This window comes from Syngnathus leptorhynchus, chromosome 6 (assembly GCF_054491065.1).
Source record: "Syngnathus leptorhynchus isolate UIUO chromosome 6, UIUO_Slep, whole genome shotgun sequence".
NCBI lineage: Eukaryota > Metazoa > Chordata > Actinopteri > Syngnathiformes > Syngnathidae > Syngnathus > Syngnathus leptorhynchus.
The window spans coordinates 10,412,203-10,532,054 of NC_141200.1; the positions used below are offsets into that span (position 1 = coordinate 10,412,203).

Here is a 119,852-nt window from a genome sequence, read left to right on the forward strand (position 1 = left end):
AAGCCTGCCATATTTTATTTCCCTTACATTTAGCACGGTTTAATGGCATATAATATTGTATATATTGTATAATATTGTCAAATAATCAAAGAAAAATGTGGACATCATTTGCATTTCAGGCGTATACGCATTTCCAAAAATCGATGAAGCATTCCACACACACACACACACGCGCACACGCATTTGCTCAGACAGATTGGGATAAAACAGACAATGATGGAGGAGGGTTTCCAGAGAAGAAAAACAGAAAACGTGAGAATAGAAAAGGGGGAGAAAGGCGGTTAAATCCTCCCTTGTGGCGGTGCTCTCAGGACATTTGATTCAAGGGGTTTGATGTTTCTTTCAGTCTTATCAATAGCACCTTTGCATCAATTACCCTACAAAAACATCCTTCAGAGAGAAAGGCCTTGGGGGAGTAAAGAAAGGGGTAGAAGGGTCTAAAGGAGGAGGGTCTCTGAGGGTTAGTGTGGGAGACAACCTCCTTGTAGCACATTCCAGGCTTTTGTCGTCCCTGGGAATTTGTTTCCTGTCAACGTCTTAGCCACTAGATAATGCCTTATCAGGGCCGAGAGGAGCCTTCAAAAATGAAAAAAAAAAAAAAATAATAAGAATGAGGAAATATGAGAAAGGCATCTGCTGAATTATTTTCTGAGATCAAACATCCTGAGGTGCTTGGGAGACCCCTCAAAATAATCATCACGAGAGAAGATGAAGATAAGCGGCAGCCAAGCTTTTAGTCCTAATGACATGATGTTCTTACTCCAACGTGTTAAAAGATTTATCACTATTGTGGATGATTTGGGGTATTATTTCATTGCTATTGGGCTTAATTTATTAGGTGCTTCCCTGCACAACTTTGGTTTTATGGCCGTATGTTTCCCAGTGTCTGCACAGAGATGTGTCTGGCTTCCCCACAGCCAGCCTGGGGCCAGTTAAGCTTTCCCTACAATGGCAAGTATAGACTCTTTCTCTTCATGACATCATTTCCAGAGCCCAGTGGTGAAATTGACATTCACCTTTTGTTTTTTTTTATAAGTAGGTTTTGCCAGTATTACTCCAAAATGTTTTGATGACCTTCTAATGTTTTCCATCGAATTTCAATGACACCAAGAAGTGCATTGAAATCTGGGTTCAGTCCCATTTTATTCGAGGTGAAATGCAGATTATAGGCCTGACAGATTTCTAGTGAAGCTCAGGGCACATATTAGAGGCAAACATCCGCCTCTGAGTGGGAAATGAACCCAACTTAGAATGCACTCAGAGAGCAGTGACTCAAATAGAATTTTCAAAATGAATGAGAATTCTGTGAGAAGTTATTTGATAATAGGGCAAAGTTGACACATTTTTTTTTTTTTCTTGTTTGAGGTTGGACTTGAGTTGGGAAAACCTTCTCATTGTGCAGCATCTGTCCAGGGGTAGTGCGCCCCAAGTTTGCCAGTGAAATGTTGGTAGATTGCTTTTTCATTTGCCTGAGGTGCACCAATGATTTGTTTGAGGGGGTCACTTTACGGAATATTTCTTGTCAATCAGTTGCAGTCGATTGAAGATAATAGGCTCCAGCTTTCTGCCGACAACAAATAGATTAGAGTATGGTTGAAACGGTTTATGGTGAAGTTTGAAAATAAATCAACAATATGTGAAATGTCATGTGACCAACCCCAGAATACAGGTTAGCGGCCTTTCTGTATATTCCCCGATAGCCAAGGAGTTGATAACATGATGTGTTGAACATGAACTTGCTAAAATGTTGTTCTCTTTATGTCTGGTGTTTAAAGGCTGCACATGAGACATCGTCATCTTTGTTAGACAAATGTGCAAAACAAAAGATATCTGTTTAAAGTTTCTACGGTTGCTTTGTCCCGGTCACCTGTTGCAGGTCCAGCCATTTACCAATAGCGGAAGGACATGTTTTTATATGTTTTGACGAATGTGGAAGTTTCCGATATCCCGGATTGTGCTGTGTGTGCCATCTATAGCATTGCAGTGGAAGATAATTTTAAATTTCAAACAGCATTCCAGACAGCAAGGGACAGTTCTAGAGTCCTAATATGCTTTCCTTTTTATATTTAATTCTATTTATAATACTATTAAAGGTGATACCGCTGATCTCGAATGCTGACATGGCAGAATGCGCCTCGCATCCTCTTCTCTCAACCCTCCGAATCCCTGAGATCTACTCGCAGGGAAGTGAGTCTGAGTCCGTGGTATGTTGGCAGAGTAAACATTGGCTAGCGGAGGGCTGGACTGGGTTTATCAGGTCAGGCCTATCTGACTGACCCTCCCCTCCCACTTTGTTTAGACATACTGACCGGTGGGTCAAGCTTCTATATCCTCCTCCAGATCTGAACCATTATTCCCACAATATCATGTTGTAAAAGTGAAAGGCCATGTTTTACTTCTGTACTTGGAGGGCAAACAGCCGGAGGTGCTTTTGGAGAAACAAACACTGCATAAAGAAGTTCTGTCTGCCACCTGAGGCATTCAGATATGCGAGCCTAGTCTACAGAAACAGTAGGGAAAGGTAAAGACAGGTTGTGGGCCATTGACAAATATTTACAGCTCACTTGGACAACAGCAGGAATGTAAGGGAACGTCTCTATCAGTCGTTAATAACCCCACCCCACCCCCCTCCTTCCTCCTTCCCCCCTTCCCCTCTCTCTGTGTGTGGTACTCTTTTCCTCAACGATTCCCCAGGTCTGTCTGTGGCCTGTCAGCCTGTCAGATTAAAGCCGGGCTCTCCCAGTCGTCCTTAAATGCCACATGCTTTGTTTTCATTGAGGAGGGGTGCGGAATGCGTGTGATCTCTTGTCGGCCTCCCTCTCATCCATCTCTGCCAGAAGCTGAAGGGGCAGAGGGGGTAAAATGGGGTTCAGCCAGGGCCAAGGGGCAGGGTCACACAGGGGAAGAGCGGGGTCGGAGGTTAAGCTGGGTTACCCCAAGCCTGTGCACCAGAGTAGCGGAGAATGATGGACACAGAGAGAGGCCTCGCAGACACACCAGCACGCTCTCCAACATACACACACTCCTCGGGCCACCAGTATCGTAATAAAGACTTCCACTGACGTTTCGCTCATGTCTGCAACACTGTGGTTATTCATGCACAGTGTGGCCCGTTATTGAGAGCAGATGTTGAGCTGTAATGAGCAGTGGCGACACGATGATGAACACAGAGCTGCACTGTGACCTGATATGAAAGAAGAGAGACAGTCAAATGGATGAAGTGAATTGGATGAGTCTCTTGCAGGTGCAAACGGTGTCTTAAAGTCACCTGGAAATTGCTCATTGCACATTTTTGCTTTTAATGTGATAATAGTTAGATAATAGTGATAATACATACATAAATACATATAAATAAAATGAATAAATAAATACATACACATATTTTGACTTATTGAGCTTACCAGTGTATTAGACATAACTCAGTTCTACTGTTAACTACTGCCACAATATTGTTAATTAAGACATTTGTGATACTGTCAATCTAATATGATTATTTTTGTAAGGGCACAAAGGGGCCCTTTTTAAAAATAGTGTGTTGAGCAGTATTTTCTGCTTGAATGTTCCACTGAATGCTCATGAGATATTTTTTCCTGTAAAGTGAGGATATCCTCTTTTTTTCCCAGTGCTACTGCAGTTTTTATTAGCAAGCTCAGCAAAGTTTTTGCAGAATTTCCTCAAACTATTGACTAACTAATGAGGTGACATTTGAAAGTGTTTTCACTTCTGTAAAACCTGAAGAATCAATGCAATCCTGAGAATTATAAATAGCCCGTGTCACCCGTGCAGAGTCTCGTGAAAGAAAGAAAACAAGCAGTTTCTACTTTTGACACGTATGTTTGTATTTGCATATTGGAACATCTTAATTTTTCTCCAAAGGATTACATACACAGTAGCTGTATGATGAGTAATAAAAATGAAACGAGTCATTTTGTCAAGGAGTTGCAGATTTTGTAATGCAAGGAGGTAAGGCAGTATGGAGCACTTTGGCCTCAATATGGGCTTGCCAAACATGGTCAGCTACAGGCTAGTTTAGTGAAAATAAAAATACCAATTGTCTGACATGATACAGACTTACTCATGCAAAAATAATTTATTCAGAATTGCAAAATAAACTTGGAGATTTAAAATGTTATCTCATCTCACATTAGTTCACAATGGTGGAGATCTGCACACCCATTGCTAATATTTTGTATTTAATACGTGATTTGAGCTTCTGAATTAACTAATTTAGTCATTATTTATTATTACTTATTTGTAAGTCACGATGGTGTAGGGGTACACTCACCTGACTTGCGTGCAGGCACCATGGGATCAATTCCCACTCAATACCAGTGTGCATGTGGGTGTGACTGGTTGTTTATCTTTATATGTACCCTGCGACCAGTTCAGGGTGTAGTCTGCCTGTTGCCGGCTGGGATAGGCTCCAGCACCCCTTGCTACACCAACCAGACTAAGCAGTGTTGAAAATTCATGGTTTTTATTAGAAGCGTAGATTTCCACGACACATGATGTTTTGTAACAAATTTAAAAGCTCATCTAGCTAAATAACCTAACAAGAGGAAATAAATTCAAGTAGCCTGTATAATCCAGTTTCTATGTGAGATTCATTATGATTCTACACCACTGCAAATTAAAATGATTAAAGTGATAATGATAAACAATGTTAAATTACACTCCTAAAAGGATGTCCATTATTTTGGTCATCTTAAAACTGTTTTAATCTCAGTGGATGGCAAATGTGGTCCTTTTTAGTGTATAATTGTCCATCCAATCCATCTAAGACTATCTCAGATAATCACCCTGGATGAATTGCCAGCAGATCATGAACTGTTTATATTAAGTATATATTTGAAATCCAACAACATCTTGTTGTGCAGAACTTGTACATGGAAAAAATGTAGAGCAGTTCTCATCAATTTTGTCTTTAACTGGTGTCATGATAGCACGTAATGACATGCGTGGCGGTGACACGGGCGGTGGGAGGGCTGTAGCACGAGGGAACGCCCAGTGACTGACTGTGCTTGTCTGTGTCTCTGTCCATGGTGCTGAGGGGGACGCATCTACACCCATACACCTACAGCTTGCAAAACAGATTCTCTCAGCAATTTATTACAATTGTCCATTGTGTGTGAAGTGAACCTCACTTGAACTGCCATGCCACAGAAAAATAAATATTTATTCATTTGACCATAAATTGGCTATATGATATTATCAGTATGGAGCAGCATTAGCTCATCTGTTAGCCTTTGGCCTTTAAAAGCAGAGGTCACAGTCTTGCTGCTAGTAAAATACGATGGCAACTTGATGTTGGAGAGATATTAGCATGACAATGACACCCTATGCAGCACTCTTTACACCTGTTCACTCCGATATGTCTCCCCTGTGACATCATATATAATGGAGTGTAAATTCAGGTGTCCTTCAAGGATTATAAAATTCATCCATCCATTTTCAACACTGCTTAGGCTACTGCCGTAGCCTATCCCAGCAGACATTGAGCAAAAGGCAGACGACACCCTGAACTGGTTGCCAGCCACAGGGCACAGGGATGATAAATATGGTGAAATAAAACATTAAAAAAAGCCAGAAATTGTAGAAATGTGTCAGTGACATCTTATTTATTTCCAGTATATGTGCAAAACAATTTTGTCTATTATTAATTTACTGAAATTACTGAAACTTTATATTACCCACGCACTCAAAGATTTGCATATTCACACATTTTAAAAAATAAATTCAAGGTTTGTTGTCTACTCCACCCACGTCATTTTTGTGGAAAACATAGATTTCCCTCAATGCATTTCAGTGGATGTCAATTCCAGTATAAAAAAGTACTTTTTACCATTTACGGGTCGTCACGGCTTTCATCACTTGCATGTAGCAAGGGTCGACTGTCCCAAAAGTGATTGGGGCTGGGCGACCAAATGCAACTTGGACCAGGGTTTACTGGAGAACTCAAAAGACTGACTATAAGAAGCTCAGAAGAATAACTGAACAAAAAGACAAGATAAAGACAAGAACGACGACAGACGAGACGAGAACCATCCGAAGGTTGTGACACGCAGACAGGACTTATATATGCGACAGGAAACGAGAGGCAGGTGACTGTGATTCGTACATAGATTGAGAGTATACACAGGAAGGGAGGGGCGAGCACTGACAGAACTAATGACAACCTACACATAATGGACTGACCGGGGGCGAGTGGTGACATCGACTGTATAGAGTACAAAAACAGTGAAAATGTATTTGCACATACCAACAAATTCTACACTCAGTAGTTTGAAAAATGCTAAGTCAAAAGTCTGAACTTGAATACCATTGAAACACAGTTCCCTGATCTTAAAAAAAGGCAGTTCATCATCAAAAACCTTCCAGTTTTGCTGCATTGAAGCAACTGTGCAGGGAAGACATCACCTTAGAGATGTGTAAGCCTCATCGGCAGTTTAATTTCAATGCATGGTCTCATATCCGGTTCCGTGTGGCCCGATTTGAACTGTTAGAGAGGCTACTTAAATGCCTCAAGGGAGCTGAAATTGTACGCCACATTGTCTTATTCTTTGTGCCAGTGAGAAAGTTGAATACACAGCTATTTGCCTGCAAAATAGCATTTGCTCCACTTGCAACACCTAAAAAAAACACGATATAAGATAAATTATATCAAATAAATAGAACCTGCACAGTACATCATAAATCAGTTAAACTTACGGAAACACCTTATCTTAAAAAAAATAAAAAAAATAAAAAAAACACACACATTAAGATGAATTTAGACAACTTCTGATTTAAAAAAAAAGAAAAAAACTGCCTCTACTGTGCGTGTCATGCTCCCATTGTAACATCCTCTCACTTTCCTGAGATGTTAACAAAGTGAGTATGCTGGGAAGAGCAGAGCACTCACCCCAAATGCCATCCACTCTACCAAATATATGTATGAGGAGATGTCTTAAGTAAATACAACAACAGGAAGTTATCGACTCAATCCAACATCCTGCCTTCTGAAAGCTAAATGAGCGGCTGTAAATAAGTCGTCTCTGCACACAGCTTCCCGGCGTGTGTTTGAGTGCATGTATGACTCATGCAAAAAGGCGCCAATCCGTGCCACTGAGAACTGGACCGCACACAGCTTGCAGCTAAGAATTTTAGCTCATTCAGCTAATTAGACAAATATCTCAGATCTTTATAGAGCGCCAATGTCCTAGTATTCTTTGCGGATGTACGTATGCATCTTACTCACCTCCAGCCACAGACCGTAAAACGCAGAGAGAGCGGCTGAGCACTGCTGACCTTCAACCCTAATTATGTCCGCCTCATTCAAAGTCACTGTCGAAAAGAAAAGTGAGCCAACTTGCAATTTGATCATCTGTGAAGTATTCAGTGAACAAATTCACTCATGGCGAAGAATCATTCATCATTTATGTTACTTATGCAATGTTATTTCTTCATGATTTCATTTGAATTAGATGAGTACACTCAACAAAGCTTTTTTAGGTCATGATCTGTGATGCATGCCGTAAACTTCACCTTTGAACACGATGACCGAAGGGCTTTATTGCACATAAGAATAATATATGCCACACAAAATTAAACACAATCGTTTGGCTACGACATTGTTAAGCATAAATGATAAATGCCACTGGTGGTAATTGGTTGGACACCAAAACGGGGACACAGGAAAAAGCAAACAAAACAAAAAGAGCAACGCAAACACCGGTGAAAATGCATGAATTCACTCTTTTTTTCCACTTGTTGAGGTTTGAAGGTGGGTTTGATCTCAATCCATGTGACATTCTGGACTGGATTCCAGACAAGTAGTACCTTCAGGTAAAAGTCTCACTCAGAAACTCTCAGTTGTCAGGCAGATGCCATCTCAAGACTACTGCTTAAAATGTTGGGGGCTCTTAAAAATCTCCTATAGTTTTGATCTAAATACAATCAAAATCAATTTAACCTATGTGTACCCTTTGTACTTTATGAAATGTTCTTTCCAGCAGCATTTCATGGAATTTCTTGGAGACTCTTGCCACATGGGGGATATTAACCATCAGCATTGACCCTTTCAGTATCGTAATGTCCAGTGAGCCTGGCCTGGTCAATTATTCATCAGACTGGTGATAAGATCTGTTGGCTGAGCTGATAAGGCTTCTCGTGTTGAGATCATTGACATTCGGCCAGCCAGCATTATGAAACCCCATTGCTTCTGCAGCACCCCGTCTTTTCACAGAAGTGAATGTTCATTGATCGATGTCTGCGTTTAGTGTGTGTGTGAGCGTGCGTGCGTGCATGTGCGTGAATATGTGTGTGTGTGAGCGTACATGTGTGAGTGCGTGTGTGCATGCATGTGTGTGTATGTGTGTGTCTGTGTGTGTGCGCAGAGGATGTGTGACTTGACCATTGGTCAGTCCGTTTAGCACTATAACCCTTTACCAGAACACCACTTGTACTTTAGCATTTGGAAGTCATAGTAAATTTACAGCACGTGTTTGCTGGGAGAAAGTCTTCTTTGGATTCAATCCACCAAGCGAAGTGAGCAAAAGGCTATTGAAACTAGTTTTATAAAAAATATCTAAAAAAAAATAAATGTAAAAAAAGGTGAGGAAGAATGACGATGATGCAGGCACAAAAAGACTGCATGAACATAAACATGCATGTAAACACAAGGGGAGGATATAGTTCTTTGATAGTTCAGGAAAAATTATGATTGCAAAAGAGCTTCTCATTCGAGAGAATGCATTCAGGATGTTTCCAGTGTGAGGTCTGCAGAGGTCTGTTTCTCATTGGCAAACTACAAAAAAAAAAAAAGCAGGAGCATTCCCTTAACCGTAACCAAGTTGTTTCTGCTGGAACAATGATGACCAAGTTCCCCTTCTATTAATGGTGGCTTTCAAACCAAACTTGAACCTTTTCCTGAACTCGTCGCAATTATTATTATTATTTTTTTTGCCTAACCTAACCACAGCCGAGTGACAATGTTGTCACATCATATAAAAAAATGTTTTGCAGAACAAATTTCAGTTGTGAAATTGCTACAGTCAGAGTTAGGAAATATTTTTCTTGAAAAAGTAGGGTAAATTGACATTGTTAGGGAACAAGTTTATCCAGAGTGATCATCAGGGATGCTGACCTCAAGCATTTGTGTTTTCAAAGGCCATAATCATTTTTTGTGGATGTGCAAAAATATATGGATAAAGAGCACCTACTTTTGTGAAGTCTTTTTTTGAGGAGAAAAAAAAGCATTGCGTCATAATCCAACTCTTGCCACTGTTGGACAACTGAGTGTCCCAAGGTCCCTCCCATAGAGGACCATGTGGATCTCAGATCAGGTTCCGGAAGACTTCATTCAGAAAATCTTTACTTCATTGATAAAAGTCAGCAGGAACATTCATTATAATAAAGAAGATTTTTGGGGGGTTTCTTTTTATAATTTTTAATTATTGAAAAATTTGAGTTGAGATCAAACTCGGACCCTTAATTAATTCCATGCTTTCAATAATGACAATATCTGCAGAAGTTTAGTACACTAAGTTATATATTATTCGTATATATCTTTTCATACCGTTAGTAAGTTAGTTACATGCATACATGTAACATGACACAATGACATGTTTGAATAAACTGAAGGCTCATGCACACACGTTTTGACTTTCATGTGAACTATACTTCCAGGGAGAGAGCAAAAAACTTTGCTTAACACTGCCTGCCCTTGAGCAGATAACTCAGTTTGTTTAGCTACATTTCGGACTTTAGATTCACACAGGGGGGAAAAAATAAAACATCGGATCAATTTAAAAAGAAATCCGTCACACCAAATTTTGAATTGGAACTTTGACCCACTCAAACGTTTGTGTAAACAGACATCTTTAACTTCATGTCAAAATGTTATTATTAATTGCTTTTTTTTTTTTCTAGTGGCCCAAATTCAAATAATTAGGTTGGGGTTTTTTACTTAATGCAAAAAGTTCTTTCTTTCTTACCATGGGTATTCTTAGAGAGAACACTCACATTTGAATGCAGGGAGGACAGAGCTGTTACAAGTTATATATTTGACAAAACAACTTCCATTGAACATGAAAAAAATGTTTTCACAACGAAATGAGTTTGTGTCAGAATGTATTTGAAGCAATATTATTGAATATATTCTGAATCGGAAGCATGGTGGCTGGCTGGTTCAGCACATCTTCCTCACACTTCAGTGATTCTCATTTCAAACCAGAGAGCACAGGACTTGGTTTCCTCTTACATTCCAAGTACGTAAACGATAGATTCATTTGAGACTCGCCCAGCTGTGACTGTAACAGTTGTCTTGACAATGGGCAATATGCACATGATAACAATTATACATTTTTAGTTCAGACAGCTAAAAAAAAAAAAGACAGTTTCAATGTTAAAAAAAAATAGTTTACAAAAAGTAAAAAAAATCGGGTTAAACTGAAAGGATTATTTATTTGAAGCAATAAAGTCAATTTATGACTTTTCATTTTTATGCGCCTGAAATAATTGGTTCGTTTCACTGAAAAGGAAAATAGCTGATATGAAGTTAAAAAGATTCTGGTTGCACGAAATGAATTATTTAAAGTCAAAACTCAATTGCTTGGTGTGATGGATTACTTACATTTTTGAAAAAGTTCCTCCTTTTCTTTTTTTTTTTCTATCAGTGCAGTGGTCTGGGAAATTAGTGCTTTGACATTATGCGGAAATCAGCAAAGGCTTATTCAGACCCACAAGAGAAAGATTAGCCTCTCAAATTTCTGAGCAGCCTACATAATTTAATAATTCTTTCGCTGCTGTTTGTCGACACAAAATCGTTCGTACGGTATACTTAAAAAAAAATAAAAAGGTCACGGAAATAAGCAAAAATTGTAAAAAATTACCCGACCAAAAATTAGTGAGGCAAACATAAAGAAAAAACACTGTACAAAACTTGGTCATCATCGAAGTGAAATGTAACATTTTGAAATAAATACCATAATAGCGACTAAAGATTTTGAAAGCTTTCTGTTCAAACCATCCATCCATTATCAACACTGCTTATATTTTTTTTTTTTACACACTTACACACACCTTTGAATAAAATTTCCTGAGGACTTACACTACAGACACGAGCAACATTTGTTTTGCTCATTAGGCTAACTTGAATTCCTGGAACCAATCCCAGCTGCCTTGGAATGAGAGGTTGGATAAGTCACAAAAACTTAAATAGATAAAAATAATAGAAGGGGTAAAACTTTTTGCAGTGTCCTTTATTCTCCCACAAACTACAGTATGTAACAAGAAAATATTATTACTAAGTCTCTGACAGGGTCAACTAAAACTGCATTTTAAAGGTTGAAGTTGGGGTTAGAACTCATTCAATTTTGCAAGTGTACTTGATGAAGTGACTGGTAAGAACAACAAATATTATATTATATTATTAGTTCAATGGCAAAGTGCGAATTGCTTGATTGAAGGAATTGAACTGCCTTAGTGACATTATATCAGTTTATCCGAGAGGAGCTGAAGGTCGCTGTAGTAAACCCAGTTTTGAATGTTTTGAATTTTAAATGCATCCAGTGAGGAAGACTGAAAAGGAGATACAATTTTTAAAAAAACATGTTCTTTATTACATTTTGGCATTCGCAGACCTTCAATGCCCTCATTCTTTGACAGAGTGTATTACAATGACATTTAAGTCAGCATCTCTTTTATCATTAGGACTGTAAAGGGATGGTGATAGCATGATGATGTCAGAGAAAATGACCTCATCTTACACAATTACTGTCACCTGTGCAATGCCAACACCTTCTCAAGGTCAAGTACGTTGAGGTCATCAGCGTAACAAAAACGCCTGGCTCCTTTTTATATCAGACTATGAAACGAGAGTGAATTTACGACCACTGGTGGTATTCCAAACTGGATGTTTCATCACCAGCCGCCAAAGGATTTCCATGCAGGCCGTGTCTTCTTCTTTGGCTCCCTTGAGAAGACTTGGTCTAGGTCATGTTGACCCCGAGTCCCATGGCAGTGGTACAAGCAGCAGCAGTTCAACAAGTACTCGTATTTACACCATCCAGCAGCTCTGTGTCACAGTGGAACATTGGGAATTCATTAATGATGTCCTTGCTGATGCTACCAGCTAAGAGGTTGCGGGGAGGATATGCTTATGTCATTGTAAAGGCAGCAGTGGTGTGCTGCCATCTGCAGTTGTCACAGTTCGTTTTCCTCTCCAAAAAAGTGCTGTCATCTTGTGCCAGCTCATTAGTGTTTCGTTAGCTGGAGACTGACGGGGCAGAAGCCCTGTGCCTCAAATATGCAGCAATTAAAACAAAAATGTCACATCAACCTGTGATGCCAAACAATTCATGCCATGCAAATGCTCTGCTGGAGTAATCAATTGATTTGAATTCTAGTTCCATTTCTTTCCTGCTGCCCCTCTCTCAGATCTAAAATCTGCTATCATGAAGGAGACATATTTGATTTATTTTTATTTAGGCAAGTACATAATTACTGTGTGCGTGCATGCTTCCAGAGAAACTGGGGGGTCAGTACCTTGCTCACTTATACTTGGACTTGGTCATTAAGGCAGGGAATCAAACCCACAACCTCTTGATTGGGAGACAACCACTCCACCCAGAGCCATTCAGTCCCTGTTATTTGATGCAAATGCAAAATTGTTCCAGCAATATATAATTGTATTGGATTTTAAAAATTATAACTAAACATACCAAATAATAAAATGAAGAGTACATTATTGCTTTTTTATTTTTAAGTTATGACATACGGTTTAGAAAAATGTCTTATAGGTATTTGAATTTGAAAAAGAACATAGGCACTGTTCACATGACCCACTTAGCGTTTTTAAAACGTTTTAAACATTTTAAAATGTTTATAATTAGATTTTCAAAAGTTATGTTTAAAATTACTGAACATTTTCCATTCGAACTGAGAATTGTTACAAATCGTTCTTTTTTTTATTGAGCACGAAGCCAATACACTCAATGATTACAACATGTTTTGGAAGGATCGGTAATCATTCTATTCCTTTATGTTGTTAAATAATGTAATCCACATATTGTACTGTATATAAGCATACTTGAAATTAATATACTGTACAAGAAGCTGTGTCACAAAATAAAGTATTGTCAGATGGAACAACAATCTTTTGTAGGGATTACGTTAGGATGTGACACTAATTATAAAGAGTACTACCACAGCCACCACAGGTATCTTGTTATAATAATTGCAAAATAACATTTAGCATGGGTTAAACATTATTTTAGGAACTGAGGACAACAACGCCACAAGAGTTTTTTTGGTTCATTCCCTCTGCTAATGACAAGTTACAGCAGAGACAGTGGCGATTGTTGAATGCTGAGTAGGAAGCCGTGGTCTGGATCGACCACTTGCAGGTCACATCGAGCGTCTGTAGTTAGGAACGGTTTGGTAATAGATCAACGTCATGATTCACAGTGAGCTCTGCCGTCGCCTGTGAACGGATAGAATGAATTCAGCCCAGATCCACGTTTCTTAAAATATTTGGAGTAAATCTTTTCTCTGACTTGAAAGTGACCACAAAACCTGTTATGCCAGCACAGCCTAGAACAAACACTTCCAGGAGTGGTCACACATGCAACAAAGGTCATGCGTAGGTTACAAATAATAGCTGTTAACGTTACCACTGGTATTGTGCCCGTAATGCTGCTGCCTGATTTATTAGGAGAATACAGGCCACAGCACATAAAATGTTACGAAGCTTACTTACTCTCCTGTAAATTCTTATTCTTCTCCTTTTCCAAATCTGGACCGGTGGAAGGATGACCCTTTGCTTTTATGATTTTATGATGTCGATGGAAAAAAAATAAAAAATTGAATAGCTTGGAGGCCAGTGTATTCATGGATAATTAGGGGCAGTTAACACAGCTAGTTCACTCAAATGACCCAACAACATACCCAAACATTTAATCATCCACAACAGACCAAGAGGGAAAATAGGTCAGGCCACCAGACTTGAAGTGCTACTAGTCTCTTTGCTATAGGCACATGCAAACAAAGTCAATCAAATGCAGTTCAACTGATTTGGGTAGCCTGTTCATTTGAAGTGATTTGAATGATTGATGACGGACATTATGATGTTACTTTGAGTAGCTATAAAAAAATTCAGACATCGGCAGATAATACGCTTCCTTTGCCTTTATGATGCTGTGGAACGGGTTTCACAGCTCTATAATTTAATTCCCGTTAACTTTCATTTGCTTAGGGAATTAAAACGTACAGAATGAAATACTTCATTGACAGTTCCTTCCTGCACACAAAGTAGAAACAGACCTGGCAGCTTTGACAAAATGTGAAGAGCTGCAATAGCTCGGTCCATATCACCCTTAGGAACAGAAGTGCTAGAGCAACTGTTGATCCATGTAATGAGATCATGTTGGACTGGAAAGAAAGCACTCAGATGTTGCATTAGAATACTAAAGCCCATTTGCAGATGGAACAATTTAATTCAGCTGTGCATTTCCTGACTCCTATGAATAAAGTCCTCCCACACAGAACCATTGCTGCAGACTTCCAGACAATGGAATGCTGGCCGCATGAAGTTACCATCATAGATCCCAGCATCCGTCTCGTCCTCACTGAGTGGGGAAAAATAACATAACATAACTGCTAGCCACAATGCCACTGTGGGCAGACTACTGTAGGCTGTGAATGGAGCACTCCGTATAAATGTAGTAACAAGTGACTGTTTACGCCGTACTATAAAAAAGTCGACTTCTAAATGACTCTCTTCGGACGTCCTATCATTTCGTATGGTGGAATAACAAAACTGCTTCTTGAAAGTGACTTCACCTGATGACATCATTACCCTTTGACGGGTTCCACATTTAATTAAAGAGGAAGACAAAGGGGGATTTCGCCCATTAGCTGTTATAGTTAACCACTAAATTGCATGGGTTTATTGGCTATAAATAAGAACATACTGCTGGATTCTGACCTCCTACAGGCACTGTTTAACTGAGTTTGTGTATGTGTGTGTGTTCATCACAATGGACAGCTGCACAGAACACTAGCATCCACACACATTTATTTTCAGCATATCAAATAAAGTGGAATCATACAATGTGTTTTGTATGTATACAAAACACTTTCATATACACGACATTACTTTAAAGGCCTTGGCATTAACTGGTGAATTCCACAGCTCCTGGAGAGCAATGGGTAATCTTTTTCAGTTTATTATCTCACGTAGCTCACTGTCATCCATGGATGCAGTCATCATGGCAAAGAATCTCTCTGCACTTTCACCAGTGAGTTACTCATTCTGTGGACCATTTGGTTGTGATTTACTACCAGAGAAGTTTACAGCAAATTTGTTCCTTCCTCTCCTTTTTCCTTCATCTATTCTTCTTCCACGTCCCGCTTCCCATTCACATCAGTATGATGGCATTTCATTGTGTTCTGTTTGTTTCCTCAGGATTCCTTTCATCTCCCAGTCTGTCTGGCCTCATATCATTATTAAAGTGGACCCAAATGCTTTCCCTGGCACACGTTGATGTGCGATTCCAGTAAGTCTGAGACATAAATCGAATTTTTCAAGAAAAAGACAAATAAATACAAGTGTAAATAGCCTCTCGGAAATGACCTTAGCAACTTCTGTGTATAATCAGGCTATCGTATGAGTGTGCACATGTGTCCGTGTGTACGTGAAAGTACAAATGCGTGAGAAGGGAAAACAGATGAGTAGCAGCGTATTAGAGATCGTTTTTGTATGTCTCTTTCAGGGCGCGAGTGACTATATGCGTTTTATAACCAACGTGTGAAATGTTCCTTGCGGTGTTGGAAATGTCTTACACAACCCGTGAGGCCCCCAAAGGGTGACGCCTCCCTCTGACCATTCAACACCCCCACACCTCCAGCACGAGTAACATTTGAACAACAAAAACATCATTATGGCTTGGCATTTATCTTATGGCTAAGCGTCTTACTGATTCACTGTCGTCTGGCCAAGACTCTAAATGAGCTTCCAGGAAAGGAAAACATAGAGGGGGTAGAGAAGTGCAGACAGAAAGAATGACATATCATTTGGAGTTGGGGAAGGTGATTCAGACAAACCGATGCACGTCTGGAATCTGTGAATGTCATAATCGTGATGAGATGATAGGATAGCCTTTTTGTTCATTTGTTTGCGCGCATCATACACCAGTGGGTGTTACATGCAAGTGCCGCCAATGAGTTGATAAATTTGGCGTGTTTATGTGTGGGTATTGTGTCTGGACTAAATGGCCATTGTATTCCAGACATGCGGCATATTCAGCTTTGCGTGATTCACTCTGACCAGCATCTGTTCTCTCTGCAGTCTCTGGCAAGAGAACAACACACAAGTGACCCCATGAAAACCAACTGGAACTGACCAGGTCTGACCAAGCCTCTAAATATACAGTACACCAAAACAGGATTTAAATGACATTATTTTAGCTGCAAAGCCTCATTGTCTTTGCCGTTGTCATTGCTGTCAGGGCTTGAAAATAACAAACGCTTACACAGCAATGTCAACAATAGTTGAAAAGTCAGAGGTGAGGAGGATGTGACTGTAGTGTCAAGTACTTGAAGAGAGAATCAGTAAAGAGATTCGAATACCACAGCAACGGGAATTATGACTATTTCATAGTGTTACAGCATTAGGGGACGGAGGGATGGATGGATGGATGGATAGATGGATGGACGAACGGATATTCCATTTTGTTTCTTTTTGCATCTGTGACTCAGTCTTCAGGTCACACAAATCCAGATCAGTGTGACCCTAATATGGTTGGTTATTTGCGGGGCAGTTCACCTCATGTTGCCAGTAAGACCTTAGAATTTCTACAGCTGTTGTCGGAAAAAAACAAAAAATGCGTCGACCGGGAGTGCAGCAAAAGACCTTGTTTAAATCAGCTGGCGGAGTGTGGGTGGGGCATTTAGACCACTGTGACTACATGTATGAATATTTGAGGTAGAATTTCCTGTTCTGTCCCACAGACAATAGGATGTACATGGGACTTGAAGCAATCACCCTGCCGCAACTTAGTTGAGTCCATTTACCAATAGTTTGAAAGAATGATTCAAGTGACACAAGTCAAGTGCCACTAATCTAGCTGGCATGCATGGAGGACAACAGAGTTGCTCAACAATTTTTGATTGTTTTCCGTAAGTATGACTATTTCCCAGATTTTTTATTTTATTTTAATTTCCCAAAAACACGCTGTCCTGAATCCAGAATTATGCATGATACAAACAATAACAAAGTCGTTACGACATGAATAACTAAATAAGCATACACGTGGAAATGATGCCTTAAATTTGGAATGGAAATATTACTTCACAATACACTTATTGTTTCTGTAATTTAAACCTCAACCTATTTATTGTTAAATCTATCACAGCGGTCGGAATTACTAGCATTTCCTGTCTAGAAGGCTTTTAATTTGAAATATAAAAAAAAAAAACAGAGTGAACAGCAGCCAAACTTTGGACCCCCACTAGTACGATGAATGAGACCATATTTCACCACACAATGTGAAGAGTTAACCACCTAGCCTACCAAGAGTCAAACATTTCCGACTGCTGGGAAAAGTAGTAAAATGCGTGTTCATGCCGGGGTTCGTCAGGGTTCATTAGAGGTCGCAAATCTTCGCCAAACAGTTTTTTTTTTAACATGTTGCATGGAAATTTTGAACATGCTCAAATTTCTCTTGCAAAAAGAAGATTACAGTACAGGTGAACGTCTGGTGACCGTTTGCCGAACATTTGCGGCCTTGAAAGAACCCTGATGAGAACGCAACATTTGCTACCTTCGAAAACAATCACAATTGTTCGCACTTCAGTGGGATAGGGGCCCAATGTGTGGGTATGCCATTGATCGATGAAATAAGATGAAGAGGGATGGGCTGGGCCATGTAATGCCAGAAATGCAAAGAGAGGAGGTCTAAAGGAGGAGGCCTCGCCACGAAGCAGCCGGTACAGCGTGTACTTTTACGAGTAACTCATCCCACCAACCACCACCAAGCTTCTTTTAAATAACTTACCATTTCTAATTAACTTACTCATCAAAGGAGAGTTCATTACAAGGGCCTGTGAATGAGGCAGAATGAGATGTTCTTCCAGACTACAACCCTTCAATTAGGTCTTTGAGGATTACAGAGAGCACAATAGAGTACAATAGTCACTCAGGGTGGGATCTGCACTAATAAGAACTGAAATAAATCTGCAGAGGGGCAGACAGAAACAACATATTTTCCTGCCCAAAACGGTTGAGAGGCCCTCTCCAAACCCAAAAATATTATTACCCAGAAAATATGACCTGAGATATTCCACTTGGCCGAGAAAAGGACTTTTTTCAGTTTCTCAGTCAAGTTTTTTTTTTTTTTGTTCGTTCCCAGACAATTTACACTGACTGCTATTATAGTCGTTGATTTACATCCAAGAGTAGAACAAAGCGGATTCATTCACAGAAATGCAGACTGCGACTTGAGAAAAGTCTTGTCTTTGGGCAGGCACGCAAACACACACGCACACATGCAGGCTTCCTTGGTGTGTCCTCAAAAACCCTTCATTAAGGCTCAATAACGCAAGCCAAGTGAGGAGACAGGCCACGCTTTGTTGAGCTGCAGAGACAGTTAACCGATGCGGTGGAGCATGTGTGTTCAGTGGATTAGTTGTGACTGTCATTGGCGTTGATTCGTTTTATAGTAAAGGCGTGGATCCTCAACGCACAATTAAAGATTTGGCGTGTTGACATATCTTTGATGTCTCGGACGTAGTACACAAACATTGACCACTTAGCTATTGTGGCATGCAATAAAGCTCAAGAGTACTTTCACACTTTACTCCGTTTTATTACTTAGATCATGAGAGATTCTATTTGGAATGTATGAATTATAGTTGTCCCGTCACAGGTGTCATGAAAGCGCAGGTTCTTAATTTTGCTTCATGGTGCATCTGGTTTTCAGTCGGTAGTCTAAATGTCTGTTCCTGTTCCTGCAACCAATTAGAGAAGCACACGTTTGTTCAAATGGTTTGTTGGGATGCATTTGCCTCAATGTTTTACCACATCAACAAAAACTTTTACAAACCCATCAATTAAGTTACCAGATAAAACCAACTACACTCCTTCTCTATATATATCTCCATCTCCTTTGTGCATTTTCAATTTGGAAGGTGCCATTAGCACACGGTCCTCTTGTAATTCTGCTCTTAGTCGCTCCATGTACATTATGGCGTCTTATATTTTGCCCGCATTACAGATTGAGAGGAATCTGCAGCAGAAGAGAGGACAGTCAGAGGGCGCGTAATTGAAAACATTCCAGGGAGATCCCAAGGGAAGGTGTGGTGTATGTGTTTGTATGCGAGGCAACGAGAGAGAAAGTTCTGATGCACAAGAGGTTTGAATTGCGAAAGACTCCAACTCACCCTGTTTGACATTTGGTGAAATATATTCATTTTTCATCAAACAAGCGAGAGAGGGGACTTGACTTGGGATTGATGTCGGCATTGTTATCAAGCTTAAATAGTAGCCACTAGGGTTGTTCAAAAGTTCAATTCAATGTTAGACAGTGTTAGTTTTGCAATGTGCCTTGAATTATCGTGACGTTTCATGATGTGTCAATACTGTGGTTAATTAGCGAAGCAGGCACAAAAACCATCTTGATTTTGCAAAATATCATTTGAGGTCAAACCATGGCTTGAATTAAGGCAAGGAAAGATTGTGGATTTGGTGAAAGTTGCCACTTCCTGGAGTGTTAGGCACTTTTCATCATGTTGTTAAGAACTGACCACAATGACGTCACTTGCGATTGGAGACATAAAGCTTATGGCTGGAAACAGGAAGCAAACAGCGATATATCCAATTACAACGCCAGCGTTTTGTCAAAAACAGTCTCGGCACGTATCGTAGTTGGAAATTGGAGTCCTACCGCTCCTGTCTGCTGTCTCGCCGACGTCATTCCCCATGGTCACGTCAGCTACGACCACCAAAAGGCATACTCGAGCAGCTTGAGTTGAGATGGCAAACTTGACTAAATTTAAAACAGATGTGTATCAGATTGGCTGATAACTTTCAAAACAGTTATCAACCACAGCGGTTACAAAGAACGGCTTCTTGTCTGGTCTTTAATTCCACTGTAAGAAGGATTTCAATATGAGTTCATTTCTGTCTCTGTTTTGCCGCTTTTTCATGACAGGTTCCAGAACGGATTGGCACCACACGGCATTGGCCTTGCTTGGACCTGCCTGGCCTCGGTTGCATTAAAACAGGCGTCAATCAATTGGGACGCCATCACCTGAACTGTGCAAGCCTCCGCTGAAGAGATTTTGCAAGTGGCGAGTCTTGGCCACTGGTTTTGATGCAGCAATGTCATAAATCAAATGCAGAGACTTTCACACAGACAAAAACTAAATCAATTTCCATTCCCTGGTTCAAGCGAGAGAGACAAATACTGTCCACATACTGCATATTGTTTTTTTTTACAACAATATTGAACCATGTTTACTATTTTATATAGAATCTAGAATTGGGTGTGTGTGCCACATCGAATGAGAAACCAATTAAACGACAGCTACGTCATGGCCCTGCTCGGCCTGCGTTTTAGAACCGCTTCAAAAGAGATTGTGAAAAGCGGTTTCATTGTAACCGCATGGAAAGTGTTACGGAAAATCAACCACCCCGGACAGAGCAAGGCCGTCTCAGAACCCGTACGATGGAAATGCGACTTTAGAGTCCAAGGTAACTTTGTGTACCACTTCCAAAATTAATTTAGTATGGTATGTTATATTGAAATATGCTCTTGTGAAGCCAGCCAATCGCAGGGTACACACAGGTGAAAAACCATTTGCATTCACAATCACACCTATGGGTAATTTGGAGTGGTCAATTGGCCTACCATGCATGTTTTTGGAAAGTGGGAGGAAACCGGAGATCCCGGAAGGAACCCGCGCAGGCATGGGCAGAACATCCAAATTCCACACAGGTATCAAACCCACAACCTCTGCACTGAGAGGGTGACATCCTAACCAGCATCCATGCTACGGTAAATCAGGAACCTTCAAACACCATGCAGAGAGCAATCCAGGGTATTGTATACTTAGGCTAAATACAAACAAAGCCATAGGAAGCAACGGCATGCATGCATGCATTCATGCATTCATGCAAATGCTCTCTTCAGACTGCTAACCGACGGTGATGTTTGTGGCTCGCAACCGTAGCAACAGCTTAGCTCCTGGTGATGATTCGCTTTTCTTTTGGGTGAGCGTCAAACCTTTGGTTTGTAATGATTTTCGGGAATTCAAAGAAACCTTTCCCACCCTTTTACCCACAACTATTGCAGCCAACAATGGCAGACGTACAAATCATGACCAATGGCAAACGACACTATGTTTGCAGGGCAAGCCTTTCAATATGTCCGCCAGCAATGCATTATGGGATAGGCAGAACAACGCATATCCCTCAAAACACCTCATATCCAATTTCAAATGAGTACAGTGCTTGAATGCAATTCAGCGTCTGGATTGTTTGATTGTTTTGGGCTGTCTGGGCTCTGAGTCATGTGGCAGGGCTCCTCGGGACACATGCCAAACTCATAGCATATGTTGGAAGAGTATGACAGGGGTTCAGTGAGAATGTGTTTTTCAAGTGCACATACACACACACACGCACACACACTGAGAAATAGCTTTTGTTTGATTGGATTTTTGGCAAACACACACACACACACACACGCGTGAATAGTGAATGTATTTTTGTTTTACAGTTTGCAAACTTGCATATATCTCATCCATCTGTATTTTTATTTTTGCATCATTTGGGCAAATGAGGCTTGCATGCCAAACACAACCAATGAGATGTTAGTATTCCTGTCTTTTATTGTTTGGAGCATGAATGTCTTAAACATCTGGACACATCTGCGGTTGTGAGTTGGCAAAGTTAGTCATGTGACACGATCAAAACATATTTGAACTGGCCTTATCTTAATAGCAGCTTTTATCCGCCATGCTGACTGGTGTTCTGGTATTTTTCTGTATTTCCTCATTATTATTTTTTTTTCATGCTTTTTGCAGCTTTCTCCCTCCTGCTCCCTTTCCTCTTGCCCTGTTTTGATTCATCATGTGCCAGTTTGGGTAGTAAGGATGGAGCCCCCCAGACCCTGGAGGGTTATTGGAGCCTTCGGAACACTACCCTCCACCTCTTCGTGCGTGGCCATTGTTAACGTAGGCTAATGGTTAAAGCAAAGGCTCAATGAAGGAAGACAAAAGATCACTGAGGGTCACTTTGGCATCCTGACATAAAAGGAGCTCCGTGTTTCAATGAGGATTACCCCCCCCCCCCCTAAAAAAAAAAAATCCATTGATTGCAACACTACAAGTGCTGCCAGCATCTTATGTGAATTCCCTAACTCCTCTCTTCTAGTTGGAAAGCCAAGTTTTCATAATAAAAGATGATGATCAATGTACAAAATTTTGTTTCTTGTCTGGCAGCGTGAGAAGATAAATTTGAAAACAAATGTGTATTATGGGTTGGTATGGGACTCTGAAAAAGGAATGGAATCAAACCACAAGAGCAAAAATGTTATGTATCTAAATGGATCAAAATATTGTCAAACAATATTGTACTTCAAAATAGGTTTTGGTGCTTTTTCACTGAAATTGGGTCAATAATTGGCCATTAAAATCTAAAGATTTTCTCCCTTCACCCATGTGAATACAATAATACATGCACAAAAGACAAACACACAATGCAAGTATTACTGAGCCAAACTTAAATTAGTTCACTGTCGGCAGCACTAATGGTCAAACTCTGCTCCTTGACCCCTTGGATGCCTTTCATCAGCCGTGTGTGTGTGTGTGTGTGTGGGGGGGGGGGGGGGGATGGGGGATTAAAAGTCTGTGTGGTCAAAGGTAGATTAAGGTCTCGCACCCAGAGCTCATTGAGAGGTTAATGTGTCAGTGAATGAAATGAATGGTCCACTATGAGGTCGGATCCACAAGACACAGGCATGCTGTATTCAATGCTGCCTGCTCATGTCACTGAAGATGCTCAATTCGGATCTATTGGGGTGGGGTTGCATCACAGTGAGGTTGGAGATGAAATGAGTCGAGAAACTGAAGGACCAAAGGTGATTGAGGAGAGGGACTGTATCCATAAATCATATGCTTTTGTGACCTTTAGGCTACGCTGCACAGTTCCAATCATCACGTCTCTTCACAGAGCAGAGGCTTGGCCACGGGGTGGCACCCACTTGGGCATCATGGGCATTGCTGGTAAGTGCATTCCTCACAGGCACCAAAGGTCGCCATGCATCTCGTGCGTCATTATTACAGGGTCCTTCCACGTCACATTATCCCAACGTTAACTTCAAACATGTTCCTCTGACCCGGGTCAATCATGCAGAACCAAGGCTTATTCGGGTCCATTCCTTGAGCTCCAGTGTTTATGACATGTTTTCTCACACTCGGCATAATGACAATTCCTCTAATAAGAGACAACAACAGGTCCGACAAGCGTGATGCTTTTTAATGAATGTGCCACTTGAACCTTTGAACCTCCTTAATATCCAACCTCATCAAATCAAGTGCGATGCATGTTGTTTCAATACGCTGCACTGGTATTCACAATACGATGAAGGCGCCATGTGTTTCATCTGATAAGAATGGATACCATAATCATGTCCACATCACTTTTAACATTTTGACTTCTTTACGTAAGAAGGCCACCCAACATTCTGACGTGTTGTATTTGCAATTAGGACAACAAAGTATTTCACAACGAATCGTGCAACAGTTTCATTGTTTTTGTCAATATTTCCATGCAAATCAGAGTGAAATCTGGAAATTCTTTGCACAGTCTGTTGAACTAAAGGCTCCGGGGAGCCCTGCACACATGTGTGTCACTGATTAACTGATGTGAGGTTGAGGAAAAACCAAAACACAAACTATCAAAAGAAAAACACAGATTTCCCATCATCATCATCTTCTCTGTCACAAGCCAACAGTGGACATTCTGGCAAATAAGCTGAGCGATAAAACCTTATTCAAAGGCCAAAGACCACTTCAAAACGCATCATGCATACATTGGATGCCTTTCATATTTTAAACCCGCGTATGCAACCATGATAAGAAGAACAATAAACCCACTGAGTCCCCCCTCCGACTTTCACATGTGCTTTCAAAGCATTTCAAGGGAGGAAACTCAAACCAAAAAGGCAACAACTACTTCTGTCACCTAGTGGTTCCTCATGTGAAGTTGAATTGGTTGTCTTTCACATGTGAGAGGAATGTGGCTCTAGACCTGTTCCATATTTAATGTGCCTTGAGATAATGTCTGTTGAGGATTGGTGCTTTATAAATCAAACTGACTTGACAGGTACTCATGCTATTGGTCTTCATAGGTTTGCAGTTCCATCTCTCAGATGAATGCTTGACATAAAAAGGACCAACCAAAAATGTATTTTTACCTGCTTCAAACTGGCCACATTTTGGACGTGTACCTTCAAGTTTTTGATCATATTTAGTCGAGAATACTCCTACTTAAACAGGAAGCATTTACGTCGGAATTGTTGTACTGGACTCCCAGTAGCTTTTGTTTTTGTCATGCAAGGATTGAAGAAGCAAAAGAAGCTTTCTTGGAAAAGAGCTCCAAAAATCACCAGGCTCATTAGAGGGGACATTTCCAAGTTGGAAAAGTGCACTTGATACATCACACATCACAACACTGACCTATTTGCAGCATATCTGTAAAACAGATAATGGCCCACCACAAGGGACGGATCCAGTCATCATCTTCTGAGTTACATTCAGTGAAGGGCCATGTGGATGATTTAGACGTCAAAGAGAGACTAAAAGGAACAAGATTCAAAGACATCCAACACACTTGCTCAGGCAAACAAACTGCTTGTAGTCAATGAGTCTTACTGCTATCCTTGATTTATCTGCTTCATAGCGTGCATATGTGTGTACGAGCTCGCGAGCTCCCGTTCCCAATACCCCTAACGCAAGCCTCCAGCCCTTGCTGATGGCTTCCATGTGTTGCGAATCTGCGGTGAAATGCACCTTTTTCCACGGCAGAGGAAGGGCAACCCGACACTGTGGCATCCCCCATAATGCCTCCTCGTGTGAAAAGCCACCATTGAAGAGGGAACCATAAAACCTTCACTTAGATGAGGTCATACATTTACAGCATGGGTTACCCCAGTGTAAAGCCCAATACCGCTGTGCTGTGGGTTATACGGTCATGTCCCACGTTCCTGCAGATACAATGTTTAATATTGGAAAACCTCAAAAATATTGTCAACATGAAAGCATTATATACTAAATAAAGATGTATTGTATTGTATTGTATTGTATTGTATTGTATTGTATTGTATTGTATTGTATTGTATTGTCGATACAATCTCATAAAAGGTGTTATCAGTTTGTGTGTTGGGATGCGGACTGTTGAGGACCATTTGCATGCCATGTTTTAATATTTGGTGGTGTTTTGGAGCAGCGATATGTTCAGAAGTCAACCCAACATTTGGAAATAAATAGCAGTTAAACCCAGCATGACCTTAGCAAGACCTCAATTGATTGCGCATCAAAATACAGTGGGCAATTGCTACGTATATATTTTTTCTTTGCCCTTTTTGGTTTGTGTGAAAATCGCATATTCTTTCCATGTATGTGTGGGGTTTCTCTGCTTGCAGGTCAGTTTCCATTGTCCTTGAGAAAGGTTCTGACACAAGATCTGTATTCTCTTCCCAGAGATGTGACATAGTTCCTGCTTATGCTTATCAGACAATTGATGTGTGATGTACAGTACATGGGGAGACAAATCACACACCTTTAACATTAACGTTAATCGTATTTCATTGTTTTTGTTTCAACTGTAAGAGCGGTTAAACAACTTTTAAGATGTTTGCAAAGACTGTTATTGTTCTTAATCACTGTGGTCAATAAAGGTTTTATGATAGCAACAGTTTGATCCTGGAATGGATTTTTTGGACCTGTTCCATTAAATAGAAGAGAACAATGTGTCCAAGAGTCAAGTTGGAGCTTGACCAGCATTGCACAACAGATTTCTCTTTGGGAGACAGATATTTTTTACAGTATGAATGTTTCTCCCAAGCTTCAGCTTGACTCCTTTTGTGGAGTATCAGATGGAGCGCGATCACTGACACATCATTTTCTTGCTCTACGCAAAGATAATAATCCAGTCATCAAATTTTACAAAAGGCGGTTTGATTTTTAATAGGTGTGAGAATGTTTGCATACCCCCTTCCTATGTCTACTCAGCCCCAAAGCCAGTCAGTCATATGTGCAGTATTCCTTGCTTTTCTTGTATCTGCAGTGTAACACCATCCCTTCCTCTTGCCTTGTTCCCACCTATCGTGTTGAGTCCAGTTGTGTTTGGAAAGGGTGGTTATATTCGCTGTTATTGTATGATTTCACAGAACCTTTCCTCCCAGCCTTTGAAGCGAGGAAGAGCCGAATGAAGCCGAGAAATCCCTGCTGTAAGCCCCAGTCTCGCTACCAGAACCTTTCCCTCTCTCACACATGGTCAAATTCTTCCCACCTCCTCATGCAACTGGAACAAATTTGTCAGCTCAACAGATTTTCGGGGCATTTTGGAGGTGAACACAAGGACTGCTAGCCTGTCGAAGTTGACCTTGGGGTATTTGTCCTGAGTTGAGTCCTTTGAAAATAAACAAGAGGACAGAGGATCTTAGTCTTGTGAAGTGCTAAGATTTCAGGGACAGAGGAAGACAACAATTACCCTAGGCGTTATGGACATTAGGTGCTGAATGAGAGCTGTGCAGAGGTAGGGTTCTGTGAATAAATAAGCAATGTTGGGATAGTATCTGCTATGGCGCGAACACTGATGAAAGGGAGACATAGGAAGAGAAAATAAACTTCACCTGACTTGGCACTGACCTCCTTTGTCAAAGTGCTACTGCTGGCTTGGAGGTGTTTTCAGCGCCTATAGGCTTTCCACACTCAGCTTTCACAATATAAACATGGCCACAGAGCCTTGGTTCAAGCAACTAAGGACAACAGCCAAAGATATACATGTAATAATTGCCCCGGCAAGGTTTTGACTCTTTATGTTCGGTCATACAGGTACAGAGCTCACATCTTGGTTATTTATTTGTTTTAATCTTTTGGGAATATGTGAATGGTATACCTGATTCAACACAAGGTTAAAGCATTCTTTTACTTGACTTACAATGGAATCACAAAGATGAACACATTCCAGGATACTGGTTGACTTTTGATTTGTTCAAATTTAGAATATTTATTTTATTATATGAGGTAATGAGGTATTGTCATCTTAAAACCTTTATTCAATTTTTAAGTAACATAAACTTCCTTCACTGGCACACAAGAGCAAAAATGAAAGAGGGCTTTTTACTGCTTCAAAAGTGAGTTGCGACACCTGAAGACGTATTAGTTTTCTTTTACTTTATAGTGTTGTACTTTTGTCACAATCATTTTACTTTGTGCTCATCTTATCGGAACAGGAATCGTACATCCTGGTCATCTACTCTATACTGTGAAGTAAAAGGGCTCCAAGGCTGGAAAATCTTGTCGTAAATCTCTGAGAGATTGCATTCTCTGCCAAACAACAGAAATTCAATCCCTGGTCATACGACCGGTTCGGAGCTGCCAATTGAGCCTCATCCCGCCCATACATACCATGACTAGCATTGCCTGGCCTCACTTGGAATATAGACTTGAATATGTCATTTTTACTGGCTGGTTCCAGCACATCAGAGGACAGAGGTTCAACATTCTACTGAAAGCACTCCACTGAATTGAATTGAATTGAATTGAATTGAATTGAATTGAATTGAATTGAAAGCATAATTTCCACTTCTTTTTTATTGATTATAGATAAATAATGTGCTTGGGGCATCTGTGTCAGTCCCAAGCCCCTTCAACCACTGTCGTCTATCACTTTGCTTCTGTGTTTATTTAGAGTCCAGCTCCCTAGCAATCCTAAATCGGGGGGAATCAAAAGGTACTATAGCAGCAATATCGCTTATCCGGTGCAGGATGAAAGGGCAGGGCAAATCGTTTGTGGGTACGATCCTTGACTGACTCGATTTCAAATGTTGAATGAATGTGAGATAGAAACATGAGGTAAAAGGAAATTATTACTCCAAAGTTGTCTATCATAGTTCATGGCCAGAAAAACCTCTGTTTGAATGGGAAGACAAAAAAGCGATTATTCAACCTCACAGTGACCTTGTTAACACACAAGTAACATAAGTCCCTTCATTCAAGTCAAGTCACACAACAATCAACTGTTAATCATTTTACAAAGTTGAGACCAATTATGACCCAGCAGTGAATCAACATTGTTTTGCTTTCACACAAAATACAAATTATGAGCATCCGGTGTCCACTTGCCCTCATGTTTGCTGGAGTGAGGCAATGCGTGCAAGCGATTGTTGTGATTCTAGGAAGTAGGGTACAGCAGGGCAGGCCAATTGGCCCTGCAAACACTAATACAGTTAACACAGCTTGGAAGAGGCTTGGCCTTGCTGCTGATATAATGTCGTGGCTCACTGGGTCACCATGAGTTCCTAATGACCAAAACAAATACATTCTCTATCCCTGTGTGTGTTTCATCTGCCTGCCTTTGCTGCCTCTGATTCTCCTTTCCCAGTTCGTGCCATTGCATGCGCCAACCTTGATCGGGGACCATCACGACCAATTACAGACAATTATGGTGCTCAAGGTTCCTCCGTGTGCATGTGAATGTCTTTAGATTGGGTTTGTGCTACAATTCAAGCATAAAACAAATGGGAAAATAATGTCCTAATTGAATTTTTATCTTGATCCCAACTACCATCCTCTTAATCTGAAATGCTCTAACTCAATTACTGTACCTCATTTTTCCATCCATCCATCCATCCATCCATCCATCCATCCATCCATCCATCCATCCATCCATCCATCCATCCATCCATCCATCCATCCATCCATCCATCCATCCATCCATCCATACATACATACATACATACATACATACATACATACATACATACATACATACATACATCCATACATCCATCCATACATCCATCCATCCACCTACCTCCCTCCCTCCCTACCTCTCTCTCTCTATCTTTCTTTCTATCAAAATAAACACAACAGAAAACAATACTAGTGTGTTTGGTGGAAAGCTATTATTTTTTTGCTTTTGATATGAAAAAAAAAAAAGTCTGGCATTGGCCATTGGGGCGTAGACTTTCAATATCTGGTGTATATTATTTCATATGCATTGCAGGTATGCATCGAGTTAAGTTTTCACTTCTTCACACCTCCCTTTTCTGCATTAAATTCAGATTTTCTACACACCCACTGTTAAAAATACAGATAGCCATGTGCTATTGGACACTGACTTGGACAATGCCTCCCAGGAACCCGCTCACCTTAGTTCTCAAGCTGAATTCTTCTACAAAGCACACAAATTGTTGGCTGTTGCAGGAGCAGTGGAGGCAGGACACGGTGGACATGCTCTGGTCCCATCTCTAGTCTTCTTCAATATTTCATCAGGAACCTTTCTCCCGTTCCCTGGAGTCCAGCGGCCCTCTCCTGCATGCCGAATCAATTCTTTATTCTTCCAGTACAACCCGTTGTCACTCATCTGCAAAAAGGGGAAAATGAAAAAACATCCAAAAACCCGTTTACATACCTTTGCCCAACGATTTGTCTTGATTATTTATTCCTCCAGGGATTCTAGCAACGTTCCTCTTCTTGCTACACTGTGGGTCCGATAAAGCAGTCAGATTTATGTTTAGCCTTAAAGCAATGAATGGTGTGGTCGTAAAAAGTCTACTTTGAGGGTGGTAGCTCGAGAAAGTTCAGACACAAAATAGGGACTAAATTATAGAAGTAGTTATGTCACGAGACTTCACATTCTGTAATTGTAGATTTTTGGGCCGAAAGGCAACTATTTGTCACAAATGCTGCATAAATCTTTATCTTCATCAATCTTGGAAGACACTTTTTCTAGAGTGAGGGTTGTGTGCGTGTGTGTGTGTGTGTATGTATGTATGTATGTATATACGTATGTACATACGTACGAACATGAGATAAGCTGTTAAATTTTTTGGGGGAAGCGCTGGCCATTTTGAAGGTGTGGGCGTTTATAGTGCTGCTCCTTTACATCAGCAAACCATGAGGACACTTACATAATGCGGTACAGGTCAGGTCACATGGACGGCCAAACCTGTTTGTACCTCGCTGTGCACAGCAATCTAAAGAAAATGGTTAATACCTTAATATCTTGTTCATTCTTGTCTCTGGTTCTAATAAGTTGTCTTGTATAGTTTCACCGTTTAGTTTTTACATTTCTTTTAATTTACTAGCTCACTTGGTGAGCGGTAATTAGCCGGTTTCAGACTACCTGTAGCAGATTTGTTGCTCGTCACTGGAGTTGGCTTGTTGGGTATAAAATAGTTTTACTGAAGGCTAACACGATTAGTTTTATTTATCTCTGTGGGTAAAACTTTCAGCATGTATAGATGGCTTATTAAAAAATCGGCACCTTCAGCCCCATTCTCCTTTATTGTAGCCTACTGATGAGCCAAACCAAAATCTGCTCACAAATATTTCTATTTCATAACACAGATACTCATCATGAAAAATAAATATTTTCTTTTATTTTTTATGGGGTAAGGATTCCGGATTCACCTACAGAAATTGCCGTGTTCTCTCTATTTTATTATCTCCGAACCCCTGTTCTTAAAATTAAACCACGGCTTGTTTACATATCCTATTCAGGAAAAATACATTTTCTATTGTTGCCCACCCAAATAACGCAAGTGCCAATCCAAAAGATCACTTATTAGTAACACTTTGGTATGTTTATATATATGTATGCATGCATGCTATGGGCAGAGGACTTTTACAGGCCTTAGTGCCGCAAGTTTACTCATAAAGCACATGTTGGAGAGCAGAATCCATGATTTAATATTGTCTGCACAAATCTGGAATCTTTAAAGCTTATTTGAGCACAGCAGGTACTTACTTGCCATAACATTAGATATACATGATATAAAGAAGACCAATTAAAATGTCTTAATTTACAACGCTAATGATTAACAGGGTTTTACAACAGCCTCCTCAATAGAAGTGTTGCATGCGAATGTCTTTATCAGACACAACCAGTCCATTTGGTTATGGTTTACTGTTGGCCTCTTCAAGGTTTCCTCTGCTTTGAATCGAAGGAGGATGACACACAGATAAGCTGCCCCATAGAGGACCTGATCACAGAGATGACGCAATGAGGGATAGACAAAGATAAGCAAATGCCTCAGATGAAAGAAGGTGAAAGCTGCGTCACCAGCTGAGTCGCACATTAGATAAGTCAATGTCTTTAGAAACGCCCTGTGTTATGACGGTGTACGTTTTTCCCATCTAAATGTTTTTGCCTGTTTATAGCACCAGTCACATTCCTGCACTCTTGGTGACCAGCGCACTTGTAGGAACCTTATTGTAATTTTCATGATGAATGCAGGAGCAGAGCGATGGAGCTTTATACTGTCATTATTGACGTCATCATTTTCCCTCTTGCCATTTCACACTATGAGGGAATGAATGATAAAGCCGAGTAATTGTTTTCATTCAACTTCTGTGGTCACAATGAATCAATATAAAATTACCAAGTGAGAAGGTCACATAACAAGATGGAGTGCATATGTAGTAAATAAAAAAAATCAAAACACCACCTGCAGTCAAGGGGTAAGCAATGATGTGGTTGTTGGCTGTGTAAGCAGCAGCCGAGAGGAAGTCATGGTTCAGTGTTGAATCACCACAGACAGTAAATGTTTGGCACCTAAGAAAGAAAACACGGTCCTCCTGGATTCTAACACGGAGGAGAGATAGCATACGCGAGTAGGGAGACACATCCGGGAATAAAAGTGAAGAGCGTTTGATTGATTTCCTTCACCCTTCACCTCATCACCCCTCGTAGCATCCACAATGTCGGGCGCCCTCTTTGGCATGTGAAGGAAGTAGAAGGCAGGGGTAATAGGATGAGAGCGCAGGACAGCTTCCCTCTTCACCTATTATTCTTTGTTAAACACTTTTTAGCACTGCTCAGCCTCTCTCTGGTGGTTTTCATTAAGAAAGGAATCAACTTGGTTTTGCTAGGACCCCTAATCAAATCCAGACGCCTTGGAGCTTTTAATTGATGCAAGATGGACCTCCGTGTTGTACACAACCGGCTTAATGCGACAACTTATCCCATCAGTACAATAGTGTTTCCCAACGGGCCTGCGAGAAAAATATCTCTTCATTGAGAGAAGTCGAGGGGGTTGTTGTTATCCCTCTGATTTCAGAGCACTGTTATTGTTGAAACAACTCCAGACTGCTACACCAGCCGCGCTTTCTGCATGACCCTGGGCCCTGCTTTATCCTTGCTGGCTAATGTGAAAATGAGTGTTGTACACTTGCAGGCAGCTAGGCAGGCAGGTAGGGAATTTGTGTGTTGTAGTGTCTTTTGGAAATGGTTGAACATTGTATGATTGTTCCTGTGGCCAAATTCACAGGGTGGGTTCGCCGAAGGCCAGTTTGAAGGCTGGTCCTCCGCAGCCCTGGAAGCTCCGGCTTTGTGGACCGCATAAGCCGTGGCGAATTTGGACAGGCGGAATAACTGCGTACAATTTAATGGGCAGCGTGCAACGGGCAATACGGCGGCGATATTTTCGCCAAATCGTCTGTTTGACAGATAGTGGCTGTTGTGTTTATATGTTCTGAGTTTCAAAAGAAATGTTTTTAAAAGTAATGAGAAATAAGACCTTCGCCATGAGAACCAAGGCTAGTTTCAAGGCTGTATTCATGTTAGGGGACGTGCTGTGTAGTCGCGTCTGAAGTGACATCATGCCGTCTAAAAAACGGCCGAAAAACCGGCCTTCAGAGGACGCAGCCTGTGATTTTGGACACAGCTTATGTGTCCACCACTCGCCGGCTGACTGGGCAGGGGAGCTTGCTTTTAACTGAAAGAAAACAAAAGTCTGAATGAAAATGACTCACTCAGAGCTGAGGATGTTTTTTTAGCTACAGCCAAAGTGGCAGTTCCCGTTCTTGTTGTAACCCCACTATGAAGATAGTGTTTCATTCAATTTTAAGTTTTAAATTTAACCAAGGCCACTGCTGACTTTTTTTTTCATGCATTTCTCAAAGGTTGGCAGGTCAACCGAACCCAAAACAATTGCGTAGGGAGAGATAATCTAGCTGCATTCTTCCTTCTGCTGACCCCCTCTGAGAGTATTTGGACTTCTTCGAAAACCAATATTAATAATTTGGAAATGCGGCTGCTCCAACTCTTCTTCTGTATGCTTGCTCCCCACCCCCTCTTTTTCATTTTTACCTGAAACTTCCCTTGATTTTGGGCTTTTAGTGTTGATGTTGTTCTTTTAACAGAGAGTGAGACCTGTTCTTACCCCGTCATAGAGGAGTCAAGCACTTTAACTTGAAGTTAACTTCGCTTGAAGTGGATTGATCAAACAAACACTGTGCGTTATTGTTAAGATAAGGCAGCTGATGGCAGTGTTGCAGCATCTGCAACACATTTTCAAAACAACGCGTGTGGGTCGTGCACGAGTATGAAGGCAAATTGCGCGTAGCATTGCCGCAGTGACATCTCTGCGGCCTCTACCGTAAAGTCTTTAGCTGAAAAAGTGAAAGGTGTAAATGGGAATAATGGACTGCGCATAGACCTTTTAAGTATTTGGCGTACGACAGCGTGCTAACTTTTGGTCGCTTGGCGATGACAGTGAAGAGTCGTGATGTTATATTTCTGTTTGTGACTTTCAATTTTTGGAAAGGAATCGCTGTCAGTTGGCAAATGTCCAGAAAATATGGCAGGCAGCTGCGATATCCTGCTGGCAGGCAGCGGTCTCGGGAGCGTGCAAAGGAGGAGGAGAGCGTGAGCACCCGCAGGCAATTTGCCAGGTTAATTGGGCAAGGGCACAGGATATGGCCTTGTGGGCATGACGACAGGGAGGAGTGACCTCCATTAAAAGCCTAGGGTTGTAACAGGAAATACTGTAGAATACAGTTTGGTTTCGAACATTCATAGGTGTGAATTTTTTGATCACAAACGATAAATGCCGGAAACTTTCAATCACTCAGGTGCCGACAAATCGTACCAAATCGTCTATCAATGCTGATGAAATTATTCATTCAATTGAAAATACGACAAAGGCAAGCTATTTAACGTTCAAACTTTCGATTATGTTTTATGGAAATATTCCGTGATGTCTGCAACATGTTCCAGCTTTACCAACAACACTAAAAGACAGCAAAAGGCAACAGGCATTGGGAAAGTTGAGGAATGATCCAAAAACACCTATTCGGAACATTCCACATGCGAATCGGCAAATTGGAAACAGGTGAATGTAGTGATTGTTTATAAAATAAGCAAGCATCCAAAAAGGCTTAGTTGAGATTAGTTATGCTACATCAAAAAATTGTCACCTTTATTTACAAACGCCAAATAACTTTCCTCAAAAGAGAAGTTGAGAACTTCCAATAGGGAGATAATTCGCCCATAGCCGATACTTTCCTCATCCCTCGTGCGAGCATTTGCACCACGTACGATGCCTTGAGAGACTAAAAGGAGGTATGAATAATGTTCTGCTCTTCATATGCGGGGTGTCTGCCCTAATGTGTGCGCTCTGAAGCGAAGGGAAATCTACCACCCAGGCGAAACCAACATCGTCAAAGTCATGACCGCAGGCATGAGCTCTCTTGTCCAAGAGGCACGCAGAGGAAGCGTGAGATGAGCTGCTCATACTCGCATACTGACTGTTATTGCAGATTGTAAAACGGCACCTCTCCTTGTCATCAAGTAACAGTATTTTATCTTGTGTCCACGTCTAGGATCTGCTTTCCTTGACTTCCCCCTGCAGCCCCACCTAGTCCCAGCCAGCGCGATGGGTGCTGCGGTGCAGCTGTGTGTGCACTGATGGAGGGAGGCCCAGCAGAAAGGGGCAGGGAACAGGCTGATTATTAGTATGACGGCAAGAGAGAACTCTGAGCAAGTCCAAAAACGTTGGCCTTTGCTGCACTTAAAGCTTGTTTTTCCAACCACCCACTCTCACTAACACCCCCACCCACTGTCCTATTCCGTGCCTCAATTTGTTTTACCTCTACAGGGGTCAGCTGCTGTTTATGACATGAAAAAAAAGCTCGAAGCACTGTCGAGTTTTTCGGACGATGAACAGGGCATGTGAGATGATTCTGAACAAAGAGGCCGGAGCATGCTGAAATATTGCTTACTCTCGTTCAAAACATGAAATCGCTCCAAATGAAGCATCTGGACCAGCAAACGATAGCAGGATAGCGTGCGTGCCTGATCGTGTGCTTTCACAACATCCTTCCAGTGGCCTGAATGGGAGGGGAGGGCAGTGACACAGACGGCGATGAGAGGAGAGGAAGCATCGGCCATAAAGAGCCAACATCTGCCAGCGGCCGGCTCCGATGCAGTACAATGGGACCTTTCAACGCCGGTGGAGAAAAGAGCTGCGCCCACTGTGATAAGTACATAACAGACCTGAGCAGTTTGATGTGCATCCAGAATCCAGATTCATGTGCAGATTTCGATCAAAACAGGGAGTGGTGGATAGGATTTGTTGATGGCCGGGTCTCCCTGTGAAGTGGATAGGCCCAACAAAAATAAATCCTAATATAATCCTAGATGTGGCTAGACACAGCGTGGAGGGACTTTTGATCTACCCCTGAAATAAAACACTTTTTTTTTTTACTTCTGCCTCAGCGAGTTGTCTAACTGCTTCACAATGCTAAGAATATCACACTGACCATAGAAGGGCAGCAGTTCAACATTTTAATTTTATTTTATACAGTATTTTCCACACGATGAATGTTTAGTAACACACTATAAATTGCAATCATACGATCCATTTTAAAAAATATTTGGTGAGCGGACGTAATGTCTGTACCGAACCTGATATGAATGACGAAGTTTGCTGAAATTATGTCCCTTGTTCTGCCTGATGAGATTGCGCAACTGAGACTATCAAATGATGTTTTTTTTTTATTTATTTTTTTTTTTATTGTCCTCTGCTGAAAGTGTTGTTGTGATGACACGTAAATAGTGTGGTGTCATATAGCAAGTGTAATTGGCCATTCGACCAAGAAGATAAACGTGACACAGGAAGCGAACTATTGCTTTGAATGTGTTGTGAGGCATTCCTACATAGTACCATCATAGCACACAAGTGACTCATCAGAAATGGGCAACGTCCTCCGTCCCTGAGTTTTTCTAAGCGTTTCAACCTCACCCAGTCAGCCAGAGTCAGCCAAACGCCGTCGAGAACGGACTTAGCGGTACCACAGTCACATGCAGGTGCCGCACACCTGACATGCAAAGAAAAAATAAAAAAAAATGAACTGAGTTGTATACCTTTTGGGTCACATGCTCTCGTGTTGCTTACTGTCCCGTTTTTTGTGTCCTCAAGGTCTCAATCAATCAATCAATTGATTAATCAATCTATGAATCAATCACTATTTCATTTTAACATAATACAGTAGAAAGTGCACATATGGGTATCCAAATGTAGGAATGGAGTAAAAGTAAAGTCATCAAAAAAATACTCAAGTCCAGCCGGCTGCCAAATCTACTTTTCATTCACTCGCCAGCCTTCTTATCTGACATAAATAGCTGTCAATGGCAGTGAAGTAGAGTAAAAAAAAAAAAAAAAGTATTTGTACATTGTTACATCCTTCCACTGCATTGCTGACCTAGTTCCTACAGATATAGGAATGCAATGTTTTTGAAGGGGATATGGAGGATCTGAAATTCTCCGCTAGGTAATGCCTTAAAATAGCCACAGCAGTAGATGCAGACGGCGTGTAAATGCCTGACCTCTGGTGACATGAGACGCCGCCTTAAAGGCACTGATTGTCTTGTTAGTCTGGATTCTTTCTGCAGATACAAAGAATCTTCCCAACTCTGTGCCATTAAAACAAACAGGGAGGTCTCTGAGCACAGTGCTTTGGACAAAGGTTAAAGCAATATCCCCCAGCACTATTCATTTCAGAGAATCCATCCCACTCACCAGCTTTGATCCGCTCCCTCTCCCTGCCTCGCTTTCTCTGTTGCTCATCTTCAGCCGCCGAGGTTGCTTGAGGATGAACGTGCATTTGAGAACGATAAGTGCCAAATGGGCGTGAGCACGTCGATCTATACCGAGATTGGAGTGTGTGCGTGTGTGTGTGTGTGTGTGTGGCGCGCGCGTGTGTGTGTGCATGCAAACGTGTATATGTGTGAAGCTAAGCGGCTGGAGGCCCCCAGAGGAAAAAGCCTATCCCTCAGGCTGTTTACCTCCACCAGAGCAGTTTATTTGACCCCTGGTGATTTAGATGCATAACCAAATAAAAACAGCCTGCAAAGTTCAAACAGCTAGTGATGCATAAAGGGTGCATGAGGTGGGATAATGTCGTGTTTAGTGATAGCTCACAGCTGGACCTCCCCGCCGTGCCAGCTCTAACAGTACAAACCCAAGAAGTCCAACTCACAAGTGGATGATTTGAGAATCGCTTGACTGTAACCCTTACCGATGCTTACGTTGAAGTCTGGCCTTGCTGGCTAAAAATGTTCATTCCAAGCTTCATTTTGATGGGAGAGGGCAAGAATTTTGCATACTATGTTCCATCACCACCATATTTCAACCTTGTAAGCATTTGATCATTTGTGCAATCTTGTTTATGCTTTGACAGGGGGAGCTTTGTTGTGTAGCAACGAATCTATTTACATAATTTCTCAATGTTGTAAGCACTTACATAACGGCCCATTCATTTTCGATTGAAGAGTGTTTCCCTGCACGGCCCCTCAACCTGCTGCTTGTACGGCACACATCCCCACATGCTCAGGCAAGTTGGTAGGCTTCGACACTTTCTCAGATCCTTCAGATACTTGGAAGTACGGTGGCGGATGTGAAGGTTACTGTTTAAAACGATTGCCGAAAGTAGTTGCTGTAAGAAGAGTCTCAACTTTAGAAAAATTGAACACATGAACTATAGTGAGTTGTAATTTTGAATCGTCAAATTCAGTGAAGGTTCATGAATCAATTTAATAGGGAAAGCTGTAAATTTTCCTCGACATGTACACACCCTCCTCTGGATATTGTGATGCAAGTAGCCTTCACAGGATTTAGGGTGTTTTCTTTTACTCCTCTGAGATTACCTCACTTCCAACTAAACAGCGGTTCCTCTCGTGAACTATTCGCATGCGTGTTTAAAACTTAAAGGTAATATTATCGACATGCCAATACAGATGAGAAGTACAGTAAGATGCGTCTGCTGCATGCAACAAAAGATGGATCATCTCGTATATAAATCAATGTCAATCAAAATGGATATCGATTTTACTGACCATCTTTCAACACTAGAAGCATTTGGAACAGCGACGATCTTATATTTTCTCGAAACAAAATTTCCGAAATGAAAATGACAGTTATTCTGTACATTGAGAATATATTTCTCGACACGCAAAAAGAAATGTTGTACATGAGGTGGACCCCCCCACCCCAATTGGCACATCCTTGTCAGTTCTGTTTGGGAAGCCCTGACCTAGGAGAAAACACAGAATCAACCTTACGTGGTCTCTCCCTTGTACTTGAATAGATGCACAATAGCTTCCACTCATAGCTCCTGCAACACCCTGACGCAGACATATAAATCTGCCTTTACACTCTCTCCCAGTAATGGGCCTTGGCTGCGCTAAGCAGCTTGAAATAGAAGAAGCAAAGAGGCTAAAAAGAGATAACACAAGCAAGAGGCAGTATTCAGTAGTGACAGATGCATTTAGCAGCCCAAGGTGGCTTTGCTCCTCTCCGATAGTAACCAGCAGCAGTAACAAAGCGCCATCAAAAATGATCAGCCAACCGTGGCGGGCTAAATTTGGACATGCGTGCAGTGGACACTGACACACTAAGAAGCATCTTCACAGAGACATCAGGTGGAGGAGCATCATGAATATGTATCCTGCTTGGGTAAAAAGAACCCAAAATGAAGGTGACAGAAGTCTTTCCAGTTTCAAATGTAAATTGAGAAGTGTAGAGAGGTGTTAAAATGTTTTTTGGAGCTTCCAGTGTGTTCCATGACTGAAGCAATGACCTTCCAAGTCAGTCCTGTGTAAAATGTGTCTGACATCACTCACAGAGGCTTTTCCATCCCACGTTCTCAGAACTGTTTTATTTGGACGATGTGCTGGTCTCACACTCTATTTTAACTTAGACACACTCACTCTTTTGTACCGCTGTTTGCAATCACGCAAACACACACACACAGTAAGTAATTTCAGACCGCTGGGTGATATTCCTGCAGTTGACCCAACCTGGTTTAACGTTTGACTCATGTTGCCATTTAAAAGATGACCTCATTTCCAAATGGAGGAAAACCCTGATGGATGTATTGGAACGGTGGCAGGGTACCCCCACATCTCTGCCATGTAGTATGTTAATGATCTCATAACACAGAGTGACGTTATTTTCTGGAAACACAAGAAGCCACGTGACGTCAGCGCACGGCTGGCTCCTAGTAGCTAAAGGACAATCAGAACACACATATGTCTTACTTTATATACAGTGCAGTACTGATGTCACATGGCTGTTTTTCCTCCAGCTAAATGATGGAGCGGGAACATCTTTGTAATGGCTGTTATGGAATAAAGCGAGAATAATCAAGCAGATTACTTGGCTCGGTAATGTCCGGGCTTTGCCAGCAGTGCGCTTTTGTGTGGTAAATATTTGCTGTTAGCTGAGTTGCATGGCATGGGCACATCACAGGGACATTCTGTGTTTCCCAAACACTCGGCCGCTGACGTCAGGAGGCCTTAATGATACTTAACAAGCCCACCCAGTCCAGCATCACCCCATAAACAACCCTGATGTACCCTTGGTCCCATGTCCAACTACTTTGCGGCACCGGAGAACCCAACACCCACTTAATGTGTTGTTTTAAGGTAACAAAAACAGACACGTGGCTCAGAGCAACCTTTTGCAACCTCAATTCGACATTACCACCTTAACTGTGTTGTTGAGGCCGAGGCGCTGCTTCGCGCTGGCCTACTGAAGAAAGCGGCTCAGCTGTTTCGATGTGAGGAAAACCCTGAAAATACGGTTAAAAAAAAAAAAAAAAACAACACTGACGAATAACTGGAAAACCCATAACATCATCCCGCCGAACAGCGGGAAAATGAGAAAGCCCACAAACACAAAGAAAAGGCGGAGGATAGGAAAGTGAGAGAAAAGTCATCGCTTTTGACTGATTGGAGACCGTTTCCAATTAGAGCGGCTGAGGACAGGAAAAACAGAGGCAGGGAAGAAAGGGGTCGCCGGGGCTCAATTCCATCCGGCAAGCCTCGCACAGCACGCACACACACGCAAGACTTTACATGGAGCAGAGTTTTCCAGCGGGAGCCCAATTTGTGTTTGGGCTCACTTACACTATTATATTGGGTGGTATGATCTCAGCTCAGACTTAGGCTAAATGTCTGTCTGTTTGTACTGTAGGCAGGATTCTGTCGCTTGTCCGTGAGTGTGCCGGGATTCTGCGCTCATGCATATGCACAAAATGTGTGATATTTGTGTTTGCGTGCTGGCAGACAGATATGATTGTGTGTGCGTTTGTGTGTGGGGGGCAGCCAGTGTGTCTGACAGGAGAGCAGAGGTCATGCTAAGGTTGGGATGAAGTCAGAATGTAATTATGCTTCAATGAACCGAAGGGGAAGTAATAAAGACCAGCTGCATGTTGTGTGACTCTTAAAGTTCCACTTAAAGCAAGCTGCACACACACACACACACACACACACACACACACACACACACACACACACACACACACACACACACACACACACACACACACACACACACACACACGCAGGGGAACACACAAGCTAAGCTCCAAACCTCAAAAATGGATACAGGGAGAGTTGAGAAAAATACAATCGTGCTTGAACACACAACAGAGACATTAGCAAAGAGCGCAGTCAGCAGCAAATATAGAGATAATAAAAATGGGCAAAATATTTCCTCTTGCACTGTAACGGGGCCGAGCGGGGTTACCAAGGTGACCTGGCATGCGGCCAGGGCCAGAGATGGTCACTGAGTGCATAGATGTGTGGAAAATGGGGTAGGAAGGGAGGGCAACACACCAGGTGGTTTCACTCGGGAGATCCAGTCTCCACTGCCTGCGTCAAAAAAAAAAAAAAAGAAGGGAAAGGAAGGGGAAGAAAAAACATCAACTGGCCCGTCAAAAACAAGGGGGGAAAAGGAGAACCGTATCTCCCCCTGAATGAGCCTCCTTTACTCAATCCCTTCTGTGAATCCACACATTTTCTGTTTCTCTCGTTTCCTACTTGCCTGACAGAAATCATGCGGTTTTCCTCTTTCTTTCTTTCTTTCTTTCTTTCTTTCTTTCTTTCTTTCTTTCTTTCTTTCTTTCTTTCTTTCTTTCTTTCTTTCTTTCTTTCTTTCTTTCTTTCTTTCTTTCTTTCTTTCTTTCTTTCTTTCTTTCTTTCTTTCTTCCTTCCTTCCTTCCTTCCTTCCTTCCTTCCTTCTTCACCTTCTCCACATCTGACTCAGTCCGTTTTCCCAGACCTGCCATGCATAGATACCGTATCCACCAACAGTAGCCCACACGTGCCTAGCAGAGGAACCTCAAGGGGAATCCGCGAGGGGGGTGAAGGCCTCCCTGCAAGGCCTGTGTGTCGGGGCTGATATGCACGAGTTGGAGAGAGCGGATCTATATGATAAGAGACTTAAAATACTGCCTATCTGGAGAGCTACTAATATATTTTCTTTCTGTAATTCTCTCTGCAGCTCACCATGATAAAGATTTATTACTAATTTAAATTCAGCTTATTTATGTAGTTTATATATATTAACATTAACTCAAGCCGTTCTGTTGATGAATTGATCATTTCACAAGTGCATACCATTATAACTTATTTAAATATTTAAATACAACACAGAATAAATGTTGACTTCCCATCAGCATTATTTCCACGCTGAACAGTATTGCAGTGTTTAAGGGATTGCGATCAATTTACTCACCCCCAAAATATGTTCTGAATATCGGAATATTTTCCACTTTGCTATATCGTAAGTAATAAAGCCAAATTCGATGGGTTTCCTTAATGGTATCATTTGTTATAGCTTATTTTGAGCAAGTTTTTTCTTTTTTATCTAGTTCAATGCGTTTTATGCAGAGAACAACAAGCGCTTCAACATGTGCTAATCCTCATTAAAAATTAAATTACCAAAGACTCATTAAGCAAGTCCATTGAAGCTAGAAAAAAAAAACGTATTTTAACCTCTTCTGAGTTCATACATGCCTGCAATGTTCTGGTAATACATATACGGCTTATGGGATTCCATGAAAGTATTTATGAGTTATTGAGAGCTCATGAAAGGAAGGGAAGGGAAGTGGGGGGCACAGCTCAGGTTGCTGGTTAGGGGAGGGGGGTAAATTCCATGAGCTTCCAGGGGAAAAACAAGCACTTTATCAGGGAAAGTATAAGTCACCGGGTCCTGATGTGGCCACTCGAGGCTGCTGTCAGAAGGGAGCTACGTTAACAGATCCTCCGCAGTCACCAGTCATCCCCAAAACATGTGGTTCCTGTAAAAACAAGCCCAACTTCAAGCATCCCTGCCACTATCCAGTCCCACTGGCCACTCAACAAGGAAAGAAAGATGTGTTTTTTTCCTGAGGGTGTCCCCTGTGGTTATGATGTCTCCATGCCAAAGGCTGCGTGCATGCGTGCGTGTTCTTGTCAGTGTAACACAGAGGCTGTTCATTATTTGAATGTCAAGGCTCACACCATAACACTGCAACTGGGATTCATTTAGATGAGACTTAGTCAGGCCTGCTGCTGTTTCTCAGCTTGGTTCATTTGGATATTGAATGGAAAAGTTTAAACATTTACATTTTGCTTTTTTTTTTCTGACTATTTTCCTTCTGTTCTTGATCATTTGTGGAAAGATGGGAATAGCTGGAAATTGGGGGACACCAGGCACTAATGTTGGACTTGGGATGTAGCCAAGGGACACATCACCGTGATTGCTTTCGAGCCAATCGGAGTTGGAAAACATTTCAAATGCTCACAATTAGTTCAATAACAGCAAGAAAAGGTTGGACTTCTGAATATTGCAAACATGAGCAAATCAGTGGTTAGGTTTAGTCAATCCAGGACATGTCAACCAGACTGCTGCAAGTGAAATTGCTGTTTTCTTCTCTACAGCAACAGCAGCCATGAAAAGGAACTTCATACTTAGCTCAGTTAGATTTAATGTCTGACTCACTGCTAAGTATGTGAAAATCCAAAGTTATAAACTACACAAGCTTCTGGAAAAGACAGCCCTTTCTCTATTAGAGCTAAAAAAAAAACGATTCGAAAAGGGAAACGACTACACTGTCTGGAAAAAAGTAATACAGCAATTGGAAATCATATCACAGCACAATAAAATAAGCATCATTCCTCGTTTATAGTATCCCACTGACTGACAAAATTAAGCACATCAAAGCAAAGGCAGGTTGGTGTCAGTCTGAAAAACTTGACCAGGATGCAAGAAGGGAAGGGCGGATGCAGCTGGTTCCAAGGTGGTCCTCTGACCACCGGGCCACCCCTAACCCAAATAGATGTCTGCAGAATGGAACTCTATGCAAAAGCAACAGGAAGTCATACAGGCAGATCTCGCTGCATTAGTATTCTCTGACCTCAAGCAGTGTCTGATGGTGCTGAAAATATGTGAGCATATGAATGTGAGAAATTCGGTAAGATACATTTTGCGCAAAAATAAGCAATCCTTGTTCTAAAGTGGAAAAATTGTCAACTGCCATATTTGTGTATGTGTGTTCACCGGCAAGAGCGGGCTACTTACGGCTTCATCGAGAATAACATACAAGACCGTTTGCATTTTGGGGCAGGTAGAACATGGAAAAATAAAAAATAAAAAATATCCTAATTTGACTTTTACACCTCCGTATATACATCTTAGTATCACTGAATGCTTTTGGTGAAGTCCAAAGAATTAGAAACTTTTTCAACCTTCACTGTCAACAGTACAATAGAACTTTTAACGTCAAACAATTTGAAATCAACCAAAAATCGCACAAAGTTTTTATCATATACATTTGACGAGTGATACAGCAACGTACCTCCCAAAATGTGATTTTTGGGAGGCACAATTTCACCATCACCGTCACTTATTACCAGAGGAGGGCGCGTTGGTAATTTTGCTGGTCCATGATTCTAACATGTAGACGGTACATTTGTGGCATCCTCACCAAATGATGATATCAAGGAGCCATCATCTCATTACCCCATAATATTTTCACTACCTCCCTGTCAGTCAGGTCGAGTCCCTCAATGATGGACTCAGAAAGTCCGCTGGTACTGACCGGTCAGACAAAAAACAGATAGATGTTTACTCGGACAGTGTTTTTAAGTTTCCCGTCATTCATCGTTGGTGAGCAAAACGGGAGTCCCTTAGTGACAAATTGACAGACCTTCCATCAGTACTGTTGGTATGCCCCACCTCTGCGAATTACTAGAGTTGCTTTAGAATGGTTTGTTGTTTAACATCAAAGATTGTCTGATTATACTTTTGTCATTTGCAATAAAAACAATTACTCACACAAACTAACAGCGGTTCACCTTTCACAATTCTGCATCTATTAAATTTGTCCCTTCATCCATTTTGTACACCTCAGTTTTTTTTCCAAAACCATGGCTGAGGTGAAGCCAATCCCAGTTTACTTTGGGGGAGAAGAGATGAACAACCTGGACTGGTTTCCAGCCAATCACAGGGCCTGTTCATATGTATTGAAAAATAACAATTCCTGTGGGAAAATTCATTTTAAAACTTGAGTAAATTGAAGATAGCCTTTGGATTGTGAGCAAGCTTAGATGTTCTATTATACCTAAGATAAACTAAAATACACTACAAAGTATTCACATACCCTTTTATATGCTTGTAAATGTATGCTTGGAAGATCTATATATTTGACCTTGCAAATGCTCGGTCGGCTGTATAAATGGACACACATTTCCACAGACAGACTTCAAAGGTTTTCCAAGTAGTGGAAGGTGTCATAGCTGCAGACGTTGGAATGAACTCTACATTTTCTTTCAGTTCCACTCTCTGTGGGTTCAGTGATCGGGTGGCCAAATCCTGTTGTCTGTACAGAGTAGTGTAATTTATACGTACAACTATAGCCAAATGTGCCTTTCACTCAATAAACCATACAACAGTCATTTTTCCACAAATGTTTTGCATGAGCCAGATTTTGTCTTGGTTACATAATGCAAATGCTGCATTGAAGTCATAATGAATGTGTGTATTTGATTATTGGAAGTGCAGTGAAAACCAAACAACCTACAGTAAAATTTAAATAAGGCCACACAGGTCCAAAAACTCCATGAGTCTCCTATCCACACACGCAAGTACACACATTTGCACACACGCACGCAACTTGAATTTTCCAGCACACACATACAAACAAACACATGCACGCAGATACATAACAAAATCTGGCTGTTTTAGTTTAGCATTTGTAAACTTCGGCGATGATCTGTTGATTTGAATATTGCTGCCGTTATAGAATATGGGTAACATATGAAGATCATTTCCTTTTTGTAAAAGTTGGTCAAGGACAACCTTTGTTAATTCAAGCAGCCTTTTACTCTAAGTAATTTCTTCCAGGTCATCTCACTTGGATAAGAAAGTTACTAAACAAAAACTAAAATCTGAAGAACCCCATTATGTCAATCCCAGCATGACAGCGATATTTTTTTTTTTTGCTTGTTTCCTTTGCATGTGGGCTATTGGCTTGTGCTATTTTTCTAACCAGCACACATTTTCTCCACTCTTCAGGCATCCTGTCACTTTCTAAGATTTTATTCAACAATCTGTTTAGAAACTCCACAGCCATCTCTCCTAGATAGACATTTCCATGCCTCCACTGGAATGTTATATGGGCCAATTGCCTTTCTACTCTTCATCCTCTTCATCGCAGCCCTCACCTCATCCTTACTAATGTCTTACACGTCATTTATTCTCTCCACATCATGCAACCTTTTCTCTCTCTCTCTCACTCTCTCTCTCTCTCTCTCTCTCTCTCTCTCTCTCTCTCTCTCTCTCTCTCTCTCTCATTTTCTTTGCTTCTCTTCTTCAAAATATTCCCTTCACCTTCTCAACAAACCTTCCTCACTTGTCAGCAAAATGCCATCTACATCTTGTATCACCGTAACCTGTTGTACATCCTTTTTGGTTAGCTTGTTTTATGTCGGATGCTCTTCCTGACACAAGCTTCCTCATTTGTCTGGGCCACTCAGAATGTGCTTGTTGCGCACCCCAACCATTTGAAAACAAAGGAGACCATGCCCTCAAATGTACTTCTTCTGAACCTGATCTTTTAGAGCTGCTATACCTTTCTGATGAAGCCATTCGCTTCGGTGTGCTACAAGTAAGAGCATCAGAAGAGATCGTACCTGGAAGAATGTAGCCCCCACAATATTAGTACCTTTTTTTTCTAACTGGGATGCCAACGTGCTGCCAACTTTCACATTAATTACATTAATGAATGGTAGAAGGTCAACAACAAGCTGAGAAAAGTACTTTTTCATGAGGGAAGACACAAATGAGAATAATTCCGTCACTCTTTAATGGTATCAGCCAGTACAATTTTAAAAGGTGAGCTTGTTATCACCCTTGCTACAATCATCAGATGTTGGGCCACTATAAACCGTTTCTAATCCTGTTGAATTTTCCATTTAGTTAACTGCAACTGATTCTTCCCTCTGCGGGCCCCAGTATAGTAACTACACGATGGTCTTTAGATCAATAGTTATTGTCAAATACAGATGGAAGTTAATGCTACATACAAGAACACAGGCTGAACAGTTTGAGCCCATTCTAAGACAGAACCAAAGCAAGTGCTTAGACGGGGTTAGGAAATTCCAGTCGTAGAGAGCCAAGATGATCAGGCTCGTTATCAAGCTTGCTGATGAGCTGATTATTTGAATCAGATGGGCTGCAGCAGGGAGAACTGGAAAACAGCTGCCTCGGACCAGACTTGCCTTCCCCTGGTTTTGACACACTGTCGAGACACATGAGGTCAGTTTCTGAGGAATCCATGGGAGGTTGTCTTACTCTTTGGAATTTGCCTATCAAGACATGATCCTGCTGTTCTTGTGCTCCAAAATTCCTAAATGTTAAAATTCCAGAATTTCTGTAATCAGAGGACAATTGCCAAAACCATCGTCATAATTCACGTCATAATCGGGGGACTAACTTTTGTTTCAGAACGGTTCGTGGCTGCTCAGTGGGAGCTGATTCTGATCATCTTTGACATCATGCTTATTTAATATAACCAAATACTTGTGTTGTTTTTAAGTGTTGCCTATTTACAAAGCACAGTTGAGCACTTAGTATCATCTGCCGTGAATGTATTAGACCTCTCCGTGGATGAGGTCATGTCGTTTAATTTAGTACTTTGTAATTGCAATATGCACTCTGGCAGCACATGTGCTTTTCCCCTGGACAAACACGCAATGAATGAATGATGTGCACAGGCCTACTTTCTGTATTACTCACATACACAAACGTAAGCACGATATGATTCACAGCGACCGGATGTCAGCATGCTGCCATTGCAGCTCTTATTTGGAAGTTTCGGAGATAAAATTCAATAATGAGTGCCTGCCTGTCTGAAACCTGTTCCATAAACTGCACATGCACACACACCGGTGCAAACACAACAATACATAAACAAGGCAACCCCTTCAGACCAGCTGGAGGAGAGTCTCTTTGATCCGAAACGATCACACGAGGTGGAGTGCCGGTGATCCATTACATATGGTCGAGAGGAAATTTACACATGCCATCCATTTGCTTAGCTGTTTATGTATGTTTAATCAGGGCATGTCCTGTCACCAGTTTGCAAAACAAATGGTGCATCTGCAGGCTAATGAACCGGCAAAGTATTGCGTGATGTTTCATGTCTGCATAGGCAACGAGCCTTTATGTAGTACAGTAATCACAGATGGAGAGTTTCATAAATGGCAAATGAATCCCATTAAGATACACACATACACACACCAGCAAACATGCTGTAAAAAAACATTGTATACATCATGTTACCGCAAACAAGCACCTGCGCCCACAAATCTCACACACATGCAGTACATACAGTAAACTGTTGGCTGGATACCGGCTCAATACAGATATGTTATTTTACCCCTGTTGCCATTTTCCTTGGTTGCCAACCACAACAGAGTTTGGAAACTTAACATGGATCAGTTGTTAGATTTTTCCAGAGTGGAGAAATTTGGTTTGTTTTTACTGCTACTGTCACACGTTCAGCTTCCCTGCATTCTGATTCATCGTGCAGAGCTGACAGAGCTTCTTTGTATCATGAATGTGGCATGTTAACTGTGCTACGTAAGTCATAAACACATAACTACGGCACTACACATGCATGAATAAAAAAAAAAAAAAAAAGATAGAAAGAAAAAAGCTCCAAAGAAAATTGCGCATGCTATACTTTCCTCTAAGCCTTTGTGGACAATAATGTCAGCCATTAAACAGGCACAAAAGTACGCACACAGAGCCTTCCATTCAATTAAGTGAGAATATACATACAATATAATTTTATAATTCTATGAAATAAATTTCATCAGCATATTCCTCGACACAAGAGAAGTCTATTGATGATTGTAAGGGGGGGGGGGGGAGCATTCACCTGATGCCAGATCATATTCTAGCCCAATCCCTGTGATATTTACTGCTGGGGAACACTCTGGTGCAGGAAGCCGCTGTAACATTGTTTTTCCCTCCTGTTAAAAAGCCAATGTTCTAATAAAACTTTGGGGGGTTGAAACCCGCAGCTCCCATGTTTCAGCTTCCAGGGGGAAAGGCAAAGCTGAGTCACCTGAACCCGCCTGTGGCCTCCAGCTCTTTTTATCCATCTCGTTGGTTGTTCGTTGGAAAGGTTCTTATCCGCTTGGATTTAGAATCTACTGGGTGGCAAAGAAAAGATGATCTTAAAAGATGCTCTCGATGTAATCAGAAATGTTGGCAATTTTCAATACAGCATATCCAGTTCAGAGTCAGATATAAGCCTTAGAGCAGTCCTATGCTGTCCACTTTTTTTTTCATTTGGCTCATAAGTCCTGACCAGGAACTTCCGACGTGTTTTTCTGCTGCCATGGTGGATTATGTCCTTCTCTCTGTGTTTGTGGCATTGACATTCTTACTGTTCAGTCCAATTTGAATTCAATTAGGTACTGGTATGCAGAACCTAGATTAATGACGTCTTCGATCGGGGGTTTTGGTCTTTTCTCAGGGCCATGCAAGCCAGACTAGTTTAAAAAAGGTGTTTTGGATTACTGTGGGCGTGAATGCAGCTGATTTAGTTTCTCTGCCAATCGAATGGTGTTCTTTGAAAGACGCAGGGTAAAGGCGTGATGACAGTCAGACTCGGCTGATTTGGTTGAATCCCGCAGAAGGCCAGAGCGTGCAAAGTGCATTTGTATAGAATTGCAAGCAGACTTCTCAGGGCAGATGATATAAAGTTGCCCACAGAAAGATCACAGATCTGTGAAGTGGACATCTGGTGTTTCCAACAGGCATAAAACAATCTCCATCAAATTGTCAGACGCTGGTCAAAGGAAACCCCTGCAGTTCACTAGAACACTCAGCATGGCACAGAGAGATGAAGCAAATTCCCAAACAAGTACATCTATGGTTACGTCAGTGCAAAAATCTGGAAAATCTGTTTTAATGCTCAAGTGCAGCTGTGCTGTCTACAAATATAAATATCTAGGCCATTACTGTCACTAGTTTATTGTGATCAGTGCCTATGTAACACTTGGTTCAAAAGGATACAGACTGATGAATGAATGAACGGTCAAAGAAACAGTCAGGGCCTTTATGAGTCACGATGTCGTCAATGATGGGAGGCCGTCTCAAGATGTTGTCAATATAATAGATGCACGTGCGCACATGTACGAACACACATACAGATATTATGTTTCAGGGAAAACAAGTGACGACCAGAGGCACGACGAAAACAAAACAGGCCACCATCACAACACACAGAGGCAAGATGGATACGTTGTTGAAGACATCACAGACTGAACCTTTTAATTACAATCGCTTAAGCCCTCGAGGATGTTGTGTGGTCTTTATATAAACTCCTTCGATAAATTGTTTGGAAACTTGTGTGAATTCCCTTCCTTTTGTTTATCTTTAGGAAATCCAGGAATCTCTCTCTGCAATGGAGACCCAGTTTCTGAGGATAGAGTACACGTGCAACTGGCGTAATTTGGAGTGGTGACACAAAAAAGGTGATAGTTGCAAATGTTTCCCCTTGGAGCTCTAGATAGGAGTCAGACTGGATCTACAGAATGCAAGATTAACTGGGCATGCACACCCTCTCTCTGTGGCTGCATCTGACTTGGGTCCAGGACCCAAAGCTGTGGGCTAATGTTGTTATTGTTGTTGTTCATGCTGAGACTGGGGGTACCTGCCAAAAAGTGCAATAACAAGACCTGGAGGGCCTGTGCTTTTCTCTGTGCTGTGCTTTATTGGTACAGGGGAGCACCAACAATGATGCCTGTGGACAATCAAGAGCCCATTTGCTGAGGGCCGGGGTGGGAGATCAGCCAGTGGAAGATCTTTTTCTTTGTCTTTCCTCAGGCAACAAGTCATTGTCAGACAGCCGCTGCTCGCCGCATATTATCAACCACCACAAGGTATCGTTTAATTTTGAACTGAGATGCAAAGATATTTACCTCGTATACACACACAAGGAGAGATTGAAATGAATCACAGTGTTTGGTATGCTGATACGTTAGCATTCCACATTATTTACAACAACCGTTGTCCAACTTGTTCAGTGACCGTCCCATATGGATCAATCTTTATTGGCTTTTGTTTATCTGCAAATGTGCTACTATTTTCAAATGAGGTGATTAAATGTACGTATTAAAACACAACTCCAAGACAAACATTTAAAATCCACATTACAGTGACGTCAATTCAAGATGGGTATTTTATAGTCCAAAATTAGCAGTGAGGTAGATTAGCAGTCAATTAAACGATCATTTATTTGTTAAATATCATGTTTTAATGAAATGGGCGAATCTCTCTTTGAATGTTTTTAACGCCTGATTCAGCTGCGCAACCCTGTCTTGAAAAACATTGTGTTTGTACTGTTAGCTTTATTCGACAGCGTTTTGAAAACATAAGAGTTAACTAAAACCAACCAAACGCGGATATAAAGAAAGGCAGGTGCAAATTAAAAGAAATTTCACACAAATAAATTGAAATGCTCTTTGGACATACATATGTCACTAAGCAGAAGCTTTAGTTCCATGCACAACAAAGAAGTTAGTGATACATGGAGGGAAGTCGTAAAGTATTGGGACGTCAGTGGAACCCCTCAGACCTTTCTACAATACCACATCATAGGGAAAGCCCACGCATTGCATCCAAACTATTTGCATAACTCATGGGCAAAATTGGCCTATAGGAGTTAGCTTTTTCCCCGAGTGCCACACAGTAGACATGCTGTTCCAATAATTGTCTTCTTACACGAGCAGAAGACATATAGTACAGTATTTACAGTAAGAAAATAAAGACCGTGGTATGTGAGGGGGAGCAAAGGAAAAAGAGAGAATGGGAAAATGAAGGAGAAAGAAAGGAAAAAGTGCTGAGTAGGGAAAGTGAGTGGGGTTCCACAGATTTTCCCCTAACACAAACACGTTCACTGTTGATTTTTGTCATTTTCTTGGCTCTGTCAAATACAGTAGTTGGCAGAACAGTAAGCTCTATGGTGGTTTTTATGACTTGTTGTCATGGGCTTAATGGTGGCTTCCCGCTGCCTCAGCGTATGCGCCTTCCCTCCCTCTGTCATGACCCCTTTATTTTGAGTCTGCATACTATTACTGACCACACTTTTATTCATTCACTCTTGGCCAGACGTCACTTCTCATTGCTAACTTTGCTACCCTGTGGAGTTTGAAAGCATGAACATGTGCTCTAACGGCATTGTACATTTTTGGAGAGATTCCCAAACATTTTATGATGAGAGGAAAATCAGGCAGCCCAGGAAACTCATAGATGTACGAGGGCCTGGGCAGGTCCAATTATTACTGACAATCCATCAATATGCAAAGCAAGTCCTGGAGCAGGTTCAGCAGAAAAAACGTGGGGGGGGGGGAGAAAACAGCAAAAGCGAGCGAAAGACTGAAAAAAAATGCGGTTCTTATAAGGAGGGAGAGCAAAATCTGTCTTTACAATCCCCTGTGTCGGCTTGCCAACTTTCTGCTGGCTGTTCTTAGTGCGGAAATGAGAGCGTGCTAGATTCTCCCCTCCCGAGAATAACACAAACCCTTCAAAGCTCAAATCAAACACACAATCCACGTCACAGGAAACCATTTTGAAGCGTAAAACCTCCCAATGGGAGCTCCATTTGAATGCTGCGAGTATGCGTTGCCTTGCTCGCCCCCTGTGCCCCCACCCGCCACTACCATGTCTCCCATCGCTCTCTCAAGGCTTCGACCGCAACCTAACCCGAACCACACTAGCTCTCAGACGACAAGACTCCCTTTCATGCCTGTCCATTTCTCTTACTTAATCTTTGCCATCTTGGACTTTGGTCCATAAAAAAATTGCTCATGATTAGATAATGGATACCTGATTTTATGGGATGGATGCTTCCATTGATGCCACAGAGACTCAGACAACATGCATCCCTGTATTCCCATCCTAAAATGCACGGGGTATATGTGTGACACCACCTCTTCCATGTTTTGAACTTTTTGGACAATTCTCCTAATGACTGTGACCGTCCTGCTATTAGTTACGGAATCAATTAAAACAACAACTCTGGTGTTGGTCTAAGACTTTTCCACATTACTTTAGATGAATAGATCACCCAAATGCCCTTTTCATGGTCAAAGGTCATGCTAAAGGTCATGAGACATCCTTCTATTCTGACTGCTCCTGCCCTTGAGCCCATAGCTCATCTCAAAGCCAAACCACAAGTTGTCATACCCCCATCCTCTCCCCCTCAAATCTCCCAAACCACCTCTTCCCTCTCCCTTTACCCCTTTTCCTCCACTTTGCCTGGCAGTTGAAACACAAAGGTCAGAAGGGCATATGGGAGGCAATCACAGAAGTTTGTTTTGGCGCTGCCTACCCAAACACTAAGTCCTTGGCTGTGCAGAAGCAATGTCGCCACCTTGCCTGCTTGCTGCCTGGGAAACAAACACATCCTTAATCACACAGAGGCCCCTGCTTTCGCCAAGGCCACACTAGTTGAGCCTTGTCCTACAAGCCCTGGCCAAAAAAGTAGGGGCTCCATCTGGTACACTCGGGCCATACAAGTCGTGCTCTATCTACTGACGACAGGCCGCATTAATGGCAGCCAAGCAGTCAAATCAGGGTCATGCTAGTTGACTATGGGTTGTTGAAATACGCCAGGCCGTTCTAATCAAGCCCCAATGGCCACACGTAGGACAGAGAAATAGAAACTCGTCAAATAGATCCAGGTCACAATCGTCTAGTCATGCTCGTTGAAATCCCTCCAGAAAGGACTGCTCTATTTTTGGCTGAGGGAGCATTTCTGTCATTGGGTTGGATAACAGTGGGATTCTCTGACGTAAGTGGTGTGCAGCTGAGGGTTGGCAGCCAAATAAAATGTTAAGGCAGGAAACCAGAAGCCATTTCAATCAAAGATAACTTACACCAGTTGTATTACTCCATCCATCCTGAGAAAATCCTTAAAAATCGTCTTTGACGCTTCGAAATCGCTTTCACCATTTGAACTTTTCAAGGAGGTTCAGAGTTGCTATCACGCTTCGATAAGTATGCAAATGACCAGCGTTATTCGAATTTAGCAACCGCACTAAAAAGAAAGTTACGTATACACTATAAAGCAAAAGTCTTGGGCCATCTCAGGCTCTGCTGATTGAATAACCATTTTCCCATTGGCCATTTTGATATGATCTAACAATACACTGTAGGACACTTACAGTTCATCCTCCATGAACCAGGAAGTAGTCTTCTAACTAACAGGCATTTCGTAATTGCTTGGTCTTGTTGGGAAACATGAATACTACCAGTTGAGGCCATCTGCCCAACGATCCATCTAATGACACACAAGAGCGATATAACTCTTCCATCCACAGGGTTAATGTTAATATAGGAAGGGATTGTTCGGGACTCAATGTTCTTTGGGGGAATAAGGCATTCGTGAGGTTTTTGAATGAGCACATTCATGTTTCACTAAATGTTGTTGTGACCGCATTGGTACAATTTGACAATAACAATGATACCAAGGGTCATAGAGGGACCTCAAGAATTCCCTGATGAGACATCTTCTACATACCCACACTATGATCAATGCACCCTTGAAGTTATGCCTTGTCTCCATTGGACATGTGACACAGAGATGAGTAACCCATGTTTGATTATGAGTGATGAATTTTCTTTTTCCGAGTACACAAGATCTCATTCCGGAGATCAAAAATAATTCACCTTGGGAAACCTATGATTTCGTTTGAAGTTGGAGAAAGCCGTAGGGAAATACTGAGAAGTGATAGACCCCTCTGAGCCCAATCCAGACCACCATTCAGCCAGGCAGTAGCTGGAGCACTAAACAGGTACATGAAGTGCTGAGACCAGACAGCACTTCCAGGAAGTTAAGCATCAGGGATAATTCTTGTTATTGACTTGGCATTGTCTCCAGCCAGTACAATTCCACCAGCGAGGGCTTTACTGACTTTGAAAGTGCATGTAGATGCGTGCGTGCATGAGTGCGTGTAATTGCGTGTGTGCGTGTATGTAATTGTGCGTGTGGGCTCCCTTGAGCATCTTCATACTCCAGACCAGGCTATGAGCTCTGCAACCCAGATGGGTGGCCAAGCCACAGTTGATTTCTGTTATTCTGTTATGATAATTGAACCCATTTGAACCATTCAGTCTTACGCTTTTGGTCTCCGAAAGCACGCACACACGTACGTTGTATATCAGCCAGCACCGCCCTTATCTTTTGCTATTCTTGCAATAGTTCTGCTGTTATTAAGTTTCTTCAAGAGCAAATATGAAACAACTGGAAGGGCAGAGTAACAAAGTATTCAACCGCGTCACTCCCAAAGAGAACCTCAGCATCTTCATCTCTGCCATCTCCAGCTCTGCCTTCTGTCTTTTTCCCAGTGCCACTGTCTCTAAACCATACAGCATCGCTGAGCTCACCACTTTCCAGCGCATACGTCCACCTCTCTAACCTTTCCTCCACCTGCTCTCTATTCACAATGCACATAATGCAGCTCTTTCTGACCATCTTTGTACTTCTCCATCAGTAGAAATGATGAAAGTCTCTTGGTAATAAGTTACATTATCAAAGTTAAGGTAACTTGTTTTGTAGTTTTACATTTTACATCTCATTAACTTCTTTATGTACTTGGAAAAAGGTAAAGCTGTGAGGTGAATCTGCAAGAGCACTTTACTTTGTGCTACACCATCATTTACGTTTTAACATTGTTTAAGGAGCTTTAAATTAGGAGACAGGAGACATGTTACTAACAGCCATATCTTCTAAATTACGTTTTTATGATGTTGACAGCGTGATTCTGCAACTGCTTACTAACATTTCCATGATTTTTCAATGGGAAAAAATGCACCCCGCCCCCCGAAAAAAATAAATAAATCAACAAGCTTACCACAACTTAACATTTCTGTGTTATTGAATGAGAATTGATTGCCTTCAATTAGAGTGGCAGACAATTACATTTCATCTGCTCAAAACAAATATTACTCAGTGGAGTAGTTAAGTAGAAACCAGAACAAGCCATGTTTGACAAAATTAGAAGCCATAAGATATGCTTCATGCAGCTCCAACAATAGTGAAGGACAGTACCCGGGCAAGTTAAACAAAATCAGCCCCGGTCATGGAAACAGGTCCAATTCCTTCTGTTCAAGGAGCTTAATATCTTAGTTTTACAGCTGGTTGAGGTGGAGCAAATGTCTTTCAATCGCTGACATGTACAATTGCACAGTCAACAACAGTTTCACACTTTCTGCGCTCCAACACTGAACCGATTTTAATAGTTTTTCATGGCGGAACGTACTGCTTCTTTGTACTCCAAGTAACAATAAATAGCCAGCCTACATTCATCCCAGCGTGTCCTTCCTCAGTTGTTGCTCCTGGCTCTCAGCCAACAAGTGTATAGATGTGAGTACAGTAGGACTGTATATATACTGTATGGGCACGGTGGGGCCTCATTTTATCGGTGAATGGTTCACACATGCAAACACATACGCTCACGCAAGCATGCATGTGCATGCACACACACACACACACACACACACACACACACACACACACACACACACAAGCACGCACACACGCTCATACACACTCACACAAACGCTTATGGGGTGACAGAGTGCACTGGCTGAGCTCTGATGAACCAATGGCAACCTGGGGAAGGAGGAATGTCTATGGCCCAAGTCCAAGAGAGGCCTTCAGAATCCTCAGCAGGCTATCCTGGTTGTCTTAGTGAGCGCAAGTGTGAGTGTGTGGGAGTATGCTTCTGTACAAGATAATGTTCGGGGCTGTAATTGTATATCCTTGAGTGTGTGTAATTTTTACACGCAGTTGGAGATGAATTGTGACAATGTAGTGTGTATAACGCTCTGGCTTCAGGCAAGTTTAAGGACTGAATACTATTAGTATTGCCTCGTCCATATATGCAGGCTTGGGGAATAATAGAATGCATGTAGCGGCGACACTCTCAAAGATGTATTCATTTGGAAATTATTTTTTATTAATGTGGTTGGACATTGCAGAAGTGGAGAACTGCAGTGCACTGATATTTTGACTTCATCGGAATAGCTCTGTGAAGGAAAAGCTGCAATGAGGTCAGCAAACGCTAGTGCTTTTATGTGTCAGTATTTTTTTTTAAAAAAAGGTTCTGCCTTCTTTTTACAATTGTGTAGCAATTACGAATTTTAAAAAGTGAGGTTTGTTGGCAGCTTCACCACCTCTCATTTTAATGGCTAAGGTATTTTTACACATTCAAGGATGTTAACCGCTTATGTATTTTGTGCATTTTTTCAATAGTAGCTACAAAAGTATCATTATTTACTATATTACACAATTGTTTACAAAATCTGATCATGGAGATCAACCGGCATCCCAAAATAGATTTTAGTCAACTTTTAATGTTCCACTGTATGCAACCTATTCTCAAAAAATCACTATGATGTCATGCAGGTTTCAATCGTGAATTGCAGTCATAGAAACAGGGTCATGTGTGCACTTGACTAATGCACAACTGCACAGAGGGAAGGAAGAGAGAGGAGTAGGGAGGCAAAAGTAGAGTGGAGGGGCTGTTTAAAATATTCAACCTCCCTTCCATTAACCAACCATGTACGGATGAGAACACGACCTGCACTGTACATCTCATGAGAGTGAGAGGCACGGTGCTCAGTGGGAGTGCACCTCTTTCAGCCAGGAGCCCTTAAATCCAGCTCAGCATTTTCTCAGTGATGTCATCCCTTTTTCACTCGTACTTTAGCCTCTTCTCTTTCTTATCACCTCCATCCATTATTTTGCACATTCATTTCCAAATAGCCCCGTTTTTGTTGATGTTATTTTTATACAATACAGAAATTTGTCAGGCAGATCGAACAGAGATATGTAAAGTTTGGGATGTCACTGTTCACAATTCATCTCAAAAGTAGACAAGTTAAGATATGGTTGACATTCATTATGCTCGCTTTAATCACTTTCTTTCTCATCCTTCCATGAGTTGTTTTCACCATTGTGAACAAAGAGTCATGACAACAAATCTAATTGCACAGACATGGCCGGACATACTGTAGATTGAGTTTTTAGAAGAGTTCTAAATAATCATCAGTTTATAGAGTTTTAATCATTTAGTAAGTTTGTAAGACAATTTTTCATTAAAAAATAAATTAAGATTCAAACTGCTGCCATCAGAATGACTAAAGGTGTTGATGATAGGTGATAAGAAGACTAAATACAACTATCCACCCATGTTCTATCATGCTTGTCCTCATTGAGGTCACATGTGAGCTGTAGTCTATCCCAGCTAACAAGATATACATACCCCGGACTGGTGTCCAGTCTGGGGTGTTTCTAGGATTACAGGTAATGAGCATGATTAGAGCATGATGAGCTCCTGGCCAGAACATAAAATACTTTTTGGGACAGTGTGTGGCTAAACCATCACATCTTATTTCGATGGTGAGTCACAGCAAAAGAGAAAGATTGGATTTATAAAGAAACACTACTAATTCCTGCGGGAAGACACGTCATTTTAATAGTTTTGGATCTATGCGTCAGTCCTCCATGAACCCCATCCCGTCGATTAGGGCACGAGATGCTCAGTGATTATATGATATGACTTCACATTGTCCTCCAAAGATTGTTATTTTGAAAAGAAAAGTTCCTCACCATCGCCTGTTTGGCGGTATTTCCAAAGCAACATGGATTAAATGAAGCCATTGTGCAAGGTACAGTATGTCCTCAATAACAGGCAGAACAACAATCCTGTTGAATCATTTGAACAAGTACCACCCAAGTGATGATGTCGAAAGAATGAAAATGCTCTGGAAAAACAAGGTTTCAAATGCATGCTTTGGAGATGTGGGAGAAATGGATGGATGGATGGATGGATGGATGGATGGATGGATGGATGGATGGATGGATGGATGGATGGATGGAGGGAGGTTGGGAGAGAGGGAGGGAAGGAAGGACGGAAAAATTACTATTTTGGGGTCACCAAAATGTCACCCCCTAGAAGCATATGAGTAACCTGTGAGCCTGTTCTAAAAATAGCTCGAGTGCTAATCCATTGAGATTTCCTTGGAATGCTGTAGAAGTGATCATTAGAATGTAAACACAAGATTAATGGAAATGAAATATATGTTGATGCTCGTCCTACTTTTTAAAACGATTGTTGACAATTATAGTAAGGAATCATTGACATGATCGGTCTTCACCGACATGAATAGCATAAATTACAATAAATAATACATCAATAAAGATCATTTGAAGATTTCTTTTCATTTCTGTGGTGTGTAAACAGGTAACCCTTCAGTGCCCAAGAAGTAGCTCTCACGAAGATTATTGACCCCTGGACGACAGTGATAGCCAGAGAAAACAACCATAAATCCTCCAAAAGTGGTGCTAGTTAAATTGCAAGCATACCTCAAAGGACTCAATAATAGCTGTAGGTCCATAAAGAAAGGCATCTGGGCTCAGGTCTGGACTGGACTGTGCTTATTGAGGAATTCTGCCTTGGATACTCACCGAATTGAAGTCTCACAAGAAGTTTCCGAGCAACTCTATTTTTTTTCTCGAGAAGGATTGATGATGTTGGAAGTCCAAACTGAACACTATATTGTAAATTGTGACTTAAAGACATACAACCTTGGAGGTACTTAAAAATACATTTACAAGTGTTGTCAGACTTATTTGTTTTTGGTGTCCTGTAAAAGAGCACCAGTTCCTCTCTTTGGACACTTTTTAAAGTTCTTGGCAGGAGGGTTGTTCTCAGCTAAGTGCTTCAGTTGTGTCTATTTAGATGACATGTCTATCCTGTCTGAATGGACGGCCTTTAAATCAGGAATCAGTGGGGTTCATACCATCTGTTGCAGGAATCCGCGTGTGATAGTTCCATAGAGACCATTTCTTAGCAGACCTTTCTGGACTCTCGTGGCGTAAAACCAGAGGCTCACTTAATCCTGGCACTCCTGAGCTGCTGGACAGTTTCCAGTTTGATGTTAGCTTTGTCTGTTTTACTGTCACTTTTCTTGGCCTCCCACAATGGTGAGCCCCCGTTGATAGTGGGGATACATTCCAGACACACATGCAATAGGTGAACATTTACAATACGGACAAACGTTCAAATACATTAGATGACATCTACTTGTTTTTTTGTTTTGAATTTTTGTACCAACATATTTTAAATCAACATTTAAATTGATTAAGTCATATTCAAAACATTCTTTTAAGTTTTACTCAGCACCTGTTGTGAGTCAAGTAATTCATGCCAAAGGGTCACAGCTATGTCTTGCTGATGCACATGCATTATTCATCTACATATGCCCTTCACGTAGTATATACAGGATACCACATCACCTCAAAGTCAAAGTTAAATCAAGTTATGCATCTACAACTGCCATGCTACAGTCTGTACCCACAATGACCTTTTTTCTGGAGAGCTCATGGCACAAGGCAAGGTGCTTATTGCTACAAATTGTCTCACATTATAATGAAGGAGCTTCTTGCTGATGTTGCATTGAGTTGGGGTAGACACACTCCGGTCTATCCATAACAAGGTCAATTCAAAACATCGAAGAGCCTCGCTTTGCAAGGAGGCACTTTTAAGGAACATAGTACATTTTGGATATACGCCAGGTTCTCCACTCAGCTGTCACTTAAAACCACAGCGCTGTCAAAGTAAGATTCAGAGTTGCAGGTCTTCATGTCACCCTGTATCATTCTTCCCCTGAGAGTAATGTGATTGCTACGGCCCATCACAGAAATAAAAAACCTAAAGCAGCACGGAAATGGATCCAAAATTATATAAGATTAGAAATTGCTGCTTCCTCTGAAATAGTAAAGAATGAATTTTAAGACAGAATCTGCTGCAGGTCTAATGCAGAAGAGCTACATTCATGCATTATGCACAGTGATATACAAAAATCTCCAGATGGCATGCAAATATGCCCCCTAGGGGCTATGAGCAGTATAGGTATGACATCATAGTCTGAGATTGGATGGTTATCAGAGGAAATGCCTTCACGTCATTGCCCTCAACCTTGACTTTCTGGGCTTTATACTTGGAGACGGTGCTTCTGCAGTCGAGTGTAAAAACTAGTGCATCTTGATAATTGTGCTGGTGTGAATGTCGTTATGCATGTGCGGGAATTTGGGAGCCCGCTCTGTGCCATGTGGGTGTTCTGGCGTACTGAGGGTGTTTTCTTTGACAGCTTTGGTTCAATTGGTGGGTGAAAGTTTCGGTCCTAGTCCCACGCAGAAGAAGGATAAAGTGTTCACAAAATGTTGAGGATATTGGGCTTTCACATACGATTTCAGAACTAACCTTAGGAGGTGAACTTCATTTGACCCTGTGAATGCACATAGCCATTGTTTCAGTACTTTTTGCTCAACCTGCTGTTCTCAAACGGCAATATTTACAATAAGATTGTTATTACCAAGTTTGGTGCCAACTTTTATGCCTTTCTGATTCTTCTATTATTTTTCTCTCTGTCTCTAGCTCTATATTTCCATCCATCCGTCCGTCCATCCATCCATCCATCCATCCATCCATCCATCCATCCATCCATCCATCCATCCATCCATCCATCCATCCATCGATCTTCCGAACCGGTTATCCTCACGAGGGTCGAGGAGGTGGTTAGCAGCCAATCACAGGGCACACATAGGCAAACAACGTGGTTGTGTTCAACCTGTGCTGTTTGTTCTTCTTTAGTAAGATTACCTGTCATCTGTGCAATTTGGGCTAAATTTCCACATCTTAATATTCAAAATATGAAATTGCATACTTTGGAAAAACATCAGAAATTGTACTGATTATTACATTACTGGTAAATCCCTAAGATTATGAGTAAAAATGTGAGAATATCATTATTCTAACATCATTATGAAACACCAGTCTTTCAAATTAAAAACAGATGTCAGGCCGTTAAGACTCAAGTATGTCTCGACTTCCAGTGACTCACTCAATTGTTTAACACCTCCTGCAGCTTCAGTTTGATTTTTATTCACTGATTTACTCATCAGTGGGAGCAAAAGTGATCTCATCGACTGTCTGACAATGCTCTGAAAAACAAGGTTTCAAATCATCGTTTTCTCCTGGTGTCATCATTCAAACGTGTTGAGTCAATCCAATGATCAACAGATTAGCACCTGTGAGAAATAATAGGCAATGCTATTTTACACCACTGAAAATAACAAAACACAATCATAAAATATTAATTTAATATTACTCAGGACACTTTACAGCCAACCTGATCATTCATTACACTAACATTGCAAAGGGGGATGATTCTAACTCTCCCAAATCTCCTCTGTTCTCCACAAGGAGACGTGGATATGATAAATCCATTTCAGAGTTGTATTCATATTTCATACATTTAGTGCCTGTATGATGGAAGTCATCATAGGGTTTTTGTACATTGAAAAAGTTGAAAATTCTAAATTGCAACCTTAATTAACTTAACTTAAATATCTTCAGTACCACTGTACGATATGCTTCTTTTCATTGTCTTCTCTAACCCCTTGTTATTATTATGGTTGGAATTCTTTGCTGATTGGCTATGAGAAACTACATCTTCGTTCTGTCTTGTAGTAGGGTGTGTGATCATTGTAAATAGTTGTGACCAAAAACTAGTTCCCAGTCCACTAAATAGCTACCTTCATGAAGTCAGACAGAAGGCATGACAAGATGAGGACTTGGATTTCTTGGAGGGGAAAAATAAACGTGGCAAATAGTAAAAAAAAAAAAAATGGGGGTGAAAAAGGAACAAAGCAAGCATACAAACACAGCAGACAGAATAGCTGAGTAATAAGTCAATTGCACTGTTGAAAATCAGCACAACGGGAGTTAGCAGTTCCAGGCAACACACAATGAATGGGCCAACAGGATCAATATTGACGTTGTCTGTGATATAAGAGTTGGCTTGCTAAGGGTCGGGTACCGGACCTTTTGTATGAGCCAGCATTTTGTGGTCACGGCTGCGAGAAACGTACTGTAACCTTGGCTCGCAGGCATAATGGAGGGTCTAAGCGGGCCCGAGAGCGGTCCCTCCCCTTTATGGGCCCTTATTACCGTAAGACAGCTCAGTCCTCCAGTGGCCCGATTCAATCGCAGATCATTACTTTGTCAAAACAGCTACCAGACCACGCTGGCACGTGTGCGAGCCAGCTCGTGTGGCGAGCAGCAACACGGAGAGCCGGTTGTTGAGTGCGGCAGTCATGGGAGATGAGACGAGGAGAGCAAGAAAAATCTAGCGCACCACTTTTGGACAAGTGACTGTTTATTGCTTCTTATTGCAACAAACAGTAATAATTAGATTTTGTCAGCTAATGGCTAGAGGTGCTATAACTAAATAATAAAACACTCCATGATGTTGCTTTGCTGAAACATCTCAAATGTTGTTTACCTAAATTGGTCAATTAATCCGAGGCAAACTCATAAAAAGAAAAGGATGTGGGTTGTCCCGGTGGTCTTTTCCAACTGGCTGCAAGTCAAAACTTTAAGGGATACCACACCGCTTCTGTTAGTCAGAAAAAGACCATCGCAGAAACATACAAAAGAGGAAGAAAAATGGACAAAGATGGAATGGAATGAAAGTACAGTAAAACACACAAAGATTTGAGATTGGACAAAAAAATGCACCTCTAAAGGGACGCTTTACTACGCCAACTAATGCTAAAAAACTAATGCTGGGAACACTGTTAGCTCACGCTAATCTGTGTTAACACAGCAGATCTGCTTACCTTTTGGTTTTGACATAATAGTGTTTTAGCCGCCCTGGAACAGCTGCCAGTCAATGGCTGTGCAGCTCCGTGTTTGATAACAGTGGGGTGGAAGGGCAGAACGGCTTGCTCACACATTTTCAGACACAGTCAGATTACTAAAGATCTAATCGGTTGTGAAACATCCAGCTTTTTGGATACAAACATTAATAAATCAATTTCCAATATTTCTGCTTTACGTAAAGGTACCGTAAGACTTCAGCTCCGTCGCAATACTTAATTCTAGGATATAATTTTCACTCATTACATTGAAAGTAGCTTGTTTTAATGAGTCACACTATACTGTACATTATTATGCGCTTTTTTTTTTCCTCCTCTCATCTTCACACTTGTGCGACAGTCACGACAGGTGACATCTTTGTCTTTGTGCTTGTTCACATTTGAATATGAACAATGGATTATTTATCTTTACACTTGCAAAAATGGAACAAATGTCAACATGTAACTTAAAAATAACCTGCACAATTACTCGTTACACACAGTTACAATTCTCATATTTATTATTCACTCTCAATGAGATTTGTGACAAATACAACTTTGGGGTAGAAAAGACACACACACACACACACGCGAACAGATGCAGACATATGCACACTTGTGAGTTTGGTATGCAGAAATAGAAATGGCATCCCAGCAGTTGCTCCTTCAGTATGTTTCAGCCAGTGAAAGGGCCTCCGACCCGCCCACACACACAGTTCCCAGTAGGTGAGCGGCCTCAGAGTCCGAACCACTCTGTGACCCCTCCTCTTCTTGGGTCAGGTTTCTGCCTTTGCTTCTCGTCCTCCATGAACTTCTCCTGCATCTCTTCCATAGAACCCTCTTCTGGCGCGCTGGTCTTTTCCGGGAAGATATCAGGGAAAGCGAATGTCTGACCCTGAGCCTGAAAGCCAAGTCAACACAACGAATGATTGAAGAAAACCGAAAAAGAACTAATCAAACACAATGAAGCTAAAAATGCAGATGCAAAAAGTGAGGACGGTGTTTTCTTCCGGTTTTACAAAAAACTCCTCTTCCCGAACTTTAAATTTCTCCAACTCACTCCTGGATGTAATCTCTCTCCATTTCTTTGGTCTTGATTTATTCAGAAGTAAAGGATGGTATCCATTATTTATTCCATACCAATCTGTGGTCATGGCTAATGCATCGCTGGCCCACCAGTCTGTCAGGCTGGTGTGGAGTACAGTACGCGCACACGCACACACGCGCACACGCGCACACACACACACACACACACACACACACACACACACACACACACACACACACACACACACACACACACACACACACACACACACACACACTCAGGTCAGTGGGTGCAACATCCAACACCGTCTATCCTTCTTATTCTCTCCAATGGACACCTGGCAGAGCCTTTCAACTGGAGCCAAATTCTTGCAGTCCTGAAATGACTCCACTGCATCTAGCGCCAGATCGTAAGCAGCGATCACTGTTTGGATCGTGCGAAAACCATTAATCATCATAAAGCCCCCCGCCTGCTCCAAGGTGATCTACAGTTGCAAACACACCAGCAACAGCTTCCCTTTGACAATCCACTTTCATGATTTCGGTCCAACATCACAAAGTAAACTTCTAGCAACTGCATATCAAATATTCAGTTTAAATATGTCGAGTATTTAGTTTGGGTTCAGTGAGTAGGCATAAAAGAATGGGCCGACTCTGATGTGAATGTTACATTGTCTGCTTCCAACCCCACGACCCCCACCCCCACCCCAAATACCGACAGAAACAAGCCTTTCATTACCACATAGTTTGGTTTGATTCCCAAGAGGCAGGCTAGAGTGGGCTTCCAAAACCTTTTAAGAGGGAGCTTTCACTGGTATTATTATTGGATATCTAGTCGGGCTGCTCAATTAATCAAGTTTTAATAAATACCCCAATTTTGTATCCAGACGATCTCAAAAGTCATATAATTGAGGACAAACGATTATTTGGTGTTTCCGTTCTGTGCATGCGCAACTCAACCGTGACACCCCCGCGTGTGTGATTCTCGCCATATTTAACAGGCAGTGTTGTACCTTAATGCGTTCAACGAACGAAAATTCCTGAGCTCGTTTAATTTTGGACGAACATGAACTGAGCGTAGCGCATTTTTGCTCCGTGGATGTTTTTGTAAACACGTTCATTTTGGGGCCAATGAATGGTTTTGAACGACAGTATACTTTCATTCAAGGATGAGAGGTTTTTATTTGAGAGGTTTTTATTTTTGGAACCATAAACTCAGTTCATAAAATTTCAATTATGAACTACTAGTACTACTTAGTATTGCCAACACCTACTCGATTCGATTTACCAGGCTACAAGCTGAACCAGTGACATAATATTAGGAATATTAATAATATAAACTGGATTCCCGGGATATAGAACTTTCAAATTCGGGTACGTTTTGTTCATATATTGTAGTTTTAGTTTTTTTTAATTATCCGCCACCGCCTTCATTTAAAAAAAGACACAACCATCTTATGTTGATCGATGAGTACTTTGACAATAAAAAAAAAACTATGTGAATGAACAAAATAATACAACAGATAATATTTAAGTAATTGCCAAGACATATTTCTGCAGCCAGTCAGTTAAGAAACTTGTTGCATTCTGAAAATATTCATTACATTATGACACGACTTAACCTGTGTCCCCCTCGGCCTCCAAGCGCTCCCAGCGGAAAACATTCCGCCCCGGATGGCAGTCTGCCTCTTGCCTTGTGCATTTGTCTGTGTGAAAGAAAAGTGTGAGTGTGCGTGTGTGTGTGTGTGTGTGTGTGTGTGTGTGTGTGTGTGTGTGCATGAGTGAGTGAGTGAGTGAGTGAGTGAGTGAGTGAGTGAGTGAGTGAGTGAGTGAGTGAGTGAGTGAGTGAGTGAGTGAGTGAGTGAGTGAGTGAGTGCGTGCGTGCGTGCGTGCGTGCGTGCGTAAGTGAGTGACTGAGTGACTGAGTGAGTGAGTAAAAGAAGATGTAAATTGTGTGACCTTTGGAGAAGATAGAAAGCGTTGAGATTTTGCTTCAATTCAACAAGAAGAAAAGCTTTTTCCTCACTCTGCCATCATCTTCACCATGCTCTCAATTAAATCAAGCCACTGTCATGGAATGCTGGTACGAGGCCCCTACGCCGAGCCATGTAACCATACCCCTCTTTAGCACACGAACAACCCATTAAAGCCACAGTTTGCCTCAATTGGAAAGAAGTTACTCAACTTCCAGTGTGTGTTTCTCGCTTTATGGTGGTCCTATTTAAAGCTGGTTATGTTGTGTCAGTGAGTTAGAGTCATAGAGCACACAGGCAAAATGCATGAGTAATGTTCAAAACAACTGGTGAATGCACATCAGGCAGAAGTGAAAAAGAGTGGTTCCTATCTCTAATTGGATCATCCAGATTTTAGACCAATTGTGATTGATTTTAACAGGTTACTTAGCGACTTGGATAGAAATTTGCTCACAGGATGAACTCTGGTGGAGAACTAAGGTGCAATGGTGATAAGAAACCCTACCAACTGATTGTGAATTACTTTCTTGCGCTAACTTTAACTGACTGCAGACCTTTTTAAGAGTTAATTTAGGAAAATAAATCAAATTAAGCTTCAAATCGGGCACGGAAACGCAGAGAAAGATGGGAAATGAAAAGAAATGGAAAGACACATACAAAGAACAGCTTTGTTCTATATGACCTTTGCTTCTCATTTCCCACAAAATGACCATGAAGAACAAAAATAAGTTTTGGAGTCAAATAGTTTGTGTGTATTCAAGTAAAATATTTGTTCCTTTATGCAAAAAAAGAGCAAGAGTGAAGAAAATGCTGTGTTCAGCAGCCTTGAAATGCATGTGAAATCAATACAAGGAAAATGTGAGCAGGGTGAGTCCTCTATTATTCATAGGTTTAGATTTAAGTATGAAATATGGAAGACATAGTTGTTCAGACTTGATGTATTAAAATGTCCTTGAGAAAAAGAGGAAGGTGCCCGTACATGTCTCTCTTCCATTTTTTGTTTGAATAGAACATTAACGGCACAGTCACCTGCTGTGAGTACACAAGGTTGATTCAACCTGCTGCTTTGAGAGAAAAATCTTTGAGTGGTAACACCAGTAGCAGCTAATCTACGATGAGCGAGATGGCACGACCATGACATTACCGACATCTTTCTTAATTAAACAAGAACGTTATCAAATGTCTTTTTTTAAATAACCCCTATCCCTCATCCTGGAAGAGGGACCCTCCCTTCTGTGGTCTCTTCTCAAGGTTTCTCATTTCCTCTAGTTGGAGTTTTGAGTTTTTTCTTGCCGTCCTGGGAGTTTAAAATCAGGGGATGTTTGAGAATATTTGTCATTTTCCACATGTCCCGAGTGTTGTTAGTCACCTAAATGTTGAACAGAGGCTGTGATGTACCGGAGTCAAATTCCTTGTTTGGCACGCTCAATCATGGCGAATAAAAACTCGAGTTTTGAATTGTTTTTGTTGAAATCTGTCAATTGCAAAACCACTCAAAATCAGGTGGTGACGCAGGCTCGTGCAATATAAGACAATCAAAGCAAATGCATCAAAAATAGAGTACTTTCATAGTCTAGGTCTGAGATCATCCATTCATTTGTGGTGTCTGAAAATTTCTAAGCACTTGTTGAGCTCTATCAGATGTGACTGAAGGGTTCTAGCTTCTTGGAACTCTGGAATAGAGGAACTCTCCCTGAGGTCAGAGAGTCTTAAAAATGCTACTAAGAGTGTGACACTGCGACTGACATTATATCAATTGTAGAAAAAAGACCCATGAGAAAATTGCATCCACAAGGCAGTTCAGTAAATAAATGCAACCAAATGTTGGTGGTCAGGCCTTTTACTATACGCATCTGTACACTGAAACAAGAAGTGTTGATGAACACAGTGAGAAATGTCCTGAGGCACCGCGTCTTGTGGCCATGGTGGCTGTGCGGTGGGATGAATCATACCGGAGTAGACATTTTGACAACTGATGGAGAGTGCGGGTGTGCGATGTGTTTACGTGCGTGAGTGAGAGCGACAGAAGCTATTCAAAATGTGGTTTGATCCAGTATTGACCACACGGTAGGAGACTGGCGTAAGAAGGAGACCACAGTGGTGAGGTTGTGGGGATTAGAGCTGGGGGCGACTCCAGTCTCAATGAGCGCATGTGTCTACTTTCGTGCGTGAATATGTGGGTCCGTGCCAATGTGTATGAAAGCGGTTCCGCTTGTGTTGACTGAGCGTGCATCATGCCCCTTTTTGGAGAAGTGATGATTGAAAATGAAATGTACACAGACATAGTTTCCTATTTTTGACTACTGGCCAACACTTTGAGAGAATAGTGCCACACAAAAAAGGACAGCCTAAGGAGGAGCTATCACATATTTGGAAGGTTTCTTTCTTGGGCCTTACCACAGGTAAAGAATGGTTTTTTTTATTTTAATTTGTTTTAATTTAGTTTTTAGTTCATTTAAGGTCACATTACACAAGAAATATGAAAGTGAGGCGAGTAAACCAAGATCAGATGGACTCTCGGGTATTTATTAAACAAAATCTTAGCAAGTGTCATTGTGCAAGGTTACACATTGTGCCAGGCAAGAAGCTGAGGGAATTAACATATCTCAAATCTTAACTCATTGTCATGATTGCACTAGATAAAAAAAAATAGACTTTACGCATGTTGTTGCATTTGGCTTTCCAATTGTGAAACGTTTCGTCTCTGACATCAACAGGCAACACAAAAGGCAACCTGTTCATAAGAGTCAACAGTTTCCCCTGGGTAGTTATTCCATATTATATTCCATTTAAGGCTTGTTCTCAGCTGAAAAAAAAAAAAAAAGTTCAGCAACTGACCGAATTTAGCTCAAATGTCCTCACAAGCACATATTGGTAATTTTGGCAGGATTTCTTAAATGGTTTTACTATGTGTGGATATACATTTGTCAAATAAATACTGAGTTAGTTACCGATAACCGAAAAGCCCTGAGAGGATTCAATCATCTTAATTTTGTAAACCACCACTTCTCTTGACAGCATGTATAATTCTAAATAATTATCATGAACATGAATTTGCAACTTCTGGAGAAATTGCGTGTGAAGGAGAAGACACTTCACACTATTGTTATTGCGATACTCGAACCCACGACGGTGAGGGTGGAAGTCCGATGCTCTACCTACTGAGCTAACCAGTGTCTTAATGAATGAATTTTAAATAAAGGAGAAATAAAATTGGAAAAAAAATAATGGTGTTAATGATGTTGAATAAATAAATGATTAAAAAGATGTGTTAAAATTAAAAGATAATGAATAAAATGAATAAATGAATGAATAAAAAATAACGGCCAATGTGAGATTCGAACCCACTCGGGAAAATGGCTTGAACTCGGGACTCGAACTCACGACGTTGAGGGTGGAAGTCTGATGCTGTACCTACTGAGCTAAACAGTGACTTACTGTTGATGCGGTGGAATGATGCTAAATGATGAGAAATAAAATGATTAAAAGAAATGGTAAATTAATGATGATGATGTTAAATAAAATAAATGATTAAAATGATGTGTTAAATTTAAATAAATAAATGAATGAATAAAAAATAACGGCCAATGTGAGATTCGAACCCACTCGGGAAAATGGCTCGTGTTGAATGTGCCATTAAGAATGAATGGGGGATTTTAAGGAACAAATTTGTTAATAAACGCAAAAACGGTAAATGTTATGAACAAAAAAAATGTTAGCAAAAATGCCGTGAATTTTTGGAACGTGTGAAAGTTGGAATGGGGTGAATCGGTTAAAGCATGTGGGAGTGGTTAGGTGTCAAAAAAGTGGGAGGAATAAGTTGTTTAATAAGAAGAAGAAAAAAATAATAATAAAGTAGAAAAACAATAGTATGAAGGCCTTTGCCTTCACACTAATTATAGTATATTATAATTAATATAGTATAACTGATTAAATCTAGTTATAATCATATTCAAATAGTAGTCACTGCTGATATTAAATTTGTTTTCCTGGTCCATATATACGTATAACACTTATTTATTGCTACATGTATCAATTGGTGCTACATGCCATTCAAATTCACAAGCGTGAAGCTGCCAATGTGGAGTGAAAATATTTTGACTGGCAAATACTGCACATTCGAACGTACTCGCAAGTACGTTCAAACGTACTTGTATGGTCAAACGTACTTGTAGCTCAATGCTATAAACGAAGCATCTTTGCCATCATGCCGCAGGGTGTTGACTTGTGCAAGAGTGAGTAAAAAAACATTTTAATTACAGAAAATACATGGCTGAGGAGTAGTTTGAGGCAGGAGAGAAGATGCAAAAGTTGGATGGATAAGGCCAAATGATTGTATAAAGCTTCAGCAGCCAGAACTCTGGGTGGCCCACACATTCACTTTTACTTTCTCAATGACATAGAGAAACACATCCACACTTAGAATCTCTCCACTGTTGCTCCTCTGTCCAGACCTCAGAGCTATGATCCAAAAACCGAGGAGTGAGGGACAGATGTGAAGATAAGGAAGTGGTGTTGTGTGCTCGCGTGTGTGGTAGGGGGTTAAGTTTGTCCACTGCACAAAATCTGATTCAAATTAACTCTGAAGAAAATATTTCCGGTAACCATCATAAGGAAATATGACCACAAAAAAGTAGAAGAGTGAGATGTGGACAGATGAGAAGTCCTGCACGCCTCAAACGTGATATGAAACCAACAGGACTGTCAACGATGCACGACTTTAAATTGAATTGTATTAATCCGCGTTTGTGTCAGTGTAAAAGTGCGTATGTTTGACTTTAATTTAATTCCACTTGAAACATAAAGAAGAAAGTGGACATTTGTGATAATAGTAAAACACTGACGTTGCATTTGTGACGCGCAAATGACGTGATATCACCTTTTGCAGACGTCTCACTACAATGGTGACATCGGGGAATCGTCTCATTACGATAGCAAATACATTTATTCTATATATATCGATCTACATTTTCAATTTCTATATTGTTCCTAGTTATTTTAGCAAGGGTAACAATTGTGTGATAATGGAACCTTTCTTCATATCACGGCAAACACCAACAAGCATCTCGATATTTGTGTTGCTTTACACCACCGTGTCGTAATCTTTGGCGTACTATTCGCCATGTCTGTGGTAATATTTGACCAAGAATGAGACCATTGCAAAATATCCAAGTTCATCCTTAAATAAAATAAAAACATGACTGAAATACAGTAGAACAGGTACTCTTATACTGTACATGTTCACTAAACAAGTCATTGTCCTTAGTAACCCCAGATCTTTTTTATGCATGCTTCTTGGTACAAAGATCAAGAATCTGACTGGCGTATTAACAAGGTGCAAGAAGGAGACAAACTGTACAGTGTGCCCAAGTGAGACATAAATATGCATGAGTGAATATTTCTGCCTGGTAACAAAATGTGTGTGTGTGTGTCTGTGTGTGTGTGTGTGTGTGTGTGTGTGTGTGTGTGTGTGTGTGTGTGTTTGTGCATGTGTGCATGTGTGCATGTGTGCATGTGTGCATGTGTGTGTCTGCATGTATGAATGGAAGCACGTGTGCATTTTCATGTCCGGGCATGTCTGCTCCAACTGGAGACATCGGACCTTGGCAACAGAGTTCTCAGGAAAAAGGTCATCACCATCTAAATACACACCCAACCACCCACAAAGATGCTGACATCCATCTGGTGTTGAAGTAGACACTTGTCTGATAACAACAACTAGGAGCAACACAAGCAAATATTCCCATGTTAGATGCGATGAACAACAAGCGGTGAATCAGACTGTCTTGAACCGCCCACTTTTATACCTCACACCTAAACGTTGTGAGCCCCCCATGACGCACACACACATTAACAGCTGTTCACTGTCATTATCCCTTCCATCTATGTCACCCCAACCCCCACAATATACCCCATTTCTTCCCCAACTAGTCATGTAAACAACAGCCCCACCCTCTCCATTTCAATCACCTCCGCCTCGCACCCCAAAACACACGTACACACACACAAAGACCCCTGCACATACATACATACATACATACACACACACACACACACACACACACACACACACACACACACACACACACACACACACACACACACACACACACACACACACACACACACACACACACACACACACACACACACACACACACACACACACACATACACACACGCACAACGTAAACATCCAGCCAATGCCCCTGCCCCCTTGACTCTCAGGAATGCATGGCCAGCTGGTGGAGAAAATAAAAAACGAAGACGCATAGCAAAACAGGAAATGCATCAGCAGGGGCCTATCAGAGGGCTTTATCAGACCAGTGGCAGCCCAACTGACAACCTGGGTGGCGCCGCAAGCTGATTGGCTGATCAAAGTGGCAGCTGGGTCAGGAGGTCAGGGGTAATCAAGAAAGGTTAGGTGGGTGCACATCAGTGCATGTTTCCATGGATATCTAATTCAGACAAAAATGGACAAAATATGGTAGCAAATAAGGAAGATGCCAGAAGATGATGCTGGATGAGAGACCAACTAAGGATCACTTGGAGAAAACAAAAGAAGGATGAAGAGATTTGATTGGATTAAGACACAAATAAAAACCCTGACAACAGAGTGACACTGCAATAACTGAACTATAAAGGAGCGAGGGGACAATGTAAATCTTTTGTCCTTTATCGTGGAAAGAATCAAGACTAATTCTGCTAGGATCGAACTGTTTGGACATTTTTTGGTTTGGATGGTAAAAATAAACCAAAAATGTTTGCCAAAATGAAAAGAACAAAAACAAATTGACAATCCTATTTGATTTGCTATATCAATTAATAACAGCAATGACACAACATACGTGTGCCAAATTCACAGTTAAATTTTAATTTAGTGTAAGAGTGATGCATTTCCATAATGATAAAAACATGACTGAGAAGACCAACAAATGCCAAATTTGCTGTTTTTTAGTTCAGGGAGTCCTCAACGTGAACACAATGTGTTTAGAGGGGGTCTTTGTAAGTCCAGACACATTACAGTCTGTACAATTAAATGTATTTTAATTTTCAAAAAATAATATTTATACAAAATAAAAAATAATCATTCATTCATTTATTTTCTGAGCTGCTTATCCTCACAAGGGTCAGGTAAAACACAAATCATAGACAGTATATACTGTTTACACATACTGTCATACATTAATACATTAAATAAAAAACTTTACTTGCAAGGAAATGTGTACATTTATCCAAGGTGTACTGTACATCTGAGCTGCTTATGGAGACAAGTGCAAAAATGAGCGTGGGAGGTCGTTCAAGTAAGCGAGAGAGATGGAGAAAGGGACAGAGCAAAATGAGAAGTTCATATGGAGCGGTGCTGCTCGGCAGGGTTGTGGCAGAAAGAGGAACTACAGTACCATATCAGATGATGTGGCACCAACGTTTAAGTAGGAACTTGCAAACGCAATCTGGCATTTTTTGATATTTATGGACATTAGTCAACCTTTGTTTCTATCTACAAACGTAAGTTGAGTACGACCTGTATTTTCTTTCAGTTCATGTGATTCAATTATTCTTAACACAGTTGAATGTCAGGTGTCCCCCAACTTCCAGTTATAATGTATTTCCTTTGTTTTAAAATGTTCTAACCACAAAGGAATTCTGAAAATAAATGAAAAATAATAAGGCTATTTCAACCCACCGATAATCAGGATCACCTTGGAAACCATTGAAATACAACCTAAAAATTTGAAACGAAAAGAAATCTAATGAAAAAATTCAACTAAAATATTTCAATTTTATACGCGATACGCATAATGATTTGCAACAAAGTGTACATGAACATTTAAAAAAAAAAAAAGAGAGAAAAAAAAAAGCATTTTGAAATTATTACTGAGTCAAACACAGAGGGCAACGACAAAGCGCCACAAGTAAAACATGTTAATTGATGTGATAAGCAAGGGTGAGGCAGGCCAGGGAAGGAAGCAGAGCGACAGCCAGGCAGACAGACAGGGCTGTGTAAGGAAGCCTGTGTTTGCGTGACTAGGTGAAAAGGAAGACGAGGGAGGGAATGAGAGGGGGGAGCCACAGCAATCCAAATAGTCGAAAATAATAAAATTCCTTACAGATAAGCAACATTTCCCCGTCGAGCTGGCTGCTCCACAGAGCCACAGCTTCACTCAGACCAGAGATCAACAACAGAAAGCATCGGGGCTGGACACCCACATCCTCTCCGTCTTCTCACCACCTTCCCAGGCAGTAGCCTTAAGATTATGTGTCCAAACCTTTCCATTGTCTACTCTTACTCATAAACAATTGAAGGGCACTGTATTATTCAGGGAATTGTTTACAAAGCGACCAAGAACTGTCGACATCCATGCAACGGTTAAGAAAAGCAAAGAGATCCACTCTTCTGAATGGAAAACCCCTCGTCTTGTTTTTGAAGGGGGCCAGTAAGGGGTTCAAAAGTATGTGTGTTCGTGTCATTTAGAGAATAAAATGAGCTACCTTTGTTCAAAGTCAAAGAACTTTCAGTTCAGAGGGAAGATTATATTGTCAATAATATTTTGGAGTTGGACAGTTATTGAATGGATGTTTCCAATTATTGGATGTTTCCAGTTGAAAAACATCAACACCAGTCACACGACTAAAATGTAGTTCAATTCAAAGTGGGGGGAAAAGGGCATCTTTGCTGTCTCCACCAAACCAAAAAAAAAAAAAAAAAAAAAAGGTGCTTTTGCTGCTCCCCAATACAATTATACTTTTCTTTTTTTTTGTTTTAATGGGGATACAATCCCCCACCAAGATGTTTGTGAAAGGTAATACATTTATTAGGCAGCAGACCATGAAATCAGCAATGATTGTTCTGTTCAGATTTGCCAATAAATCTGTCTCATCTCCCAACTCTACTCCACACACGAAACCCGAAGGATCTACTTTGAGGCTGCAAAAAGGCAATAAAGCGGAACGCACGGAAGAATGGCTTGGGAAGAACAAAGCAAAACGTTGCCATCTACTGTCAGTCAAATAGAGAGACATGAGCCACGTTCCCTCTTTAACAAGACACTTTCACTCACTTACTTTTCCTTCAAGAAATGATATATAAATGATAGAAAATATTTAAATTCCACAACTGCAGGTCCTTTTTTGTGGTCCTTGATTGTCAAGTAAGAATCTTCGTTTGAGTCGTCAAATATTCTGACAGGAGCTTTTTTTATGTTTCAATTTGGTAAAAAAAATATTCAATCAATTCAGTGGTTAAATTAAGAAAATGAAATACGATGATTATTATTTATTTTTTTTAATACTCAGTTGTGCTAAGTTTTTGGGAGAATCGTCAACACGTATGAGTGAGGCGGTTCGGTGATACACAAGCCAAAAAAGGCATTGAACCACTGACTTGCATGACGATGTGTCAATGTGGCTAAAAATCAGCTGCCCACTTGATGACAATGTAGGACCACATTGTGACAACACATTTGACCATCTGCGTGCCTACTCTCCCTTCTGCTGCGCAGTTTCTGAATCTTTACTCTGACTAACGCCACAAGGTGGACATGCAGTAATCTGTGCTGATTGTATGAGTGATAAAGGTAAAATTTACGAGGAAGATTCCAGCGAGCACAGAGAACTGGTCAGGCACACATCTCGGTTTATCTCTGCTTGCTTTCATTGGGTGCAAAACAACTGTCAAGCAAACATGAACCGGTGTGAATTTCTATGTCACATGGCTACAAGCTTCCCACAGGTGCCTGGATGTGCCATGCACCGCCCAACACAGAGAACACCAACTGTGGTTCCTCCCCTCTTGAACTCTTCTGAACACAACATGAGAAAAATGTATGAGACTTGTTTCCACACACAAATTTTATCACCAATTTTAGGAAGCATGTTGAAGGTATCAGCTAATCTTGGATATTTTGCTTAGGGGGAGGAAGCAAGAATGTTTGAAATGGTTAAAATGTTCAAGAAAGGGACCTACGCAACAAAACACAGTGCAACTTTGGGATTTTCTTATAACTAGTGCTTGAATTCCCAAAACTACTCTTCAGTAACATACCTCCACCTAACTTGCCTCACAACACATTCAGGTGGGTTATCATGGCCTTGACTGTGGGTTGTGCCTATGCAGACGAGACTTTTGATACCCATTGAACAGTATATGACCTCATCCTCTATGGGGAACCTGATCATTGGCATTTAGCTGTATCATTCAGAAATGCACAGACCCATTTAACGTCTCATTCATATATTCCCAGCGTCACTCTACCGGGGCTTTCAACATGCACCCTTCATCACTCAGCTAGCTCACTTAAGTGCTGCAGCTAGCAAGCAGGAAAGTGTACTTGCTTACTGTTGCAACTCCAAAAGAGTAAGAGAGAGACATTGTTCGTGCAGCTCAGTAGAATCGGGGCTTTAAAGTTCGTCCAGTGAAGTGGGTGGCTTTTGAAAAAAAAAGAAAAAAGAAAAAAAGAACCAGACCAAAATTGTTATCTGCATTCACCCCTGATTATCATGAAGACTTTGCCAGGGTAGGAAATTGGAAAACATTTTAAAAATGAAATATAAATTCAATTTTGACAGAGCATTTCTTTTATGAAAAAAACTCTATATGAATAGTACGATTCTTTTTTTTGTGGTGATTTGAGAAATGTCTGGCCAGCAGCAAGAATGTATGACCACATTCTTGTTGGATTATATTGTGTAGGATTATATCGTCTACATCCAAAATCCAAAGGGGTCCTTTATCATGGTACTTTAATTTATCTTGTATTTATTTGATTAAAATGCTGCACATTCTTATGTTTGAGGTTGAATTTATGTAACCCAAATATGGCAGAATATCCTCTTGAAGTCATCTCATGAATCAACACCTAGTACGTACGAGGGATTTGAAAAATAAACGCAATCCTGACAATGACTCACATCTTGATTATAAAACATGATATCTTCAAAAGAGCCCTAAAAAAACAAACAAACAAAAAAGCTATTGGTCACAAGTGCAACGTTGGATTTTCCCCGAGTAAGGCTCTTGCAGCATCAAATTGATGAAGTGCAGCCAGACCTAAAAACAATCTGATAAAGATTGCTCCTTGCTCAAGTGCTGTTTTTGCCCATCCCAGCACTAGCACCTCCACCCTACAACACGCAAACAGCCTCTGATAATTTTGCCCTGTCTCTGGACCTCCACAATTTGGCATGACTCCATCATGACCTTATGCAACTCCAATAGCCACTGCACGCATGTGCACACGCACACACACAGAGGGGGTCTTTACTCAATAGTTGGGTCGCCCCCTTAGACGGAGGAAAATATCCGTCACGGAACCCCGCTAACAGGAGGCCTCCTTTCAACCACAAACCAAAAGTAAGGAATGAGAGAGAGAGAGAGAGAGAGAGAGAGAGAGAGAGAGAGAGAGAGAGAGAGAGAGAGAGAGAATGCATTACAGCTGCAATACTAGCTGATAGAGCGAAGGATGAGGTTAGAATGGGGGGCCTCGGTGTGAGCATCGACCTACAGAACACTCTCCCACACATGTGGAGTCAATTAGGAACAAACTTGTTTTGTACCAACCGCTGCAAAAGTTGCGTGTGTGTGTGGGGGGGGGGGGGGGGGGGGGGGGGAGAGAGAGAGAGAGCGAGAGTGTTAGCTAGCATGATTTTATGAAAACAGGCCAAAGAAATAGGCTCTATATATCTTTGATATCAAGCAACCTTAAGAACAAAAGAGGCTGCAATTTGACATTTATGGATGCTGTTCACCATCAAGTGAGCATGATTGCAATTATAAAGTAATTGAGGCTTGGAAGGCAAACACTTATCCTCTAGGCAACAGGGGTCGGCAACCCGCGGCTCCTGAGCCGCATGTGGCTCTTTGATCCTTCTGCTGTGGCTTTTTGTGAATTTGGAAAAGAAATTAGCGGTTAAATCGTTTGCTTGTTTTTCAAATGTCCTTCTTGATGTGACAATATTGGTGATTTTACAACATTAATACCAAACATTTGTAGTTATTTATCCATCCGTCCATTATTCGTACCACTTGTCCCCGTCATCGGGTAGTAGGCGGGGCACACCCTGAAGTGGTTGCCAGCCAATCGCAAGGCACACAGAGATGAACAACCATCCGCACTCGCACTTTGCGGATTTTGAGTGCTCAATCGGCCTACCAAGGATGTTTTTGGAAGGAAACCAGGGGTGCGTTCAGCGCACAGTGGTTCACTCTGACTGCTGGAAAAATCTATGCGTTGCTCAAATTTGCCATTCTGAAAACCTGTGTCCACCAGAAATGGAGTGCCGGTTAGCAGTCCTTCAGATGACCGATTACTGGCCACGGTCGATTTTGCAAGTGCTATAACATTGTTACTCGTTCTAATTGTTGTACATCAATGCTGGAAATCTTCAACAATCAGAGGAAAAAAGTTCAGTTCAGTTCATTGACAACACAGGGCAAGGCGACCTGGCTAGGTGCCTGGTTGTGGAAAAGAGTGTTGCACATCTGGAATTTAGTGATGAACTTTGTTGGGCTGTGAACAATCTTTAGGTGGAATCCTTAAGGGCGTGATACGTGTATTTCTAAACGATTGCTGGCCAACTGTGCCCTTAGATTAAAAATTTAACAAATGCCAGCTAATCCAGCCGCTGCACTGACTGCATTTCAATGCCAACAAATGCCATTGGTATGGACACAGATTTCCCCCCCCCGGCCCCCCACACATTTCATTTTCAAAAAAGTGAGTGAGTGAGTGAGTGAGTGAGTGAGTGAGTGAGTGAGTGAGTGAGTGAGTGAGTGAGTGAGTGAGTGAGTGAGTTCATTGTAATTAACTGGAAGGATTAGTAACTTTGTTAATTACTACTGGATGGCGATGCACATTTAAGTTTGCCTCTGACTGGTCAAAGTCACATACTAAAAGCCTAAATTTCCATAAGAAAATTATTGCATGTCTTTGCAATATGCATAATGCATGGGTGAATATCACAATATCGATATTCTTTCGAGATATTGTGCAGCCCTAACAAACAAGGTATATACAGTGCAAAAGGGAATTCAGTGTTGAAAGGACTCCACCACCCACCGTGAACAAGACAGGAGTCAACGAGCTCCAAACAACACACAAACTGGGAAGAAGCAGACTATTTGCTGCTCTTATTTGTCTATTTATTTATTTGTTTATTTATTTGGGTTATTTGCTTATTACTTATTCATTGCTCTTGTCTGTTCGTTTTTACTCTTTGTGCTATTTGATTGTAAGTGTTGTGTACTGTGTCTAGTCACCGTGGGACGGTGGGAAACGTAATTTCGATCTCTTTGTGTGTCTTAACATGTGAAGAAATTGACAGTAAAGCGGACTTTGACTTTGATGTACAGTATGCGGGTTATTCTTACCAGCTGAACATACGCCACTTTATAGTCAGGCTGCTTCACCCTCTGATTAAGGTGATTCCTCTTCTTGTTGGAACCTGACAAATAAAGAACAGTCAATATTGCTTCAATGTGTAATCATCACAGAATTTAAATATGAATTGTGAGACTCTTACATTACATGACTCTCACATTACATGATATTAAAAAAAGAGAACTAAGAATTAAGTCCCCATGAAAATTTTGATATTTACTAACAAATACCTGATAACTAATGCAAAGTCCATATCCCACAGAGGGGCAAACGTGTTTGGAAAAGGCATCAAGTGTTGTTCTTGTCAGGGTTCGTTCAAGGTTGCAAACATTCGTCAAAGGTTCTCCATATGTTTGGATGACATGCTAACTATAGAATACTGTAGTGAATGTTTTGTTTATAGATGGGACAAAACTGATTGACAAATAAAATGCAATGTAATTTTGATAACATTTCTTGTGCAGACCTCAAAAGTGAAATAGTCATCCTTGGTCTCTAGTAGAATGCAAATCTTGTATCAGCCAATCTCAACTTTACAGGCATGCTTCTAGGCAAACTCTGAGAAATTTAAACTTCCTTGTCTGAGAAATTTCAACTTCCTTGGAACAACGGAACACATGGCGACAACCAGTAACAAGATACAGCCAAAGTGGACCACTGTGTGTATCAACCAATCAAAATAAATAAAAAAACAAAACATGTAGTGATTGATATTGTGAATGGTAAATTCAGCTACTATGCGCAAAAGTTAGTCCAACAAATGTTGACACTCCATACAGCCATTATGATCAAGTTATTTTCCAGTTTCACAAGTCGATGTGTTGATTCATTTTCTGGTCAAACAAAGGTCTGCATAGTTTGCGTCTAGGTGGAAAAACAAGAGACTCATCTTGTCGACTAGGGAATGCCGGTTACCACTTGCCCAGCTGGAGACGATAATGACATCATGTTCTTGTCAGATCTCACCAAGTGAAGGGAGGACAGGGGACTTGGGGAGTGAAAGTGATGCGTGTGTGTGGCAAGGCGGGGAGCAGAGTTGTCAGATGAGCAGTTTTGCATCATATACATAAATCAAATGCCATTTCTTTCATAAATTAGCACAGGACGTAGAAGAGAAAAGAAGTTTAAGAGTAACTCATCTACTTATATGTATGACAGGCCAATGGCCAGATCATCAAAATGCTTAAATCTTTTTGACAACTTGCTGTTGGTCAGGTCAAAAGGCGGTCGATGTCCATGAAGTTGCCATGGGTACAGTTACTGTATATATATTATAATGTGAAAAAACCCAAACCTTCCACTGTGGTCATTTGAGTGTGTGTTTGTCTGGTACATGTAGCTAATAGTAATCACGAGAATGGCGACCCACTGCTCAGGGAAAGCCGTAAGCAAAGTTGTAAAACCCTAATACCCACCCTCCCCAAGCCAAGTGGAGGTCCCTGTGTGAGTGGAAGAGAGAGGTAAGATGTGTGTGTGGCTCTATGCGTGTTTGCGGTCACGTTGCTGAGAAAATCCACAGGGAAATATGACTACCTCTGTTAAGACACTGACCCCTGCCTCCATAAACAATAAAATAACTACCAAGCGGATCCCAAAACACACAAGCGTGTTGGAAAAACATTTCAGCTTCAGGTAATCCTTTCCGAACGTATACTAAAACACAGGCAACGCTTTCATAGAACACTAGCAAACGCAACCACTCCCACTTTCTCCCACTTAGAGATTGTGGTTTGGCAGCCAGATATCACATTACAAATCCCAGACCAGTAGGGTATCCATGGAAACCCCTTCCAAAATACCCCTGCTACCCATGGAGGGAAGAAAGGGTCGTTTGCGCCCCTCACTCTTTTTTTGCTTCTTCCTGTCTTTATGCTGCCAATGGAGTGGAACTCTCAACATAGACAGGGATACCTTCTCTGACGCACTACAGGATCACAGAGGCCCCCGAAAGACCCCTTTCTTCTCCAGCCGCCTCTGCCAGTAACTCCTGTTTCCACCTTGGGGCTCTCCTTTTGCCAAGCTTTAATGACACCACCCTAATAATAAACAGTGTTGATGAGTCTTTCACAATGGAGGAGAACAAGGATAATATTCCCCGTTTCTATAGTTACAAGTTGGATCGACACATTTTTCAATAGTAGCAGAACTATACAATTATATTGTTGTTCATTTTTTACTTACACATTCAGATGTTGTTCTGTCTTTTGTCGTACCATACCAAATTCAGACGATGGAATTTTCAAAAAGATGTCACATGGCTCATTACACGGGTTTCTAGCATCCAGCAAATGTATTATTATTATTATTATTATTATTAATAGGCAACAGGCAACAGCCAACTGGATCACAATGTGGAGGTTGTGGGTTTGAATACCAGCTCTGGCCCTCCTGTGTGGCGTTTGCTTGTTCTCCCTGTGCGCTCATGGGTTTTCTCCAGGTACTCCGGTTTCCTCCCACATTCCAAAATTATGCATGGTAGGCTAATTGATTTCTAATGCTACACTTGTGTGCACTGGTAGAGAACCACTGCCCTATAGCCCATTAAGCGGCAAACAATTGCGAGTTTTTTAAGGCAGCGAATGTTGCGTTCACATCTGAGTTTGTCAGGGTTTGTTCAAGGTCGCAAATGTTCGCAAACATTTTGGGGATTTTTCTTTTTTTAATTACAAGGAAATTTTCAACATGTTTGTGTTCAAAATATGTTAAAAATTCCCTTGGGAGACACAAATACAGATGGACGTCTGCCAAACATCTGGCGACAGTTTGGTAAACATTTGCGAACTTGAATGGACTGACGAGAACGCAACATTTGCTGCCTTCGAAGACACAGGAGATTGTTCGCTGCTCAGTGGGGTAGGGGATTGTGTAATCTACAAAACTGTAGCACAAACATAAAATGTATGATGATTGTTTACTGTGACTTGTACTCAATATTAAAGGACACTTTACATTCTCCCAATCAACTTGAATGTACAAATATACTGCAGAGTACAGACATACAAACACAATGTAAGCCTCATAGAAATGTGTATGATGTTAATCCATCTGTGTTCAATTCAAATACAGAATATGTCTTAAAAGGCTGGCAAAGTATATCATAGTAAAAATCAATCCATGGGGTTAAAGGGATTGCCTGGAAGGACTCAGAGACAGTATTGTGGCAAGGCACAGAACTGGGCAAGTTTACAAATAATTTTCCGCTGTACTTACTCATGTTCCTAAGAATACAGTGGCCTCTATAATTATTAAATGACAGAACGTTGGAGCAACCAAGACGATTCCTAGAAGTGGCCGCCCGGCCAAACGGAGCAATCGAGGTAGAAGAGCCTTTGTAAGTAGGGTGAGCAAAAAACTCTACCTGAGCCCGAGAAATGATCAGAAAAGATGGTCATAAGTGCCAAAAGGACAAACACACAATCTTGGAAAGGTTAGTCAGTCCCTCCCAGAACATTGCTTAGATTTGACAGGGTTCAAGATTAACAGTGGCCCAGACTCTGGCCTGGGACGAATATCTAAATCAAAGCAGCTAGAAATGGCCCAAAAGCAGTACATCATCAGTTTTAGACTGAAATACTTTAATTACAGGAACACCCCAGCACAAATGCTATGATAAGGCAGTAAGTATACTGGTGCCTCAGACGAACACCCAAGGTTCTTGGTCACATCAATCACCAAGGCCCTTCACTCATGCCTTTGACTGGGTTGTCAGATCTACGAAGAATTCTGGTTGTTTACAGAGCTACATTGGCAGTGGAGGAGCGTCAGCACGCATATGACTAACAATCGGAGCGTAGGAATAAAATTAGCGTTTATCCATTAGGATTTTGTCCAAGTGACTTTACATCTTACTCTGTGGGAAAGGACATAATGAAATATAGGGCACAACATGGACAGGATATTAGCGCTCTATCAATCAATTTTTCAACTTTGGTGATTGCAGTGATGGCAATGCCCCAGAAGATTGTATCAGCAGGAATGTTGCTGCACACTTATGTCCGTTTGTTTCACTATCATGGCACTTAATTGTCTTGATAGACAATGTATCTATCTGTGGCCGTCCACAGATCGGTACAATTCTCTCTGAGTCTCATGATATAGCTGTGCTTGCGACGCAAAGGCAGCTAATACATTTACGATGAAAGGAATAGAAGAAGATTTTTAAAAAGTGAAATGACACTCACCAAATTGTATCCTGGTGCGGACTTCTCCCACTGGAACACTGTATACCTTCTCCAGGTAGTTTTTGACATCATACTTTGTCATTCTGCCCACACGTCAGCCCAGCAGAGGGGAGAAAAACCCACAGGCAGGTTCCGGAAAGGAGAAGAAAACACAAGTTATATTTTTAGTTGTGTTTAATGGTTTATATTGTTTCTATCCAGAAATAATTGTGGCTAAGTCACATTTCCTTAATATCTAGTACTGAAGAGAAGGTGCTTCATCAAACATTCTACAATTCAGATTTGATCCCTTTGTGGTATAAAAAGCCAGAAGAATAGAAATGTGAGTGTCAGTCTTCACCCAATTAGCTCTCTGCGTGTATTGATCGAGCGTAGTGAAATCCTATACAGGAAGCAGACCTGGCCCCAGTCAATCTGCTGGACCATTGAAGCTCCCGCTAGCCCACTGGGCAGCATTTGAAACGTACTGCTTTGACCAGAGGAAGAAAGGCTTTTAACTGCTAATCAATTTAGCGAATTTGATTAGCTTGGTAGAGAGCACTTCCCAAATGCGTCTGACAAAGTGCTTTATACTGACGCTGTGGTCTAACATAAGTACATCGGATATGGTGTCTTCTATCACATTACACGCTTCTTTGATTGAGTGGGATAATGCGTATGCCTGAATTTCTCAAGGATACAACACAATGTTGGAAAAATATTAGGTGAGGCAAAGAAAAAAAATTGATTCTGTGAACACAAGGACTCCTTTAAACTCAGGATGAGGTCATGTGTGTTTCTTGCTGGACAAGGAATGGCCTTTTTCGCTATAATGGCATATTGTACATTCTGGCAAAGCTGACTAATTTTTATGAAAAGCTGGTTACACTACTCCATATTTGTGCATAACTAAGACAAAGTAGGATTTGTGGGTCGAGAATTGTAATCTCATATTGCACGTGCAGTGTGTTAGCAAAGCCCCAGGACTGGTGCGACAAAAACACTGATGTCAAACTAAAACTATTGAGTTTCCGCCTTCAAATGTTCTGAACTTTTATCCACAAGCTATTCTTTGATTCTTAAGTTGAGTACATCTTCTGTGAGAGGTCGTCAAGGAATAAGCAGAGTGAGTGATGACGACAGACCAGTCATGGATCTTTGGGTAGGACCAGGGGGACCAAATGTAAGAACTACGGTTGAAGCACCCTGACTGGATTTTGGGGTATCATGTCGACAGAGAGATTCTGTGGCATCCGCTTCTTTCTTTCAGTTCATTAGGTGAGAGTTGGAGCAACTCATTGCTGCTTCAACCTAACATGTCTGCTCACGATGTTATGCGCATCCAACAGTTCCTAGCTGAGAAACACATTCCAGTGGAGCAACCTTCCTACTGACCCAACCTGGCTCCGTGTGGTTTGTTTTTTTTCCCCAAAATTGAGAGTGATCAAGGGAACCCGTTTTGAAGAGGTGGAGGAAAACAATGCTCGTGGCCCATGCCAATGGAGCCGAGGAGGACTCCAGAATTCTTCCAGGAGTGAAGTTGTGGCTCAAAAAGAGCGTGGAGACTTCAGGGGGGGAAACTTACATTTTGTGCTTTGGATTCAAAATCTGTTTTGTGACACCAGTCCTAGAACGTATCTGACCTACATCTTAACTATAAAACAGCCATGCACAAACATGCACACACATCCACACAGACACTAACACACAAACACACACACATATATATATATATACACACACACCCTATTCATATCACATTTGAGAAATCACACCGTGCATGCTAAATGAATGTACTTTTATATACTCCTCCCAGAATGCGCAAATCAAACTGCCCACTTCACCCAGTAAATAGATCATGTTTCACTAGGTGCGTGTTTTATACTGTGGGGGGAAAAAAACGCTGAAATCTAATATCAAAAGGTCCACGAATAGACAGCTCATTGATTAAATACATAGTAAAACTAGATAGACATAATGTATTCTATTGACAGTGTTTGGAGCATTATAGTAGATTATTTTTGTTTGCTCCATTATTCTGCCAAACATACAGATTAACCTGCATTCATATGACAGACAATCCCAGATGAAATTTATCCACTGCTTGACCTTTCAAGATTCTGGGTGTTTCTAAAAGGTGGCCTTACTCACACGGAGCCAAGAAGATTAAGAGTATCAGTTTCAAGTAGTTTAGAGCGGTCTAATTACACCTGTCCTTTGAAAGCGCAAGGTAGGTGAAAGGGCATAGCCCAAAAATGACAAAACAAGACAGAGGCATATATGGTGGCATTTGATGACAAGAGCAGTTAATACAGCAATAGCCTGCAAGACCAAATTGAGCAAAGGTGGGCAATTACTTTTCCAAATGGGCCAGATGAGAAACTGGAACGGTTAAGGACCATGCCAATTTGCTAATCTTTACCGAATTCCATATTAATAGTTGTGCTGACATGCTGGTTAACACGTCCGCCTTACAGTTTAGAGGTGGTAAACTCAAATACACACATGTGGGTGAAATCCAACGACTGTATTTTCCGGACTATAAGGCGCACCGGACCATAAGGCGCACATTCGATGAATGGCCCACTTTAAAACGTTGTCCTTATATAAGGCGCACCGGACTACAAGGCGCACCATTAATGCATCATGTCAGATTTTTAATCCAAATCAAATCATTCTCCATTTTATCTTTTTTATGTCAACTTCAGACGCAACAAATTACTTTATAATCACAAAATAATGATCCATAGTCTTTTTGATTCATGATTCATAGTCTTCAGCGGGCCACTTGTGATTGATTTCATGACACAATGCTTCGGGCCAGTTTAAATTTAGTAATTTGGTCCATATATAAGGCGCACCGGACTGACTATAAGGCGCACTGTCGGCTTTTGAGAAAAGTTTGGGTTTTTAGGTGCGCCTTATAGTCCGGAAAATACGGTACTGTAAATCATCACAAACAGTGATTCACGTCACAGGAGATTAGTGTTAAGAATGAAACAGGAGAGTTGTTTCCTGCACAAATGAAAGACCAAATAAAGCCGCCACGCATTGTCATTTTGACCTCTTGTCATGTTCGGGTGGAGATAAAAACACTCGTTAACTTAGCACTCCCATTTACCAGACAATATGTATCCAGAAATTGCTCAACACTAAGTATCAAGATGATAATAGCAGACTGTCTAGTGAGACAGTCACTGAGAAACCTGAGACTTGACAACTGAAAGGACAGCTGAGAAATTGAGAATATAAGAGCAGCGTGTGAAGGATTACAGTACGTTTATTGTTTAGGGTTTGCTCTGACAAAATAACAAAAATAGATCAAAGAGGGGACGGTGGAAGTCACAATAGAGCGATGGTCTGTATCTTGGCAAATTTGAAGCAAGCCAAACTGCCAGAATTTACTCTGTATATAACACAGTATATACGTAATTTCTAAGGGCTTTAAAATACTTGGCACTAAATCAGCCAACACAATGCAAAGACAACTAGTATACCTGCGCTGTGGCCAATTTGCAGGCACCGGGAGTTGCAATGAATTGATCAATGCAAATTGTTCCATTAATTTCAGTGAGGAAAGATGGGAATTATTAAATTGTTTCTCCATTATTGTGACAATGTATGTACTATAATTTAAGTAAATCTCTTTCCGCAGATATTGTTGAATTTATTTCATGAATAAGCCAAGTCTGAAAACATTGTACGGTGTGCATGTCGAGTCAGTGGTCATTTGTTCGTTAATTCATTAATTAACCTGCTCAGTTGATCCCATGGCATGCATAAAGGTTAATTACATGCAAAGGGTTTCCATCTTTACTCATGCATTCGTAAAGTGGAACATGCAAACATAGAGCGATCACAACCGGGATACCAGAATGGTTTGATCTAATAGGTACCGTACTGTATAGGTGCCAGACAATGGTGGCTACTGTGAGGAGGGCTCAGTTTTCTCCAGTCAGATTACAGTGAGAAACCACAGCGTGGTCTGGTTTCATAGTTATTTGTCAGCATAGTTGCATGAAATGTGATTGAGAAGTAGACTGAACAGTCTGTTCAGCATTGTTGTCCTGTGTTGTTTGTATGTCTTTACTCATGCCAGGTGAGAGAAATAAGTTGGGAATAAGGGCTAGTGGGAGGAAACGTAGAAATTTGATAATGAGAGCAAAGGGAAAATACTGACAGCACAAAGGTAAAAGAACAATCCAATGACAAAGAAATACGTCTCTTTGGTAGGACAGCCCAGGTGTCTGGCAGAGAAAGTACCCACATCAGAGTTATGGTGTCCCTTGTGGGGCCATTAATGAGTTAAATAGAAATGAATGGGTGGATATTATCACGTACACACAACAGAAAAGTTCAACAATTTACTAATTTATTTTGAAATTGGGATATCACAAAAATTTTTAAAATATATCACTGTTATTAAAAAGAAAGACTATTTAGAGTTTAATATCTTAACAAGAAACATTGAGTTGACACACATTATTTTGCTTTTACGGGCCACATAATATGATGTGGCGGACCAGATCTGGCCCCCGAGCCTTAAGTTTGCCATATTGCGATATAGATAGAGATATCTTAATAATGGTGCCAATAATTATGGAGAGTGCTGTAGGGAGGAGAGCGTAGCGAGAGTAGTTCAGACATTTCTTTTTTCTCAAGCAGGCCCTTTGGGGAAACATCCTTATAAGTTAAAGTTTGCTGTGAACGTGTGAAAGCGGCTTTTGAAACAAAGGCCACATTGTGTTAAATGCCTGAGAACGCCAACATTACCACTTCTCATTAACAGCTGTTCCGCATTACAACTTATCAGCACAAACATTGCCTACGCTAAATAGGCCTATAGCAACAGCTTTTATTACCATAATAATGTATGAATAAGTTGGAGTTGATATTTGATGTGTGGATCTGTCCATCTACGGAGCCATAGACTTGTTTATTCATTCAGGGATGCTGGCCAACTTCCTGTTGCATAGATTTTGAAAGTTTTTCAAGAAGCCAGTTCCATCATCAAACTTTGAACTCGCAATTTCTTGTAATGCCAATAAACAGGGGAAGGTTAAAATTGTATTTTAAGCAGTCTCACAAAGATAGCATTACATTAAGCACTGTATTAAAATACAAAACACAAACACACGCATGATGCGCTTTGTTCGACTTTAAATCCATATTTTCGGTCAAATTATGGTCAAATTTGAAAATTGTACACCAGTGGCGTTTGACTTCAGAGTTCACTGTAGCAGCATCCATGTATGTTTATGCAGGCACTGCATGTTTACACACAAAGCTGACTCCCATACAGTGACAAGTGGTCACGTCAGTCGTAAGGTTATGCTTCCATCTGATTTAAAGTGAGCCAAGTAGTGTATTGTGTATTTTACCTTTTATCTTCCTATGATAGCATTTTGCTAAGCATCTCTAGAAATCTTAGTTATTTACAATATGAGAATACACAAACACATTTGTACCACCAGGTGTATACACACACACACACACACACACACAAAATTATATAAGCATTCTTGGAAATCGGCAGACAAGAGACAAGAGTCACATTGGTAGGAGCCTGAGCACCTGGATGAACAGATTACAGTCAAAAACCCACCAGAGACCCACCGTCTTAATCTTTTATTTTTCTCCCCAGCGCAGGCTTTGGGCCTCTCAGTTCTGCTAACCTCAGAGACCTCGGCTCACAGAGGCAACCGGAATCTATTCGACAGCAACAATTTTGTGTTGACGTTCATGACATAGTGATACTGTAATAAGTTGGTTTGCAAAATCTACCGCACTCGCAAGATGTAGAATTGATGATTAAATCCATAAACATGTGGAAAAACACAAGAGGACGGAATATCTTGATGGCTTAATGACGTAGATTGAACAAATTGGATAAACATCAGGAAGCTTTTGTAGTGAAAAATAGCCCTGTGTAGCACCACACAGTAAACTAAAACTCATGTTCATTAGTGTAATCAAGGGCTCCTAAAATAAGATTTAAAAATGAAGTTGGTAACCATTATTATAAGGGGATTCATTGAAATATTTTAGCATTACATCTATGTTGCACATTTAGGATCATAACATACACAACTAGAATTTGCAATTTCTGGAGAAATTGCGTGTGAAGGCGAAGACACTTCACACTATTATGGGACTCGAACTCACGACGTTGAGGGTGGAAGTCTGATGCTCTACCTACTGAGCTAAACAATGACTTACTATTGATGCGGTGGAATGATGCTAAATGATGAGAAATAAAATGATTAAATGAAAAGTAAAAATGGTAAATTAATGATGATGATGTTGAATAAAATAAATGATTAAAATGATGTATTAAAATTAAATAAATAAATGAATGAATAAAAAATAATGGTCAATGTGAGATTCGAACCCACTCGGGAAAATGGCTCGAACTCGGGACTCGAACTCACGACATTGAGGGTGGAATGATGCTAAATGATGAGAAATAAAACGATTAAAAGATAAAAATGGTAAATTAATTATGATGATGTTGTTGAATAAAATAAATGATTAAAATGATGTGTTAAAATTAAATAAATAAATGAATGAATAAAAAAAACAACGGCCAATGTGAGATTCGAACCCACTCGGGAAAATGGCTCGTGTTGAATGTGCCATTAAGAATGAATGGGGGATTTTAAGGAACATATTTGTTAATTACGCAAAAACGGTAAATGTTATGAACAAAAAAAATGGTAGCAAACATGCCGTGAATTTTTGGAACGTGTGGAAGTTGGAATGGGGTGAATCGGTTAAAGCATGTGGGAGTAGTTAGGAATAAGTTGTTTAATAATAATAATAATAAGAAGAAAAAAATAATAATAATAAAGTACAAAAACAATAGTGTGAAGGCGAAGGCCTTCACACTAATAAATGGCAAGTACAATGAGTATTTGAAAGGCAGAGTTGTTTTTTGAAAATGAACCATTCATCTGTGAAATAAATTGGTCAACGTCTGTATGGGCTATTCCAAAGGACGTTTTAGGCAGTAACTTTTTTGTTCTCTTTACACTGTTGATGTTAACATTGGCACCTAAAGGTGACGAAAGCGTGACATCTGGCATACAGTTGTCCAGTCAAATAAATACCTTTGACTTAATCTTCCACTATACTGCCTGTGACAGCGATTCATAAGTCATCATTGCAACACAGCTCGCGCAATAAAGAGGATAAAAAGGTGCTGAAAGCATTCTGGACAGCGAAGTCACGCTTATGATTTCTGTTATTAAGGTTGTCCCCCCACCTTGTGGCCATGATGCAAAGTGCAGATGATCTTAAACCATTTCATTACATAGCGGTTCGTACTTACACTAAAGACATCCTAAAACAATATTGTACATTTCTATAGGCTGGTTGTTGGCTGGTTAATGAAAAGCATAGTCATGAACATACAATGTATGTTGTGAAGTAGTCCAAGTAAAACTGAACTGAAAAATAATCAATCCATTCATCTTTTAATTGCGTGCGTGCGTGCGTGCGTGCGTGCGTGCGTGCGTGCGTGCGTGCGTGATGGCAAAGTTTGCAGCTGACTGATCAAATTCTGATAAAAGCATACAATTCCAAAGTAAACTTATTGGATGTCTTTGCCATATGCATATTTTTTCATATTATGCAGCCCAAATACATATCAATATGTAGCCTGGCCTAATGCCAATTGGATCTCTGCAAGAAGTGCGCTGCGCTGTGTGACTTACTCCATTGGGATGCGGAACTGGACTGTGTCAGGAGGCTGCTCTTTTCCAGGTCTCACCAGCTTCAAGAACCAGTTCGGTCTGAAGAGTCTCAGCTGGGGGTTACCCAACTGGTAGAAAGGATATCTGCAAAGAGAACAATGTATCATATCATTCTTATATCGGTCTTGGGAACGTGGGGTGCTATTTCGATTATTTCTTCGTTAGACGTTAAACGGGGCATCTAGCCCTGGATTTATTTATTACGCATGCGGGAGTGTTTACAAAGATTGTGGGAGATTCATTTTCTAACCCAATTTACAGCAGATGGGTGCATCTCCAATGTGTTGTGTGTCAATGTGACCTACAGCACAGCCGCTGCTGCTTGTTTTTAGCATACCAGGCTACCACAAGTGACAGTCGTGTTGCAAAACGCTGTTACTGTTCAGTCTTCAGCATGCATTCACTGCTTTGAGTTAAACAAAGATAAACAAAACACGACATGAGCACGGTGGCTGGGTCAAGTCGGAAGGGAATCGTGCATGTCATCAGCTTTAGTGGAGACCATGGACTAAATGGGTGGTATGACTGTGATCGCGCTTATTCTAACTGAAATAGCAGAATGCAATAACTTACAGGAGTCGCGTTACTGGCATCCTTGGTGTAGTTTGTTGCGTTACATAGGTTTGACTAGTTGTTCGGTAGGCTTTCCAAGGTTGGATCTGCTCCGTACATGTGAGTGAACTTCCGGGGACAAACGCACTACGCATGCGCAGAAATCACCGGAGCGTTGATTGTTATTTTGGTCACTTTTATGTAGTGATGTGATGCAGCCTGTTCTGACAAATTTCAAGCTGGATTGTTTTGTGAAAGTCCCATGTTTGTTGTACGTTTGCAGTGTAATATTGTATTTTTAATTAACTTGTTGAAACCTTGCCACTGGCACATAGATTTCATTACTTTATCACTCAGTGAGTACATGTACGCCTCAAGAAACACCAGCAGAGGGAGCCATTGTCCCACTTCTTTAAGAGAAGCCCGTTGAGTGAAACGGACACACGCTGCTATCTGGGTTGACATCCTAATCGTCTCTGTTAGTTTAGCTGCAAGTTTCTGACTGTAATGCTAAATATCAGTAAGGCTTATTTATAAAGTACTGGACCAGTTTTTACAAAGATTACAAAGAGGATCTTTTGTGTGTGACCACAGATCAAAATCCAAGTCAGTTTTAATTTCTGTCTATACCAGTGCAATATAAAAAGCATTAACTTGTTGATAAGGTCTGTGCAGTTGGATAATTTATGAATATATCTGTGTTCTTGTTATTCCAACTGACCTGCAGCGTTTCGCAGTGCCCCACAAAGCCGCCCTAGACAGGGAACCTCTCATACATAATTAACCTTTCATGAACATTTTTAGAGAAAAGCAGACAAAACCTATGCAAACATGGGAAGATCCATCTAATTTTAAATGTAACTCATTATTACTTATTAATTCACATATTTACACATCCATGCATTCATCTCCTGAACAGCTTTATAGATATTTTAACCATCCTATTTGAAGTAGCAAAAGTCCGATGTCAAAATAAACATTTCTAGTCTCGGTTGTCAACCAATGCCTGAATAGAACTTGTGTATTTGTCTCTGTAAATCCTGTCATTGCAACCATGAGTGATAAAATATAACAGTAAAAAACAACAACTGGATTCAATTGAGCTAAAGTATCACAGGCACTTCAAAGTTAAAGCTCACTTTTTGTTGTGCACACAGCAAAACTACGTAATCTGTTGCAACTGTTTGAGAGCAACTTTAGAATTAGCCTCCATTTTAAATGCTTTGCTGAGAGGTCCATATTGCAAGTGTCATAATGTGTTTAATGGCCTGATAAAGGGCAGGGTATGTAACACTAAAACACATGCACATGAGGACTCTCACTCTGCACACACTGTGTGGTAGGCATTTGATAAAGTAATCATCATTCCGCTTGTAAGCATTCAATTTAATAGGAGAAGCACAGCAATGTTCATCAGGGAAGTAGAAATATTAATACTTTACCGATATCGCTGATGTGTGTGTGTGTGTGTGTGTGTGTGTGTGTGTGTGTGTGTGTGTGTGTGTGTGTGTGTGTGTGTGTGTGTGTGTGTGTGTGTGTGTGTGTGTACACACAGGGCATGTGATGCGTCAGTGCAGTAGTGTTGGAGTAGTAGTGCCTGTAGTTTGCGCATGCTGTATGCTGCTTCTGCTTGCCACTTTTCTGCTTTCAGCTACCGCCACCGGCTAGCCCTCTGTTTCCGGGGGTGAAAAGAGGAGCCGAGTGCGTAAGCCTCCTCCGCCGGTACATAGCCTCTCCATTGCCAAGACTTGCACACGCCTCCTCGTGGCCACACACGGTAACTGGCACCTTGCGGTCCCAGGCTAAGTTGTGCAGGATCTCGGAGCAGCAGTGGGCCCCAGAGATGTGGCATGTAGGCCCACCGGTGTGTGGACACGCCCTACTGCCCATCAGCCACTGCCCCTGCTGTGGGTAAACAGCCCCAGCTTTGGGTAAATAGTGAAGACCTCAACGGCGGACCAGGCGGAGGATGATGGCTGACCTAAGGGGAGGCGTCACAACGGCTGGGAAGGCGGATGAAGGCTACAGCAGAAAAGGGTCACCAGTCGTCTTGGTCTCCTTGCCACTGGATTCTGACCCCAATCTGTCAAGGACAGTGTGGTGACTGTCTGTGCACCAGTCTCCCCACGTTAAACAAAGTCACGCACAGGCGTCTTTTTCAGGGAATCCATTTTACATCCCAGATTACCCTGAGAAGAAGACTGTCATACTCGTCTCGAGTGACCGCCGATGATGATGGTGTGTGTGTGTGTGTGTGTGTGTGTGCGTGTGTGTGCGTGTGTGTGCGTGTGAGAGCGAGAGAGAGAGAGTGAGAGAGAGAGAGAGAGAGAGAGAGAGAGAGAGAGAGAGAGAGCACTGCAATGGAGGTTTAGGTCCGGGGCATTGGAAAGCAGCTGTTTATGTGACTGGACAGAGAAGGAGAAAGTGGCCAGATGGAAACAGACTGGTCCACAACAGTGTCGACCCACCAAGAGTGTGCGCTTGGAAATTTCCCATCTTAAAGGCAACTGGGGACATAATGTTGGTATTGAATATCCAGTAGAGAAAATAAAGGGAAGTTGTAAAATAAAGTTACTGACATGTAGACGGAGAGGTTGCAGTGCATAGTGAGCCCTCCTGTTAGAGCGATTCCCTTGAAGTTACTTTGCTTTTAAATAGAACATCTTTGGCTACATTCACCCTGCAGGCGAAAGTGATAATATTTTGATTTTATATGCTTCGCTAGAGGCTCGGCTCAAATTTGTTTACTTGTGACGTATCATTCGTGTGCAACGCTGGACAGGTAGGCGAAAGGTGTGTAAAAGGGGGGAGCCACAAATCTTGAGGGGGCATTGTGCTCCAGCACCTTTTACCATAGGGGAGATGAAGCAGAGGCAAGAAACATGACACGAGAACCAACTTGATATATTTTATATTTGAGGGGGGCAAGCAAGACATTAAGAAGTTGAGCAGAGGAGAGAGGCATGAGATAATAACAATATCTGAAATATATTTTCGTGGATTTAGTTTGAGGGGGCACAACATTTATTTGAGGGGTCGGGCCCTTTTTGGCCCTGCCTAGTTTAATTCAGCATTAGTTTTAAATAACTACAAATACAGAGTCATCAAAACAACAACAGCCGAGGGCATTGTAAGTATTTATTTCAAAAGAAGACTTGGAATTTGTTTCTTTATGTCACGTCATTCTGCAGCGCAGGTGGTCTAAAATGATTCTGATGTCGCAGGCAGACAAACCGGCGCTCCGCGGACATGCATGGTGAACATAATTTATTTCACTTACAGCAGCATGGGCTAATCTTTCTGAAATTTAATCAATTGGAATCAACATCATCTTGAAAAAATAAAAAAAATATTTTAAAAACACCTCGTCACGTGTGTGTGCGTGCGTGTGTGTGCGTGTGTGTGTGTGTGTGTGTGTGTGTGTGTGTGTGTGTGTGTGTGTGTGTGTGTGTGTGTGTGTGTGTGTATGTGTGTGTATGTGTGTGAGCTTGGTGGTTTGTGCTCTGCGCCCCAATTTTTTTTTGTGTCCACAATGTTGGCCTCCCATTGCGCCAGATCTGCGCCCGTACTGACTCAGTTTGACCAGTGGAAAAAATGTATTTTAATGGCATGGTACCTTTAAAATGTCCCAATTTTGGCTAAAATGTGTTTAATAGGAGAATGTTTTGATTTAATATATACACGCTAGCACATTCCATCACCTTCAAGAATGTTGCAAACAAAATGTGTTACCAACATAATGTTGGTATTGTGATTTGCACAAACACAGTAACACAAACATCATAACAAACCATCATTTTTCCCTTGCCCCTCAACTATCAACACTGATTAAGCGGTAAACGAGATGGCTGTTGCAGGACCGATTCCTTTTTTTTTTCATGTCCCATGTTCACACTCTAAGGGAGTGGATGCATGCCACTCAACAGTCCTCTGCCTATTTATAGCGGCAAGGGATGAAAATGGTGGGGAGGGGGGAAGCTGGATGGTGTGTATATTCAGACGCCCCCCCCCCCCCTCCCCTGGATGTTCCATTGAAATCATAAGCCTGACCTCTAACCCAGGAGCCTGACCACTGTACTACCCACGTTGAACAAGAGCAAGCACGCATGCTTGAATGCATTATCCCGTACTCCTGCCCCTGACAAAGTTATGTGATGGATTAGGAGCCATACATACGCCTGACATACATAAACAGAGACAAGAGCAACTGATCTTCAAGGTATGTCAGCAAGCACCTCTTAGGACATCTGGTGTGCCAGCGTAGAAGACCTTCACCCACAAACATAACATTGCGAAAGCCCTGTTGTTCTTTTTATTATTGTCATTGACATTATAATTATTAATTACATGTTTAGTGACAAATAGAAAGAAAATCTCAGTGAGTGAGAGTGTGAGTTGTGTCATTTTGTTTGCACAATGCTGACAAAGCACTTGAGTTTTGTAAGCTTGTGTACTGCACAGGCACTAAACGTGCAGTGATTTAAGGCACCCATATACTATCGAGCTGCATGTGTCAAAGTGTGGTTCAGTGGCACCATGTTGACACTGTGACTCCGGACACAATGGACGTTGACAGTCCGAATGCCAACGATTGCCACCTTGGACCAATCACACCGCCACCGCCTGCTTTAAGGAACAAATAAACAACATTGTTGCTGACAAGTGTCCATCCAACAAACACAAAATCAGAGTCATGCAACAAATCTCGTGTCTATGATCAACATTGATTGATCATAAACACAAACTTGTTTCAATTCTATTTTTTCATTTACAAGATGTTCATCTTTGAATTGCTTTGGAAATGGTAAATGGGATTTTTGTGGCCCAAATAACACGATCATATCAAACTTAAACTATTTGCTCATACAGACGGACGGATGGACGGACGGACGGATGGACGGACGGATGGACGGACGGATGGACGGACGGATGGACGGAGGGAGATAGATAGATAGATAGATAGATAGATAGATAGATAGATAGATAGATAGATAGATAGATAGATAGATAGATAGATAGATAGATAGATAGATAGATAGATAGATAGATAGATAGATAGATAGATAGATAGATAGATAGATAGATAGATAGATAGATAGATAGATAGATAGATAGATAGATAGATAGATAGATAGATAGATAGATAGATAGATAGATAGATAGATAGATAGATAGATAGATAGATAGATAGATAGATAGATAGATAGATAGATAGATAGATAGATAGATAGATAGATAGATAGATAGATAGATAGATACTTTGCATGTATTTCTTTTGTACATAAAATGTGCTTACTTATTACTTGACTATGCCACCAATGTGAACTATTTCAGCACAGATTTAGTTTTGTCGGGCTAACTTCCTTCTCTGCTCTCCAAGAAAATACAAAATGCCACAAGATCAAATGTGGCGAAGGTATGGAAAGTGTCCAGAGGTGTCAATTCCCGCTTGACGCACCCGAACGCGCCCCTGTCTAGATGCACTGCTTGCACTGCAGAGCCTTTACGCACGCAGAGCGCACAGATAGTGCAGGGCTACGCATGGGGGGTCTCTCCCTTTCCGAGTCGACCTTGGCCGCTGCATCCACTGGAAGCTCCACTTCTTTGGCAAACCCTCCCGATCCCCCCACCGAATCCCTCTCTCCAGCTTTCATGTGAAGAACGAGCGCGGCGTTACGTCAGACCGTGGGGGGCAAACGAGAGCGCGTCTTTGGGCTATTCGTGGGCACTGCTGCCAAACTCAGCTTGGGGCAGCTCACCACTTTACTGCGGCCAATGCACATTGAAAAGTCCAGATTTTTTTTTTTTTTTTTAAACAGCGGCGCTATGTGGTAAGTCAAACATCCATTCCTGTTGTTTTGCTACCCACACCGATTTCTTCACATGGCATGTCTCTATTGCTGGTCCAATTGACAAAGTGCCACACGGTGTAGGGCGTGTGCAGATAAACTAAACGACAAAAAAAATATATATACACTTACACCGTGATGGCATGATGAAGCAGCAACAGAGTCGTTTGGCACACAGAGCTTCCTACAGTATTTCTTGGTGTTTGATTTTTTGCTGATCTCAAAAACAACATGCCTCACGCTCGAAATAGGAACCCTAGCCCCATTCCGGAGGTAACATGGGACACGGGCTTGAAGGAGATGAACGAGACGTGGAAAGGAGCGATAGCGTGTCTCGGGGTGGCCGTCTTCTTTGTAATGACGATTGGGATCATTTACTGGCAAGTGGTGGACCAGCCCAACAAGAACTGGATCCTTAAGGGGACTTTGAGCGGACTGATCTGGGAGAGAAGAACCCACTCGTTGGTCATCCAGACGCTTACCGAGGACAAGACCTACGTGGAGATAGACGTCGAGAACGTGGGGAATCCCGACCTGGAGGTCCCCTTTGTGAGGAACTTGTGCTGGCTCAACAAGACCGAGTTCTGCTACACGTGGGACGCAGTAGCTGAGATCAAAATCTCCCTGGATGTGAACGAGGACACCGGGACCGAGTGCTACAGCATGACCTGGACTCCGGTGCAGTGCCATGTGCAGCTCAAGGTAAGTAAGCTTCCTTTCACTCTAATTTGTGCTCATTTGGAGGAAGATTATTTTTATGCATCCTATTTAACGTGCATGCATGCGTGAAAAGAAAATATGTTTTTCATTGAAACAAATCACACATTTTAAATATCAAAATAATACAGTCTACCTGCACATATGGGAATTGCAGAGTAACTCTAAAAATGAAACAATTTTGGGAAAAAACTGTTAAGTTAATTTGAACAAATAACCACTAATCAATAAAAAAAAAGTTGAACTATATTGCAATATAATAGTTCATAAACGACTATTGAACTATTGTTATGGTAAGCAAAATTCTAGAAAGCACTCTGGTCTGATGTGGTGCAGTCGCACAACACAGTAAATTCTACATGAAGTATTATTTAATCTTTGTAAAAGCAGTTTTTTGTCTTCTGTTTTAAATGCACACACATTATTACATATTAGAATACTTTAAAACATGATGTCTTGTCAACCACAATCTATTCTTATTATTTTCCAAGTCCTTTATACGTATATGGAGTTAAAAAAAACTTCAAGCATGCTGTATCAAAACATGTTTTTGACAAGAAGGGCACATACTGGACTTTCCCCTGGCTTAATTCTCAAACACATTTCACTATTGGGATGCTTGGCGAGGTTAATCTGTCCCCACCATAACTCTCTGTCATGTGGCGTGACTGCACGGGCTCAGAAAATCATTCCGAACACACAATTTCCAAAATCCTGCCCGGTGCCACTCAGCTGACCACTTGGCGGCACTCCTAAAAGTCTTGAATAGGGCTCAGACTTAACTGTGTGTTTGTCTCAGGAGGACAAAAACAAGCATTACAAAGAAAAAAAGGATTCGTTTTGATTATTATTCATTTTACAAAATACAGCTTTGGTTGCATGACATGACTCGGTACAGTCAGTTGTATTACATTACAATAAAGAAGTTTGCAGATATTGTAATAGATACATAGATGTATGTATGTACAATGTACAACGTATTGTGTTTTATATGTTTATATGTACAAGAGAGGAGAGAGAAAGAGAGAGCGAGAGAGATACATAAGGCGGCATCTACATATACAGTCGTATGCAAAGGTTTGGGCATCCCTGATCATTTTCAAGATTTTCCTTTATAAATCATTGGTTGGTCGGATCAGCAATTTCAGTTCAATATATCATGTATCAAACAGTGATATCTGAGAAGTGAAGAAGTTTGTCTGATTTACAGAAAGTGTGCAATCATTACCTAAACAAAAGTAGGCAGGTGTATAAATTCATTTTATTCAATTCAATATTATTTAATTCATTTGATCAGGGGTGCCCAAACGTTTGCATACGACTAAATATGCAGATAAATATGTATAATCAATATAAATCCATCTTTATATACTACAAGAATATTTTTAACTTTATGAAGAAGACATGAATTTTGAAGAAATGTGACTTCTGCATTTATTCCATGACGTAAATGAATTTGCATATCCTACTGACATTTACTGTTGGTGTCTTTTTTTAATTCTCAACTTAAACACAAAAATATTTGTTTGTGTCTTCAACCCACAAGATCCTTGAGCATCATTTTTTGTTGTTGTATTTTCATAACTGACAACATTTTTGGCCTCTCAGGACTGCTTCTCCATGACGAACGTATCCTGGTATGGCGGCGCCAGTGTGACGGGTCAGACGTGGCCTATTAATGATCAAAATGCCACCGTGCAGCCCTTTGTTGTCAGCGATCTCAAGGAGAATCCCTCAGGTTTCGGCTCAGCTCTGGAGCGATACTTCCTCGGCTCATCAGGTAAGAGCTCGTATTGGAAGTCATTTCAGTCAATCAACATGTTGCGGGCGCACTTGGATTCAAACCTTTACAGTGATGCAGCGTTTTGTACATCATGGTGCTGTTTAGAAATGTGACCCCACCTCAGGGGCCACAAAGACTGTGGTGTCAATCCCAGGGTATGAGGGAATCCCCCTGAGGATTTTACGTTTACTCCACCACCGCCCCCACCCCAACCCTTCATTATTAACTTGGTTGTTTGTGTGCAAGTGTAGAAAATTCTTGGGAGTAGCTCCCGGAAAAAGCACCCCCAAAATATAACCCACTGGATAGGGAGGTGGCTCATAAATAGATTGAAATACAATACTGTCTTTGGCATGTTGGTTTAATAATTTAGAGATTAAGAGAAGCAAAGAGAAGCAAGCAAGGGTCTCCATCTTAGATCAATTCTTAGAGAAATGAGGGGAATTGCTTTTTGTTTATTAAACGAATAGGTTGGATGGGAGCCCTTTTATTTTAGAGGTGTTACATTTCACAATGGGCTACTGCTGAACATGAATGGATTAATGTGACAGATGAAGAACGTGTCGTGCATGTGAGACTTGTAGTTGTGGTCAAAAAAAAAATGGATGTAAAGTGTCACACTCAAACTGTTTCCATTCCCAGTATTTGATTAAATGCAATTTACACTGGTGAAGTTGGGTGTTGAAGGCTCAGAGGGGTTGAACGACTGAAGATTTTTGGACTTTTTTCTGTAGCCAACTGTAGCCTAATGTGATAAAAATCAAGTCAAAGTTGTTCAATGGATGGCGCCTCTTTTCAGCACTGTGTACCGGTCCACTAACTTTTTGTTGCCAATTTCATGTAAAGCCATATTATGACAAACAAATTCAAATGATTGATTCTATAACTCACCATTACGCCTAATGTAGTTGCTTTACAAAGTAATTAATGGTATTGTTTCAACAGGCCGGTCTGATATTGTGTTCCATACCATCAGATCTTCAAAGATGGGAGACATTGCAGCCATGTTAAAAAAAAAAAAAAAGCACTTCATTGTTTCTATTTCCGTTGTATTTGGTCATTCATACATTCTCAGTAAATTCTTTGATGCACAGTAGGAAAATTGACAAGTCGAATAATTAGTAAACCCGTCGGAAAAAACAATAGAGACACGAACATTTTTCTGGCTTCACGTATTTACACTCTGAAAGTGAAGTATACATGAATGCATGCATGCACATACACTTTTGGGGTCTTATGTAATATGGTGGCGCACTGCACAAGGGGTCACATGCCTTACCTCCCCTCTCCAACTTTAAAGAGGGCGACCCTGTAAGCCTTTGTTTCTCAGTTTAGCTTTGCAGAGGGTATAAAAACACCAGACAACATCCCATTAACAGTTGTTTGAATGTCACCAAGTAACTACTCACAGATCTAGGAAAGCAACGGGACCAATATGTTCATAAGAACTATTGAAATTGTTTTTAGAAATGCTCTGCACAAAATAATCTGGAGTTCTTAATCTTTACCAAAGTCACCGTAACGATGAATGTATAATATGATAGGCATATATGGAAATATCAATATGAAATATTTTAAATTGTCCAACGGGAGACGCAAACAAATGCAATGAGCAATAATTTTGCCCAATCATGACTCATTTAAATGTGTGAGTATTCTGTCGAGTGTTCTCTGAAGCAACCTGAGACTTTGAACTCAGATTTCAAAACCATTTTTTTTTTTATTTGGAAGTTATGGCAATAATCAACCACAGGGTCAAAGTGCAAGAAAACCTAAGTGCCAAATGTAATTAATGTTAAATTAAAATGAAATTTTGTATAAATCAAGCAAAGACTCAATTTTAACTGTAACGACAAAGGCATAATATTGGGAAGCTTATTCCAATCGCGTGCCGCATAACATGGAAATGCTGCTTAGCCAAGTTTATTTTGAACACTGGGCTCCACTATTTGACCTCTAATGGGCCCCAGCTCATCCATCAAGCGAAACTAAAATATTGATGGAACATTCATAACAGCCTTTCTACCATATAGTCAGTAATATTACATCCTCTGCCTCTTTGCCTCATTACCTGCCCATTAAAAATGCACCCATTAAGTGTCCATCCATTCCCTACACTTATGCTCAGTGCTCTACTCAGTTTTACAGACCCTGCAGCCTATTCGAGCTGACTTGATAATAATAACAATGATAATGATAATAATAATGATAATAATAATAATAATAATAATAATAATAATAATAATAAACTCTTACGTATGTGCAGGGCTAATTTGTGATTTGTCTCCATAATTTGATAGAAAAAAACTGATGGTGGTTGTTTGTTTTGTTTTGTATGTTTGATAGAAAGGGCCACGTTCTGGTAATAAAACAGTAAAAGCTCCCACCTGTCTTAATCATTTAACTGGCAAAAGTGATCGTGACATCTGGGCACAAATCCTCAAGTTAAAATGTTAAGTGAGAAACCCAAACATGGACTCAGTTTTGAGTTTGATATCATCCGTTGATCATGTGAGAAGTTGTGTTGCTGTGAGGCTTGTCTCTACTGGCAAGACTGTCACTGGGAAAGATATTTTCAATGCAATGCAGTGCAGGAAGACCAAAGTGTGCCTGACAACCTAAAAGTGACTTGAGGATCAGTTAACTATAGCAAGGCAGACTAAGTAAAAAATAAGTGAGCAACAGACAAAAATAAAGACAGCAAAGCAAATGAAGGGGCACAATTCTGTAAAGTGATGGCGAGGTGGATGGGCGAAGTAGAGACACGAGAAAAATGCTATGCAGTAGACTACGAGTGTGACATTTGATAGAGTCACCAACTGTACAACTTATAGATCCACCTGTCTTTATCCATTCAAAAATAAGCATGCCATGAGGCGGCAGAAGTGCCACAAAGTTCTACAGGATTAAGTCGACACTTCACAAAGGTTTGTCCTGATGCGGCACTTTGAATTGATTTGTAAGGATGTGTTGTAGCCAGTAGCGTGCAAAGGTATGTTGATGCCCGTTGTCATTGACAGTGGTGGTGTCAAGTGACAAATAAAGTCCCTTTGCAATTGGACCAGTTCTACACACAAACTACCCAGTTCTGCCCGGTGTGGTCACTGTTCTTATTCGAGGTCGCACGGTTACAATGTAAACTGAAATGTTATGACCTCTGGAATATTCCACTTTTGACATTTCATTGTATTGTTTTCTTGTCTCGCTACTAAACCCAAGGACATACTTTATAAAGACTAATATAATGCCGTTTGACAAGGAGGCTAACTAACTAAGCAAATGCTTCGTGTCATTCAGAAGGTCACTGAGCAGCTGCCCACTGAAGAGATGCTAAACACTTGAAGAATGACTCATTTAGCCAGCCAGTGCTTCATTGCTAGCTGTCATCTATATATGCGAGGGCTGCTGTAAGACAATTTTCCATGATCCCACCGAAATCTTTCCATCATGGGCAATAAGCAAAACAAATGAAGAAATACATTTTGATTCATGTATAAACATATATGCAATACTGGGCTCTGAATTTTGCTTCTTTTCTAAAATAATTTCTGGCATCTATTCCAAAATCCAGTTAAAGAAGCAAAATATTACATTAACATCATGATAAATCCTCAGCTGAGATCAAACCCAAGGAAAAACTATTACTGGGAAGGTTTTCATATCACTGAAGACATTTACTTTATGCAACTTGAGTGATCACACTTTAGGAAACCAAAATCTCTCACATTTTGAACGCTAAAACAGATGAATGATCGGAACAGAGCCGAGTGTAAGGTCATTAAGTTTGTCACTTCTTCTTCCATAAGTGGGTTTGGAAACGTAAGACTTGGAAAATTATCCAAGTTATGTGGCCATCAATTTGTTGAGGTTGGGCAAAGAGGCGAAGTTTCCATTGTAAGGGAATCCATGCTGAGCACACACGTGTGCTTTCATATTTCAAAGTGCATTTTATAATCCCAGTCGGGTTTGTTAGCAGGCACAGGTGTTGCGCATTATACACTATGCTATGCATTGAGCTGTGGCAAGGTAAAGCGTCATAGGCCATCTGGTCCAAAGCAGTCAGGCGGCAGTGCTGTTGTAGGGTCTACACGCCACTTTGAATTTGTGTTGACCCCTCGCAAGCTGCATGGGGTCGAGCATGGAAGAAGAACACATCCTTTTATGATTCTAAAACCCTTAAGGAAATGAGCGCCCCATGAAATAGAATGTTGGTCACTCTTAATTGTGTGTGAAAAGATGATTTGGGTGGTTGGATGTTTTTCCAGATTTGAGGAATTTGACACTATTTTTTTTTAAAAATTTTTTTTGCAGATTTGAAGGCATGCAAACAGTCAGTCAGCCGTGTGATTTTCTTTGGAAGGATGGTGGAAAATATTCAAGGGAAGCTTGGCGTGTTTAAGGAATTGTTCTAAAAATAGCCCCCGCCCCATTTGCTTCCCCTCCAACTCTTGGGGCACACCACCTTGGCTGCAACCCAAGGATCCAAACCTGCTTCCCTTTCTTGAAATAACCATCAGCGTCCCACTCTTGGCTGTGATCGAGGGATCCTGTTCATTCAGGGCTGTAATATAAATGTCTGGTTGTAGTTCTTTTTGATTGACGACTTAATAGGTGCTCACCATACTATTCTTTGAGGTAGTAACGTTGTATTGGAGTCTTGTGGTCAAAATAGGAAGAAATCATACAGCCTCTATTGATTAGCTTGTCAAGTTTCCGTGAGGCCCCACAATGTCATTTCCCATAAAAATTAAATATGACTCAAGAAGCCGTGCTTGCAAACACTTTCCACCTCGCGTGCAATCGGGTAAAAAACACTGGTGCAGCGTGCCGTCGCTGCACATCGTTGCACAAGGCTACTGGGTGTCTGGTGTACGTTGGTCGCCTCTTTTTCCACTGCCTGCATTCCGCCTCCATCCTTCCATAAAGCTGTAACATTTTCTCCACTGTCCTACTTTTCACTCAGCTACAACCTGGGCGAACCGTTCCGGCTTTGCCTCAAGAAACCTTTTGAATGAAAAAAAAAATAAAATTCTCCCCAGCAGTCTGCATAAAGGTGGATGTGAGAAGGAGTTAGAGGGTGACCTGATACCCTGCGTGGGAAGGGAAAGAAGCTTCAGTGATACGGTTATCTCTTTGACATTATCCCTTGCAAACATATGAGAGGTGCCCAACTGAGGTCGAAGCTCCTCACTCGACTTTTGCATGCCTTGTGATCTGTGAAACCATGAATCCGATTAGAAACTGTGTGTTCCCTGCTTCTGGTTCCTGCCTGCCTGAGAACAGTGCACCTATTGAAACTAAAGAGGGCAGCCAAGCTCTCAGCCTGAGTTCTCAGACGGTCTGCCGACGCCGGAAAACACTCTTACATCTTAATCTGTTTAACAACTCAACTCCAAATCCCGCTTTGGCTACTTGTGGCAAGATTATGGAAATCACAGATTAGGTAACTGCTTGAATCTGTTTTAGAACAGAGAGAAGCACAACACACGGCAGTGTGGAAGGTAAGAAAAAAAGAGCCTATGGTGATAAAAAGCCACTAGTCAGTCAACTGTTGGGAAGCGGCAAGGGTAGAGGGGGTAACTGGAGACCAAAGAGACATTCCTTGCAGGGCACGTACATCTGCAGACACAATTCTTTTTTTATCTCATTTAATTTGTATTTGACACACTGCTGCACTCAGTGTACAAGAACACATGCTGGAATTTACAGTATGCCATTGTTTTATTCCTGTTTCATTCAGAAGGCACTTTTCAAGACATTTGTGGACATCACAGATCTTGAGGAATCCATTTTAATTTATTATACAATGTATTTTGCTCGATCCACGAGGACTGGTCTCCCTATTGTGTATGGTGGAAATGTAGGCATGGATGATGAACCAAGGGATAGTGTCCAGGGGGGATTTCTTCCCAAATTTGGATCCAGATACCATTCAGCTCCTGGATAGTTTATGGTGGGATGTGATCTAGTGACAGGATGTCATGTCGGGTGAGCCCGATTGAATTGCTCTCCGGGGGTGGCTCAGTCAATAGCATTGGTGTATTCATTGTTGTCTATTCCAAGTGCGCACTTGAATCCAATTGAAATGCCCCCATGCATGACCCCAAGTGGAAATCTCAGCTCGTGCCTTACAGTGCGGCTCTAAATTTCCCATAGTTGTGAATGTAAGTGTGAATGGCTGGTGTCCATAGGTGCCCTGCGATTGGTTGGCAACCTGTCCAGGGTGTCCCCTCGCCTCTCACCCAAAGTCAGCTGTGATGTGCTGCAAAACAAAATGGAAGGCCTACCCAGAATAGGAATGTTGAACCACCAGTTAGGGATGTCTGTTTTATAGTACCGCCACAGAAGTTGCCAAAATCTCCTTTGGTAAATTCATGTAACCACATAGTCTTGTGCCAATTGGTGCGTTTCTCACTAAAACAGTCGACGAGCTGGCTCCGTTATATTCATCCTAATAGCACAGCTGCATCATTTCATATTGGACCAGTTTGCAATCATAGTTGACACATTGAGGTCATATTTTTTTTCATTTTGTTTTTTGAATTAAAATATCGACGAAATATGTGAGAGTATGAGTCAATAAATGAGGCTTTCTCCCGTTTTTCGCCATGCAGGTGTTGCAGTGCTGGTGTCTCCAGACATCCCTCTGCAGCTGGGCTTGGAGAGCAGACAACAATTTTGCTTGCAATCACTGCCCAGTATGACACTTCTGCCCTTGCAGTACACTGTTTGTGTGGCCAACAATGTGAAGGCTGTACACCAAGAAGCAATGCAGCAGGTCTCCCAGTTCACGAGGGAGATACCCGACCTTAAGGCGCTGTGGTAAGTGCTTTGGAGGAGGATGATGCCTTCTCAAAGAGCAAAGATTGATAGAGTGGACAATCAGAAGTCGAAGCCAATCCATTTTGTCAATGTACTTGGGTTCAAAATAATTTGTGATAAAAAAAAAGGACACGTCAATACTGAAGGAAGAACAACGCCCGTGTGATTTGACCAATTTTTCCAGTGAGAGGCATCTGACCAGTTTGTGACTCATGCAAATGCTAGTCAACTATTAAAGTCGGTAAGGTTGCCAGTTTGGGATCATTTTGACTACCCGGTTGGGAACGGAGAAGACCATTGTGTTCTGGTAGTAAACAAGAACAATTTTTTTATCCCCAAAAATGTCTTCAAAAATTTTAACAAGTTAGATCAAACATGTTAATGTACTTTGGAAGAAACAATGCTGAAAGAATTTATTTGGGGCAATGAAGAAAATATGTTTACCTTGACTATGTATTATATTAATGAAAGATACATTGTTTGAAATATATTAACAGAATATATTACAATTAGATATATGTGTCCATACAGATCTTTGCATAAGCGGTGTACCCCTGCATACTCCTCATATACTCATGGTTCAAAAATTCTTCCTGTACAAACTGCTTGTGTATTAATGTGTCCCACAGGCTCCCATCCTGGAAGCTCCTCAGCAATGTGGATTCAGGGCTGAAGGTGGAGAGGGAGCTGAGGACCTTCTCTAATCGTCTTAGAAGACACCAGCTAGGGGATGGAATCATCAGCCTTAATGAACATTCCACCAACCTCCTTTCTGAAATGGTACATGAATTTCAATTTCTGACTCCAAGCTTTATTCGGTTAGGCTAAATTGCGTCCCACCTAGAAAAGTACCGAAAGGCTTCCCATCTCTTCTTTGTTATTCTAAATAGCTATTCATTTTCATTTCACCCGAATCAAACTGTTTTTATATGCATTTTGGCTTTGGATCATCAAAAACAAAATGTCTATTCCGACAACTCGGGGCGGAATTTATCCGGTCTGTTTGGATGTATGTCTGTTGAACATTATATAATCTCACAAGCAGTACTTGCACATATCATATACTAAGAAGCTTAATTACAGGGCCACCCAGTAGTCACACAAGAAGTGCCTACATATTGGTCAAAGGCTTCAATGTGGACAGCGGGCAAGATTTTACTTGAAGTGGATTTTCTGCAAAATGGAGACTGCTCATAAATAAGGATGAAGGAAATTTGGTTCAACAAAAAGTTACAAGAAAAACAGGATTGGCTTAGCCATACTGTTTCATCTGAGAGTCACTTCAAAGTCAGTATGCTATTCAGTGTGATTTGATATTGTATTCAACAACAAAAACACTTGCAATCTCCGTGTTAATAAAAATACTCATTTTCAAATGGCGTTTACAAATACAGTATATTTATGACTTGAGAACATAATTTGTGGCATATCTTACTGCTCTAACGCAATGAAGTTCCTATACTACCTACAATACATGAGTATATTGTAAGCAACTCTCATCACAATGTCGTGAATTTTCACAGTGCTGAAAACAACTTGTATTAAATTTATGTTGGATTCAGATTTAGCAGACGGTGTCCATCAAGAATCTTGATCAGATTGCACAATTACATCCAATATCTTTCCGTGAAGGATTTTTGATACTCCCCCCCAAAAAAACAATATCAGCAGGATCTCTCTCACTTGTACCAAAATCAATAGCAGATAAAAAAAAAAACAGGCAAGAGATAATCAGACTGCTCGCCGGGAATGTAACAGGAACAATGGATGAGGAAAGAAGTTCATGTAATAGTGAGATCCTGACACCTGAGCTCAGTGCTGTGCAGGGACCTTGGAACAAGAAAAACAAGAGATTAACGTACGTTTTCAAAGAAAGTGCAGCGGATCAGACCACATTGGCACGAGGTGGTCTAACACCATGCATTTCATTCAGAAATAAGTGAACCATAAGCATCAATACAGCTTGAGCATATTCTATTCATTCATCTCAGCTATGAAGTGGCCATCGGGTCGAACCTCCCTCTACGCAGTTCTTCCACAGACTCGAATGGATTTATGTTATTTGAAAGTAGCCTTCATAAAAGCAGTGTGAGCTCAAGCATCTGACCAAACACACACATGCCACCTTGGAATGTGAACCCATTACTAGTACAGAAGGTGTCAGAGGAGGACAGTATAGAAGGGGAATAATCCATTACCTTGTTAAGAAGAATTTCCTGTACCCAACACAACAAAATGCTTGTCTGGTACATTGAAGATATAAAACACCAGTTATGTTCCTATCATAAAGTCTGAGCCAAGCACGCAGTGTTGATTATTGCAATCGTTTCGACAGCACCGAGACGGGCAACAATGATTCTTTTAGTTACCTCCAGTTTTATTGGTATTCTGAAATTATCAATCACAGGTCGGTGCTTTTACATAGCAGTTTTATGGAGAGGAAAAAAAACACATTATACTACTGTTGGCATGAGAAAATGTTGGTCATGTAACCATTTTGCGTCATTTCTAAATGTAATGACCACTTCAACTGGTTTAGTGTTTGCATAGAAATTCATTTGTACATACAAATTATGAAAGAAAAGTGTGCCAGAAAAAAGTGACTTGCGAAAATGAATTGCATAATATGTTCTAACGTCTATTTTCTTCCCATTGCTGTTTCACACAACCTGGTCTTAACCTTTTGTGTTGTTAAATCACACCATTAGGTAATCTAGAATTATGATCTGACATGACATGAACATTCCAAAGGATTATTGTAGGTTTTAAATGGTTCTGGCTAAAATCATTTGACACAAATTGGGAGACATAAAAATATGAAGCCAAACATCGATTTGGGACATCTGAAGGTGTTGGCTGTGGGTTTGTAAAATTAAAATATTGTAAAATCAGGCTGGACTGACTCTTCTGGTTAGAAATATTGGGACACCTCGTCTTTATTGATGAATGGGATATAAATTACAGCTACTCCTTGGTTGCTTCCAGGGAGACTTTCTTCTTGGCTATCAAGTCTGTTGGACTTTTTTCACTCTTTCATTCAAAAGAGAGTTCAGACTTTACCAATGTTTGACATTTGGGTCTGGCTCTCCCAAAGGAGGTTCTTCCATGTTAAGGTCAACCAAAACATGCCTTTATGAACTTTGAGCCGGGGCACTTGAACAGGCCCAACTCAAAACGATCTGTTGAAAGTATGAAATTGTCCAACAATTTTTGTTGCAAAATCTGCACAAGGAATAGATGTTTTTGTACGAATGTACCAAAAGTGCTTATCTCTCCATAGGACCAGGACTACCTCAATAGCAGGAAGAGGGGGGCGTCTAAAAGACGCAGCACCGACCTCCCACTTGTGAAGCTTCTTAACATTTCCGTCACTCTGTCCCCTTTCCTGAGCGTGGACACCACACAGTTCCATACATCTCTTATGGATGGTACTGAGGCCTTCTGGCTTAGTCTCCCCTCCGCACCACATGGACAGTTGGTGAGTGGGAACATGTGTGCGGGCGGCTATTCTTATCTCCTTTGAGGCTCGTAGATGATAATATTGTCTATGCGTTTCCATTCTAAAGGTTCCCTTGATGACTCAGTGGCGAGGGAAATTCTGCGTCAAGCTGAATGTCACAAACCCTGGAGCCGTGAGCTGGTTCCTGGACAGAGTTGGAGCCATACAGGCCCATTTGGGAATGGAGTATATCCTGCTGGAAGGGGGTGAGAAGAATCTCTTTGAGGAGCAGGCCCTGCGGTCACCGGAGGCTCTAGGTGGGGACACATACATCAGCCTACTGGCTGATGTGGCCACCAGAATTGGAGACTCCACTATCATGTCAGCGGGGACAAGGTGCACTATATTCAATTTGTTTACAACCTATTTTTAAATTAGAGTCCTTCTTATTGTAACCTTGTTTGTTCCTCAGGTCTAGCCACAAACCAGTGTTTCTCAGGATGACTCCTCTGCAGTCTGACTGGAGCCCAATGGGTCTGAAGGGGATCATTCCTTGTCTGCTGCACCACACTGTGCTGGGATACAACTTCCTCATTCCCGATGCAGTAGGTAATACTGCATCTTATAGGTCAGTTGGTGATTCAAATTGAAAGAAATGTCACATTTTCCAGAGAAAATGGACAAGGTGAGCACACTACTGGTAGGTAAAGTTCATCCTTGGCCATGTCAGGGTAATGAGTGACCTGGAGCCAATTTGAGTTAACCTTTCCTCAAGAAGTTGCGTAAAGCATGTAGTTATTATCAATCTCAGAGAACATATCGACAAGCAGTCATTTATTATAGACAAATTGTCTTCAGTTAAACTAAAATGCACATGCTAAAATCCATTCCAAAAAAGCAAGAACAAACAAACTTCACATAAGAAGAAGGCCAGAGCTACGATTTGAGCCCTGAAACTCCGAACTGTGAGACAGCCTTGCTAACCACTAGAGCTTGAACCCGCACCAAAAATCAGCATTCGCTATTTGTATTGATACTAGCCACTAAATGATGGAATCCACTCAAATTGGTTACTGCCCAAAAATGAAAAATCGAATTTGATCAAAATGGTAAATCGAGTGCACTTACAGTATGCAGCGCTTTATTTTCATTCGATGTCGACAAAGCCATATTCATGTAGTTCATTCAAATGTATCGGCATGTTGATGCAGCATAACGACAAATGGAAATTTTAACATTAGTTTAAAATGACCTACTTTCCCTTCAAGGATACCACAACATATCCTGGAAAACAGCAGAATAAAACTTCAAAAATTAACTAGAAGCACTTCAGTGATATAAATCCCAAGAAAACTAAAGTAGAACAAACTTTTGCACTACTTAGCATCTACTACTTAGTCCATGATGGCATTCAGCTACAACTGCCAGATACATACTACACGTGCCAAACCATGCATGTATTCCAAAAAAGTTATAGTCTGTTTATTTTGCTGTTTTTCTTTCCCTCCAAATTCAATCTGTTAGAATAAATGTATTGTTTGCTCTTAGTAATTTCAGTTTTCCAGGCACTGTAGATGATCCAAATCCCCTGTATCTGTTTGTCCAAACAGGTGGCTCTCTATCTGGAGACATGGTCACAGATGAGGAGTTGTACATTCGTTGGCTGGAGATTGTGTCCTTCCTCCCGGTAATCAGTTTCCATACACCCCCATGGGTCTGCGGAGAGGACCGGGTAAAGACTTTTTTTTTTTTTTTTTCGCCTTTTAAGTTAACTAGGTATATACACTCATTTTAAATTCAGACCGGCAAGTACTCTGCCAGGACCAAATAATCCTTACCACCTCCTACATGGACATGAATTTGATCTCAAGCTGGTTATCATTCAAATCAAGGCCTGACAAACCTTAAAGATCTAGTCTTAAATTCACACATTAGTTGTGATATGCATAATATTCAATATTTCATTCTGAAGAATCCTGTTGATTTTGTGGAATTATGTGTTAACTTGAAAGAAAAGGGTTATTGCAGGACTTGGCTTCAATGAGCAGAGACGCTGTTCTCTTTGGAAAAAAATACACACACACAGGTATATCGTCTGTGTGAATATTCTTCCTATCTGTGTGATGTTCTTAAATGGAAATATGGAGTGGAATATTTCCTCGGCTGATCTCACATAATAGCAGACCGCTGATGGGAATGTAAGCGACTCCACAAGGTGTTAAGTGAGCACCTTTGCTGTGCCTTTTGGTTCCCATGAGAAGATGCTCCAAGCTTTGCCCCCGAAAGAAGGATTACTTAGTATTATCAACTTGATCCCTCCCGCTGTTAATCGCATGGCATCAAAAGATGTTTCAGAGAATCCGGTGACTTCTCACAATGTAGACCTGGGTTCAAGTGTCCTGAACAGACAACATTCAATGTTTGTCAAGAGCGAGAACACGTCTTCTTCCTGGCGTGGCGTATGCACACATTAGGAGTGATCGACAGGCCCCCCTCCCAACATCACCTGTGGTTTGGAGGTCCATCTGTTCTGAATTATAATGCCTGCTCTGGATTCATAGCTCTCCCACACTCTGGAGAGCCATTGGTTTAGGAATGATAATGAATTTTAAGCACAACACTCAGAAAAGCTTTTTTTTTTGTGCTAGTTAATCATGAGTATGTGACAAGCATGACAATCACCTTATTTATTTATCTACCGGAGACATCAAATAAAATTGGTTATGACTCGTGTTGCAATGTCAGAGATAAAAATAGAGCTTTTGGGAAGTTAGTCAGTGTTTTCCATTTTCACTTTCCAATTCATAAAGTTGAGGTGAGGTGAGGCGGAGGTGATAGCTTAGAGAAGAACAGACGACGAGGGAACATTCAAGCCGAGAAGGTCAAGTGCGACTCCCAACACAAACCGAACGCTCCGATGAAACCCAGCAAATTCCTACAAATGTTCTCCACATCTTTTTTAAAATGTGTTTATTAATGGCACATCAACTATTGTTTTTGTCATTGGATACTGGAGACGATGTGACCCTTAATGGAATGCTCAAGTAAATTTCCCAGATGGAGCAGGAAGAACAACTTGAACCTTGTCAAAACCACAAAGTCAACATTGAAGGCCTGTGTGAACGTCGACTCCTCAAAGTGACAAATCCACACATGGTCACTCGTTTCTTTCGTTGAAGAAAGAAAAACTCACAAAGGATAATAATTAAAATAAATGCAATTACTGAAACTCAATATTGTTTTTGGGACGGGTCCAGTACAATTATATTCTTCTTCGTCTGTTACTCAGGTGCTAAACTTAACACGGGTATACATAACAAAGCACCAGAGGGATGTGGTACCACTCATAGAAAAGTATGCCGAAGAGTGGCAGGAGACGGGAAGCCCCATCTATCGGCCCCTGTGGTGGCTCAGTCCAGAGGATCCAGTGACCTTCACCATCGATGACCAGTTCCTAATTGGAGACGAGGTAACCTTCTATTACAATTTCATCCCGCAGTGCATTTCTCCACACATCTGATCCTTTTTGTGCACGTTGTAGGTTCTGGTGGCACCGGTGGTGGAGAGGGGGGCATTGAAGAGGGACATTTACTTACCTGACGGGGGATTCCAATGGCAGGACAGTCAAAATGCTCAGGTGTTTGATGGAGGGACGCTTCTGCAGGACTACCCTGTGCCTTTAGAGGCGGTGGGTGTCTTCTTACGGCGAAGATGAGTGACAGGTGACTCATCTTGTTACTGTCTCCTATCATTTTTGAAACACGTGCTGTTTTAAACTTGCACTCTTTCCACAAGAGACCATTCACCCTGCCTCAATGCCATGAATTGAGACAACTTGTAAAAATATATCTTTATACTTGCACTTTACAGTTCAACATGATTTCTAATTTTGTTTTTCTTTAAGTGTATTTTCTTCCTTTTTTTAAAAAAAAAGACTGTTAATCAGTTTTACCTCTTAGCTGATTTGAATTTGATTTTGTTTTTGTTCTGCTTCTTTGTATGTAAGTTCTGGAGAAATCTGTGCGTTCACATACATTTTTATTTTCTACAGTCGATCCATTTATTAGCTGCTGATGTCTCTATTGACAAGGAGGAGCAAAGCAAGACCCTTGTTGCTTGAAATATCTCTCAAGAAGACCAAATGAAGTGAAATGAAATGAATGGGCTTAATTGAGGGAACGGTAGCTTACAGGAAGACACAATGCTTGCTCACACATTTTGAAAGAAGGCTTTTACTTGAATTTCTTGAGCCACAGGTCTGATGTTTGAATGAATGTACCTCACCCTCAAATTGTCACTGTTTTTCGGACTCAACGGACAAAGTACGTATAACCCCTCACCACCTACTATTAATACACAGTAATGGTATTTGATCAGTGTACCACTCTATTGACCTATGAATGTCCTGTAGTACTGTAGACCACATGAGCATGAGGCTAAGTCACTGATAATTGTCATATTTTCACTTCATTTGAACCTGTTTCTAACATGCTGCAGCGTATTTTTATATTTTTAACTTGTTCAATGTTGTGTTGAGGCCCTTAACAACATCGCAGTAGTGGGAGAGCATAAAGATGCACAAAATAATCAAACTCGATCAAAAGGTCTGGAATTAAAACGTTTATTGCAGTTGCGGTGGTGTAGAACTGAGCTGTATCATACTGACAGATGCCTACTTTGAGGATTTTTCTGATAGTGCATCGAAAAAAATCACATTATTATTTCAGTAGTTCAACTCAGAAAGTGAAAATAAGTCATTTTGATGATTAATAGTTACTTGATAACTCAAAATTCACCATCCCAGTAAATTAGAATATAGAAAACTTGTCTTTTCCCTTGTTTAATGAATCTGGTTAATATCCACTATGCATGTATGCATAGTGGATATTCTAATTTATTGAGGAGGGACAACTTAATACATTATAACTATTAACCTGTAGTTGTAATGTTTCACGATATATGTATTGGTACTTATTTATATTACATAATGTCAATCAGCTCTTTGAATTAATACTGACAGTGGCACATCGCTGCTATTTGTCTTTATTGCACACTTTTTTAACCTTTGGGTAGATTCTAACAATGGATTCTTTTTTACTTGAAATTCTATTAATTCAAAATAAGTACATCTTGTTTTTTCACTGAGCCAGCTGTACTTTTTTTTTTAACCAATAATAGACTGAATGGCAACAGAGGGAATCTTGTCACACTCTTCGTATGATACAGTACAGTACAAGGTACAACAACAATAATAAATATATTGTTGGTGGTGTATATGAAAGGTTTACACATTTACAACATGACTCTTTGAGAAGTTGAAGTAAAGATAAAGAACTGGAATAATGTAGTTGCCAAGGGAATATGACGGAATTCAAAATTAACCAATCACACTCAAACTCTTGTTAAATGGGAGTCAACAGCACACACCCATCTAGTTGGCTTTTCCTGACTTTTGTCAGTGGTTTTTGCTTACTGGCAGAAGCCTACAGGTTTAGTGCTGATCTGACTCCTTTTTTTGCTCAAACTTTCTAAGGCCCTAGGCCTTATTCATGATGCTTCGCTGTAGGTGTGGTGTTGTTTTGCCAATAAGCAAAGTGATGTGTTTGCTGTTGAACCAAATATACTTTTTGGAAAATATGGCCAAAAAGTTCCAACTTGGATTTGGTTTTGTCGAATATTTGCCCACACGTGTTTGGGAGATTTGTCAGATGAAGTCTTCTAGAACAGCTAAAATGTATTTGGGTTTAATCAGGGCCACTTTTTATGCTGTGCAGTTCATCATGAGTTTGAACGTGATTGTCTGACATCCTTTAGACGGTGTGCACACTTTTGCAAACACATTATTTCAGTTGTTTATTTCTATAGTTCCTTCTGAAAAGATTTTGTGTTGTTTTTTTTTAAACTGAGTTGCACGGGTTGTGGATCACATGTTGGAAAAAATTTTACATTGATTAATCTCGGCCACATTTTTCTACATTACAAAAAAAAACTGGCATTTGATCCGGGGTATTTCGACTTTTGACAGTAGAGTTTATCCTCTGTAATAACTCTTTTCCAGTGGCACGGAATCAACATTTTCATCATTCATCATTGTGGAATCAAAATTTTCATCATTCATCATTGTCAATCATTGTCAGGCTATCTCAACTATATTATACAGGTGAAACATACAATGTGTACTGTGGGGGAATAAAAAAAAAAAAAAAGGAAGGAATGTTTGTATCAAAATATGTTTCATCAAGAAGCACTGAAATTTTCTTGCTTCCAGTTATTGTATGAGTAACTGTCTTCTGCCATCTGGCCATTGTCATTTCTGTTGTGCTGTAGAGCATTATGCTTATATATTGCCTTGCTGTGGATGTAAGTTTGGTCGGCTAAGTATTCATAGGGCTGTGTGTACATCAATCATGGAGACATCCTCATTGATTTGTCTGTTATCCATTGCAACTGAAACAATAATAGCGGGAATTCACTGGCCCTTATTACTAATTGCATTTCCATGTAGTTTTACCACACTGTGTTATTGACCTACTCTTGGTATCACATTCATTTCTTCAGGACAGTCAGTTGTTGTTGTTTTGTTTTTTTATCTGGACTAAATACTTTGCCGATAATGTATGTTCTGGAGTGATTTGTATATTCTTGTTCATGTGCAATCATATTCAAATTTAGACATAATCACTTTGCACAATGAGACGGGGCTTTACATGTCTTATTCAATCGTATTTGTTTGGCTTTTATAAAAATGATGTGGAGATACAGACGGATAGAATGCTTTAGCGCTTACATTTTCTGAAACTGATCCGTTGACTGTATCAACCCTCAGGTCTCCTGAAATTTATCCAATCACCCAATGTCTTAGTTCAACACGTTGATGTCTTAATCTCTCCTAAAAAAAAAAAAAAATGAATGTACAATGGACAAACTGTGATGTTTCCCACGCGAGCCATTCACCTGAGGAGCTTTACAGTTTCGACTCCTAATGCGTTTGCAGAAATGTTGTGGTATGTTGATGTATGAACTGCGGGTAGTGCTTTGTTATTTGCTCTACAGACTGAGCAGACTATTTGTGCCTTAATCTAATCCGGACAACACAAATGCCTGGATTATTGCGATATCAGCAATGTACATATTACGATGACTGTGCCATTATAAATGTTTTTTTTTTCTCTTCTGTAAATCAGAGAATCTAGAATGACTAATTTGCAAATAAAGTTTACATTTTCTTACTACCTCGAGTTTGACAGTTGATGCTTATGAAACAGTCATGTCTGATTTTGACATTATTTCCTACGAGCATGCACGTGAGATAAAACAAACTGTATGGCCTATCAACAGTACTTTAAGAGGTTTTGCAGAAATATGCCTTTCACTATTTTGCAACTGCAATCCTTTTTTGCATGTCATGCAAACACCCACATACTTTTGAGTCCGTCAAAATGGAGGTATGCATAACATAGCTGTGATCCTGAAATTTCATGTTTTTATTAAACTCTAAAGTCTACTTTTCAATAACACCTATTGCCTGACTTTATTCAATTCTATTAGTGTGGTGTTGAAAGAAAAAACAATAGTTTGAAGTACTTATGAACCATTATTTTGTATAAAATATTTTCTAGTGTTAGGCCACTTTAATTTCTACCACAAGATTTATATATATAAAAAAAATAGATATATATTTCTGTGTTATAGTATGCATTGCTATAAGAACTTTATCATACCGACAGCCGATTCTGCTTTTATTTTTTTTCTAATTTTGCTGACTTCAATTAGAGACGCAGTGCACTTTTACACTACTGTTTTTGTCGTTGTGTACTTAATGACGTGATGAGTATAACCTGTATCCGCCTGATTGCTGCTCATCTTTTTCAATATTAGAAACACTGAGCTCTTTTCTCTCCTTATGTCACCCATATCACATATGCTGAAAACTTATTACGTTATCACTACATTCTTGTAATCCTAATAAAGGCTATTTATAGTTAAGGGATCTTGAAGTGGGAAGGATTTGCTTATGGTAGTCACATTCAGCCCATTCTCCACTGAGCCCCTCGTCCTGACCCTCTGGTCTTGGCTCCCGTCCCTCTTGGGGCCATGGTGGCCTCACTCCTCTGCGACATTAAGACAGGTGCAGCTGGCCGAAGTCATGCGTGGTCCCTCTGTGCCAACAAACAAGCTCACACTCTCCATTTACACCCTGGATTTAATCGCTCACATTCAGGAGGAGCTTTTTTAAATCTAGATAAGATGCAGCTCCATGCAGTCAGCTGGTGAAGATCGGATGTGCCCTCAATCCATTTGCAGGATATATACATATGCATGTGCTCAACCTCACTATCCGTACAATAAATGAAGTTGTTGCATATAATCTCACAAATTTAATATTGGACTGCACGTCGACGTAGATTCTACCAAACAAACAAATAACAGTAAACTAAAATTTCAATGATTTTTCTTTCATGTAACATTCAACACAATTCGGTACAACCCCACCATTATCCCATCATGCCAGAAAAACAAATGGTCCAGCATGACCACAAATGAAGGCTGATAACTGAGGAAAAATTGTTGCGCAGAGCAGAATTGAATAGCCCTGTTGGGAAAAAAAAAAAAAAAAAAAAAGGACAGACAAGGTCACATCAGCTCTTCGTTTGGGGCCTCAAAAGCTGTACATGAATTAAGATGGTGACATGTGCAGGTTGCAGATCTCAGTCTACTTTTAGAAAGTGCAAGTCAAGGCTTTAAGTTTCAGTGTCTGCTCTTGAGCG

The 119,852-nt window shown here is 40.9% G+C and overlaps 2 protein-coding genes across 3 annotated transcripts; one reads left to right on the forward strand and one right to left on the reverse strand.

Moving 5' to 3' along the window:
- Window positions 1–11,807: 11,807 nt before the first annotated feature.
- mrpl23 (mitochondrial ribosomal protein L23) lies at window positions 11,808–92,634 on the reverse strand. 2 transcript variants are annotated; one of them, XM_085915316.1, is made up of 6 exons: window positions 92,496–92,634; window positions 91,884–92,006; window positions 84,190–84,272; window positions 79,999–80,072; window positions 29,418–29,632; window positions 11,808–12,055 (listed from the first exon to the last, which is right to left on the reverse strand). In XM_085915316.1, exons 1-5 carry the CDS (start codon window positions 92,627–92,629, stop codon window positions 29,441–29,443), a joined length of 606 nt encoding a protein of 201 aa, XP_085771442.1. In that variant the 5' UTR covers window positions 92,630–92,634; the 3' UTR covers window positions 11,808–12,055; window positions 29,418–29,440. The 2 variants fall into 2 exon arrangements, with proteins under 2 accessions (XP_085771442.1, XP_085771443.1); XM_085915317.1 differs by lacking the exons at window positions 11,808–12,055; window positions 29,418–29,632 and adding an exon at window positions 64,108–64,510.
- Window positions 92,635–98,554: 5,920 nt separating this feature from the next.
- On the forward strand, window positions 98,555–114,799 carry LOC147055926 (SITS-binding protein). The gene is made up of 10 exons (XM_085913770.1): window positions 98,555–99,025; window positions 100,649–100,820; window positions 107,438–107,645; window positions 108,275–108,425; window positions 110,926–111,123; window positions 111,212–111,480; window positions 111,557–111,693; window positions 112,695–112,816; window positions 114,374–114,553; window positions 114,626–114,799. Exons 1-10 carry the CDS (start codon window positions 98,555–98,557, stop codon window positions 114,797–114,799), a joined length of 2,082 nt encoding a protein of 693 aa, XP_085769896.1.
- Window positions 114,800–119,852: the final 5,053 nt, after the last annotated feature.

Excerpts from the sequence above, each read along its gene's own strand:
- mrpl23 (XM_085915316.1), bottom strand. The coding sequence starts at position 92,629 with ATGCGTAGTGCGTTTGTCCCCGGAAGTTCACTCACATGTACGGAGCAG. Across the intron at positions 92,007-92,495 it reads ATGCCAGTAACGCGACTCCT|ATATCCTTTCTACCAGTTGG; the intron begins GTAAGTTATTGC and ends TTCTCTTTGCAG. Across the intron at positions 29,633-79,998 it reads AAGTGGCGTATGTTCAGCTG|ATGAGTGACAACGGGTTGTA; the intron begins GTAAGAATAACC and ends CCCTTTTTGCAG.
- LOC147055926 (XM_085913770.1), top strand. The coding sequence starts at position 98,555 with ATGCCTCACGCTCGAAATAGGAACCCTAGCCCCATTCCGGAGGTAACA. Across the intron at positions 100,821-107,437 it reads ATACTTCCTCGGCTCATCAG|GTGTTGCAGTGCTGGTGTCT; the intron begins GTAAGAGCTCGT and ends TTCGCCATGCAG. Across the intron at positions 112,817-114,373 it reads GGGTCTGCGGAGAGGACCGG|GTGCTAAACTTAACACGGGT; the intron begins GTAAAGACTTTT and ends TCTGTTACTCAG.